Source organism: Mugil cephalus, chromosome 15 (assembly GCF_022458985.1).
Source record: "Mugil cephalus isolate CIBA_MC_2020 chromosome 15, CIBA_Mcephalus_1.1, whole genome shotgun sequence".
NCBI classification, from domain to species: Eukaryota; Metazoa; Chordata; class Actinopteri; order Mugiliformes; family Mugilidae; genus Mugil; species Mugil cephalus.
In genome coordinates, this window is record NC_061784.1 from 24499475 (window position 1) to 24637906 (window position 138432).

Genomic DNA, 138432 nt, shown 5'->3' on the forward strand with positions numbered 1-138432 from the left:
CATTTATGGAGATTTTATTGATCTGGGGAGGGATCATGTGACGTAGCATCAGGCTGGAGACCTCCAGCTGCAGAATGTCAACAGAGATGGTGTAAAATATGAACACTACCTATGATTCTGCTAATAATCTGATAATAAATATGTTTAATCTGATGGATGATCATAAGCTATAGAGAAAACCCTTGATGTTGTTGACTTGGTAAGAGTTTGAGTTTCTTCCTCAGTTCCTACCCTACCTGACCAACTGGGTCAACATTGCCAGCGATATTGTTGTTGAGTCACAAAAGGTCAGTGACGTGACCAGCACATGGGTTTGGAAGGAGCATAAACTGCAGATATAAGACGGGAACGGGTGAAGCGAGTACGACTGGTTGACATTTTGCCATGTAAGAGGAGTGACAAATAAAGTTGAAGTCAGTTCAACTTTCATGTTGCTTGTCTCACCCGGTAAGTGTAGTGTTAACCAGAAGTCCAGAAAATGATGACTCGTCCTTGTGTTGTTTAAAATGTGTGGTTAGGGAACTATCCATCTGGATTAGTGTTGTCAAAGGGCATAGCAACTTTTTTGTGAAAATTTAAAAAAAAAATAATAATAATTTTCATGGAGAAAATCCAGATGAATCTATAGCACTTATGACAGAATATAATAATATAGTGAACAATAGATGATATTAGGCCTAATATGTTAGGCTACTATCAATATTCGGATAATGCGGGTTAGAGCTACTGTAAGGTTTGACTCGTGGAGCTGTGTGAGGATTGATGAATCACAGGACGCAGAATAGATGTTACCAGCCTTATATTGAATATACAACAAAAAATACTTGACATGCTTCAAGAAAAATGATGAACAAAATACTGAAGCAAAACAGTAACACAAAATGCTACTAATAGTAGTTTTATTCAGTTCATGTCAGTGCGCGTTTAAAATCAAAGTTTCAGGTTAACTCAGTAAATCCTACCACGCCATTGGGAAAAGGGCATTAATCTGCCAAGGACGGGGGTGGGTGAAGGGTCTTCTTGGTTCTTTTAAAGTGGTCTGGTGTGATTATGGTGGTAGGCCATCATGTGGCTGCTGTGTCTAAGTGAAGCTAGATTCACTTCAGACTAAAGAACAGGGGTGGATAACTGGGGGGGAGGTTGCAGGTGATTGACTCTAGTGTTGTTAGTGACAGAGAGGAGGTCCAATGCTATGCAGGCGACTGGCTGGCTGTTTCATGCGTTTCCTGCTGGATTTCCTGTTGTGAATCGTGTTGGGCAACAATGAACCATAGTAGAGTGATTACTTTACCAGTGTTACAAAAGATCCGGTCTCATATCTGGTCCCTGGTCTCATATCTGGTTCCTGGTCCTTAAACTAATGTAAACATGTATTTGTCACATAAGAACATCATCAGCATTATCACATTAGAAACATTAGGACACTTGTTCTTCATGGTTCCTAATAAACCAGATCAGAGGGGGGACCTTGTAGACCACATTAGACCCTGATTAGACCTGACAATGCTTCCTTAATCTTCTCTGATTGGCTCAATGAAAACCACATGACAATAAACCTCACTGAGAGGAACCAGGAACCACGTTACCACATATGGTTCCTGGTTCCTAGAGGGTAAAACAGGCTAATATCAGCCATTTCCTTGCCATGAGAAAACAAACAATGCGATTAGTTATGTCAGTGCATCAAACTAGCATTAGCCTGAGTAAGACAACAATAAGCAACTATGTTGGCCAAAATATAATAAGGCTACATAAGGCTAGGCAAGCTACTGTTAGCAATTTAATTAACCCAAACAAGCTAATGTTAGCCAATTAATTAACCTAAACAAGCTAACGTTAGCCTCTTAACTAGCAAACAGATTCCAGAACAACTTCACTCCACAAGAATTTGTGGTCAGGTTCAATGATTTCTGCCTTTTTTTGGTAATTTCTCCTGAAACTTGACTAAACTTTGCGCTATATTTGGATGTAGCATCTCTGTTTGCAAACAGAAACAGTCATGTGGGTGTTAATTATTGGGCTTTTTTTTTTCTTTTATCCGATAATTCTGTATTTTTTTTTCTTTTCCTTTTTAGCTTGTATTATTTTTATTTTTGTTCTTGAAGAGGATGCACCTCCCCAGTGCTTTGTGTTGTGGTGCGGAACCAAAATCATCAGTATCAATTCATGTCCATGTCCATTCGTAGGGAAGTAGCGCACAATAAAATAATAAATTGCTGAAGTTGAGACTGGTGTGTGCTACTATTTTATTTTACTAGATTTTACTTACTTTATTATGTGCATGAAGCAACTGTGACCAAGCAGTTTCCTTTGCAGATCATTGAAGTCTGTATGTCTGAATTGAACCTCAACAAATAGTTTACTTTGTTGTTTGTGTGTTTTAATATTAGTGAGTTCTTTGCATATTCATTGTTATGCTGAACTGTTTTTACCAACCAACACTAAATGTTACTGAACCACTTCCATTGACACTGAATGTGTGGATATTTCAATGTCTCAGTTGATCATTCCTAGATTAAAAATATTTATTTTCTCATAGTAAACCATTCAAGTTCTGTACATCTGTCAGTGGTTTGTGGTTCATTGCTAATTGTGTTGTTGAAGTTGAGACTGGGAGGTAAAGAGTCTTCCCTCAAAGCTGGAAAACAAAATAATTAGTCTAAACCGTTGGTTAAGATTTGAAAATGACAGTTTCGTGTTCATAAGACGTCCTACTGAGTGGAAACTGAAACACATCTCACTGCTTCTCCCCTGGTTGTTGTTGGTTGTTACAACAGAGAAACAAAACAGTTTGTTAATTAGTACCAGGAGGGAACAGGAACTCTGCAGGGACGTCTCTGCAACCATGACCTCCCCGCACCAGCAGAAGGTTTCTTTGTTCAAACTTTAACATGAAGTCACAGTTTTTAATCATTCAAACAACTTTCACATTGTTCCTACAGATTAGTTTGTGCAATTCATTTGGATTGATGTTCTGATGTTTTCTGTATTTGTTCATTTCATGTCTCTTTGTCATCACTTTGACTCTTTGAGCAGTGGTTTCAGTGGTTTAGTTACCAAGTCAACAACATCAAGGGTTTTCTCTCTGCTTTTCGTTTTTTCATGTCTATGAATTCATGATTGTTTCTTGCTGTTAGTTCTCTGTCTAGCTGTGTTGAGTCTCTGAGCTCACGTTGTGCCTCTGCTTTTGGTTCACCTCTTTCTGGTCATGTTCAGTCTTTGTTTGAGTCATTTTTCTCTTCTTGGTTGTTTGATGTAAAGTCAGCGTCAAACAGAAGCTCTGGACCAGGAAGAGACGGTCAGTGTTGACCAGAGACCATGAATGAAACAGATGAACTGATCTGGACCAATGGAAGCAGCTGAGCAGGTTGATTGACATGTGACTCAAACACAGAGTTCCCCAAACGTTTCCCTGAAGGAAACACCGCCCACCACTTTGGTTCCTACCACCAGATCCACCATGATGATGGCGGTTTGGAACGGTGACGGTATTTTCTTTTCAAATAGAAGAAGCTCCGTCCATAAACTAGATGACAGCATGAACTATCTTTGCTTCTGGGCCTCCTACAGATCGACCATTCCTCCAGGTAAGCTACACTCGGTGGACCAGATCTGGGGAGAAAGAGGACCCTCCAAACACAACGCAAATTCAATGTAAACCTGTTTGAGGCTCTAGTAAAACAAAATCCCAGACAAACTTGAAATTGCTCCAAAGTTTGAGTGTGACACATTTGTGGATCTCAAAAAGAGAACATCGGGTCACCCTAAGCTAGACCATGAGCAATGAGAAAAGAACCTCCTGTTACAGTTACCAGAGCAGCTTTTTGTTTCAGAGATTATGACAAAGAAAACATTTTATTGTTACGCACACACCTAAAGATTATCAGGATCACTCATGCTGTAGCCTGACTCAGGGAATGACACAGCAACCAACAGTTTCTGTTTCATGACCTATTTTAGTGTTTACTTACATCATAGTTTACTCACACTATGAATTAGAACAAGATTTCACTTTCAACTCGATCTGGGTCAAAAAATCAGAGCCAGTTGTATTGTTGGTTTAATAGGGTCTCTTCTAGTTGCTGAACCAGGGGAGTGTTGATAATGAATTTTCAAACTGTTGTGCTGTGGTTTTGCACATATGCTGGACTGAAATTAATGTCCTGAAGGCGTCTTTGCTCCCAGGAGTCTCAGTGACCAGCGGAGTTAATTGAATTAAAGGCTGAAGTGATGAGTTCAGGGACCGACAGACAGGGAGGGTGTCTTTGGAGAGTTTGAGGTTTCTTCATTTTCTGCTTTCCTCAGACCTCTTTAGTGGTTTTGTATTTTGAGGTTCCACATGGATTGATTTTGGGGCCTTTACATTTCACTCTGTGGGTTAAAGTTTTTTTCTCCAGAGCTTTTTGTGGATGGGAAGTCTTCACGCTGGCTTCATGGTACGGTTTGTGTTGATTTCTTTTACAGAAAATGTTTCCAGACTATTAACAAAGAAGTTTTGAATTCAAAGTTCAAGAGGAAAACTGGTCTGATGTGTTTAGTTGTTTAGCCTAGCTTAGCACAAAAGCTGACATCAGGGGAAAACTGCTGTCATTGGATTAAAATTATTTTTGCCTTCATGTCTCTGGTGGTGTCTAGTTTGCAGGGAGGTCAGTTCCTCCTGTGACAGTAACGTCCCTGTAGATCCTCTGATAAACACCTCTGACTGATCTCAGTCTGTCTCTGAGGACTAATTACCATCAGAAACTGTTGATAAGTGTTTAGACACAGTGGACCTCATTAATGATTATTTCAGAAACACTGGAACAAACAGTGATGAAACTGGAGGACCATCAGGGGGCAGTGTAGTCCCTGGAGCTCCCAGCACACAACAGCTGAAACAAAGTTTGACTTTCAAACTGCACACAAACACAATGAGCTCCCTCCGGTCTCATGGATCGACACAGTCAGACACCAGAGAATCAGAGAAGAAGAAAGTAAAATAAAAACTAAGAACCTACAGTGAAGTCATGTGGAGAGTTTAAGGCCTCGTTCAGACCTCAAATCCACATCTAATCTCACCTGTCCATCTCTAAGGTCGAGTGCTGACACCTTAAAATGTGTCTACATTAATTCGTCCGCAGCGCCAACATGTGGTCAGTAGAATATTGTATCAGCTGCTGTCTCTGATGGATCTCTACCTACCACTGGACCAGAACCAGGAACACATGGTCGGAGACATGATCCAGATTTAGGAACATGAGGGAAAGGAAGTGGCTTGAACTGAGTGACACATTACAGAACTAAAGATCAAGCATATTTTAAACAGGCAGAAGGAAACGAGCAGCAGTTTGTGATGTTTCTATTCTCAGACGTTCAGATGTTTTCTGTCTTCTGGGTTTTTCTTTACTTTTAGTGGATCGAAACAATAGAGATTCACCAATAGAAAACCCAACAGTGATCTTCATCTGACTTTAATCCACTAATAAATCCACCTGCAGACATCAGGTGAGGAGTTTACAGAAAAACAAAGATGAACCAAAGCTGGATTCTGCATGGAGGAGGACATACTTCTCCTTCTATCTGTTATTCCTCTTCCTACTCCCTCTCCCCCCGTTATTCCCCTTCTTCATCCCCTTCCTCCCCTCTTCTTCTTTCTTTGTTTCTTCCTCCATCTAATCCTCACGTTGTCTTCTTCTTCTTCTTCTTCTCCATCTCATCCTGTTTTCCTCCTCCTCCTCACATGTAGCACATGTATCTGATCACATCAGTAGATTTAGTTGCCATGGAAACAGTTGATCTCTGACCCGATGCTGTAGTGATGTAAAGGCCCTGGAAATATTTTTTTTTGCTTTACTCTAACATTAACTTCCTGCTTCTTCTTGATATGTTTTTATTTTTATTTATTTTTATTTTATTCTGCAAACATGGACATTTCACCGACTCCAAGAATCTTTAGAAACAGTTTAAAGGGAATCTGTCTTCTTCTTCTTCTTCTGGTCGTCTGCAGCGTTTACAGTCACATGTGTCCATTTGACAAAGAAAATAAGTGTATAAATAGAAATTTAAAACAGTGAATGATAAATACAATGTTGTGATTTTCTGATTCACTGGATTTTCTGGAGAGGTTCATGCAGTGCAAAACACAACCAGTGACAAACAAACTGAGTTTCATCTTTAACGTGTCGTATTTCATAAGATTATCTAATTAATTATAAATTATCTAAATCTGCCAAGTCATTTCTTCAATACTCTACCTTCATGCTATTTTTATGTGAAATTCATGTGAAAAGATGTGCAGCTTTTGTGACATGTTCAGTAATTGCGCAGCAGCGATGTACAGGCCTCAACATACCATACATAATATATAACATATAAAACAAAAATCTATATTTACAAGAATAATAAAATAATTGAATATTAAACAATTAAATTGCAATGAAATTAAATGAATTTACAACCAAACAACCTTGTGCAAAATATGTAAAAACTGTGTGTGCACAAATATGTGCCGCAAATTAGGACCGATTGGACTTTGTCTCCACCTGCTGGAGACATGCTACAAAATGATCAGAACCAGTTTGACACATAAAAAGTTGCTCCTGAAAAATAACTTCTTCGGCTCAGTTTGTCTCTTCTGTCTGCAGCTTTGTGTTTTATTGAACATGTGTTTCTTTACAGATTTGTACTTTTAAGACCAATCTTTTCTGGACTGGATCTTTAATCATCTGCAGAAGGAGCAGAAATAAAAATAGTTATTATTGCAGTTTTTCTGCAGAAGCCATGACCTCTGAGAGAAACCAAAGACTCCCAAGTTAAAAATAAATGAAAGTTAAATGACAGGCTGAGTAACCGTCCTGAAACAGATTTGTCATGAGTTTTTCTGTGTTTGTAAGGAGATACAGCTCTTTCTCTTCCTCTTCCTTCATTCTTACACTCCCTACTTTACACCCATGTGTCAGATTCCAGCGTCCTCCCTACCTCCCTCCGCGACTCCCTCCCTCTTTTTTTTCTTTTACTTTTTATTTTACCAGAGGCTTTCTTGCTCTGAGAGTTGCGTGTTGTAAGTTGGAACGAGGAAGCAGAGAAAGAAAGCCGAGCTGCTGCTGCTGCTGCTGCCACAGTGAGTCTGAATAGCTTCTGTCTTATTTTTCTCTGGGTAATTTTTTTCTGGAGCTTCTTGGTTATAGCTGCTCTCTGAAAACACTTCTTGTATAATCAGGAGGAAAAGCTTCTTTAGTCTGCCTGGTAGACGTGGAGGTTACTGTCCTACATGTTACTTTATAATTTGTATTCTGCTCCACTGTGGTTTAAGAACTGAATGTAGACAAAAGTAAAACTCACTATGTGAGCGTGAGTGGCTCTGGTCTGCTGAGCTCTAAACACTGAGGTGGTTGAAAAGGAAAGTGCAGAAGGTTGCAGTCACTTTATGCTCTGCTGACCTGGTTGAAGCTGTTGTTGGTGATTTTTTGTAATTGACAACATTTGAAATGTGCTCGAACTCAAGAGCACTTTAAAGGACCAGTGTGTCGGATACACTGACATCTAGTGGTGAGGTTGCGGGTTGCAGTCATACTCAAGGATAGTACATGAGAGGTTACAAGAACTTTTCTGGGATATCTGGCTGTGTAGACTGAGGAGGAGGAGGAGATTGTAAAGTGCTGTAATTAGATGTGGCAGCAAAGGTAATGTTGGGTGGAACCATAGGCAGCTAAATGGCATGGCTTAAAACAAATATCACTGTGTAAATGCAGTGAAGCTAATTTAAATTAATCAAGCTCTGGTTTGATGAACAAGCTGAGACATAACTGGATGTTGTAGAACAGGTTCCTCCGGGTCCAGGTGAGCATTAGGTTATTAGAACTCTAGTCATGTGACCTTCAGGCGATAAAACCTTAAACTCTTCTAGAAAAACAACAAGTCCGTTTTTTCTTTAATTTATACCATGACCTGAACCACTGAGAACCTTCACATTCAAACCCTGAACTTGTTCGTTTTCATTTGCCAAGCATGCAGGAGAAAATACAGTGTCCTCTAGAGCAGGGGAGTCGAACTCATTTCACACATTCAGTCCAGTTTGACCTGAAGGGACCAGACCAGTAACACAACAGCATATTAATCTATAAATAACAACGTTTCCTTTTGTTTTAGTGCAAAGAAGAACGTGTACATTTAATGAACGGCACTCTTACAGAACAAAACTTACAAAACTCTGCATTATATGCTTTAAATGTGTACAGATGTGTGTGTCTTTTTTATAGAATCATTTCTTTCCTTTTTTATCTTATTCTCTGAACGACCACACAACAGCTCCTCTCTTTAGGTCTCAGTCTTGCGTTATGTCCACAACTCTCACTAAAAGGAGGAATATTAGACTTTTATTGGAAAAATTGCAGCTAATGTCTCCGATGTAATTTTTGCATTTTGCAAAGTGACTGACTGCTACATGCTGTCTGGGACGTTTCCAAACTCAAAACAACCGTTGAAACAGTTAAACTGTCGGTCAGCTTTCAGAAGCCTGTTTCCATTCCCCACTCTGATTTCTGCAATGGTGTTCAACACAAATTATAACCTGCTGTAACTTCTGGTGCGCTCATGTCTTGTGGCGGTGGAGGAAACCACAGCGCACTTAACAGCAAGACTTACAAACAACTATCTTACAAACTGTCAGGCTGCATCTGAATTATGTCTGTTTCATAATGAAATGCAGATGGAGAATTCAGGAAATGACAGGCTAAGCTAGGCTAAACCTGCTAGCCAGTAGCTCAGGAGGTAGAGTGGTCGTCCAATAAACCAAAAGGTGATTGGACCGATGGTCTGTCTCTACTGAGGTAGTTTACTAAAATGGAAAAGGCGCTATTTAATACATTATCAAAACCGAAGCTACGTCAACATAAACAGGAAGTGCAGCCATTTGATTGAAACTTCCTCCCATCAAAGATACAACATCTGGCGCCATGAAAACACCGTGACCACTAGGTGGCAGCGTAAACAGGGTGTAGTTACTCTTATAATGTTTATTATCTCAGTGTGGTGATGATATTTGTTTGTGACCACACACGATAGTACACAAAGAGCGTCTGAGGTTTTAAGCATCAGAGACGCCGGTTCTTTTATTTTCTTAAAGATTAAACCAAGAAGCCGCTGCCATTTTTTCTGTTGACATTCCTCTGATGAGCTGCTTCCTCCTTTTTCCTCTAAGGATCTGTGCCTGATGTTATCTCTGTTAACAGAAAGTTTTAGTCCATCACAGAAAAAAACTGTCAGATAAAAATAGATGAGACTCAGGTTTGAGTGATCGATTATTTGGGTTTTGATTTTTTTATTTTTTCGGTTCAACAACATGATGCCCAGAGGAAGAACCTTTTCAGTCTACTGAGACCTCTGCGTCTACTTTTACTCAGTCACACTACTACTGTTTCTCTCCTGTCCTGTCCCCACCCCACCCTCCACCGCCACCACCACCGCCACCACCACCACCCCAGGAGAACTTCACTGAGGCAGAATAGATTTCCAACAGAGAGACTTTTCTGGGAAGTTGGTCCGCTGGTTTCCTGTATTTACTTTTACAATTCATCATGAAACTAGGTTGAGCTACATTTGGATGCAGCATCTATATTAGGACAGAGAAGTTCTCATGTGGGTGTTTACACTGAATCCAAAATGATTAGCTGTAGTTGTGTTTTAATGACACTGAGACTTATATTGATCCTAAACATTGCTTTTCTGTCTGGCTTCCATCCAGACCTCAGCAAGCTCAGCTTTATCTCACTGCCTTTGTCCAAACACACACTACCTCTATGTTGCTGTTCTAGAAAACTACAGCAGTGTTTTCACTGAATGACTGTTCATGTAAATAAAGTGTTGCTTAAGCTGGAGCTGCTCGTGGGGGAGTCTGGATGTTGAAATGTTTTTTTTTTTCATCTGGACAGGAGTGACAGATTCTCTCTCTCTCTCTCTCTCTCTCTCTCTCTCTCTCTCTGTGTGTGTGTTTTTGTTCCAGCTTTTATTCTTCTCCTCAGTCTGCGGGTGCTGAAAATTAAATCATGGTGGCTGACAACCTCAAAGTGAACTGTGACCCTTCGGGGCCAATTATGCCTGTCCGGCCCCGGGGCCTCTTCCACAGCATCAAGGTTCGTCATCAAACAGCTGCATATAAATGTGATTTAGTCAGGAACTGTTATCCTAAAGATTCTTAGAGCAAAGAGCGGCTCAGGATAGAAAGAGATTAGTAAGTAGTTAACCCTTTAATTAAGAGCTTATTCAGGTGCTTTCTGTCTCCTAGTTAAGCTAACACATTAGTTGGAAGAGCTAGACACACTGATATGCCAGCTAAGTTAGCTAATGCTAACATCAAAAGAAAGAAAGGTGTAAGTTATTTTATTCAAATGTCTTTCCGCCACAGTTAAGGCTGCATTCCACATTACTGCTGCTGTAGATTAAAGTTTGTTGTTAGCTACTAGTCTTGAATTGTCTTAAATTGAAGCCAAATAAAGTTTTCTGAATCTGAATCCTTAACGGAATCTAGTCTTGGCCCCCAGCAGCAGCAGATTCTCTCCTGGGAGGAAACCCAGAGAAATGTTGGACTCTGTGGAGAAAGTTCACTTCCTAAAGTTCATCCAGGAATTGTTCTGAAGTCACGTATTTTCCTGACCCCTGTCCATCCAGTCTCTTGCTAACGTTCCTTTGCCTCCCTCTCTTCTCAGTTCTTCGTGTTTTGCCACAGTTTGCTGCAGTTGGCCCAGCTGTTGGTGTCAGGCTACATGAAGAGCTCCATCTCCACCATCGAGCGGCGCTACGGCCTCTCCAGCCAGAAGTCTGGGATCCTGGCTGCCTTCAACGAGGTCAGTTTAGCTCATCCGTGAGGTGAATGACTTCCAGTCAGCTGCTGCTTGTATGGACGGTGTCCAGAACTCATTTCAAAGGAAAACACCAAACAAACAAAAGTTGTCAAGGAAACACAACGTTGTCAGATCCATTGTTCTGACCAGAGTCTGATAATAAAAACCTCAAACCTTGTTTCTCAACCTGTCAGTGAAGAGCGCACAAAAAGAAACTCAAGAAAACTTTCAGATTTACTAATAAACATGTTTGCAGAAAGGAATTATTTTTAAACATTTGAAACCGACCGTTAAACTAACTCAACCGAACACAGATCTTAGAAAAGTCCTCCAACCATGACATTACAGTGACGACTGTCCATCATCACATTAGGCCCCGCCCACATGATCTGATTGGTCCAGCACATGAGAGACACCAGATCTACTTTACTACACTACATCTGAGCATTCATAAGCAGCTACTGATGCTAAACTGTGCCAAAAAAAATAAAAATTATTAAAATAACAAGATGATGCAAGTAGTTATGTTAGCACAAACAATCAACATTAGCCTAAACAACAAACCTTGAGCAGCTTGACTAATGTTAGCAATTTAATTAGCCTGCACATGATAGTGTTAGCTGCTGTGTTAGCCTAAACAAGCTAATGTTAGCAATTTAATCAGCCTGCACATGATTTTTTTATTTATTAATATATTGAATTAGGACAATGCACATTAATCAACATTGGTGCATCAGTGTAAATGTGCCAGACTGCTACGTTAGCCTACAACAAAACAGCACGATGACTCTAGACCAACTTTTGTCACAAAAAAAATTGGATTTGTCCAAACTGGACTGAAGTGGCTTCATCATGGCCCAGACGTCTGTTGTTTCTATTCATGTTACTGATCCAATGATCAACCAGAGGCTAATAAAGGTTTCTGAGTGTGGTTCTTTTCGTTCTCCTGTCAGAATGAGTTCGTCTAAATGAGTGGATGTGTGTGTTTGTGTGTCCAGGTGGGGAACACCATCCTCATCGTCTTTGTGAGTTTCTTTGGCAGTCGAGTTCACCGGCCACGCTACATCGGAGGCGGAGCTCTGCTGGCGTGCCTGGCCTCGCTGCTGATGGCGATGCCACACTTCCTGAGTGGAAAGTACGACTACACGGACCGCATCAGCTGTGAGAACTAAAACACACACACACACACACACACACACAAAAGCTTTGATACGATGCACTCCCTAACCTCCTGGTTCTCTGATGACCCACTCTACTGACACCACTCAGGGCTTTTTGTTCTTCGTCCGATTCAGATTCAGAGAACTTTAACCACATAAACAAACAAGCTAAGGAAACAATAAGTGAATGGGCACATAATAACCGATCACAAAGTCAGTCCTCAATAAGATCAATAAAATCTGTAGCAAAAACTCAATAAATACATAAATAAAACATTAAAAAGTTCATCTAAAATGAGTGGGGTCTGTGTTTAAAAACTTAATCGCAGAAGGAATAAAAGACTTTACGTAACGATTTGTCCTACTGATGCTCATTATATGGCAGCTATAAAACCTCGGTCAGTGAAATGTTATCTGGTTGGTAACTGATTTGCTCTGTGAGCAACTCGTTCCTCCCACATCGTTCCCAAAGTCTTCTGCTTAGTGCCAGTCATTGTTAAACATTTTTTTCTCAAAATTGCCCAGAAAGATGGCGATAGTCCCCGATTCCAAAACTCAGGATTAGATATTGATTTCCTTTGTGCAAATACGTACAAGAGTTTATTGGTGAATAGGTGAAGAAGCTGAATTTTGGGATCCATCATCTGTGCATACCTTCTGGTCTGCTACTTGGGGGCCCCATGTCATAGCCCTCAGCTACAAAACCTTCACAAAAAAAAGTTATTTGCCAGAGTCTCGTAACTTGACCCCTTACCCTAAAACTCCCAATAGGTTGTGGGTTGCAGAGGAAAATGGCCACACGAGAACAAACATGGCCTCTACCGTTAACCAAGCAGCATCAAAACTCCAGTGTTTCCTGTCTTTTAACAGCTTCTAGTGACAACAGCTTCGGTCTCTGCGGCGTCTCCACTATCTCCTCGTCCTCCAATCAGACCTGCAAGGGGCAGGACACCCCCGCCCAGCAGGTGGTGTATCCTCTGCTGCTTCTAGGTCAGCTCCTGCTGGGCATTGGTGCCGTCCCCATCCAGCCCTTCGGCATCTCCTACATCGATGACTACGCCAGCAAGAAGAACTCTCCACTTTACCTGGGTAGGAGACAGGAGCCATGTTTTATCCATTCGGCCGTTTAGTTAGTCAGTTTATTGGTTTAGCACAAATGATGTTGCAAATCTGTGCAAGGACGTGTCCCCACAGGTTGTTAGCTTCAGTGCAAATGTAGCATGACCTAGAGAAACCTTAACCCTCTATAGGACACTTATTGAAATACTTGGGAATTCTAAGTTTCAGCCCTGGAGTCTTATTGTAGGACATAACACATTTTGTGAATTCTTTCAAATTTTTAAATTTTCTTGTAGTAAATCCAGATGTATGAATTTTACATACATACCTATATGTGGGTATGTCCTTCAGTGGTAAACACATGTAAACATGTATTTAGAGCATTAGAACATCAGAGCTAATTGATGTGTTTCTTGGGTATCACCTCAGAGGAACATGGATGGCAATCCTGTCTTTTCATCACTGCAACATCTTTATTTTTCTAATATTTTGTTCCATGATCAGCCTCATAGTGCTAATGGATAAATGTTGGCATGCCAACACAGGGAGCTAATGCTACCATCAGATGGAACTAATTAGCATAAAGTGATGCTTGGCCCATTCATAGTCTTGAGAACACCACTGCTACAGAAGCCAGCGATGCTAACAGCTTGCAAGCTAACAAGCAGCTAACGTCAGACATATTATGAAATGAAGTATCGCGCGTTTATGATGAAATTAGCATCTATCTTTACCATCTCTGAACACTTTAGCTAACACAACTTAACTCATAAAATCATACAAATCTCTCGAATTATTAACAGAAAATAAAGCTGAAATTAAGCGGGTCAGTCAGTTTATGTTTGATCCAAGACAGTAATAAGCTATTGCTAATGCTAACTGCCTTTCACGGAGCTTTGAAACAGAATGAACTCGTACTTCTTGTTCCTCATAACTGTCAGCTCGATAGCATGGCTGGTTTAGTATGATGGATTACCTGGAACGTGGAAAACATTCCTTACTGTTGATATTGAATGCATCTCGTGTTTTTATATACCTGATCCAATAATTAACTTCCTGGAACCATTCTGAACTTGATCCCGTGAGATAAAGAAATGCCACCCACTCACGTCCATTAAACTAAAGTATGAATTAAACTGTGTTTACGTCACACTAGAAAAGAACTCAAAGCAACCAGGAAATGTTTAAACAGTCTCTTATATTTTACATATCTCACATTTCCATGCAGACAGTTATGGAGATTTAACATGTATGTAAAGGTTCCAATAAATGGACCAGGCGTCGTGTTCTGACGTTTTTCCTTGGTCGTGTCTTCCAGGCATCCTCCTCGCCGTGACCTCCATCGGCCCGGCCTTCGGCTTCATCACTGGCTCCTTCATGCTGCGCTACTACGTTGACTTCGATAAACTGTCAAAGGGTGAGGAGACGTCGTGGCGCACTGAGAATTTACAGACAAATTAGGAAAATATAAGGAAAAGGGAGAACTTCCTGCGTCCTGGAGCAAAACCAGTGAGACTCTAAATAATGTGGGGTCGTTTCCTGCAGAAAATGGACCCACATGGGTTCAAGCTGGTGCTAAGCTGTTAGATGAAGGATATAAAACCAGAACAATGCAATTTAGAGGTAAAATGTTCCTGTCACCAAACACCAGAGAATAGTGAGCAGCAGAATGCTGACTTTATTTCCTTCATCTGAATAAAGATCTAACTTTCAGTTCAGAGCCCCATTCTGTGGCTCTTCTGGAGATTTTGATTGCAGAGTTTAATTCTACTGACAATGAAACCAATCAGGGTGGATCCTCTCTGTGGAGTTCATTCTGAAGTTGTGTTAGACATCTTGGATGATTTATTGGTTGTGGGGATGGCAGATGATCCAAACTTTATCTTTATCCTTTCTATGGTCATATAGATGGAGGCAGGGTAGATGTTTAGAGGTCACATTAAAAAAACAAAAAAAAAAAGGAGCGATGTGTCTGGGAAAATGACAAAATACTAGAGACCAAAGCCAAGAAGGATGTTAGAGTGAAACCATCCGAGTTATTTTAAAAGGGCTTCAGAAAGGGAGGGAAGCCACTCTGCTCAAAAGTCCCGCTGAAACGTTTATGCACCCTACATACGGACTTTTCTACATTTCTTCATTTGACACATAAATGTTATGTTGACTGAGTTTATTGAGGAAAATGAGCCACTATGACATATCTGTGAGGGTTCTGGTAACCCCTCTACTTGAAGGAATTTCAGCCCATTCCTCAGAACAGAACCACTTCACTTCTGAGGTTATTGTCACTTCCAGCTAATTCAACCATGAACAAAACGGCGGAGATTAACGTTTCAACATAGAAGATTATGTGGATCTCCAGTAGCTTTTAGGATAGCATCTATAATAAAGTGAAACTGATCTGAGACAGTGACGGTGGGAGGGTGTTGAGTAGGTGTTTTGTTTTGTCACAGTGCCATGTCGTTATTGCGCTGCAGATAATCCAGTCATAATTATTCCATCGCATGTCAAGTTCTCACAGGCATTTGGGTCTGCCACACTGTGACCACGTCAGAGCCTCCATAACCGCCAGGTGGATGGGAGAAAGTCATTCTGACGTACAACAGTAATCAACAGATGTGCACAAACTTGTCTTATTGTCGCAATATTAGCCTCCAGATAACCCTTCCAACAGCCAACATAAAGTATGTATTAGATCCTGGTTCAGATACTCTGGAGTAATGGGTGGACTGTGTTTGCTGCTTATGACGCTGTAGACTGAGGTCATGATATTTATATTTTTATAGAAAAATACTCTTGGTTGTATTATGGATTGTGTTCTCTGCTCAACGTACCTTTAGCTTTAGACTAGTTGCACATAGATAGACTTGTATAACAATGACACAACTAATTGTATAACCTGTGCATAATCCTTTAACATCTTTATGAGTCTTTATTTAGCTTCTTTATGGATTTATTTTCAGTGTTTTCTCACCTGTTCATTGCCCCCACAAGGTCATTGCATCAGTCTCCAAACAACAAAGACATGGACTTAGGTTTCTTTAAGAACTTTCATGAAAGTAACGTCTTAAATAACTCGGGTCTGTAACCGGTTTGTCTTGGGATCTATTACCAGTGGCTTTTGTGACAGGGGATTTGTAGCGTAGTACAGAGTCTTAGTGAAAGCAAATAAACCCAAAAATGTGAAGCAACTAGAGTCTGGATCTGAAGATTTGAATGAAAATGTCTTCAAGAAACACAAGAACTACAGCTCCCTGTGTTTTACCTTCACCTGGAGAACTGAGAACCTTCACAGACATTCAGGTTTATTTGTCTCAGTTCTATCAGATTCTTCAAGAGATGGAGGCTTCTAGATGCTGAAATACCTGCCTGCCACATATCTTACTGTATCTTTAGGAGGCAGAATTTTATCTCATAAGTTCCATTTGTTTGTTGCCGGTTGTCACGTTGGATCAAGAAAATAACAATCTGCAGCCTTTCTTTAAAACTATGAAGCACATGATGTTGTAATGTCCCCATAAAGAGTCAGGATTCAAGGTCACTTGCTTTAATCATGACGTGGTGTTATGGAAATCTGACTCACTTATCAGTCACTTTGTTTTTTAGATGTGAGATTAGGCTGAAAATACAGGACAGAGATCCTGGGTTCATTTCATTTTTAGCCTCTTAGTCTGTGGTGTCTGTGTGTTTTCATGTATTCCAACAAACTGGGATAATATTCCACCAACTGATTGAACTGGTTGTTAAAATAGAGAAATAGAGAAGATATATATATATATATATTGCGTGCAGTGTGATGTTCTTCACGTCTTGTTCTGCCTTCGGTTTCCAGATGAGATCAAGTTGGAATCCACAGACCTGCGGTGGGTGGGCGCCTGGTGGCTCGGCTTCCTGGTGGCCTCCTGCCTCCTCTTCCTCACGGCGCTGCCTTATCTCTTCTTTCCCAGAAATATGCCCAAAGAGGTGAGTCCCGCATGGAAGCAGAGTCTCTCATATGAAGCTTGCTGGGAGGTTTCTGTAAGTATTAACTTACATTAAAGTCATAAGACACAAGCTATCCTGCGTTCTTCTGTCCAGACTTGTCAGGCTCAGTCAGCGAGTCCTTAATATCTCAATAAATGCACTTTACTCATCCTAAATTATTAAATCAGGAAGTCGTCTTATCCCAGCTTGTCGTGTTTCAGGTCTCACTGCAGATAATTAGTTCAGATGCTGTATTGTGGTGACTGACGTCTTGATTCAGAGTGACACTGAGTCTTTCTGTCCTGTTCCTTTACTCACGATTTAAATTAAGAAGTCATGGATAGAAAGGTCACTCTGATGAACAGAAAAGGCTTTCTATGGCTCATTTATAAGCAGCCTAATTCAGCCATGCATGCTCACACATGAGGAATGTGTTTCTCTCCGTGTCTGTAAATACTGGTGTGAGCGCTGGGGTCTGGTGGATGTTCTAAAACCACAGCTTAGTCAAATCAGCTGCAGAGTCACTATGACTCTGTTTAGTCCTGTTTTAAATTAAATTGTGTCCTGAGTGATGTGGTCTCTAGAGTCCAGGTTTGAGTCCAGGTTCGACTAATCTGGTCTCAGTCCACATGTGGAGCTGATCTGGGAACCATGTCCCAGATCAGCTGAGGACGTATGTGGAGAGAAGTTCTCCAAGGTGGACAGATAAAGATGTACAGCTACTTATTTCCCTTCAGAGCACAGATAAATACAGCTGGATATCTCATAACAAAACACAATAAAAGATTAGAACCATTTCCAGGGTCAAGCAGTGCCTGAAGATTTAGCATCTGGGATGGATTAGTTGAGGGAAATGGCATGTATCTGAAGCATGTTGCGAAAGTTTTGCATTTTTTTCTAATGACCTGACCTGAGGTTTTTGCAACCTTGGCAGACTCTGTGGTGCTGCTCTATGGCTTAATGTCAGCTCTTGTCTTTATTATAACCACTGAGCACATAACAACCAGTTTAAGCAACAGGCTACAGTCACATGACTTTATGGTCTTCAGAGAACTCGGGGGGAGCAGACAAGAGAAGAACTTCAGAAACAAGCCGAGAGGTTTAGCTCAAATTATCTTTAATTACAACACAGGACAAACAGCTGGTTAAAGAAAAGAGCAACCACACTCCTGTTTGTCCTGTCTTTTATGACAATATCAAATATACAGTGTGATAACTTACAACTTCAGTTTAACTGATATAGTCTCTTCACCTCAACAGTTTTGGCAACAATCGTTTTTGGCTCAGTTCCCAAAAGCAAAGTTCTGTACATGTTTCACTGAGATAAATGAGGCAAATAATTCAACAATTGCTCAACAGAGTTTCTTCTGACATGTCCCAGAGAGTCAGAAAACATTTAACTCAAAGCTTTCCCCTCTCACGAAGGACGGTGAAGTCTAGTTTGCCTTTTTATTATTAATTCAGTGTTAGAGTCGGAGAGCTGCTGCACTTTGATAAAAATCAGCTCAGACTCTTTTTTAGTTTGGCAGTTGTGTTACATACCAGAGGGACTCCTTCCAGGGTATATAAAATAGGAATTGCAGTACGTTACACAAACATATTATGAAATCAAGGCTTAACTTATTGTTTTAATGCCAGGAGTATATTCATTCAAATATAGGAGAAGATCTGGATTTCAGTCAAAATGTGTAAGACAATCTGAAAGTCTCCAATTGAAAGTAGAGAATCTCGAGTATTAACAAGCTAACATGCTAACAGGCTAACAAGCTACCGAAATTAACACATCCAGAAAGTCAAGGAGAATCACAAAATCACACGAGACGTTGTCATTTCAATTCAGTTTCAAGTTTCTCTCCCTCTCAAGAGTTTGTGGATGAAACTTCATTCACAATGTTTTTGGTAAAAGAGTTCCACATTTTCGAATAATTTATTTGATAAGATTTTTCATAGTGTAAACTGTGTTGTTACAAGAACCGTAAATATTACAAGCAGCTTTCCAGAAGTGAAGCAAAATGATCACAGAGAAGGAGCTGCAGTCTTGTTTTCCAGTGTGTCGCCTGCTGCTAGCCTTCCTGGACGACATGTTGCTAGCCACACAGGCAGCTGCTAATTGTTGTTGTCAGGAAAATGATTAACATGCAGCGAGTGTCCATTAAAGTCTAAGACAAACAGGTGGTTTAGTGGACTGCAGTTTCTCCAAAGTCCACTAGAGGTTCCACGTTAAACCTTGATAGCAAAGCAACATGCTTCCAGCCTGGTGTGTAGAACTCACCTGCCTGCAGAATTAAGGGGTGTGGTCTCTTTGATTGACAGATGGGTGTCCTCACAGGTTGCTAACTGTCTCTAGCCTTTAATCAACTGGGAGTTATGAAGTTATATTAACAGAACTTGATGCATTTAATCTTCTTTACCAAAATGTGATGATCACGATTTAAATGTGTGACTGTGTCTTTAATGAAACGGAGCCGTTGCGCCTGTTTGTCGGTTGAGTAAAGATTAACTGACGTGTAATTGGAGGAAAAGTTTCTTATCTTTAAAAGTGAAAGTTGAACTGAGGTTTGGCTTTGCTCAACAAATCTGTGGACTTTGACTGAACAAGCGTTGAGCAACATTCTGGCACTGATAACGTTTTTCCTTTTATACTTGGGGGGGAAAAAAACATGTTGAGCTTCAGTAACTAAGTCAACAGATTTCTGTGCTGAGTCAACCGGAACCAGCAGATGTCTTTAATATCTTTAGCACTTCAAAAGAAAAAAGAAAAAGTCCAAGGCTTGAGGAGTATTTTTCCACCACGACATTTCCCAGATATTTTGATTTGACCTCTGATCAGGACTGTGAGAAATTACAGGAATCTGATCATAAGACATTTTAAAGCACCTATAATCTATTTTTTATTATTATGCATGAAATTACAGCATGACGAATGGGAAATATGTCATAAACTCCTTCCTATCTTTGTGTCTTTGTTGAGCAACAAAGAAGGTGGATACTGACACTAATGACCCGTCATTAACATGTGAACCTAAGAACTGAATGTGTCAATATTTTCTGTATCCTGTTGCAGGACCTGTTACAGTATTCCTAAAGATTGTGAGAATCCTATCAGAGAGCTCCTCCTCCTTTAAGAGCTAAGAGCTCCTTTTATCTTTACCAACATCTACTGAACTTTATAAACTCTTAGAAAACATCAGGATTGTAAGAATTTTCTTTGAGCTAAGAATCTTTAGGAACATTGGTCCCTGACCTTGGATTGACTGATAAACTTCACCTCAAATCTGAGGATAAAATCTCCAATAAACAAAATATATTCCTGGTTATCCATACCAACAAACTAGTCTTTGGTCTGTTGCATATAAATAAATCCATGCTCCATGCTTTCAGGCTTGTTTATCTAAGGTCTATTTTAGAGCTATGAATGTAAACCTTGGTGGCATGCAGGGCCCTTACAGATGCCCTAAAAACTGCAGTGACTCCAGGCTGAGTGGTTTCAGTGCAACATGTGATTTTTTTCGTTTTCCGCATTCACGCAGGATGGCGCAGATGACGTAGAGTCTAGACCGGACGTTAATAAGCAGCAGACAAACCCGCTCCAGGAACTCACCCTTCTTCAGTTCCTCAAAAGTAAGAGTCTTCTTTCTCCAGTTATATTTTCTGTCTGCGGTCGAGTTAACATCAGGGTATTGACCAGAGATTTTAGAACCAAGATGGCCGCCATGTCTCCTCCTCCTCCTCTTCCCATCGGTCAAACTGGGGCCAGAACTGGATCCAGGTTCTGGATGATCCATACGTCCTTCCTCTAGAAAGTTAACTCTGCTCTCTGCTCTGTACTCTATATGAACTCCACACAGAGCTAACGTAGCTAGCTAGCTAAAGACATTCATTCACTGACAATGTCCCACATCTAAAGTTTAACTTCTTGAAAGATCCTCTTTATAATTATCTCACATCCTGTTTTTCAAATAATGACCAATAACAACAGCATAATATTAGCTACCTGAAATCTATGTGTACATGTACTTGGCCAAAATCCCACCCACTAATATGGAAGGGGTGGAGCTTATGAGCTATGCTGCAGCCAATCGCCGGGGGATTCACATTAGAGGAGCTGTCATGGCGTCCATCTTTGTTTACAGACTGGTTGGCACTGACTCAGCTAGTTTAGGATTTTATTCACTATTAGAAAAGATAAATCTGAAGTGTTAAAGCTTTTAACTTTGGGTGAACTGTGTCTTCAGGTTTTCCTCGTATCGCTCTGCGGACCCTGCGAAGTCCCATCTACCTGCTGGTGGTCCTGGCGCAGGTGAACCTGGCGGCGCTGCTGTCCGGCCTCGCCACTTTCATGGCCAAGTTCATCGAGAAACAGTTTAGCCAGACAGTCTCATTCTCCACAATGATGATAGGTGAGACTCCCCCCTCCCCCCTGATTAAATTAAAACAGACTCAGATGCGACTGAAGACGTCCTCTTTCTTCCAGGTGGAGTTGGGATCCCGCTGGCAGTGCTGGGGACCGTCCTGGGTGGAGTCTTGATGCGAAGGTTTAACCTTTCAGTCAGAGGTGCCAGTAAGTTGTGCACCGTCGCCATCTTCCTCTGCATGCTGTCCGCCCTGCCGATGCTGCTCATTGGCTGCCCCACCCAGACGGTCTCCGGAGTCTTTCCTCACAGGTATCATCAGCATACATGCACCAGCTGCACAGACTCTAATTCTTGCACCACTGCTGAGTTAGTTTTACCTGAAAGCGTTAACATAGTCAGAAATGTCAGGTTCTGTCTTTGCCTACATCAAAGGATTCACTGCATCTGACCCACAGCCTCATGCAGGTGGGACATCCTCACCTCCTTTTTGGTCGATTCATTCATGAAGGTCTATAAACATCTCTTAGTCCTTACACTTTGGACCAGTCGGTCTTGGGACACCCTACCAGGGACGTTTGTACCCAGTAACAGAGCAAGAAAATCACAACATTTGTATTTTTATTTCCATAAAAACCAAGCTGAGAGAAAGACATCTGGACTTGTGTTCTCAGGTCTAAATGACCCGTGGGGAGTTTAGGTTTTTATCAGGAATGTTGGGGATAATGTTGAGATCAGATGTTCAGACTATCTGCTGGTCAGATGTCCTACTGCAGAGTAAAGTTTGGCCAATCGAACATGAATGTTTTTCTGAGGCTGAGAAGAATCTGGTGAACCTAAAATATACAAATAAAGCTAAAATATCTATAAATGTCCACCTGATAAAAACCTGAACTCTTCACCAGTCATTTAGAGCTGAACCGTCTTCTAGAAAGAACAACAGACGCAGGTGACTTTGTTTCAGCTTGTTCCTTTATTTATACCATGACCTGAAGTACTGAGAAACTCCACATGCATTTAGAGATATGGAGATTTATTTGGTAAACATTGTAGGTTCTTCAGATTCAGAGCCCTAACATCCACTTACATCCAGTCAGCAGATGGTGCTAACACCTGATCTCAACACTGTGGGCTCAGTCCGGATTATTTTTATTACTTTTTTCAGAGGAAAGTCAGAGTAAGAACTGGTTCTCTTTCATGTTGGAAGACTCAAGTTGAGGTGGAGGGGTCATCTGCTGAGGTTAAAGATACCCCACCCCGTCTAATGTGGTCTACAAGGTCCCCCTCTGCATGAACTCTGAGCACAACTGGTTTATTAGGAACCATGAAGAAGAACAAGTGTCCTATTGTTTCTAATGTGATGATGTTGACAAGTGTCTGAATCAGCTCTGATGTTCTAATGTGACAAATACATGTTTACATTAGTTTAAGTACCAGGAACCAGATATGAGACCAGAACCAGATATGAGACCAGGAACCAGATATGAGACCAGGAACCAGACATGAGACCAGAACCAGATATGAGACCAGGAACCAGATATGAGACATTCATTCATCTGGATTTAACTCAGGAACAATAAAACATTTAATGTAGGGTTGAAGTTTCAGTTAGTTCGCTCCACTAAGGATCTAAACTCTATAATGTGTCTGTTTTCAGCAGCCAAGAGCCTTCGTGCAATTCTGGCTGTCGATGTCCTCAGGAGGCTTTTAACCCGGTCTGTGGTTCAGATGGCGTCGAGTTCAAGTCTCCGTGTCACGCTGGATGTTCCTCGGTGGAGAATGACACCAGCGGCAAAGTCACAGTGAGACACGTTTCATTTTTTCACTAAACACTGTTTAATAATAAAACTCCTGTTGAGTTAGGAATTTAAGCCCATGTGGCGTTCAGGGTCTCTGTGTGTTTCTGTGCTCTCATGTCCTCTGTAAATGCTCTGGGCTCTCGGGTGAGGGCGGTGACTTCACATCTCGTGTTGTTGTGGTGAAAGCGTCTTTGTGTCCAGCTTCAACTCCCCCACAAACGCTCCCTGTTCACGAATGAATGACGTTTATTTAGACCCGAGACATCATGAGGTCTTTATCTGCAGCCTTGAGCTCTGATATCAGCGTCGGCCCTCGTAAACCAGGACCTCACCTCAGTTCAGGTGTGTCAGGACTTTGTAATGCAGAGGTTTTAAAGCCAGTGAGGTCAGAACAAGCTATGAATACATTCAACTTTTCAACTCTTTGAGCCTGATTGTTTGAGGCTCAGTTCATCACATCCATCCAAACACAGATACCGTCTGACTGTGAGCAGAGGCTCGTGTCAGTCACTGTAGAAGATTATGGATGAAGAAGAAATACACTCTGATAATTTGCATGGATATTTTTGAAGTTAAGACTTTTCTAGTTGGGCCAACTCAGTTACTTAAGTACCAGGAGCATGGTTGGCCTTGTCCTCTACAAGCTTATTTCAGTCAGACAAACTTAATTTAACTTAAGTGTGTTAAAATAATAATAATGTATCGGTTTATATAGCACTTCATCACAGACACGCTGAGCTACGGTCTCGTTTCATATTTCATCCTGCAGAGGGTGCCAGCGATTGTCCAACATTAAACAGATTTTGTCGTTCACCCTCCTCTCAGCCACTGTTTCTAACCAGTCCAAGTTCTTCCCACCACCCGGCAGCTTTCCTCACCACTTTATTGAGTCTGATGACCTCACCAGTCTCGTAGAGGAGTAATCATGATCACTGAAGATTAAGGTTTCAGCAACACAAAGATGAAAGTGAAAGTGAATTAGTTTTGTATCCAGAAAGTCATCATCTGTTCTCTAGAACTGAGACGAGTTTCCAGGAAACAATCATCATGAAGTAATTAAAGAGGAATGTATGAAACCATCTGCTCAGCTATTTCAGAGCTGAGAGGAAAGTTGGGAGGTTTAGACTCCACATTCTTTCACTCTCAGTTTGTCACAGTTATTCTGAAACCCATTTGGCCCATCTGTTATTTAGTTTGGAAACCAACTGTTTCATTCACATCTGTGGGTTGGAAAACTGAGGGAACCTTCGTTTTCAGTGTGACAACAATAAGAACAACTAAACATTAACTGCTGATCTGTTTATGTTTAAGGAGCTCCAAATAGAGATTTATTTAACTTGCTCAAACTCCAACTTTTATTTATGTATTTATTTATTTTTATGAGGTTGAGTTTTTTGAGATTGTTTTTTTAATGTTGAATTTTATGAGGTTGAACTTTTTGTGATGTTGAATTTTTTTATGTAAACTACATTTATTTAGCAATTCATATTCAAACTCTGATGGCACAGAAAAACTTCCATAACCAACAGATAAATTTGTTAATCGTTTAATTTCTAGCTGCTGACAAATGAACTGAATATGTTTGATTGACATTTAAGATGAATAAACACGAAACATGATCTTGATGCACTGAAGCTGTTCCTTTATTTATGACGTTAATGTGTCTCCGTAGAACTACACCAACTGTCGATGTGTCGGCAACGCCAGCTTCGCTCGTCCTGGGACCTGTGGAAGTGGCTGTTCCCACCTCCTGCTGCCCTTCATGGTTCTACTGGGTCTCACCAGCTTCATCGCTGCCTTCTCCCAAACCCCGTCATACATGATGATTCTCAGGTACGAACACACAAAGAATACACACAGCTTTATTAATCCTCAAAGGACAATTCAGACTGACAACAGCGCGGAAAAAGAAAGAACACAGTGTCTGAGTCGTGGTGGTTCCAAACTATGTACAGTTAACGGGCATTTTACATTTTTCTCCTCCTACCAATTTAAATTCAAAACCAGGACATTGAACAAATAGGCCAGATTATAATACACTCATTCCACAGGATTTACATTATAAAACCCAAATATGTGTGAAAAGTTCCATGTGTAAATCTCCATCTTCTTCTGGATTGTAAAATGAGCTCAATGGTAGAATGTGATGATGTCCAGGAGAAATAAAATGTGGTATTTCTATAAAAACCTCATTGCAGCTCACGCAGTAACCCTCAGGGAGTGCTTTCTACATTTTATTAATCACAGATTAATCAGACGTCCACGTCAGATTTACAGATTTATAAAGAAATTCATTCATTCATCTCAGCAGGGTTTTTTTTTGTTTTGTCACTGGTGGTCTCACAGAGATTTCCCCATGACATTTCACCACAACAACCTGTTATCAGCCATCATCAGGGTTCCTGCTGTTCACATCAACAAATATGGAAAATATGGACGGGTGAGATTCACCAACTGATTGATTAACTGATTGATAAGGACGTCTATCTAAAGACACGCACGGTGGCCGTCAATGAACTGACGCCAATGAGATGATTTCCTGTGCCTGGAAAAAATATTATTCATGTAGTCACTGGTATTGAGAAATATCGAAGCACCCAAAACAAATACCAAACAATAAAGACCAGAACGATTACAGCCATCGAGCAGCTGGTACTTCAGGCTCTGCATCTGAGAGGAAATAAGTCTTCCTCCCAGCAGGTGGCAGCAGTCTGTACTGTAGGATACAGGAAGAGCTACTATTAGCTGGATGGCTAGGAAGCTAGGAGGAGCTACAGAGCGTCATACATAGCTGTCCTCTCACGGATCGTTCTGATTGGTTGGTCCACTATTTATCCATTCTAGATGATCATTTGTCAGTTGTGGAAATAATCTTTTTTTTTTTTTTTGTCTGAGGAAGCTTTTATACGAACGTCAAACATTTCCTCGGTCCAGCTTCTAAAACTAGATTTTTTCTTAATTCTGAATCTGAAATCATTCCCTCGAGAATAAAGGCTAAAGGCAGATTAAGATCTAATGAATGTGACATTTGTGTCTCTTCTGTAGGACGGTGCCCACTGAGGACAAGTCTTTTGCGGTGGGAGTCCAGTACATGCTGTTCAGAGTCCTCGGTAAGTCAGATGATCACCTCTGGGGCCCAGCAGCGCCCCCTGCTGCATGGAGGTCTACAGATTCATTTACGTGTTCGAGACATTTGCTGATGTTTGTGTCTTTGGGTGTTTGCAGCGTTCATGCCCGGCCCGGTGCTCTACGGCAGCGTCATCGACACAACCTGCCTCCTCTGGGGCAAGAAGTGCGGTAAAGCAACTTCTTGTCACTACTACAACTTGAACGGCTTCAGACAGAGGTAACATCACAACCCGACACCTACTACTCCCCAACACAATCACACAACTTCCATCAAGACACATTCAACATTAAAACATTAAAAGTCCTATACACATGGTATTAGTTTAATCTGGGACGTCCTGGTTCAGATCTTGCCCCCTATGTCTGAGTTTCATGTGGCACATTCACACTGGATAAACAAACTCTGTGTTTTACTCAAATTTACGTTCCGCTGTTGTGGCTCTGCTACTTTCCAATTCACTCCACTCTGTGTAAGAGGCAGCTTAATTTGCAAATAATAATGTATAATATAAATATATTTATGAGTCTATTTATCCTGGGGCAGAAATGACCAAGGACCTGTCAAGATTTAAACCAGATGAACACATTAATGGTGGAGTTAATGGTTTCGTCCCTGGTCTAAATGGGTGAATGGGTTAAACATCCTTCAGGATTCTCAACAGACAAGAGGTTAAAAAAAAAAAAAAAAAAGACATTAAAAGTCAAATCTACCCCCTACTTTACATGACAGGATTAGTTTTAGTTTACGAATCACACACATGAACGATTCGCACAGGACTAAAATCACAATTAACATTATTCCAGATTAACAGGGGCCCGGATTACACTAGTCCCATGCTTGTCCCATCAGGCTAAATTTATCTGAAATTTAAAGTGCAGTATCTATTTCAGGGTCTTCAGGAAGCTTATTAGAGATGGAGTGTAGAATGTTTTGTAGATGTTTTTCCAATGAGATGATGCTGATCAGCTTCAGATTCAGACAACTTTATTAATCCCACCAGGGGCAATTGGTTTGGGCATCTTTCATACTGTTATACAATGTACATAGAATAGCAACAGATCAAAGTAGATGAAGGGGGCCTTCCTGGTTTATAATGCTGCCCTGGTTGGTTTGTGAGAGTCTGTTCTTGTGTTTGGTGGTGAGAGAGATCATTCAAGGTTGGAATGTTAAATGAAATGTGAGAATGGATTCAATGAGTTGTGGTAAACCACAACATTTTAACCCAGTAAACCAAAGTCCTTAGATTCCTCAGCAGGTGGAGGCATTATGGTGGTTTCTTATTGATGGCGTCAGTGTGCTGCATGAAGGATAAACCCAGATATTTAAAAGTCCGGATCTTCTCTACCAGCGGCTCGTTTGTTTCTGCCTCCACGGCACAACTCTTTGGTTTTTGTGATGTTCAGTCCTGTCGGACACTAGAAAATTGTTTCCTTCACCTGCTGTGTGCTTGTGTTTGCAGGTTTCTGGGCCTACAGGTGGTCTTTGTGTGCGGAGGGCTGCTCTGCTTCCTGCTGACCATGGTCGTCCTGCGGCGGAGGGCCGGACGTGAGGAACCGGAAAACAGAGGCGGGTACGAGCTGGTGGACGGAGAGAAGACGGCGGAGAGCAGCAAAGAAAAAGAAGCTCAGGGCATCAAGACCTGAGGAGACAAGGCCAGAGGGCGAAAGCGAAAGATGGAATCGAGAGGCAGAACCAGGGGGAGGAAGGTCAGAAGCTTCTTAACGATATAAGGAAGCAATGAGAGCTTCTCCTGGCTGTCATGTAAAGGACCAGTCTGCCTGTATAATGAGGCAACAACACGTTTTCATATTGTTTTGTTTGCTACTCTTTATGCTTAGCTCACATTTCCAGTGCGATCAACCACATTTTGTCTGTAGATGGATTGGTTCCAAACTGATCCTCGAACTTTTAAACAGTAAGTTCCTCTGAGTTTTAAAGCTTTGTTGAACAAGGCAACAAAGACGAGATGAGCTCAGAGAAGAGAATAAATCCGTCCAACCTCGTCCTACATGTAAATACAGGCATTACTGATTTCACGTCTCTCCACCTCCTTCAGTGCAGCTGATTCAAAGCTGGTAATGTACTATAATGCATCCGAGGCTGAAAGGAGGACCTTCCATTCTGACAAGTTAGCAGTGTTAGCTAACATTTATAATATGTGCTACCAACTAAGGAGCTGGAATGTGGATGACGGCTTTTAAAACCCTTTCAGTGACTGAAGCTTCTGCACAGTTCACTGTTTCCAAACACAAATCCTCAATTTGCTCAAATCTGGTGCTAACGTTCAATAAGCTGCAGTTCCTCCAAACTCCACTAGATGATGCTCAAAAGAACAACGTTAAAGTGAAGTGTCCTCTGCAAATACATGTATGTCAGTTCTCTTTGACCAGGGCTGTGGGTAGATTAGTAATCAGTCCTCAAGGTAACTACAAATAGAGAAGATCATCTAGAAGAATGATTATAATGGGTTGAAGACTCAAACAGCTACAAACAGACACAGAATTACCACAAAGACACTTTGTAGCTTCTTCCAAAATATGTATAGTCTTCATCACGCCCACATAGAGACACCAAATGATATGGACACAGCTGACAACAAAGAGACAAAAACACCAGATTACTTCAGATAAGTGCAGAAACACAAATAAAAATAAGACAAAGACACATAATCTACCGACAGTATGTTTTGACTCTTTCATTTGAGGGGTCTCCTCCCTGTGTAGGTGGGGACTTTTATAGGGACCCGGGGATATAAAGGATTATATTAAACATTTACTAGTTTGACCACTGTGTTTTCCCGTCATATGCTGCATGTATTCACCTGAAAGCAATATTATTTTTATACAGAAAGTGTATCTAGGTGTATTTTAATAGATCTGAATTCATTTATGGGGTTAATCGATTTCTGGGCAGTTTCAGTGCTGCATAGATAAAGTCTTTAACATGTGTGATTTATTTTTGTCTTGTGAAGATTCAAAGAAAACACTTTCTAAGTTTTTTACAGTTAATTTTTACATATTTTTATTTTTTGTGATTTCTGGTTTCTAATTAAGTGAAAGGGGAGGAATGTGAAGTGCTATTTGAGCTGAGTAAGCTAACGGGCTAACAAGCGTTGTTTATTCACTGGGCTGTGGTTTTTTGTTTTCTCCACCTCTTACAAACTGTGAGTGTCAAACTCTGAGCCGGTCTGTGAAGCTGAATAAACCTGAACAAAGAAGATCCCTCTGATGTTAGGATGTGAAAACTGTTTCTTTTTTGTCCTGTGAATCTTCATTTCATTCTGTAAAATATCATGTGAAACATTTTCTGTCACGTCAGCAGCAGAGACTCCGTTCAGACCTGGAATTAACATCCATTCTGATGAAGTCCACGTGTGAACACTGATCTGGTCTCAGTCCACATGTGGAGGCGGTCTGGGACCCATGTGACTTTGGTTAGTGAAATAAACAGAAATAAAGAACTTAACGTGTGACATAGGATCACTCAGGGCAGGTTTTATTACCAGGTCTGAGGGTCAGGATCAGATCTAGGACGCTTTCAGAGACACATTTTACTACCAGGTGTGAACTCAGGTGTTTAAAGCTGCGATCAGATTGATGTTAATGTGAGGTCTAAACGTGGTTTATTTGTGTGTGTTTGCTTCCTGTGGTTTTTCATGGTGTTTATTTTTTACTCCTCATTAAAGTTAATCCCACAGACTGAGGTCTCACGGAGGCTCTGTTCTATCAAACTATCAAATCATGTTGCACATTTGTAGACACGGATCCTGAAACTGGAACAGTGTAACTTCTCACCGACTCTTAATCTCAGTGTTTAGATAAACATTCCTGTCCTGTTATGATGTGCATCAACAGACAAGTTCAGGCAGCAGGTTTTAGTTGTTGTTGGCAGGACTTCATGCCAACCCTGCAACAGTTGGAGGTTCTACCTGCTCAAACATGTCATTGCTTCTCCTCTCAAGTGTCAGTAAACATTCAGAGGTTCAAACTTGTGCTGTCATTCAGCTGATCACAAACACATGTGGCGTGTTCCAGAGAGTGGACGTCCATCTGCGTCATCCTGTGAGGGTGAAGCAATGTTTCATTATGAAGGCATGAGGCAGATGCAGCAATGGAAACACAAGAAGAGGAAGTGAGTTTGACTCCTGCAGACGTCAAGTCTGTATCAGCTGAGCACAAATCCCCCCCCCCGCGCACACACACACGCACACACACACACACAGACACACACACACACACACACACACACACAGGGCCCCTCCTCTCCCATGCTGCACATTCCTTGGGGCCCAGTAGGATATATTGACCCTTGCGGGTTCATCCAGCTTTGAGTTATTGTACTGTTTGACACATACATCTGTCATTGAAAGACAGGAATGCAGAGATGCTAACAGCTAGCACTGCTCTGAGCTAAATGCTAATGATATCATCAGCTTTATCAGGAAACAGACAAAAACAGCTGATAATCACTGACGTTTCAGATGCTGGTGAAGGTATTTTTGGGTTGTTTGGGAACATGTTTCCATGCTATGCTAAGCTAGTCATGTTCAGACTCCAGCAGCCCTGTATCTGCGCTCTATATAGCCTTTTGGTTTTCGCTTGTTTTATTTTCTTATTTATATTTTCTTACTTGCAATCTTAGCAGCATCCAGTTGTATGTACAAATATTCTCAACAATCAAGTATTTCCTGATTCTTATCTGACAAATGATGTCCATAGATCAATTATGTGTTTACACTAATCGCCAGCTTCATTATTTCCACCGTCAATGAGAGAAGCAGCACATTTATTAATCAGAGCTGAAGGTCAGAGGTGGTCAGGGTGGATGGAGGGCGCACAGAACCACCTTGAATCACCTCTTTATTCACAAGTGAAGAAGTGTTTGACGTCTGAGCGTTGAAGTATTCTGGAGCAAATCGACCTCTGACCCACAGGCTGCAGCCAGTTTCCTGTCAGATGTTGTTGTTTGAAGTTGTTTCCTCTTGAACCTCTTTGTGTTGAACAACGCTGGTCACGGGCTCAAATTGCTCAACTCACAGATGGCGACAGAGGAGGCAGTAGGATAGAAACATTCCTGAAGGCCAGAAATAAAAAGATCAAAAAGGTGTCCTCATATTTTTAGGTTTTAGGTTTGACAGCTTATTCAGCTTCATTTAGACCTGTTGTCCTCAGAAGTAGACACTTTATTTGCGTATCTAATCTATCCTAACATGATAGTGGGCATTTCATCTGATTCATTTTACAGCTGGTGGTCAAGGTTCAGAACCTCATCAAGTTTATGGATGGAACTTGTTTATTTACCCTTATTAACCTTTCTAGTTTGATATGACTTGCAAATGTAATAAGTTCTGTCAATAGTAATGAGCTACTATGTCGCTAATTAGCAAGTACTCATTTGATTTAATTTCAGGCATGAGAAAATGAACAGTTTTATATTTTGTTACACATTATTGACTTTACCATAATACACAGTGACACAGTCCTCCTCACAATAACTACCTTCTGTTCACACATGATGCTTAGTTTTTATACTTCTTAGGAAATTAAAAACACACAGCAAACAAAAGCTCCCGTCTCAGGTGGTTAAAGTCTGAAGTTGCTGCTTCGTCTTTCTGACTTCTGGAGTTTCACACTAGCAGTGACCCACTTCCTCCGTTCCATCTGCTCCTCATCATCTAATCAGGGCTCAGTTTTCACACCTGCTCATGTCTTCACCTGCTGCCTCTGCTCCAGCTCTTCCAGGTGTGTTCCCTCTCCTCTGTTTCCACACGATTCAGTTAAGAGGTTTTTATTTATTTATTTATGTCCCACAGCCATGGAGACATTAAACAGAAAGAAAGTCTGTCAGGCTTGTGAAAGTGTTTGTCGCCCCCTGGTGCAAAAAAAAAACAACAAAACAAACTAATCTTAAAGCTATGATGGTGAGAGAGGATTTCAGAATCTCTGTTCCGGGCCACATTCAGACCTGGAATTAACATCTGTCTTGGTTGATCTGGTCTCTTTCCAGGTCAGAGTCCAGGTGTGAACATTGATCTGGTCTCAGTCCACATGTGGAGGTGGTCTGGACGCATGTGACCTCATTCCTTAGTTTAATGTGAACACACAGTGAGTCCTTGGTCCCATTAAAGAACCACCTACTGACCAGAAGAGAAGTTAAACTCACTCATTCAGCCACTAGTAGAAAAGATGACCTGTCTATAAATGAGCAGCTGCGCCACCGTGTGGTCACTAGAATATTGTAGCAGCTGCTGTCTCTGATGGATCTCTACCTACCGCCCATTGAAGTATCAGCAGGAGATCAGTTTGGTTTCATTGTCTCATTTATTTCTTTTTAACGCACATGACAACATTTCTTAGGAAACATTAGTAGAGTGTCGTCAGCGTGTTTGAGTATCTGGTCAGATTAACGTGTTTCAACATGAAAAGTAAAAATCAAATCAAATATTCTTGCAAACACCTGAAATCCCTCCTAGGACCTGCTAAGAGTATGTGTGTGTGTTCTTGCACAGCTAACTTTCTGGGGAACTGGTTTGAGTCCTAGATAATCAGATTGATGACATTTTGGGAAAGTGAGGACCTTTTGAACAGCCCTCACTTCCTCATTGGCCTGGTTCAGGGTTAAGACTTGGGACTAGTGATACATTACATCATTGAAAGGTCCTCACAAGGATAGAAATACGTATATTGAATTATATTGTCAGGGCTTTGGGGTTGACCACCCGGCCGATGAAGAGCAACGCCCCCGAAGCTTCGTCCCTGATCAGGTAGAGGAAGGGCCGGTCCACTCGGTACGTCAGGTGGCTGGAAGTCGAGGTGGCGCTCGGGTACTGGTTCCCCTCAGGGGCCGTCTCCATCACAACCTTGTGCATGAGGCTGCCGAGCTTGCCAGGCTGAGCCACAACCTTCTCCAGCTCCGGGTTAGCCAGCCAATCAGAGAGGCCTGCAGGGAAGAAGGCTTGGTCAAAGATGTAGTGATGATGACCTGAACCTGAAAGAAACACGTTCCACCAGTTTTGTTCATACGACAAGATTTAACCATGTTTAGGAAAATTCTAGATCAGGTATCAGATGCGTACTGATACTCACAACACAGATCTGGGTGCTTCATTTGGTGCCAGTGAGTTTTTAATTAGCTTAGCCTCCTTAGCTCTATTGCTGCATGGATGGAAGTGAAGCTTCAACATGTCTGAGACCAAACGTTTGTCTAAAGTTTGTCTGGACTTCACCTCTAAAGATGCAACAAGGAGGAAACACCTGGAATTAGATTCAACATCTGACCACACATAGCATTAGCATAGCATTTTATTAAAAGACCAGAGATGTAGCGTCTCTGATGTCTGACAGACCCCACACCACGGGTTTTATTAAGAGAATTATGAAAGTTTATTTTATATTGATTCATTTATATTATTAAATTAATATTCTCTTCAACTTGCACGTCACAAAATGCCTTAAAAATAAAATTTTGTATGTTTTCATTCTTTAAGCATTGGCACCGTTTCAAAAGCACCAGTTTGACTCAAGTATCAGGTAAAACCTGAACCATACCCATTCCTATCAGTGACAATGGGCTCGAGCCATAGGGCAGATCTATTCACTCTAATTCTATGCTGTTCATGTTTTCAAAATGGAGTGATTGCAAGGATCAGCCATCTGGAACCGTTTGATGCTACCTCAACCAATGCATTTGACGGCTACGTGGTAAAACTTGAGGCTATAACACAACAAACTTAATGAAGCATCTGAAGAGCACCATGCTGAGTCCACTGAACCGAATAAACAAAAAGGGAGGCGGTATGAAGCAGGCAACTCTGAAGGAGACGAAGGAAAGAGGTGAGAAGTTTCCACCTAGTAGCGTGCAGGTTTAGTTATATTTCTTTACATGTTTTACCAATTGGTTTATTTAATATTTGTTTAAATAAACCAATATTTTTCACTCAATGAGACACAGTTCACTGCTAATTCAGTGCTGTGTTTTGGTAACAATTTGGTATTGTCCAATACTAGACCTGAGATGTCAGAAACCTCGCATGGACATAGTTTTTCTAACCAAGCAACTGCAAAACAGGTAGTGGGAGAAGTAAGGGTTAGTGCCCAACGAGGTGTCCATTATCTGAAACTAATGGACGACGCGGAGGCGTGAACCGTCCGACGTGAAGTGAAGTCCATTAATTTAAGATAATGGACACCTCGAAGGACATTAACCCGCTTATACCATGGTCACTTACAAAATAAATAAATATTAGGTCAATTATTAATACGTTAATGGTTTTTTTTACCGTTTAAATCATACATTTTTCACGCGGCTGAGCGACTATTTAACATTACATTAAGCGATACCAAGTATAATTTCAGAGGCCAGTGAACTTATTACTGCGTGTGTCCAGAGGATCATGCGAAATTTCCACAGAGTGAACTGATAGTTTCCTAAATCGTTTTTATTGCAAGAAAGATGAACTTCTGATTTCTTTAAGGTCTGACTTAGGGATATGAGGACAGTGGAAGCTGGTGTCTTTCCCTCTCTTCCTGTAGCGCTTGAAAACAGCATCACTTGTCTTGAACACCTTGTCGCTAATGATGTTTACGTCTCTTAAGTGGCAATTAATGGCATCTGTCAGACTCCTAACACTGTCAACACTGTATATTCTCCTCCTTCCTTGGTCGACTGGACAGAGTCTGTGTCTGTGTCCCTGTTGCCACGGTTACCAAAGCGTTTGAGCCAGCGCAGTGATTTACAACTGTCATCAGGTCATTTGACTGGAATGTCTTTATGGGTGTCCATCATCCCCTTTTAATGTTCACCCCGCAGCCAATCAGAGTGGAGGATTCACCCAGACCATGGTATCACAAAGGGTAGAAGCTTTCTTTAAAAGACGCCTGGTGCTCTAGTGATCTGGATCAACTTAGATTCAAGTGAGATCAGGAAGTGATTGTTGGTTTCTAGCAAAGCCCTCAAATATTTTCCATTTCTTTTAAAGGCTGATTACTGCAGCTTTGATCAAACAGGAGTGGAATGATTTTCTGCAGCAGATGAGTCTAGATTTGATTCTGTGGAGAGTTGTGGAGTTGCTCAGACTGACCCAGGTTGCCCAGCAGAGGCAGGAGGTCTTTGGAGGAGCTGAGCCTCAGGACGGGAAGAGTCAGCAACACCTGTGCAGGAAGCAGTGTCATAGACAGATCCTGAACGAACTCGGCCGTCAGACTCTCCTCCACTAGGGTCAAGTTGGACGTCACTTCGTCCGGGAGGAAGATGAACATGCTGACGTCGTTCTGCATCTGGATCTGAGCGATCTGGAGGAAAGAACACGGCGGCATCCACAGAACCATGAAGACACCTGCTCTGGTTTACCTGAAAACTATGACGCTGACCGCGACTCACTGTGCAGCTCAGGTCTGAGTCCACTCCCATCTTCACGGGGTAGTTATCCTGCTGCATCATTGGAACACGAACAGGTGCACTCCCGTCCACCTGGAAGTCCTCCAGCTGTCCACTCTGACCGAAGCGAGTCGCCCACTTCCCTGAAGACAGAAAACTGAGCCGTCATGTGGCTGTAAGATGAAACAGCAGAGCAGCAGCTCATTCTGGACGGATGTCACCTGTATATGATATATGGGTCATACATTATCCCAAGCTGTGGATCACAGTGTTATAGCCTCCACATCTATATGTCTGCTAGGAGCCCCACATCAGTGTCAATCTGTTTTATTTATTTATTTTCTTTCTTTCAACAATTTGGAAGTTATTGTTTTATTTTATTTTTTATGGGTTTACTGAATTACACCTTTGTAAATTTTTTATTTTTTTTTAAACAAATTTTAAAATGATGACTTTTATTTTATTCATTTATTTTCACTTTATTTGTCATTTTATGTTTTTTGTAGTGTAAGTGTAAAATATAAAGGTCATTTCACACATTCTGGTTCAACAAACTTCACACTGACCGACAGCAAAACAAAATGGCCTCCACACAGCAGGGGGCGCTGCAGGACGGTTAACGTTTACCATTAAGGTAACGTTATAAGTAAAGATGTAGCTCCCGCTCTGAGGACGTACCTTTAAAGTAGGCGGCGCTCACGGGACTCACACCGGTGGGTCGGGGGAGGGCCTTGGACAGGAAGCGCTGCACCTTCCCGCCGGTCTGCTGAGACACCCAGTCATTGATCTCTTTCACGTCTTTGGTTACTCCCAGTAGCACCTTGGGACTAACGCCGTACTGCTGCTGCACAAGCGCTGTGAAGTCCGGCTTCAGACGAAGTCCTGAGAGAGGAAGGTCAGACCCAAAAGAAGGTCACAGGTTCGAAACTGCTACAAAAACAAGACGCTAAAAGGCAAGAATTTTAACTCGCCAGTCACTGAAGCATCTGATGTCCTGAAAATATCTCAGAGGTTAGAGGTTAAAGCTCAGATACACTCCCTGACCAAAATAAATACATAAAAGCTCCTCCCCTCTAGTCTGTGAAGCTCCTCCCCTCTAGTCTGTGGGCGGAGCTCCTCCCCTCTAGTCTGTGGGTGGTGCGCCACCAGCTTTGACTCCATTGATTCAATAAGAAGCTTCTCCAATGTCTCCAGGTTTCTTCCATCAGTGTTTTTAGTTCAGATCTTGTATTGATGATGTCAGAGTCTGAGTCTCCAGCTCATCCCAAACATTCTCTCTGGGTTCAGGTCTGGACTCTGGTCTGGTCTCATGCTCCCTGAACCTCTTTCACTATCTGAGCCCCGTGAATCCTGGTGTTATCATCTTGGAATATGGAAGAAAAACTCCATGGATGGAAGAACCTGCTCATTCAGTGTATTCAGGGATTCAGCTGACCTCATTCTCTGGGACCAGTAACTGCAGCGACCCCAGTTTGTCTTGTCTTTTGCGCGTTAGCCCAAGTGCTAGCAGAATCCCTGACTAACGTATGCTTGGCTTGGTTAATGTGCTATTTGAAGCTGGAAAGAAAACTCCTTCCTGCAGAGTGTGATAATACTTTATGTGTCTCCAGCTGGTGCTAACGCTAACGCTACTTGGACAAACTGAGACATGTTCACAGTCGTTCTGCTGCAGATGCTTCATTAATCACATTAACCAGGATTAATCTGCATTCATTTTAACAGCCTTATTAAAAATAATAGCTATCAGCGCTCATGATGTGAAGCCAGATTGAAAAATGAACTCACGTCTTGACACGTAGATGCGAGCGGCCGCGCTCAGGCCTTTCCCCGGTGTCTGGACTGAGGCCAGCAGGTCCTTCAGGGTCCCGTGGAGCTGAGGGTCCTGCAGGGTGTGGTACCTCAGGGCCCGGTGCAGCTGCCTCTGAGCGTGCTCAGATCCTCCTGGGACAGAGGTCGGGGAGGAGGATCAGTGCCCTGACATGGTGTCACAGATATCCACTCCAGCTAAAAGTTATTCTTTCCATGATAATTCTGTCCCACCTCCATCTTTTTCTGCCTCAAGCACGTGTGTTCACTGCTTTAGAAAACAGATCAAACCTGTGAACATGTTTGAAGTCTGATCAGCACTGGTATCCTCTAAGGCCACTTTTAGTCCTTTATTTATTCTACTGAGATCTTAGTAGTTGTATCTGCTGCTGTGTCTCTTTGCGTCTGATGGAAATTAGCTTGTAGCTAAATCCAGCAAACAAATCAAAATGAAGACAGAGACAGAGAGAGAGAAGAGAACAGAGGAAACTTCTGATTTCTGGGAAGAAGCAGATGAAAACAGATTTTCAGCCGTTGTGGCCGATGAAGCCCGTACACACCATGACGGTCATAGATTTAGTTTGTGGTGTGTTTGTGTCTTCACCCATGGACAGCTGAGTCAGCACCGCCGACACACTGATGGGGGCCAAGAAGACGTTGCTCGCTGCCTCGCTGCTCGCCAACGCTCGGAACAGGTTGTAGCCGAAGTCTGAGGTGGCGGCGGCCATCTTTGCCGCCGGAGTTGTGAAGAGCTCCACGTGTTCCTCCTCCCCGGTCTCATCGCCTCCCGTCTCCGACTGAAACACAGTTTATTTGTCTTTATTTGAGGAGCAGAGGGAACAATGGGAGAGGTGAATGTTGGACTTATTAACCCTTTATACTGCACTCATTGAAATACGTGGAAATTATCAATTTTGTTTGTTTTGCTATTGTGAAATATGAAAAGGCTTTTTTGTGAATTTCTTCAAATTTTCTAATTCCCTTGTGTTAAATCCAGATGAATGAATGTCTCATATCTGGTTCCTGGTCTCATATCTGGTTCTGGTCCCATATCTGGTTCTGGTCTCATATCTGGTTCCTGGTCCTTAAACTAATGTAAACATGTATTTGTCACATTAGAACATCAGAGCTGATTCAGACACTTCTCAACATCATCACATTAGAAACATCAGGACACTTGTTCTTCATCATGGTTCCTAATAAACCAGTTCAGAGGGGGGACCTTGTAGACCACATTAGACCCTGATTAGACCTGACAATGTTTCCTTGATCTTCTCTGATTGGCTCAATGAAAACCACATGACACTAAACCTCACTGAGAGGAACCAGGAACCACATTACCACAGATGGTTCCTGATTCCTGGAATAAAATCAAATCGAATAAAACTGAATAAGCTGGTGACTGTGGGACAGTGTGAAATATGAAAGCGTGCGATAACGTTTTATTCTGTTCTTTTTATTCCATTGTTTAAATTATCCATGTATGTATGCTGTTACACCACTGTGACGAAATGAAATCACATTTCATTGTATTATTCTTATTCTCATTCTTAACGTAAATTAAAAAAAAAGGGTTAACCGATGTGTGGCATCTTCTTTCAGACACTTTAACTTCAGTGAGGAACGTTTTTTATGAAGTCACCAACTGAGAAAGGTTTCCCTGTCGGACAATGGGTTGAAGGATATTTTCTTGTGTGTGTTAGCATGGATAAAAGCAGCTGCTATTAGCTGAACTTTCTGCTGTCGTTGGGCTCCAGTGTCGCTCTGATGTCTGGTTTCATGGTGTTGTTGAATATTCTACTCTTTCATCACAGCAACAGTTTCATTTTATCTCAACCAGACACTCTCCCCCTTGTTTTCTGTCAAGAAACATTACATGACTGAAATATTCTGCACTCTCTTGCTCTCTTGTGGAATAAGTTTTTTTTTGAATAATCTTGTCTTAAGGAGCTAAACTAAATAAAAAAGCTCAAATTAGTTGTGTGTGTTGGGACTGGTTCTGTTATATGTTCTAATTTCACTGCAGGACAATTAAAAACGGAGAACAGGCCATAGTTTGGGTTAAACTGCAGAGTTCCTGACATGAGACGTTTAACATGCGTTCAGTCTGGAGACCGGAAGCTGTACGAGATCATGACATGAGGACGGGTGAATACCTGAGCCCGGCAGAAGCTCAAGATGACTCCAAACACCAGAAGGACGCTTGTTCGCCTCATCCTGGAACACAAACACAAAGGTCCAGTAGTGAACAAAAGGGCATTTTGATTAAGTCTAAACTTTTTCAGTCTTAACAAAAAGGTTTGTGAGATGAACGGGTTCAGGGTCCTGTGATGTTCCAGCAGCGCCACCATGTGGTCAGTAGAATATCGTATCAGCTGCTGTCTCTGATGGATCTCTACCTACCACTGGACCAGAACCAGGAACACATGGATGGAGACTTGGAGACATGATCCAGATCCAGTACCAGATGGAAAGACTCTCACAGGTTAAGATCTAATGTTCTGTTGATGTGACTTCTATTCGAGGTCAAAGACAATAACAAGCGATTATTCTTGACCTGCTCTGAGCAACATTTTGGGGTTTTTTTCTGACCATCTTCTAATCTCCAAAGATCTTGACCACACTAGTCTATGGAGGTCACATTCAGCCTCACGATTACACCAAAGTTTTAGAAGTATATTTTTTAAAACAGCAATGCCTGTGTAGATTATTTCAGAGCTGTATTCTCTGCTGCATGGAGGTCCTCTGCATCTAAATGAGAGCTCCTAACTTCTCTTCAGTGAATACTAAAGCAAATCTGAAGAGAATCTGAAGAGTCTGAGAAGCTTCTCAGTCTTCCAGCTCATGGTATATCTAAATAAAGAGTTTAAAAAGGCAACTGGACTTACAGAGTAACTCTACCTTTTTAAACGCTTTTTGGACAAATCTCAAGAGGAAATTATCCAAAAGAATTCAGACAGAAACGTTTATCGCTGTGAGACGACGCTTCATAATTATAGCACCAGACTTTAACCAGCGTCCTGACCTTCACAGTGAGTTATGGCCCTAAAGGTTTTGGCTTCAGTACTGACAGTCTTACAATGACTCTTTTGTTCTGCTCACATCTGGACCTGGTTCTAGTGGTTTCACAAAAAAAGCGGAAAAAAGCAAACCTCAGACCACACACACACTAACTCCTGTTTCTATGTCTCTGAGGACGGGATACCTAACCCTGACCTTTACCCTAAAACCAGCTCTGAACAGGTTTAACCCTCAGTAGGTCACAGGTTGAATAAACAAGGACTGTCTACTGAAGCTGGGCTGATAGGAAACCCAGACACTTTCTTTCATCCTTTCTCCCCTTAAAGCTAAACTCATCTTGTTTCTTCATGTTTCTTCCAGTCAGAGTTAATGTGGAGGGATGAGCTCATACCTTGTGTTCTCTGCTCCAAAAATGTTCTGGTCCTCCAACGCTGTCATAAACTCCCTAACCCTCTCTGGAAGATTAGTCTCCAGGAAACTCTTCTCTTCTTTTAACCGTTGCAGAGTTCAGTGTTTGTTGTTGTTGTTGTTGTTGTTGTTGTTTGTCTGCAGCCTTTGGCCTGAGTGACTCCATGGATTCTGTCCAGATCATCTCCTACCACCACCTCACCACACATCCACATCACACTAGATACTGTCTAACACCTCCATCACTGCATGGCTACAAACAGGGCTCTGGTTTTTCTTGTGCTCCTTCTCAATGTCATTTTTCATTTTAAAACCATTCTATTTAAATCATTGTGAGTCAAAATGTTCAGATTCTTAAGTTTTGATGCTGATAAACAAGAAAACCCCATACTATTATTTCCCGCCTTTCTTTAATGTCGTCTCCTGTGCTTAAATGATTCTGCAGCTGTGGTGGTTCGTCTCTAGAGACCTGCAGGGTTCCTGTAGATGAACAGCTGACTCAGCAGAAGCTGCGTCCTGCACAAACTTGTCACTGGAAAGTTTTTGCTCTTTAACTCTCTGATATCTCATCGGGGACTTTTAAAATTTGAGGTCAGTCACCCTTATATTATCCCAGATGTTGCGTTTGGCTCAAAGGTCTATACAGCTCCAAACAACCAGAGTTCATAATGGTTTAAAAAATCTTCACCACACCTTTAAATATGATACAAACGCCACTTTAAACAAAGCTAGTTTAAGGAGAAGACTGGCTCTGCTCCACTCACGGCTATTATATAACCTGTTGAGGGGAAAAGCTGGGGTGGGGGTTTTGGCAGAGCACAGAAGGAAAAGCTGGAGCAAGAAGAAGTCTGGAGACGACATACAATCCTCTTGATGTCATCCTGGACGGAGGCTGTGAGGAGTTTTTTCCAATCGCTAAAAGATTAAAAGTCTTTAAAGTCTTTGACATCAGACTTTAAGTCGAGGCTCATGATTGACTTTTTTGATCAAAGCTGCAAATTTTTTCCGCTTTTAATCTGTTTCCTCATGATCAAACGCATCGAATACCAAAGTTAAAAGTCGTGCGTAAAGGCGCAAAATGAGCCAAAGCGCGTAAATGCCACTCACCTCTCCGCTCCCGGGTGGTTCACGTCTCTCAGTGTCTCTGTGGCCGCTGATGAGGACAGTATCGTGTCTCTGAATCTCTGTAGCTGCTGATGAGGACAACCTCTGTCCCGACGACGCCTCCCGGCTCCGCGCCCGCGGCTGCGCGCATCCAACTGCTGCCAACAGAGCGCCGGGGACGCGCAAGATCAACAGAATCTGCTGGATCCGAATCAACAGAGCAACCTCTGCTGGCTCCAAGAAGCTCCAGCAATCACAGGGGTTAGGTAGACAGGAATGAGTTAAGACTACAAGATCACAGCATCAGATCTGCCTTGAGACGGACAGAGGAACTCGTTTTTTATAAGAACTGTGCAGTGGTTCATTCACATGTGTGAGTGTAAAACACAAATAGATAAAACCTCTGCAAAATAATAAAAAAAAAAAATTTCTTTGTTTTTTCAGGAAAAGTAATTCGGCATCACTGAACATTTTGTTTAATCTCATCAGAAAATGTGACTCTACGCACAATGAGTCTGTATTTATGTTTTATTATTATCATGTCTGAATTTCCTTGAAAGGAGACGTTTGGGAAATATTCGGTGTAGAAAAGACAAACAGACGAGGAGCAAAGTGTTTATTGGTGAATGGTAGAGGTGCTTCTTGAGGGTTATGTATTCCAGTCTTTATGCTAAGCTAACACTGTATTCATCTGACAGATATGAAAGGGGCGTTCTTATCTAACTCGCCGATCAGATTTCCAACTCAGATAGGAACCCAGTCTTGTGGTTTGGAGCAGGTTTCGCTGCCATCTGTCTGGTCCTGTTTCTTCTCAGTGGTGGAGGCGCTGCATGGAGGCCCAGTGCTGCCCTCTGCTGGCTTGGCCTCGCGTAACCTGTTGTTATCCAAATCACTTAAGGTGCCATTGCGTTGGGGCTCATCATTAAGCATGGGCTCATTGTTGGGGGCGGGGTTTGTGACCACGCCCATGAAGAGCGGAGTCAGGGACACGTCGTCAATGAGGGCAAAGAGGAACGGTGAGCTGACGGAAAAGATGGAGATGGACCGTGTGGTCGTCACAACGGTGGTGGCGGAGGACTCGACGCCTTCCTCACTGAGCTCCACAGTGGTGGCATGGCGCACCGCCGCCACCCGGAGGGGCTGGTCCGAAATCCCCGTGAGGTTAGGAGCAGAGAAGAGAGAACCGAGACCTGACAGAGACAAGAACATCACATCGTTGGTTGATCGCCTTCACGTCTCCACTTGCTCGGTCGAAACTGGGCCTGATCATTTGGAAAACTTACAAATCCTGCCCCAACTACAATACACTGCTGGACATTCAGCAAAACAACTTCAACCAAACTTAGCCTAGAGGTTTAAAGCATGTCCTGTGGTATCCAAAGCATGTGGAACAACTCCCCCACCATATTAGTGGATGGGACAGATAAAAACTCTTAAACAACACTGTGACGTTAGCTCTTTGCAGAGTTAGCATTCACAAAGTCTGAACCCACGATGGAGCTGAATTTAATTATTGTTAGTAATTGGAGGTAGGAGGTGGAGGTAGAACAGAATTAACTTCTAGAGGAAGAAGGACGGATCATCCAGAACTTGGATCCAAACTGAAACAAGCCTCTAGCCACAGTTTGACCAGTGGGTCTCCTGCTGACCAGAACTACCCTAGCTACAAATCCTTGTAAATTTTTGTGTATGAGGAGTTTTATGAATGCACAATGCCAAAACACTGACACAAGAACTCACTGTCAGTCAAAAAGAACACATTTAGACCTCTTTTCCCAGAAAATTATTCCTGTCTTGTCTGAGTATTCATGCAATTTTGCCTCATGTTTGCACATGTGCAGCTGTTATATGTTAGATTTTAAAAACGTGGTTGAATATGTGGGTAAGATCAAATAAACTCTCACCCATGCTGGTCAGCGCCTCCTGAAGCTCCTGGCGGTACTGCAGCTTCACCTTGGGTAGGTTGACCTGCATTGTTTTCTCCTGAGGTAGTCGTCTGTAGAGGTCAGAGATGTTCAGTCTGGGGAGCACTAGCGACACATTTCCTCTGGGTAGGACGATCAAGAAGCTGGTGTTCCCCTTAAAAGGAAAACTGGCAACCTGGAGAACATGTGTAACGCATGCATTGGTACGGTGCTCAAGACATTCATGGCTCTGACCATCAATAATGGATCAGTGGATGTCGGGGTTACCTGTGCTTCCAGTTCTACGTCGTCCAGTAGGCGTAGAGGGTACTGAGCAGACTTCATCATGTCCACTGAGACCGAGTTCTCATCATCTATGTAGAAAACTCCCTTGGACGTCGCTTGGGGGTCAAACTGGGTCCGCCATTCACCTAACAAACAGAACAAGTAAAGTAAGTGGGAGTCAATCCTAATCTGTGCCATTAAAGTGGCACTTGACACTGTATCACTTCTCTTGTTTAAGAGGCCTCAGATGTCCAGTTACATTAGGGTGATGCTGTTACTGTGAGACTTTGGTTCCTCCCTTTAGTCTTGGTAGATTGTTCAGTATCAGTGTTGGACAAACTGTAGCAGCCTTAGAGTCTCATTCGTGACTCAGTGAAAAGAGTCGTATGACTTGTTATGCTCATAGTGTGTGTAGGGTATGTAAAGGTTCCTAGTCATGGTATATTCAAAAGCGTCTACTGTTTCTAGAAGACATTTCCTAAATGGTACATCTATTTGGGTGAATGTGTGGTTGGTGTCCATCTGAAGGTCACATGACCAGAGTCTGGAGGAATCAGTTTACTTTCCTAATCAGTGGTTTTCCTAACAACCAATGAATTGGGAACATCAACGATCAACAGCCTGAGGTTTGACATAGATGTTTCTCTTCACTCAGTTTTCAAACCATTTGTCTTCTCTAGATAAAATATGGACATCCTCTAAAGAGTGTCCTCTGTCAACAGCTGAATCCTGACCTGAGGGGATGGATCTCTCGTGTTGAGTCATGCATTTTGTGAATGGGTTGTTTTGTTTCCCCAATGTACAAGTTTGCCAAGTTCAGGTGTTCCTTGTTTCCACTTGTGGTTTGGATCTGTTACAGTGGAGGTATTCTATTTCCAAGCTTCGGTAATGGTCATGGTTGGTCATCATCACAGTCACCACACGATTCCATTTTCAATGTCTAGTCTGGTCAGATCTGAACCTCATAGACAAAACTGCTCTTTTTGGACAATTGCCACTGGGTTTTAGGACTATTGAGTCCAAATATTTAAAAGAAGATAAATGGAATCAATGAACTTGATGAAACTCTGCAGAAATACTGGCTTTGATATTGAGACACTAAGTAGGACAGTGATTCATTAAGGGCTCATCGTCGTGGTGGGGGAAGCAGTGGCCTTTTGGACCATGAGGTTTGGTCCTCTTTATGTTCATGGCTGAGTAGGTGCCCTGAACAAGCACCCAAACTCCCAAAACAGCTTGCATTACTACCCACTGCTCCAAGAACAAAACTATAAGGGGCAGAAAGAGTTAGCGTAGCAGCTTTTGAGTTGTAAGGTCTTGGGTTGGCATCGCAAGCAAGCTGCTAACCTCCAAACTCCTCTTTAGGTGAACCGATGGGTTAAATACATCAATATGGGAAAATTATTTTACGTATCAAGCCACCAGTCACAGAATCAAACAGTTTTATGTGTAACAACCACAGACAGCCTCATTGTTCCTGCAATGCCCCATTTGTGAACTTTGTAAACCATCACACTCGTGGGTTTTTGGTGGGACTGTTTACCTTTGAAGTAAACGGCGTTCATGAGCATTAGCACCACATCATGTGGAATGCTTTCCAGAAAGTTTGGAATGTGACCATTGGTGGCATTCTCCACCCACTGGTTGACCTCCTCCACAGAGACCAGAGGAACAGGCCGTGATTGGTACCTGAAAAATCAACATGGCGCATATCAGCCAATAAACAGAGGAACAGAGAGAATGTATCACTTGGTGTAGTTTCTGTTTACCTGGCCAGAGACTCTTCAGCAAAGGACAACTTCACTTTAAATCCTGAGATGAAGAAAGAAAATAGAAAATGTGAGTCCAGATTTAAACCAATCTTCTGCAGTTCAGTTCAACACGCCAGCTCACACCTTTCTTCAGGTACATCCGTGTTGCCAACTCAAGTGATGTGTGGCTGAAATGAGGTATGAGGCTTCCCAGTACATGATGGTAACAGGGAAGACTGTGGGCATGGAGGCTCTGAAGCAGCAGCTTTTCTGTTTCGTTGCGAGCACCTGAGAGAAAAATCAGATATAGGAAAGGTTTAACCTCCTAAACAAAACTTCTCAGAATCTGCATGTCAGGTTCAGAACTACACTCAGGCCGTCACCAGTAGGGATGGGTACTGATACTAGTAACCAGACTGAAAAACAACGCAGATCTGGGTGCTTCATTTGGTGCCAGTGAGTTTTTAATTAGCTTAGCCCCCTTAGCTCTATTGCTGTGTTGACGCTACACATGCAGCATGTCAGACTGGTCAACCTGCAACAAGAGAGGCAACACCTGGAATTAGATTAAACATCTGACTTTAAACACCAGCACCGTTTCAAAAGTTATCAGATAAAACCTGAACCAGACCCATCCCTATTCATTAATTGGTTGTCTATTGTATGAAAGGCTGTGTTAGCATGATAGTGGAGCACTAATAAATGCTATTGATGGTGCAGAGGTGCAGCCTGTTTTTGTACAAACCACTGTTGTGTAGACGACTGGCTCATCGGGTAGAAAGTTTCCTGACTAACCTAATGTGAGGTGAGCGAGGGCAAAGGCCAGGCTGAGAGGTGAGATGATGACGTTTGGCTGCTGTGGCCCAATGGGAAGATTCTCCAAGAGCTTTAATCCCAGTCGCTCAATGGCGCCTCCTATCGCTCGGTGCTCCTCGGGGCTGATCGCTCCTCCACAGATGTGAACCTTTGTCTCCTCCTTTTCATCTACAATGTCGGAAACATCAGAAGGCGCTGGAGTGGGCTCCTTTAGAGTTACATAAAGACGTACATTAAAGACATTCCTGTTAGCACTTGAAATATTCGCTACTCTGTCGAGTTGGTTCTTACAGTCAGTCCCAGGCGGCAGAGACAAAGCAAGAGAAGAAGAAGACACAGCTTCATTTCCAAACAGCCAACCTGGAAAACAAACACACGACTGGCAATGATAGGATGTGGATAAGCAGTGGTTGAACATAGCTAACATTTCATTCTAGCATCATCTCGAAGTAGAGCAGAAGTTGACAGAAACATCAAAACCCAAAGCAGAATTATATCTGCTTGTCATCAACAGAAGAAATAGTCAAAATAATGGATGTTCAGTGGGTATTTATACTGATTTACAGAAGACTTTTGATTCTATAGATCACAGTCGATTATTGAAAAAAAAAAGAGAAATATGGGATAAGAGGCCCTACAAATTCTTAGTTGGAAAGTTACTAGAGGGCAGACGTCAATGTGTCAGGATTTAGAAAGATCCCCTGTGTGGTACCCAAGGGATCAGAGACTGGTCCAAAATAGTTTATACTCTACACTGATGATGTTTGTAATGTAACTGATTGGTTTAAATGTGATACAAATTTATTTAATTAAAGGAGCTTTTGAATAATGCTGAAAGGGAGTTGAAAATCCTTTTCACTTCCATTTGAGTTATTCACATCAATTTATTGATGTGAATATAACGAAAAAGAAATTACTGGGAATATTGAATTAAAAAATATAAATAATCATAGATTATCGTGGAAACAACATATTGATTACAATAAATCTTACGTGTCATATTACATATAACTGTAGGGACCAACCTATAGAACAAGAATAAGTCCTACAGCAGAAGATTTGTATTTGTGAAGATATTTTAGTGTGGACCAACAGACTAACATCCACCACAGTGTCTGTGGAGCAGATTTAGATTCAGCCCAGGTTTCAGAGAGGTTTCCTGTGTTTACCAGCAGACTAAAGGTTACTGTTTCAGAGCCTTTTTTGGCTGAACTGCAATACTCTGAATACACAGAACACAGAATACACTGAACTACATGAACTACGTATGTGAATCCACCAAAGTTGCTCACCATACACATCCTCATAAACATAAACGGCATCTATCTGAAATTAAAAGCTACATGGCTTCTTAAATAAATTATTTTAGTTGTATTTGCAAATGATCAGCTTCAAATTTCTCTCCAGGCACCAACTAAATGAACCGAATGGTCCGAACTCACCCGTTCTGTGTGGAGACAGACGCTGTGGGACTAAAGGGATTAAAAGATGAGATGATTAAAATGAGAGTAAAGACAGATATGGTTGAACCTCTCCAGGCTGGAGCGTAGTGCCTGGACCCGACCACCGCCACCCCCCTGTTGGTCAGTTAATGATCAACCTGGTGCCTCTGAACACAACACAATGTTAAAATAAAGAAACAGACAGAGGTAAAACTGCAGCTTAGTTGTTTACATTACTGACTTGTTTCTTTTAGCTAAACTTTATTGTGAAACTTGCTTTAGTTCAGTGTTGTTGGTAAGTTTGCTTTTGCTAAGCTTTGTTCTTTAGTTCAGCTTTCTAGTCGGCATTAGTTTAGTTATATTTCAGCCTGGCTCCTCTGTTTTCAGTAGGTTCTTGATTAGCTTCTATGTGACTTTAGCTTTATATTTTAATACACTTTAACTGTGTTGACACCAAGTCTGAACTTCACAGTGAAGCTAAACTTAAGTGAATGTGGCAACAAACTGCAAGGTTTAACTAAACAACCAAGCTAACAAAGCTAAAGAAAAGCTAAGCTAAAGTGCTCAGGTAATAATGAGTGTTTTTAAGAGACAGAATCTGTGTTGTGAACTGAATCTTCTGAACATTCAGCAGAAAGAGTGGGCGACTGTTTGTCCAGTTCTTCTCCAGTTGAACGCCCCCGCAGAGCAAGTCCCACTCACTCAAAACATTTCTAAAGTCTGGAAAAAGCAGATGTTTTCATTTTAGAACAGGAGGTAACTGTCAGCCATGCTACCATTTATTTATCAAGGTTTACATCCTCCACATAAAGACAGGCTCACTTATTTGTTGGTGCTGGTTATCTGGCGTCACGTTTGCTAACTGACTTTTTGCCAGATTGTTCACTTACTCACTGATTCACTTGACTCAGTCTACATGTAGTTTTAGTTTGTTCCCTAGAAAGATAATTCCTGTTTTTAATTCACTTGCTGCTAACTTTGCCCTTTCTGTTTATCGGAGCAAAAAGCTCAAGCTCCATGTACAAAATAATATAATTTATCATTTAAAACATTTTGTTTTTTCATAATGTGACTGGAAGCAGACCCAGAAATAATCCAACTAGAATAGAACACTTCTGTATTGTAATCCTAAAACAAGAAAAGACAAAGCCTGGAGTTGGAAAATATTTACAGATACCTGGAGGTCAGATATTGATCCTTGTGGGTCAGTTATCAACCATTCGATCCATTTTATTGTCTATAAGCTGTCAGAGCACCATCGATCAGCAGGTTACCAGACCTTTGAACATTGGACACCATTGTCAACAAATAAAAAAATAGATTTTTAATAAGTCGTGAGTGTATATGTATTAATCCGATAGAACCAAACTGCCTCTTCAGTCGTGTTTTTATAATCCTTTCACAGGAGTGAACCAGGATCTGGACCAGGAGTCGTTCTCAGCTCTTTAAAGTCACACACTGATTTATAATTTCATATTATAAATCATAATATACATATTATTTTTAATAATACTTCCTCAGCTGTCATCAGTCCGATTCATTCTGTGAAACTCTCTGTTGTTCTAAAGTGTCCACCAGGTGGCAGCAGAAGACAAACTGAAAAAATCAATCTGACTTTATTTCTGTAACACTTTTAACGCAAAATGACCAGTAATTCCACCTACACCCCTCACCCCACACAGACAGACACACAATTTAATAATCTGTGAATAAGAGCAGCATTCATTAAAACACCAGAGGCTGGAGAAAACCAACAACAGCGAGGAAATAAAATAAAATAAGACCTTAGTCTTAGACTAAAAATAATAAAAGGCAAAGAGACAGAGAGAAAAAGTGATACAATTACATTAATAACAGAATAAAAAAAAGCCGCTACGAGATCAAAATAAATAAACAGATTCAAAGAAACTGCCTTAAATTGAAGTGCTGATAAAAAAAAGTATCATATTAAATATTTTATTTATTTATTGAAGTTTATTTTTATTTTAGAATGAATAAATACACTTAATTGCATCTGAAACATGTTTGTTGATTTGTCTGGATCTGTGGAAAAAGCAGTTTCTGTGCCTAAAGTCTGAGTCTAAATCTGTAAATATATATTCTATAGGTTGTTAAATTTAATTGTGTTGTGACAAAACTGAATAATTACCATGAATATCTTCTAATTCCACTAATAATGAATAAATTTGTGTAGATTTTAGGATGACATTCTGAATTTTTTAAATAATCTGAGGTAACATATGGAGCCGTATTGTATCTGATTTTACTATAATATAATGTATAAAGCTTAGGTCTTCAACAGGAGGTCCGTGACCCTTAGGGGGTCAGCGCAGGCACTCCACAAACTAGCCAAGACCTGTCAATCAATGCCTCCTGGACACAGTAGGCCCTGCCCCTATCTCCCACCAGCCAACTACTGAGGCCAAATAGCTTTGACACTTGAGCAAAAAATAGAAATAAAATAAAGAAATATTTGAACCTGTGTGTTATTTGACTAGCTTCATTCTGAATGTGGAATGATAATAATAATGTTTATTTATAAATAGCACTAGACTGAATTTAATGTAGAACCCATATAGTAGGTAGGGGGTCCATGGGTCCATAGCCTGAAACATAATGAAGACCTCTGATATAAAGTACGTACGTTGCTTCATCCAAGAAGACTGAGGTGAGTGGTTTCCATTCTGATGCAACATTTAAATATATGTGAAATCTAAGCTGTGTTTATAAAGTCTTTGGCAGACTCAACTGGTTGACTCAGAACTCAGCAGGACGACAGGACAAACATTCAGAGAGAGGACAGAGGGGGAGGGAAGAAAGAGGAACTACAAATACTAGTGTTCATTTCTTTTTGTCAACGTGTGCAGCTTTACACACCCACTCACATCCACTCGTAGTTTAAATGATAATAGAATCAGGTTTCAGGTTTTCTCTCAAGTTTCTGAAAAGAAACAAAAAATGAGTAAAATAATGTTTTACTTTAAATGTCTAAGCAGGTGAAGCCACAACCTGCAGTTCCTCAAATGTCCACTAAAGGCTCCCTATAGACCTCCATGTTAAGTCAAAGTTTATTCCTAAATTTAAAAACAACCTCAGTTGAACCACAAAGCTGTGCAAACGGATTTAAAACGCTCTGATATAAAAGGGTCGGCTGGTCCCGGCCTTTCAGACTCCTAAAAACTAGTAGTAAAAGTTTAAAATGAATCCTTAAATGGACTGGTCTAATGTGGTCTAAATAAGAGGTAATAAATACATGAATATTCTTATCAAAATCATGCGGGGGGAAGTAAGACTTCACTTTACTCAGAAGTCTCAGTTTAAAAAATCATGTCTTGAAAACTGAACTCATCTGCTTTATCAGATTTAAAGGTCAACAAATACACTGAGGTTTCTTCCTCTAAAGTGATAGTAGGAGGCTGGAGGCCTGAAGGAACTGTCAGAACCATCTAAGAGAACTGGGAGTCCAAATAACACGGTTTTTTAGTTTAGTTATTTAGATTAAGGAAGTTTGCCTCATGCATGATTGTACGTCCTTCAGACAATTCAACAAAGCCTGTGTAGAGACGTAGGTTACATCATGTTTCACACACCTGCTTAAAATTATTCATTAGTAATTCTTATTATTATTTGGTAAAACACTAAATATCTCCTCGTTGAACCAGTTTGAGCGCCCTAATGACCCCAGGGTCTATGCAGTCCGGGGCCTTTTGCCCCTGCTGGGGTCTCTCAAGGCAGATTCATCCTCTGCAAAGGGTTGGAGAAAGAACAGTTCAGAAGACCCTGAATGAAGAAGAAGAAGAAGAAGAAGAAGAAGAAGAAGAAGAAGAAGAAGACTACGTGGACCCGGCCCGGAACTGTTTGGACTCCGGCAGGTCGGCCCTTTCTCACCAGGTTTGTTCATAACTTTTATGCAGAGACTTTCTAGATGCAGCCGTGTGGTGGAGGGGGTCGAAGAAGACGAGGTCATCTCTGCTTCTCACAGATGACGTGGTCCTCTTAGCTTCATCGAACTACGACTGGGGCAGTTTGCAGCTGAGTGCGAAGCGTCTGAGATGAAGATCAGTAAGTCTGAGGCCATGGTCCTCAGCTGGAGGGTGGATGACCCACTCCAGGACGGGGAGGAGGTCCTGCCTCAGGAGGAGATCGCCCACATCAAGTATCCCAGGATCCTGTTCAGGAGTGGGGGTTAGGGATCTGAGCGGCGTCTGCAGTGATGGGGGGCTTTAACCGGTCTGTCGGGGAGAAGAGAGAGCGAAGCACTTTACTGGTCGATGCACGTTCCAACCCTCACCTACGGTCAAGAGCTTCAGGTCAGGACCAATGGGACAAGATCAGAGATGCAAGCGGCTGAAATGAGTTTCCTCGGCAGCGAGGTCGGGCTCAGCCTTAGAGACACGTCCCGTTAGAGGTGTTCCAGGCATGTCCCACCAGAAAGACGCCTCGCCCCAGGACACCATGGAGGGATTATATGTCCCGTCTGGCCTGGGAGCGTCTGGGGCTCCTCCAGGGGAGGTGGTGGAAGTGTCCAGGGAGAGGACGTCTAGACCTCCCTGCTGAGGCTGCTGTCCCCACGACCCGGACCTGGACCCGGACCCAGACCTGGACCCGGACCTGGACCCAGACCTGGACCCGGATGAGTGGAACCAAATAATATGACCACTTCACCACTTCACCACTTTGCTACTTCACTATTTCACCACTTCACCACTTGGTTTATTTCAGTTTAAAGCTGTGACCTCCCAGATAAAGTCAGTGAGATGAGCTGATGTGTTGAACTCATGCAGGAAGATTAAAGTTGAACTCAATCTGACGCAAACAGGTCTGATTTCCTCTGGTGTGTTTGCTCTGCGGAGAGTTGAGATAAAGTCTGCAGGGACACGCTGTGAGCCGGGGTTAATATTTAGTGTCGAACGTGAGACGCATCACAAACGTGTTGGACAGACAGAGAGAGACAGAGACAGAGACAGAGACAGAGGAGATCGTTGTTGAAGCCGCTCTTTTCCTTCGGATTCATTTATCTTCGTAATCTTCGTCTTCATCATCGTCCCCCATGTCGGTTCTTCCTCTGCGGGTTAAAATCCTGCGACGGGTCTGGAGGTTAAAAGACGTCTTCATCCTCGTCTGCAGCCCCTTCATCCTGCTGCCGCTGGCGCTGAGCACCACGGTGAGAACGCTTCACCACTTCACCACTTCATTACTTCATTACTTCATCTCTTCACCACTTCACCATTTCACCATTTTATCACTTCATTACTTCACCACTTCACCACTTCACTGCTTCACCACTTCACCACTTCACTACTTCATTACTTCATCTCTTCACCACTTCACCACTTCCTTACTGCAACGCTTCACCACTTCATGACTTCATTACTTCACCACTTCATTATTTCACCACATCACTACTTCACTACTTCACCACTTCACCACTTCATCTCTTCACCACTTCACCACTTCACTACTTCATCTCTTCACCACTTCACTACTTCATCACTTCACCACTTCACCACTTCACCATTTCATCACTTCACTACTTCATTTCTTCACCACTTCACCATTTCACCACTTCACTACTTCATCTCTTCACGATTTCACCCCTTCACTACTTCACCACTTCACTACTTCATCTCTTCACCACTTCACCATTTCACCACTTCACCATTTCACCATTTCACCACTTCAATACTTCACCACATCACTACTTCACTACTTCACCACTTCACCATTTCACCACTTCACTACTTCATCTCTTCACGATTTCACCCCTTCACTACTTCATCTCTTCACCACTTCACCATTTCACCATTTCACCACTTCAATACTTCACCACATCACTACTTCACTACTTCACCACTTCACCATTTCACCACTTCACTACTTCATCTCTTCACCACTTCACTACTTCACTATATCACTGACCAGTTCACCACTTCATCACTTCTTCGCTGAGCAGTTCACTTATTTACAAGTTCATTACATCACCACATCACCACTTCACCACTTCACTTCACCGACCACTCCTCTGTAAAGTACTAAAATACGATAATGACCTAATTTCTCACCAGCCCGTCATTGGTCTTGGACCCTCTGGGCCTCCATAGAAACAGTCGTAGTGATGTTTGTCTTCGTTCATTCACAGTTTCCTGTCACTGATTCACCAACAAACTGTACGAAAGGTCACAGACACGTTATTTATTAGTTCGTCCAAACAACCAATCCGTAAACTGTCGTATCGTTCATCTCCACTTTCTAGATTTTGACATAAATGATAAAACATTGTCAGGAAACAAGTTTCAGCTTTTCCTCCTAAAACCAACTTTCCCAGAAATCCACTCTTCCTGGACTCGTCTCCACAGCAGGTTTGTTTTTAACTGGCGAACTCCCAGCATCCTCTGGGGCGTCATGGCCCATTTCCCCTCATTGTCATTCAGTCTCCTGCTTTCTCACGGCCGCATGTTTCCACCTGCAGCGTTTTCTGTTTGCAGAACGGAAAAATAACCAAAGTAATACTGCAAAATAATAATAATAATAATAATAATAATAATAATAATAATAATAATACTCATCATTTATCAGGACAAAATGCAGAAGACAGAAGAAAATGTTTAGTTTCTATCAAATCAAAAATTTTGTTTGGATAAAACGTGAGCAACTAGAGTCAATAATAATTCTAAAAGAGACTGAATATTAGACGCCTCCTCCTCCTCCTTTTCCTCCTCCTCTTCCTGCTCCTCCTCTTCCTCCTCCTCCTCCTCCATGAGGCCTTCAGTGCTCACAGCACCAGTCTGGATCAACACGTCTTCAGTTTTCTACAAAAACAGCTTTTTGTTTTGATGGACATGATGTAACGACAGTCAATACTAAGTTTGAGGTAGTTTTACACGAGTACACTTTATACTTTTGTTTTACCACTGATAAATATAAACATAAATTTAAGTTATGAAACTTAATATTTTTTTCATCTTGTGACTATTTTCACTGATACTTTAAAAAGAATAATTTGTCACGACCCCTTTAATTCCTCCGGAGACGCTTCACTGGACTGAACATACAACTGTGTTCTTCAGCTACGTCTTTTATCCTGTTCATCCGCTGAGTGAATCAGAGTGAATGTGAAAAAAGCCAAAGTACAGAGGATTTTAATGGGAGTTGTTTTAAAAAAAATAAATAAATAAAAAATCTGACACTACAAAAAAGAAAGAAAAAAATAAATAAAATCCCTAAAAATGAATGTTGCTACACAGATTATTGAAAATATTTCAAGTTTTGTGTTTTGTTTTATTTTTAATCAAACTTTTGGTATTTATGATTAGGACTGAAGTGGATGAAAAGATTTATGGGACGAAAGTAGAAAAGAATATTAACACGTGCTATTTTTAGGGTGATTTTCAGGTTGGTAAGAACAATTTTAAAATCAGGTAAGAAGAGCTAAAGTTATTATTACGAGTTAAATTTGGGACTTTGTCATTTGAAGCGTTGTGGCTAAAACAGACGACATGAAGTCCAATGTTTTGTTGAACCATCCATCCACCCTGAGCTGCAGCCACCAGCGGGAACTGTGTCTCAAATATGATCAGGTGACATGGTTTTAACAACAAAACAAAACAGAAATGTGCGTAACTTTGTCCCCCCCCCCTGTGTTTTCTGGAAATTTGGTCAGATGTTGTTTTTTAAGGTACAAACCAGAGCTTTCACAATGAAGGCGATTAATCATCATCATGATTCATGTGATCAGTGAATCATCTGCAGCAGAACGACTGTGAACGTGTCTCAGTTTGTCCAAGTAGCGTTAGCGTTAGCACCAGCTGATCCGGTAGTGACAGGCAGCAGAACCAACCCATAAAGATGGAAGACGCTAAACAGCTAGTTGTTCCTCTCTTTGACAGCTCCCGTTTTACCCTGTTGTGTTTGTGTGTAGGAGGCGGCCTGTGCTTATGTCATAGCCCTCATGGCGGTTTACTGGTGCACTGAGGTGCTGCCGCTGGCGGTGACGGCGCTGCTGCCGACCATCCTGTTCCCCGTCCTCGGCATCATGGAGTCCAAAGATGTAAGAACCGACACACACTGACTCTACTACAGCTGGTACTACAACACTACAACTACTGCAGTAACACATCAGAGTCAGGACTTGTTGTAACTGCACAGCAACACAATGAAAAACTTAACCATTAAGTTCAGATCACGGAACAAAACAAGACATGAAACAAGAAACAGTTGTTGTATCATTCAGCATTCGCTTCATGAACCTGGGATGTGTTCAGAATATATAAAGTAAAGGTGCATAGTAAGTAGATAATTAGCTTTACATAACTACTCTATCTACTGGCAGTTAGTGCATGTTTCCGTTCAGCTCTGGCTCCAACACAACGTCCATGTTCTACTACATGAGGTGAACAGTTCATTGTTCAGCTGAACCGGTGGAGACCAAACATGAAGCTGAGAGAGAGTAAACATTTGACTTTTCACCGTGTGGACTTCAGATTAATGACAGCACTTCTGTCAGGTCAGGTGGATCTCAGTGAGGACGATATTCAGTCCAGTTCTGTTATACACCCAGAGCTGTTTCTGTTCTGCGGCCAAATTCAAACTGTTCCTGATTAACAGATGAGTTTTATAAATTACAGGAGGTTGGATTTCACTTTAAACCTCTGGGTCTGGGTTTGGTTAAAGTAAAGACTTCTTCATGGTTCCTAATAAACCAGTTCAGAGGGGGAACTTGTAGACCACATTAGACCCTGATTAGACCTGACAATGTTTCCTGGATCTTCTCTGATTGGCCCAATGAAAACCACATGACAATAAACCTCACTGAGAGGAACCAGGAACCACGTTACCACAGATGGTTCCTGGTTCCTGGAGGGAGCCTCAGAAGTAAAGAGTTTTTATTTTATTTTATTGTTCTGTGTGTCCAGGTGTGTATGCAGTACCTGAAGGACACCAACATGCTGTTTGTGGGGGGGCTGATGGTGGCCGTGGCCGTGGAGCACTGGAACCTCCACAAACGAATCGCTCTCCGAGTCCTGCTGCTGGTCGGAGTCCGACCCGCGCTGTGAGTCACCGGGTCTACACTCGCCCTGCTAATAAAAGCTAATAAAAGCTAATCAAAGCTAATCAAAGCTAATAAAAGCAAATCAAAGCTAATAAAAGCTAATCAAAGCTAATAAAAGCTAATAAAAGATGCTCCTGCAGAGCCTCTGTAGCTGCTGTCTGAGCCTGAAGGAGCGATTCCAGGACGTTCTCACTGTAACTCTGATCACGGGAAGGACAGAAAATGAAAATAAAAATCATGAACATGAAGTTAAATATTAATATTTCCATCATCTCCTGTGTCCAGCCTGATGCTTGGGTTCATGGGAGTGACGGCCTTCCTTTCCATGTGGATCAGCAACACCGCCACCACCGCCATGATGGTCCCCATCGTCCAGGCCGTCCTGGACCAGCTCCACGGCAACGTAGACCCCGAAACCCCCCCAAAGACCCAGAGCGCTGCTGATAAGCAACAACATGAGGAGAAAACCACCGGCGTCCTGCAAACCACCGCCGCAACCGTCCTGAAGAAAGGTGAGGCCTGCTGGGCTGCATGTCTCCTGCATACCTCCTTCACAGGGAACGCAGATGTTATATTTGTTGGGTTATGGGTCATTTATGTGATATTTAGGGGTAGATTTACTTTTACTAAAAAATGCAAAATCCACAAGAAAAAACTATGGTTTTCTGTAAATAGTACACTTCAAACTTCTAATTCTTTTACTTTTAGGAAATATTTTATAAAACAACGTGTATTTTTATGAATTCGTCGTAATTCAAAGTATGTTTAAAGATGCAGGACCAAATTAAATGACATTAATTCTATTACAGACTCACACCACAGTCTGTCTTTCTTCCCTTTAACACTGTTTGTGTTAATGCTGCATGAAACTTTCCAGGTGTGAAGGAGGAAACGGAGACGCAGGATGATTCAGAAGAAACTAAAAACCTTCCAGACGATGCGCTGCCCGAGAGAGAAGCTGATTCAGAAAATCAAATGGACAAAGAGGAGATGATCAAACCAACACCGTCTGACGGCAGCAGTCCAGGTGAGTCATCATGTTTGATTTAGACAAAATAAAATAAAATCTGGTGGAAAACTCAGAATATTAAATCATGTTTCATGTTTGGTTTTGTCTTTTATTTATCCTTTTCTGGTTTTGTCCTGGTATTTAATTTATTCCTTCATATTTTTAACAAACAAACCTTGAAACAATGAAACAATAAAGTAGATTTAAAAATAAGTAAAAAATAGAAGCATAAAGAAGAAAACAGAACGACTCCGGTCACTGTTGCTCTCTTGTACAAAAACACAAATAACGGTGTAAAACATTAATCCTGTTCCATCTGAACAACATAAATAAGACTTTAAGAAAAATAAATGTGTAGAGTAGAGAATAAACTGTGATGGTTTGACCTCTCGTCCAGTCGTGCTCAGTGTCATTGGTCACATGGACCTGGAGGAGCTGAGCGACGATGAGGACGAGAGGAGGAAGATGAGTAAAGGCCTCCTGCTGTGTGTCTGCTACGCCGCTAGCATCGGAGGCATCGCCACTCTGACCGGGACCGGACCCAACCTGGTCCTGGTCGGACAAATGAGCCAGTAAGAGTCAATATATATATAAATATATAAAACTACCAATGAGCTGTTAGCATCGTAATTAATAATAATAATAATAATAATAATAATAATGTTGAACTTTCAGACTCTTCCCTCGGAACGGAGACGTGGTGAACTTTGCGTCCTGGTTCGCCTTCGCCTTTCCCACCATGGTGCTGATGCTGACGCTGGCCTGGTTCTGGCTGCAGTTCCTCTACATCGGCTGCAAGTGAGTCAGAGATGATGTGATGGTGTTTCTAAAGATCCTCAAAGCAAAGAGATGATCCTAGTGGACCAATTCTAAGAACATTAAACTAGAACCCTGGTGTTTTCTCCTCACTGACACCTCCTCACTGACACCACAGTTTATTTTTAGGCTGTTAGGAGCTAAATGAGAGGGTTCTTTAGGATCTGTAGGATTCGGGTCCAGGTCCATGAGTGTGTTCGTGTCTCTCAGTCTGAGGAGGACGTGGGGATGTGGAGCGGTCCAGTCTCAGAAGGAGAGAGCGGCGTACGAGCTGATCAGGGCCGAGCATGGACGCCTGGGGTCCATGAGCTACGGGGAGTTCAGCGTCCTGGCGCTCTTCATGCTCATGGTGGCGCTGTGGTTCACCAGAGACCCACGCTTCATGGATGGCTGGGCCACCCACGCCTTCAACAGCAGGGCCGAGTGAGTTCTTCATTTAACATACCAGCTCGTAGCATCTAGCATTAATGCTAGGAGTAGCATTAGCATTAGCATAGCTGCTGCTTCTGTTCATTTGAACATTAAAAACCTCCTCCTGATGGATCAGGGCTACGTCAGGTTGAGGAGTGTCCAGGAGGGACAGAAACATGGAGGTAAAAATACAAAGATGACCCAAAGCTGGAGGAGGAAGAGGAGGAGGAAGAGGAGAAGGACATATTACTTCTTTTCCTCGTCCTCCTTTTTTTTATTGCCCTCATTTCTCTATAAATCCATGGGTTTGTTCCCGTTTCCATGGCGCCCCCTCACCTGACCTCGTCCTGGCTCCGCCCCCTCACCTCTCACCTGCTTCCTTCTCTTTTCATTCATAAACTGGCATCGATCTGTTTGTCCGGTCGGACGTTTGTTTTCTCATCATGTCCTTCGTCAAACAAAGAGACATTTGTGATAAGAAAACACTCTGAAAACACTCTTATCAAACTAAAAACTAAAAAGAAAACAACAGTAGAAGTTATGAGTAGTTCAGTTCTGACGTTTATATCTTAACAGAATAAATTTATTTAAGAGGTATTAAAATAAAATAAAATAAAATATCTGCTCTTCACTTTCAATTTGGAAAGCTAAAAAAAAAAAATTATCAGCAAAAACTCATTAAAATCTTTATTTAGTGGTTTTAATTTGCAGTTTAAAATGATTTCACTAAAAGATTATTTTCTGTTCAATCAAATTTGTCTAAAACATGAAGTTTCCCAAAGATCAGATGTTTATTTTGAACTTTCTGTTTGTAAAGACGTTTCTCTTCCCGACCCGACTAAACGTGGCGTCCATCTTCTTCTGCAGGTTTGTTACTGATGCGACCGTCTCTCTGTTTGTTGCCGTGCTGCTGTTCGTTCTTCCCTCCGAGCCTCCGAGGTTCCTCTGCTTCTGGAGGAGCTGTGACACAGGTAACGCTCACACAAACACAAACACCTGGTAGCCTGTTCCTAGTTTGGGTCAAACAACTCTTTCTTTTGATGCAATCAGAGTCCCAGGTCTCCAGAGGCCCCGCCCCTTCACTGCTCACCTGGCAGGTGACGCAAAAGAAGATGCCTTGGAACATCGTGCTGCTACTGGGAGGAGGCTTCGCTCTGGCTAAAGGCAGCGAGGTGACAAACGCTTCATTTAATCAGATTAATCTCAGCGTTGCTAAGGATTAATTCTGATTAATTACAATTAAATGTCATTCATTTTTACCCTGTTAAGCTCTTTCATTGTTCATGTGCAAACAGACTCCAGAGAGTGACAAAGACAAACTAACTTGTTGACATTGTCAAGGACCCTAAGTGTTGGGGTAAAGGTCAGAGGTCATGGTCCTCATGTTTGTTTGTTTCCAGGAGTCCGGTTTGTCCCGATGGCTCGGTGCCCAGATGACGCCGCTCCACTCCATCCCTCCGTGGGCCATCGCCGCCATCCTCTGCCTCCTCATCGCCACCTTCACGGAGTGCGCTAGCAACGTTGCCACGGCAACGCTCTTCCTGCCCATTCTGGCCTCCATGGTAACAAAACCCCCCATCCACCATTACCTGCCACAGCAGTCCAGGTTTCAGTCCAAGTGTTTGGTTGTGTCTGATAAAAGTTCTGCTCTTCATTCTCTGAAGTCTCAGTCGATCAGCCTGAACCCGCTCTACGTCATGATCCCCTGCACCCTCAGCGCCTCCTTCGCCTTCATGTTGCCGGTGGCAACACCTCCCAACGCCATCGTCTTCTCTTACGGCTTACTCAAAGTCTCCGACATGGTGAGTGAGTCCTCCTCCTCTTCCTGGGGATCGTGGCTGTCTGGTTTAAGTGAACAGCTGATGATGTGGTGGTTAAATTGTGACATGTTTGAACAGAGTCTGGTGCCACATCTGACCCTTAGACCCTTATAACCTGACTGTGTTAGAAAAGATTTAGATGATGAATAGAAGTCCATGATGAAGAGGTCTCTTTGTCCTCGTCCTCCTCCTCTTCCTGTAGGCGAGGACCGGCGTGGTGATGAACATCATTGGAATCGGCTGCATCAGTCTGGCCATCAACAGCTGGGGTCGCGTCATATTTTCTCTGGACTCCTTCCCCTCGTGGGCCAACGCCACCGCTCCTGTGTAGAGTTATTCACTCAACATGAACGTTTAACACTCAACTCTGGGCATTCGAGGGAAGTACCCCTGCAGGGAATTTGCTCTTTTATGGCAGCGTAGACACAATTCAACCTTTGGACATTTTATTTCTCTCCGTTGGGCTCATTATACGATCCAGAAGAAGATGGAGATTTACACATGGAACTCCCCAGGACCCCAGCCACCAAGGCTACATGCTACATAGCAATGCTAAGCTAGCTTTTACTGCAAGATGGCTGTGTTGTGTTTATTATCTGTAGTACCGCCAATGGACCACTATATGGAGGCAAAATACTTATGACAATCAGACACAAGGATCTGATCCTTTCAGGTAAGTCACCATGTGGTGCATACTACCGGGTTCGTGGAGTGTTAGTAAATAATGCTTTCCACTATTCCAGTTTGTTTATTAATTAATTATTACATAATAACAAAGATGTGCAGGACTAACTGAGTATTATTTATGATAGTAGCAATGACCTCATGATCAGATTCTGTCAGGAAAGTCATCATGTGGTGCATAGTACTGGGCTCATCAGGTAAAAATCCAATTACTTATAAAAAATAAAATAAAAAATGAGAGTAGAGAGTTGATTGGAATAAAATACTTGTTTAAGCTTTTAATTTGATATATTTGATAGATAGATATGTTTGAAAAAGTAGCTGAACACTCATAAAATAAAATAGTTTGAGTTGGTGTATTTCTCCTCTGGGTTTAAACATGAATACGTCTTTACACTGATGACACCGTTTTATATTTGTGTTACTGATTCTCTTTAATTTGTCATCTAGCATTATTTCCTCCATGATGATTTCCTTATTGTTGATGTTTTTTATTTGGAAAACTGTGAATGTCTGTAATTAGTAAAGAGTCTGTTTGTTTTCTATTGTTTTCTATTTAAACTAAAATAACACAGTTTTTATGTTTTCTATACATTTGTAACTTTCAGACTTTTGTACCGTGTGGTTGCTACAGTTTTATCAGTTATTAATAAAGATTCATATTTGAACTGTGTCATTTATTTTCACATATTTTAAATTATATTAAAAAACACATTCTGATCTTAAACTTTTTGCATGTTTTATCTCCATCACAGTATCATCATGCAGTAGTTCCTCATCTCGTAATTATGCTTCGTATAAAATACATATTTTAAAATGTGCTGTTTGGAACTGAAACTGTATTGCAATTAAAAGGGAAATATGAAAAGAAACTTGAAAAGAAAATAAGTGAAAATAAGTAATATTTCCTTTGTGCTCATCTATAAGATCAAGGTTGAATTTTCCATCAGTGTCCACGTGACTCACACAGAATTATAAAAGAGTAAGAATAAAGTTAATCATCTGAATGTATCATCTGATTAACTCTTGGGAAAGTAGGAAGTGTGGGTAAGTTGATATTTATTTCAAAATAGAACAATTGTACATCTTCTCTAGATGAGTATTTCCCAAAAACAAAAAAAAATACATACATTATTATTATTATTATTATTATTATTATTATTCATGCATCAGGAGTTTTAGTTCTGGTTCTGTAGATGTTTCTGTTCTGTTTTTATTCTTTATATTATCGATTTTGATACTTGTTAAACAAAAGAAACCAATAACTTATAATAATGCTATTAACATTAATAAAGAACAGAATGACTCGTGTTCTTGATTATTTGGCAAAATTGTTTGTAAGAGCCAATACGACAAAGAAATGAAGGCAAAAATATAAATTACAATAACATAACAATAAAAAAAACAATAACCAGCTATATACATTTAAAATATATTTAACTAATGTATTAACTTCCGCCTCCTCTTTTCTTCCCTCTGCTTTTCCTCCTGTTCCTCCTTCTCCTCTTCCTCTCGTCCTCCTGTTATTGTCCAACGTCTCCCTCTAGCGTTACCATTACCACCAGCAGGTGCCGTAAGCGTGCCGTAAATGTCGCAAACACAGTCAGGAGTTCCGTCAGTTCTATCTACACACGTTTAATGGCGGCTGATAAATAGCAACAAAGACTCGATATAGAGTTTGGTTCTTGTTTTGGTTTTTAATTGTAGTTTCGGGACAGTTTGACGTCAGTTTACTCCTCAGAGTGACAGTCCGCTGACTTCGGGAAGATTCTGTCCTCACCCGCTGCCATGGAAACAGGTCTGTAACCGATGCTGTGGCTAATGTTAGCCTGCTAGCGTCCGTCTTATTTGAGGAGATATTTGAATGGAGTCTGGTTCAGACTGGTATAGGTTTAAAGGGATTTGTTTCTTACTTAAACGTGTCTGATCATTTATTTAATCGATACTAGATGTTGTTGAAAACAGTGATATTTAGTTAATAATCTTATGGAGTGGACGCTCCGAACTATGATCATCACCTGCGATGTTTTATGAATAACAGGTAAATGAGCCTCACTGCTTTAATCCGGGCACTTGACCAACATATTTAACTTATTAAATTGGTTGATTGTAGACTGTCTGGTTTAAGTGTACATGCTGATGATGCGGCGGTTAAATTGTGACATTTTTGAACTGAGTCTGGTGCTGAGTCTGACCCTTTGTCAGGGCTGAGTTAGAAAAGCTTCAGATGATGAATAGAAGTTCATGATGAAGACGTTTATTTGTCCTCCTCCTCCTCCTCCGGTCCAGAGGAGCAGGCCAGGAACCGTTTCCAGTCTGAGCTGGAGTTCGTCCAGTGTCTGGCCAACCCCAACTACCTGAACTGTGAGTGACAGACAGACGTGTCCAGGTGAGTCCAGGTGAGTCCAGGTGAGGTGTTGGACTTCATGTCTTTGTCTCTGTTTTGTCTCCGTGTCCAGTCCTGGCCCAGAGAGGCTTCCTGAGGGAGAGACCGTTCATCAACTACCTCAAATACCTGCTGTACTGGAAGGAGCCCGACTACGCCAAGTTCCTCAAGTAAGACAAGAACCAGAGGAACCAGAACCCGAACCACTCACATTATTATTATTTACGAGATTAGATTTATTTATGAACCATGAAACGGCTCCTGAGAGGTTAATGAAATGACACAACATCTCCTGCTCCTTTCCTATCTTCCTCCTCCTCCTCCTCCTCTTCTAACCTTGTCTTCGTCTTCCCCGTCCTCCTCCTCCTCCTCCTCCTCCTCCTCGTCCTCCTCGTCCTCCTCGTCCTCCTCCTCCTCCTCCTCCTCGTCCTCCTCCTCGTCCTCCTCCTCCTCCTCCTCCTCGTCCTCGTCCTCCTCCTCCTCCTCGTCCTCCTCCTCCTCCTCGTCCTCTTCCTCGTCCTCGTCCTCGTCCTCGTCCTCCTCCTCCTCCTCCTCAGGTACCCTCACTGCCTCCACATGCTGGAGCTCCTCCAGTACGAACACTTCAGGAAGGAGCTGGTCAACGCTCAGTGCTCCAAGTTCATAGATGAGCAGCAGCTCCTTCACTGGCAGCATTACTCCAGGAAGAGGACGAGGCTCCAACAGGCCCTGGCCGAGCAGCAGCAGCCTCATCAGCCGCCGCCACAACCCCACGGCAACGCCGCCGCCAAGTCGTGACATCACAGGAAGTGGGAGGAGCTCGGACTTTAAAGCTTTTCGCTTTCACTCCAGCAGAAACGGATGCGGCCACTTCCTGGACTGTTCAACTCTGTATGAATCCGTGATGAATCTGAGGATGACGGTCGCTCATTGGTTGATAATAAAGCTCTAAAAAAAATAAAAAAAAAACACACACACACCATGAATCCTTTTAACAAGATAACGTTTTTTCTTTCTTTTTAATAAAATATATCGAAATGTCAAAGTTTCCTGTTGATATTATTATTATTATTATTATTATTATTATTATTATTATTATGATGTGACCAGGGTGGACCCGCCTCTCACCAAACACAGCTGGGATAGACTCCAGCCCCCCCCATCATCCTAGGGAGGATAAGCTTTAGTAGAAGATGAGATGATTATTATTATCGACTAGACCAGACTATAACATTATTACTATTGTTATTATTAGAATTATTATTATCATCATTATTATTGGTATTATTATGTTATTTTGCATTTCTTAGGACTGAAACGACTGTTTTCTTTGTACATGTAAGTTGACATTTAATTTAATTTATTTTATCATTTCCACACGTACCTGTTTAATTATTGTATAATGTGTTAAATGAATTATTTTAAAAATTATATATATTATTATCAATACGTGTTAATTCAAAAATGTTCCAACACAGTTTTTTTTAATTTGTAATAAAATTAATCAAAGGTTAAATATTAAATAATGGAACAAATATTTATTTTTATTTCAAGTTTCTTTTACTGTTTTCGGTTGCTTTTATTCTGTGATAGGCCGGAGACCTGTCCAGGATGGACCCCGCCTCTCGCCCGGTGCCGCCCGGGAAAGGCTCCAGCAAACCCCGCCACCCTAGTGAGGACGAAGCGGTACGGAAGATGAGATGAGATTGCTTTTATTCTGAAAGGCTGTGATAAGAAAGCTGATTTCTCGCGATATTTCAGGAGAATCCCGCCGGGTGACGTTTCGACGCAGGTTCCGTGAGTTTAGCGACTCCGCCGCGACAAACTAACAACTGACGGTAACTGGTGATGATTAAATGTTGATCACTGATGATTTATTATTGGTTCCTGATCGTCTCCGGTCACAGTCTGTGTCTGAATGTAGCTCCGTAGCGAGTTAGCGGGAAGAAAGTTAATGATAAAATACTAGTTAAAGAAGAAGTAGTCAGTCTGTGTGAGCATGCGCAGTGTGTGACGGACAGTGGGGGCGGATCGATCCATATATCGACCAATATCGATTTTAATTTTCAATAAAAAATAGCTGCTACTGTAATTTTTAATCTACTGTTTTACTCTAAACTCATCACAGTGAAGCATCAAACAAAGTCAAAGTCTCTCTGCTTATTAAACCATCCAGAACAAAACAGTGACATCTTTTAAAGGACATTTTATTAAATGTGAACATTCTCCTCATTTACTTCTTCTTCTTCTTTGCACTAAAACTAATGAAAAAAATCTGGAGTTGTTTTTACTTATAGGTTTTTATTCTCTTATGATGTTTGAGGGAAAGTCCTTGGTCACATTAAAGTAACATACTTAAAAACCACAAATTAAAATAAAATAAGATTTGATTAAAATAAAATATATTAAAAGTATTTTCCAGTAAAATAAAATAGAGATGCTGCTGCTGTCACAGAGCTCACTTTGCCTTCATTGCACTTTAAAAGAAGTGCACAAATAATTTTGTGTTGTTTTAGAACAAAAACTTGTGATAATAACTTATTTACTTATAAACTTTGCCCAAATTCTAATTTTAAGTGATTAATGATGAAAAAGTTAAATCACACAAACACTTGCAGGTCATGAACATTCATTCATTCAGATTCAGATTCAGATTGATGACGCATTCACTTTAATTATTAAAAGGTATCGATATCAGTGCTGTTTCTGTTTGTCCATAACTCCACTACTAATACTTTTATTGGAAGAATTGCAGTTTAAGCCTTAAATATGCGATGTCATCCCACCATGGACCCGATTAGACCCTCTGACCTCATGTTTGTGCCCCTGGTACATTAGTGCAGTCATGATCCCAAGTCCTAATAAGTGACTGGCTGCATGGTGCACCCATCCTGCCAGGTCCACCCCCACCCACGAAACATTTCATGATAATATCATCCTCTTACTTCATTGGCACCAGTTCATTTACAGCCTCCATTCCCTGTTTAAACTCCATAACACTCAACTTAATCATCCTCAGAGCTGCAACTTTCTCATTTCAGCTTCTGATGATTGAAATAATTCACAACTGGAGCTAAAACTCCACCTTCTCTCCTCATTCACAAATCTGCTGCATCCAACCATGACCACTCTCCCTGTTCCTAATCAGAGGTTTGATGTTTCTTATCTTGTGATGAATTGTGTATCTTCTGATGTGTACATGTATTCTCCTGTGTTTGTTGCATCTGGACCAGATCTTCCCTTCAAATGAGAACTTGTTCTGAATCGACTCACCTGGATTTAATAAAGGTGAAATAAACATAATAGGAGGAAGATGCTGCAGCAGGTGGCGGTAGTCGGAGCCGGAGCCGCCGGACTCTGTGCAGCCCGACACATCCTGTCCCGTCCGACCCGCTTCGCCCCCCCGGTGGTGTACGAGCTCAGCGACGAGGTCGGAGGAACCTGGCGCTACGAAGAACGGGTCGGAGCCTCCGACACCGGGCGGCCGGTCCACAGCAGCATGTACCGGGACCTCAGGTCAGTTCACCTGTCTGCACTACAGACTCTTACTACCTCACTGAGTTTAGTTTAGTTTAAAGGGAGAGGATGATGGGGAAAGGAGGGGAGGATGGTGGAGCTTGGAAGACGGAGGTTGGGTGGTGGAAGCGTAAGGATGATGAGGTATAGAAATAAACGGGGGAGGATGTTGGTGTCTCTTTGTGAAACCTTCTCAGTCAAAGACTCTGATTCCACCGACAGGACCAACCTGCCCAAGGAGGTGATGATGTTCCCTGATTTCCCGTTCGACCCCCATCTGAGCAGCTTCCTGCCCCATCAGGAGGTCCAGAGGTACCTGGAGAGATACTGCCAGAGCCACCACATCCGGCCTCACATCCGGGTGGGTCCTCCACAAAAGCCTCAGATCCACGTCCCGGGGGAACGTAGGATCCACGGACTCACTGTGTCTCTGCTCTGGTTCAAAGTTCAACACCGTGGTGGAAACCGTGAAGCCTGTCGTCATGACGACGGAGGGCGGCGAGGAGAAGACGACCTGGGAGGTGACGTCGTCTGATTGGTCCGGCCGTCAGAAAACAGAGACCTTTGACTCGGTGTTGGTCTGCTCCGGGTAACGTTTAACTTTAACACGTTTGACTCCATGTGTCAAGTTCTTCACGTTTGTTTGTTGACACCTTAAATAGTTCTTTAAATAAAACAAACCCACATGAACATCCAGTACATACCTGTTAGCAACTATGAGGAAATATGCAGATAAATCTCACTGACTGACCTTAAATTGCTCGTTCTTTTCTAAGATAGCTGGTGAGTTAGCTACATGTCGCTCTAAAACCTGAAGACTGCGATACACCAAGCTAACAGTTAGCCATTTACCAGCTAACAGTAGCTCCTCCTAACTTCAATGGGGTCAAATTGACTCCAGGGATAAATATTATGAGGGTTAAATCATGTCTGTCTCCATCACATTTAGTCACTGAAAGTTTAAATCAACATAATGTTTCATTTGTTTTAATCATGTTTAATTTTTTAAGTTCACCTGATATTTGTCCTGAAGGCACTACTCTGACCCGCACATCCCCGACATACCAGGAATAGACAACTTTAAAGGTACAGTCAGCGTCTATGTTTCTGTCAATGTTTGCTAAAGCTAAAGCTAAAGACACACCTAGCCAACAGTCAGCTAACCAATGTTGGGTGCTCAGTTTTAGATTCCTTGCCTCCCAGCTCACAGTAGCTCCTCCTAGCTTCTTAGCCTCAAGCTAACAGTAGCTCCTCCTAGCTTCCCTCTCAGCTGACAGCTAGCATGGAAACATCTTCAGGTTCTATGAAACTACAAAGCTAGCCGTCTTTCAACCTCCACATCCATCAGGCTTTCAGCTCTCTGAAGTTTGTTCCCTGTTAGAAAACTTGAACTCTGTAAATGTAGTTCTTAACTTTATCCTCTTCAGTTCTTTCACGGCCATCTTTCTTCGTTTGACATGTTCACATTAGCCAGATTAGCTGTCCTTCTTTTTCGCCTGAACTAAAATATCTTTAAATGTGAACAAGTCACTGTCTTTAACAGCTCTAGGCTAACAGTTCCCATGTCATTATGCTAAGCTAGGCTAACTGCACAGTTGTGTGTGTGCTGACCTACATGAGGTGACTCTGAATGTTGTCTCTGTTGAAGGAAACGTGCTCCACAGTCATTCATACAAGTATCCAGAGCCCTTCTCAGGTCAGTCGGTGGTCGTTCTGGGAGCTAAAGCTTCAGGACTGGACATCTCCATGGAACTGGCTAAAGTTGGAGCTCAGGTAATAAACTGCAGCACATGTAACATCAGAGTCACACATCTCGCTCGGGTTCAACATAACGGATGTTTCCAGTTAGCCTCCTACATAACACATAACAGTAACTCCTCCTAGCCTCTTAGCTAACGGTACGCTTCCTAACCTGGCAGCTAACAGTAGCTCCTCCTAGCTTCCTGGCCTGTGAGCTAACAGTAGCTCCTCCTAGCTTCCCAGCTTAAAGGGCACTCATATAATAAACACACCAACATTTAAATAAAACACTTGAGAAGTATGAAGACCCTTAGGAAAAAGTATGTGCTGAGAAATGTAAATAATGTAAAATAATGTACATAAAGTACAGTGTTGGGATGATGGTCTGTTTGATGTTCCATGTTTCTCTTTCCAGGTGACTCTGAGTCATCATCATCCTCGTTTCACGTTTCCTCTTCCTCCAGAGATCCAGCAGTCCAGTCCAGTGGTGGCGGTGGAGGACGACGGCCGCCTTCGTCTCCAGGTGACTTTGAGTCATTTATCAGCACGTGTCCTTTGGGACGTTACCAGCACCTTTTGAATGAAGTGTAAGACCTTGTTTAAATGGGTCCCAGGACGGCTCGGTGGTCCAGGCCGACGTCCTGATGTTCTGCACCGGGTACAACTTCAAGTTTCCATTCCTGGACGGAGCTCAGCTGTCTCTGGAGGTCCAGGACCAGACGGTGTCTCCTCTGTACCGCTTCATGCTGCCTCCGGCCTTCCCCTCGCTCGTCTTCATCGGCATCTGCACCCTCATCTGTCCCTTCCCCAACTTCAACTGCCAGGTGAGACACGAGAGTCCGAGACGTCCCCACAGGTCGACCGGTCCGACCGACCTTCACCCATCTTAAATCTGATTCCTGCAGGTCCAGTTCGCTCTGGCCGTGTTGGACGGTTCTGTCACTTTACCGTCTCGGGCTCAGATGGAGGACGAGGTCCGATGGCAGCTCCAGGAGAAACTGGAGAAGGGGGTGAAACAGCGCCACCTGCTGAGGTTGGATCAGGACCAGTGGGAGTACTGCGACGCGCTAGCTCGCTCCGCTGGTTTCCCCCCGCTGCCTCCAGTCGTTCGCAGTCTGTATGAGGAGGTGTGGCGACAACGACGAATTCACCCCAGAAACTACCGGAGGCTCAACTACAGACTGATCAGTGACACCGAGTGGGAGCTGCTTAGTTAAAACACCAGATGAGCTTAAATCCACACAAACTAACTCTTTTATAGTCATTCATAAATTCATGTCAACTTAACATTTTATTGAAAATCTTATTTAACCTGAGAAAACAATCTGAGAGCAAATATCAAGTGTTCAGCGCCTCCACCGAACAAAAGATCAGACTTCAAAACTACAAAAAAAAACGACAACTGTCCATTTGTACAAGAGAAGCTGCTGTTTCCACTGATACCCAGCATCATGTCGCTGGAGCTAACCAGCTAGCCTCAGCTAACCAGCTAGCCTCAGCTAACTAGCTAGCCTCAGCTAACAGAGAAAACACACAGACAAACTTTGAATTTCTTAGTCATCATGTCAGAATTTCCTCTTCTGTTTCAATATTTCATCAAAACCAAAAACTACTGACAACTAATGTCAGTGATCTAGTTTTTATTATCTTCTGGGTCCTTTAGAGTTTATCATGATTCTACATCAACTATGAACCACATGGAGACTGGACTCATAGAATCTGAACCCTGTGCCTCAGCATTTCATATATTTTCTTTGCCTCCATCTAGTGGTCGAATTGTGTTACGACAGATAATAAACACATTGCAGCCATCTTGTAGTGAAAGTTAGCTTAGCATTGCTATGTAGCATGTAGCCTTGGTGGCTGTTAGCTTAGCATTGCTATGTAGCATGTAGCCTTGGTGGCTGTTAGCTTAGCATTGCTACGTAGCAGGTAGTCTTGGTGGCTGTTAGCTTAGCATTGCTATGTAGCATGTAGCCTTGGTGGCTGGTAGCTTAGCATTGCTATGTAGCATGTAGCCTTGGTGGCTGGTAGCTTAGCATTGCTATGTAGCATGTAGCCTTGGTGGCTGGGGTCCTGGGGAGTTCCATGTGTAAATCTTCATCTTCTTCTGGATCGTATAATGAGCTCAATGGTAGAATGTGATGATGTCATTTCCTCTTTTTTTTTTTTTTTTAGTAGTGACTCATCTCTTTACTTAATTTTTTTAGATCTAAGTTAATTAATTCTATTGAATTCTTCATGTTCTCAACCCGCGTTTGCCTTTTGATTAAAATAAATACATGTTCAAAGAAACAAAGAAGCTTAATACTGATCAACAAACAGTTATTTAGAGGAAAATGTGAATTCTGTGACAGAAAATAAAATGTGTCATAAAATACAATAATGCAAATGCAGATGACACTTGTTTATATTTGTGTTCCTGATTCTCTTCCATTTGACTAAAGATGTTTAGTTTAGTATTTCCTGTGTAATTCATAATAATTCCTGTATTTTTTTTATTGTTAATGTTTTTATTTGTGGAACTTTGACTTGATCTTCAATGTCCGACAAGAATTGTTTGTGTTGTTAAAGTGAGAACAGTGATTGTATTTTCATTTAGTTTTATATGTTTTATTAGAAAATCTAACATCTGAATTGTATTTTTTTTAAATGTCTCAGTCTTTATCAAAGTGTCAGGATTGTTTCTTCTTTTTCTTATATTAAATCTTCACGTTAAAGGCGTGTAAATCTGTAATTGTAAACCAAATAAAAGTGCAATATTTTCTATTAATTCTTTGTAATAAAATAAGTGAAATATAAAGATATGATGTTGAGTCTGATTTATGTTGATGTGTTGACAAGTGTAAAGGTTAAACAGTAGCATCTGAGGAAAATACGAACAACGCCCTTCACATTATTCATATACGAGAAATGAATCTTTGATAAGTTCTTCTTTGTTTCACACCTTATCACCACATGTTTAGATTATTATCAGGAACATGTGTGGGTGGTGTCTGACTGAAAATCTCATGACTTCCCTCTAATAATGAGTTAATGCTGCAAATGTGGGAAGTTCATTTGTTTCTAGTTTATTTTTTATTCAGTGAGTGGAGGAACTTCGTGGCCTGGAAACTCCAGACAGACACCACCCAACGCGTTGTTTGTTTGTTGTTTGTGATAAAAACTTGAACCAGTCATTTAGACATGAAGGAAAAAACAAAAGTCCATTCTTCTCAGTTTCAGCTGATTTCTTAATTAACACCACGACATGAACGACTGAGAACCTTCTCAGAGACACTTCAGGATCTTTTTTTTAATTTTATTATTATTTTAACATTTTGACTTTTTTTGTTGGGTGTATTTTATTTTAGTTCACAGTTTATTTTATTTTATTTTTTTTATTTTCGATGGTTTTATTCTGGAGGGCTCTAACAGGAAACTGTCGTTTTGCTTTACGGTGTCGTGACTTGAATCTTGTCACTGAAAGAAAACAGTCCCGGCGGCTCCACAGCGGAAACTAACGACTGACGGTAACTGGTGGTGATTAAATGTTGATTACTGATGATTTATTATTGGATCCTGATCGTGTCTGAATGTAGCTCCATAATGAGCTAGCTGGAAGAAAGTTAATAATAAAATACTAGTTAAATAAGAAGTAGTTGGTGGATGTGAGCATGCGCGGCGTGTGACCAGTCCTGTGACTGGTGGGATGTTCGGTTCTTTTCTGAGAGTCTGATATTTTAGCCCAACTCAGTAAATACACCTGGTTTTGAGCTGATGAGCCTCTTTGCATTCAGCGTTTTTATGAGAAGCCTAAAAAACTTTTAAAAGTGCAGCTGGACTTGTTGAGTTTAGAAAAGACGGGCGGTTTGTCCTCTGTCCCTGTGAATGGTCGAGACCCATCATCAGTCATATGTGTCAATGGGGTCGAAGCTTATTGGGAACAGAAGGTAAGATTTTAAATCGATGGCACATTATATCTCAGGTCTCAGAAGGTTTTTCCAATCTGACATAAGATGCGTTTCTATTCCCCTGGAAAGGAGCAAAATCTAAATCTCTCAAGAATGAACTGGGAATGGAAACATCTATGTCTCTAAAACATTTTTACGCTCTCATGAGGAGGTTTTTCAGACGTATCGATATAAAGGTTAATATGAAAGTGCAATGGACACGCTTATTTGGCATTTCACCGGAGATGATGCAGGAGGTCACACAACCACTTCATTTTAAGTCCCTCAAAGAGACAAGAGTTTAAGAGAATTATGGGACATCACCACTAAACCTCTTTAAATGGAAACACGTACAAATTACAAAAGATCTGGACGTTGTTGTCTTCAGGGGAAGACGTCCTCTGTCCTCCAGGTGGAGGTGGACGTCTGAGTCGTGTGTCTCTTGTGTTGGTCCATGAGTTTGTGGATGGTTGTTTGGTTTCAGTTCGTTCCTCTCTGGGGGTTTTGTCTTTGGGAAACTCGTCCATCCCAAACACAAAGTACCCCCTGTTTCCTGGTCCTCAGGCCTCAGCGGCTTCCTCTGTCCCCGTGAGGATGAGGAGGATGCTGCAGCAGGTGGCGGTAGTCGGAGCCGGAGCCGCCGGACTCTGTGCAGCCCGACACATCCTGTCCCGTCCGACCCGCTTCGCCCCCCCCGTGGTTTACGAGCTCAGCGACGAGGTCGGAGGAACCTGGCGCTACGAAGAACGGGTCGGAGCCTCCGACACCGGGCGGCCGGTCCACAGCAGCATGTACCGGGACCTCAGGTCAGTTCACCTGTCTGCACTACAGACTCTTACTACCTCACTGAGTTTAGTTCAGTTTAAAGGGAGAGGATGATGGGGAAAGGAGGGGAGGATGGTGGAGCTTGGAAGACGGAGGTTGGGTGGTGGAAGCGTAAGGATGATGAGGTATAGAAATGAACGGGGGAGGATGTTGGTGTCTCTTTGTGAAACCTTCTCAGTCAAAGACTCTGATTCCACCGACAGGACCAACCTGCCCAAGGAGGTGATGATGTTCCCTGATTTCCCGTTCGACCCCCATCTGAGCAGCTTCCTGCCCCATCAGGAGGTCCAGAGGTACCTGGAGAGATACTGCCAGAGCCACCACATCCGGCCTCACATCCGGGTGGGTCTTCCACAAAGGCCTCAGATCCACGTCCCGGGGGAACGTAGGATCCACGGACTCACTGTGTCTCTGCTCTGGTTCAAAGTTCAACACCGTGGTGGAAACCGTGAAGCCTGTCGTCATGACGACGGAGGGCGGCGAGGAGAAGACGACTTGGGAGGTGACGTCGTCTGATTGGTCCGGCCGTCAGAAAACAGAGACCTTTGACTCGGTGTTGGTCTGCTCTGGGTAACGTTTAACTTTAACACGTTTGACTCCATGTGTCAAGTTCTTTACGTTTGTTTGTTGACCACTTAAATAGTTCTTTAAATAAAACAAACCCACATGAACATCCAGCACATACCTGTTAGCAACTATGGAGAAATATGCAGATAAATCTCACTGACTGACCTTAAATTGCTCGTTCTTTTCTAAGCTAGCTGGTGAGTTAGCTACATGTCACTCTAAAACCTGAAGACTGCGATACACCAAGCTAACAGTTAGCCATTTACCAGCTAACAGGAGCTCCTCCTATCTTAAATGGGGTCAAATTGACTCCAGGGATAAATATTATGAGGGTTAAATCATGTCTGTCTCCATCACATTTAGTCACTGAAAGTTTAAATCAACATAATGTTTCATTTGTTTTAATCGTGTTTAATTTTTTAAGTTCACCTGATATTTGTCCTGAAGGCACTACTCTGACCCTCACATCCCCGACATACCAGGAATAGACAACTTTAAAGGTACAGTCAGCGTCTATGTTTCTGTCAATGTTTGCTAAAGCTAAAGCCAAAGACACACCTAGCCAACAGTCAGCTAACCAATGTTGGGTGCTCAGTTTTAGATTCCTTGCCTCCCAGCTAACAGTAGCTCCTCCTAGCGTCTTAGCCTCAAGCTAACAGTAGCTCCTCCTAGCTTCCCTCTCAGCTAACAGCTAGCATTGAAACATCTTCAGGTTCTATGAAACTACAAAGCTAGCCGTCTTTCAGCGTCTATGCCGTCTTTCCTTCCTGGACTTTACCATGTTAGCATCAGTCAGATTTTCTGTCATTGTTCTTCTTCTGAATTGAAATGGTTTTGATGAGAATGACTCCATTTCTTTTTAACAGTTCCCATGTCATTATGCTAAGCTAGGCTAACTGCACAGTTGTGTGTGTGCTGACCACCATGAGGTGACTCTGAATGTTGTCTGTGTTGAAGGAAACGTGCTCCACAGTCATTCATACCGGTATCCAGAGCCGTTCTCAGGTCAGTCGGTGGTCGTTCTGGGAGCTAATGCTTCAGGACTGGACATCTCCATGGAACTGGCTAAAGTTGGAGCTCAGGTAATAAACAAACATCGCAGTGTTTAAAAAACGTATCGTCACGTATCCATAGACGTATCTCCAAGAGATTGAAGTTAAAAAATGTGGTGTTTACCTTAGTACCTCCTGCCAACATTAGAGCAGAGGGTTAAGTTGTTGTTGATCGACTGTCAGATTGGAGTTGTGTTGTATTTCAATCAGTGATCAACATATTCTGGAAGAAGAAGTTGAACACCAACCACTTTTCAAATAAACTCAAAGAAATGACTTAGAGAAGGACACAAGGACACCCAGACTACTCGATGGAGACAAGTGATGAAAGAACCTAGGACTACTGGTCAAAGAGATATCTATCTGGACTAGAGTTCGTCCAAAGACATAGAAAAGTATGTCCAAGTCTGCAACTGGAATAAGGTTCTTTGGTCTGAGAAGACCAAAGTTGAGCTTTTGGTTGATGAGAGTAGACGTGCTGAGGAAAGGACACCAGACACTAAACACAGCGTCTCCACGTGAAGCTTGATGGAAGCTGCCTCATGTTGATGGCTGGGACATCTGGACCCTGGAGGACAGTCTGATTCAGTCTGCAAGACAACCACAACTGTGGACAATGTCTATTTTTAACAGCAAATGACCGGAAGGAAACAATGGAAGCTAGAGAGTGTTTATTAGCCAGGACCATTGTCCTTGCCTTCAAAATAAACCACTGCAGTCTGTGAAGGAATGAAAAGGTTATTTTCATGTTTCTGATGTTCCATGTTTCTCTTTCCAGGTGACTCTGAGTCATCATCATCCTCGTTTCACGTTTCCTCTTCCTCCAGAGATCCAGCAGTCCAGTCCAGTGGTGGCGGTGGAGGACGACGGCCGCCTTCGTCTCCAGGTGACTTTGAGTCATTTATCAGCACGTGTCCTTTAGGACGTTACCAGCACCTTTTGAATGAAGTGTAAGACCTTGTTTAAATGGGTCCCAGGACGGCTCGGTGGTCCAGGCCGACGTCCTGATGTTCTGCACCGGGTACAACTTCAAGTTTCCATTCCTGGACGGAGCTCAGCTGTCTCTGGAGGTCCAGGACCAGACGGTGTCTCCTCTGTACCGCTTCATGCTGCCTCCGGCCTTCCCCTCGCTCGTCTTCATCGGCATCTGCACCCTCATCTGTCCCTTCCCCAACTTCAACTGCCAGGTGAGACACGAGAGTCCGAGACGTCCCCACAGGTCGACCGGTCCGACCGACCTTCACCCATCTTAAATCTGATCCCTGCAGGTCCAGTTCGCTCTGGCCGTGTTGGACGGTTCTGTCACTTTACCGCCTCGGGCTCAGATGGAGGACGAGGTCCGATGGCAGCTCCAGGAGAAACTGGAGAAGGGGGTGAAACAGCGCCACCTGCTGAAGTTGGATCAGGACCAGTGGGAGTACTGCGACGCGCTAGCTCGCTCCGCTGGTTTCCCCCCGCTGCCTCCGGCCATGCGCAGTCTGTATGACGAGGTGTGGCGACAGCACGACATTCACCCCGAAAACTACCGGAGGCTCAACTACAGACTGATCAGTGACACCGAGTGGGAGCTGCTCAGTTAAAACACCAGATGAACAAACAAGTCCTCGAAAGCGTCCGTTGTCGCAACAGACCATGTTCGGTTTGGAGGTTTGATTTAACTTCATTAAATCAGTTGCACATGTGTTTAAATTCACTCTAATTGTTTTACTAATGTTGATGAAGCACTTTTATGTATCTAGATCAGATGACGTTTCAGCCATCGGTCTTCATGTGATTATCAGAAACAACACTAACCTACCTCGATCAGTTCAGTCCTCAGTTTTTATACATTTTCTGATGAAACACTTAATCAGTGAAGGTTTATGTTTTTTAGAACGAATCCTTTACATAATTTTCCTAAAATAAATAAATCTACTGAGATCAAATGTTGTCGGTTTTGGTCCATTTTCTACAGAACGGATATTTTGTCCACTGGTACAAACCTCCATGTTCTCCTGAGGATGAATCCTTGTGACGCTGGTTATTTACGTTTCCTCCATGAGCTCGATACTCGTTTAATCATCTCGACAATCGGACGTGATTCTAGAGTCAGAGTTTTAATATCAAACCACTGTCACAAAGCTGTCATTGGCTTTAATAAAGAAAGAAAACTGATCGTCTCCGATTCCAACAGACCCTGAAGACTCTGTCTGCCCTCCTAAAAATATTAACTTTAAACCACATTCTTTCTACTGTTGTGCTCATTTAAAAAAACAGAAAACTGAAATTAACTCTTGTTTTTTGAGTGTGCTGTGACAGTTTAACAGGAGAATTTATTCCCCTCCAGATGAACCAACATGAAGTTTATTCCTCAGCTCAACAGTTGTTTCTGATGAAAACTTTTCCCTTTAGCTGCAAATGGATTTTTTTGTTCAGGGCCTATTAGCAAGAGTTAGCATCCCAGAAGACGAATCCTTCAGACTTTGGTCATTCGCTGACGAGTTTTAAATGGATCGATTAAAACTTTCAATCATTTGTGTTTCCCTCAGGATGAACTTTAACCATCAGGTCGACAACTGTGTCTAATGGTTTTTTGTTTAGGTTCAAACGACATCAAAAAATAATTTTCCCATGAGTCTGGCCTGGATGTGCAGCAGCACTTAGCATGCTAACGGATCACCTCAAATGATGAACATTGTACCTGCGGGACGAGTTACACTAATACATGACAGTGATGACACAACATCTTGTAGGTGGGAGGATGAATCCATGAGTCAGAGTCCTGGCGGATGTGATCCAGATCCGGTCCACACTAATGAATTATTTCCGCTCGTTAACCATGAACGAGACCAGGGCAGCAGACATCTGAAGACACTGACCCACAGAAACAGAAACACACACTCGGATTCACATTCACACAACCACAACAGGACATGAAGCAGGAGGATCCATTGTTGTTGCCTTGTTTTTAAAGAATCACCGTTTATTAATTACAGCTACAGGACGATTCAGCTTCACCAACAAAAACACGTCACAGGTTCACGAACATCGACTGAAACAAGTCTTTAATGGGTTTAATCCTCCTATAGGTTTCTCACGAGACAATAATTATATTAAGACACGAGAGGATTCTCTCTGAATAATCATTAGTGCTCTCCTTGGGTCTAGTAAAGGAGAAATTTAAAGGGATATTTATTCATTTATCTATAACTGGCTCAGACCGACCTGACGCCAATTTAAAATCATTTTATAGAAAAATGGTTCAATAACATTCATAATTAATTGTTTCCATTGGTGCGGAAATGTTTGTTGTAGATGGAATAAAACGGAAACAACAGTAAAGAGGAAACATTGTTACATGAATCAAACCCAGAAGGATGTGTTTAGGGCCACCAGACCTGATCCCCTCACAAAGAGCAGGAGCTTAAAGCGTCTGCTTCATGTTCGGATTAACACACGTCGGTTTGTTTGTCGATCATCTTGACGTCATTTTGCACACAGAGGTTTAATCTTCTTGTCTGCCTCAAGTAAATAAACCAAAACAACTCCAAGGGTTTTAGCTTCGTTCACCTGACACTCAAACAACAGGTCCAACACCTTTGTCAGCCTCTTCTTGTAGTTTGGACATTTATTGACAATAGAAATTCCTCTGGGTGGTTTGTGGGACAGTTGTGTTTGATGCATTATGTCATTTTCTTCTGGTTTCATTGATAAAAGTCATTCTAGGATTCAACCAACACATTTTTTCAGGTGAAACTTCTTGTTATTTTTTAACTGTTTTCCAACTTTGATTCCTCCAGAACTAAACCACTTAGAGAGATTCTGACTTTTGTCTTTCAAAAGATGTTCATGAACAGCTTTCAGTTTTCTTTGGTTTGGTTATGTCCTGTTAAATGGATGATAAGATGTTAAATGGTTTTTAATGATACCGTGTCTGTGTGGAGGCATGAAGCCGACAGTTTCCACCCATGCCTCTAGCAGCTGTTTGTCTCAGTGCACTCTCTTGACTTTTGCTGATTGTTTAGAAATAAACTGAAAAAAACTTCCGGTCCCTGCTGCGTCCTAGAAGATGACCCTGGAAGACTTGGACTCGTTTTCCATGTGCACCTCCCTTTCTACCCTCTCGGCCGCCTCCTGATCATCCTCGCCCACGCCCTCTTTTCTCAGGATCTTCAGCGGCCACCAGAGGGAGCCGCTGCGTCGCTCACGCCGGACGCTGCGTCCTACCGTCCAGCAGCAGGGGGCGCCTTTGTCCCCCGTCAGGAAGTAGAGGAGGGCGTTGAGCCAGGCGTTGCAGGAGGCCAGCGGCCTGGTGACCTTGTAGCAGATGGAGACGGCCTTCATGGCGTTGCAGCCGCCCATTTGCCCCCGTCGCAGGAGCAGGAACAGCGTCCGTGTCACGTGGAAGGGCAGGAAGCAGAGCGCGAACAGCAGCGTGATGGTAACGATGGTTTTGATGGATTTCCGCCGCCGCCTGATGTAGTGCGAGTACTGCGAGCCGGAGATAGACACCGAGTTCCTCTCCCGCTCTCGGACTCCGTCCATCGGCCCGTCCCCCACCGGGCCGTCCTCCCCGCCCTCTACTGAGCTAGGCGGCGAGCGCAGGGTCTGAAATATGGTCCTCACCACATGGGAGTAACACCAGGCGATGATGACGAAGGGCACGAAGAAGCCCAGCAGGTGGAGGACGATGCCGTACGGGACGTAGTCGGCGAACTCCTTATCGATGGCGTCGTCCCAGCAGTTCATGTACCCCTCCCCATCCTCTTCCCCCGTCCTGTTCCCGTCATCCCTCGCCCCTCCTCCAGGCCCGATGGCCCCGCCCCCTCGCCTGACGAATCCAGTCTGGGCAAACCTGAAGATGGGGCAGGTGAGGATGAAGACCACCACCCAGACCAGGGCACAGGTGCCCTTCACCACCCGCTTGCTCTCCAGAGTGATGGTCCTCATGGGATGGCAGATCCCCAGGTACCTGTGGACAACACAAGACACTTCACATCTGACTCCTCTTTCACAAATGATTTTTCTTTTACAGGTTTTTGAGCCTCCTGAAGGTTTTCCCTGTCTTCAGGAGATTTTTCTAATACGAACTTTAACTTGAATTTTGGACAATTCGTAGTTTTTATAAGCTGGAACCAGACTGACTAACTCTGCCTACTATTTATCAGTTTATCAACTAAAACCAGGTCCTCAAACAGCTCCTAGAACAACTTTAAGAACCAGGAGATGTTCCTCTTTGGTCATGGGAACTAAGGAAGTCCTGATCCAGTTTTCTGATGGTAAATGTCCTAGAGTTGGTCCCTGTAGCTTCTTAGAGTCTGTTCTTGTCTTTTCTAGAGTCGACTGGATTCAGTCCAGTGAATGTTTCTTCCAGTCAGAGTTAATGTGGAGAGATGAGCTCGTACCTCGTGTTCTCTGCTCCACAAATGTTCTGGTCATAAACTCTCTAACCCTCTAGAAGATCAGTCTCCAGGAAACTCTGCTCTTCTTCTAAACGTAGTTGTTGTTGTTTGTCTGCAGCCTTTGGCCTGAGTGACTCCACGGATTCTGTTTAGATCATCTCCTACATCCACATCACACTAGATACTGACATCTCCACCACTGCACGACTACAAACAGGGCTCGGGTTCTTCTTCTGGTTTTTGCTTTGATGCAAGCAAACCACAATTAAAACAGAAGAAGAAGATGTTTCAAAGATAGAGGGACGTGATTTTGTTTCATGTCAGACCTTAAATAAAGACCAGGCTCAGCTGGTTTGGTAACGATACTGATCAGGCCATGGAGGCTTTTAAAATGTGTTCAGTCGTCAGTAAAAAACTACAAAACGAAAAAAAACAGACCAACAAAGGTGAGCTACCTTCAGGACCCTGTTCTTTGGGTCTAAGGTGAACGAAGGCCAGTTTTCCTGAAGCTGTTCAATTTATTTACTCTGTGCAGATGAAAAACTAAACCTCCAACTGCAACAAGACACAAAGATGATCATCTGCAGAGAGTAAACAGGTTTGTTGGTTGTCAGCACTTTGTGGTCTTTAAGAATGATCTCTGAGGTCAAACCCAACAACTCTCCGTCTCCTACACATTCACCAGCTGCTGCACAATCAGGAGGCTTTCTACATGGCGCTGCGACTTTTCCACGAGCGAGTCAAAGTTCAGAGAGCAAAGGTAGAGGAAGCCGTCAAAAATTAACGTTGCCAGGAAAATACTCAAGCAGAACTGTTCTGTTTGGGAGATGACGCCGGAAATGTGCCTGGAACACGACTGGTGACCCAGTGTTCAGCGAATTTAACTGTTTCACTGTTTGTGCACACGAGGCAAAGTCTTAGAAAACTGATGAACTGGAAACTGGAAAAAAAAGTTTAAATATGGCAGAATTTAAGTTTATGTTGACTTTAGTTTATCAATGGAAAAAACTTCTATTCCTGATTTATCCACTGGTTTATTCAGTGAAGTGGACAGAACACAACACTGAGACCAGGACCAGACAGACCCGGATTAGACAGACCCAGACCAGACAGACCCAGGACTAAATAGACCAGGACCAGACAGACCCAGGACTAGACAGACCCGGATTAGACAGACCAGGACCAGACAGACCCAGGACTAGACAGACCCGGATTAGACAGACCAGGACCAGACAGACCAGGACCAGACAGACCCAGGACTAGACAGACCCGGATTAGACAGACCAGGACCAGACAGACCAGGACCAGACAGACCCAGGACTAGACAGACCCAGGACCAGACTGACACAGGACTACACAGACCAGGACCAGACAGACCCAGGACTAGACAGACCCAGGACCAGACAGACCAGGACCAGACAGACCAGGACCAGACAGACTCATTTGAGATCAAATTGGTCGTAGCCACTGATAGTGATTAGATCAGACTCTTTGAAATACACTAGAATGTTATTGTATGACATAAAAAGACTGTTTACTCAAATGTTCCTGAGTTAAATCCAGATGAATGAATGTCTCATATCTGGTTCCTGGTCTCATATCTGGTTCCTGGTCTCATATCTGGTTCTGGTCTCATATCTGGTTCCTGGTCTCATGTCTGATTCTGGTCTCATATCTGGTTCCTGGTCTCATATCTGGTTCTGGTTCTGGTATCATATCTAATGTAAACATGTATTTGTCACATTAGAACATCATCAACATCATCACATTAGAAACATTAGGACACTTGTTCTTCTTCATGGTTCCTCATAAACCAGGTCAGAGGGGGACCTTGTAGACCACATTAGACCCTGATTAGACCTGAGGATGTTTCCTAGATCTTCTCTGATTGGACCAATGAAAACCACATGACAATAAACCTCACTGAGAGGAACCAGGAACCACGTTACCACATGTGGTTCCTTGTTCATATAGATGGTTTAACTTTGCAGAGCGTCCTACCTGTGCACAGAGATGCAGGTGAGGAAGAAGATGGAGCAGTAGAGGTTGAAGTAGAAGAGGAAGCGAACGAGGCGACACATGAAGTCTCCGAACACCCAATGGTCCCTCTGCACATAGCTCGCCACCAGGAAGGGCAGCGACAGGCCGTACATCAGGTCTGTGGTGGCCAGGTTCACCATGTAGATCAGGGAGGTGTTCCAGCGCCGGCCCCCGACGCCATGATGGCGGCAGGAGCGAAGCAGCACCACCGAGTTGAGGCTGAGGCTGAAGAGGAAGGTCAGCGAGTAGCAGACGGGCAGGAAGACGTACTTGTAGGATTCGTCGATGCTGCAGGACGACGACGATGGACGAGACGAGGAGGAGGAGGAGGAGGTGTTGGGGTGGTCGCTCACCAACGCTGCCACCACCAGGCCGACGTCTGGGGTGACCCTGGAGGCTCGGCTCAGGCCCATGATCAACCTCCGGAGGCTATTTGTGGCAGACGTGGATTGATTCAGGGTCCTCTTGCGTCATGTTGTCAATAGGTTTCTATCTATCTATCTATCTATCTATCTATCTATCTATCTATCTATCTATCTATCTATCTATCTATCTATCTATCTATCTATCTATCTATCTATCTATCTATCTATTCTCTGCCTCCGTCTCGTCGTCCGGCCCATATCTCTGTAGGAAATGAAACACACCGTCATTAGTTTGGAAAAGCTCGTTCAGAACGTACCTCCTTCGTTGTGCTGATGAAGACCATGTCTCGCTCAATTAGTTCCTCAATCATTAACAAAGCTTTCCGGAAACCTCTCTCCAGTCATTGGGCCGTCCTGAGCAGCTGGTCGGGGGTCTGTTCCAGCTGTTGAAGCGTTGGGGTCAGGGTTTAAGATTCAACCTAAGTGTTTTGGAACAACGGGTCCCAGTTTGAGTCAACGTTCAGGGAAACACAAAAGGCTGTAGAGGCCAGAAATAGACAGACCTCGTGTCTCTACTTCTATGATTTAATACAAAATAAACACAAACTTATGGATTTTATTAACAGTGACTCTAGTTTTTTTTAAAGTAAACAGAAATATCTTTAATGGGTCCCTGTAAACGTTTAAACATTCAGATGAAGCCGCCTGTAGAATCACCATCAGGCTGATGTTTCTGTCTTTTATTTCTCACATGCTACATTTTAAAGTGTAGAAAGAAGAAATAAAACTACAAAGCAACAACATGATGAGTTTTCAGGCCTTCACATTAACACGTCTCTGTGGCAGGGATGGATATGGCTCAGGTTTTATCTGATAAGACATTCTGTGACATGGAAGTGGAAGAGAATATCAAGTTAAATAATATAAATACAACTGAGAAATAAATTAACCAATATAATATAATTCTGTAAATAACATCTATATAGTATGTTGTGTTTTTCCTGTTTTTCCAGGCGATCAGAGACGCTACATTTCTGGTCTTTTATAAAATGCTAATGCTAATGCTATGTGTGGTCAGATGTTGAGTCTAATTCCAGGTGTTTCCTCCTTGTTGCGTCTTTAGAGGTGAAGTCCAGACAAACTTTAGACAAACGTTTGGTCTCAGACATGTTGAAGCTTCACTTCCATCCATGCAGCTATAGAGCTAAGGAGGCTAAGCTAATTAAACACTCACTGGAACCAGATCAGTCTGGTTACTGCCGTTAGCATCAGCACCGTTAGCATCATGGTAGCCAGTATCAGCAGCCATCCCTAGTCCAGAGTCCAGGTGTGAACCCACAGTGAGTCTTGGTCCCATTGAAGAACCAGCTTCTGACCAGAAGAGGAGCTGAACTCTGTTCTGAACCAGAATCAATGAGTGTTTTTGTTTTCCACATTCCAGGAAGGTACTTTGAGTCCAGAACTATTTTCCTTTTAGACCAAAAAATAAAAGAAAGGTTTATTTTATTTTTGTTTTTTTTGGATTTGAAAAGAATCAGACATCAGAATCAGACGAACAGACGGGGACGATGTGAAGCACGTCATTGTTTTCTGTAAATCTAGAGCTCAGAGAGAGAAAACTTCTTCTTCTCACGTCACTAAACGGATTTAAAATGTGACGTGTGACTGTTTTCCTGAAGAATCTGCTGCACTCGCTTCTGTCTTCACATGTTGATTCTCTACGTTTGACGCCTAGAACTGGTTTTATTTTATTTTATCAAACCTGCAGCTTATTCCTCCCGGAGTTTAGACACGAGTACAGTTTATTATCAGATATCTGGTCAAACCAAAGATATGGACTTTACGATCAGAGAAGATGGAGAATGGAGATGGAGATCGTCACCAGAGAATCACTGGAACTATTCCTCCATTATATAAACAGACCTAGAAAATACATCTGATGAGATCTGAAAGCAGAACGAAGCCAGAGACCATGACCCGGATCAGAGGTCCTACCTTCAGACGTCCTCCTCTTCTTCTTCTTCTTCTTCTTCTTCTTCTTCTCGTCGTGGTTTATTAGTTCTAGTTTTTTATCCGTTGTGGTCCAGAAGAGTCGGTTTCAGGGCTGAAGGGTCTCTCAGGGCTTCTCCCCCGACCTTCAGCTTCTCTCTGAATAATTGATGAGTTCATTCAGACCCAACTGCAGGAATGAAACTCAATCCAGGGACTGCAGAGGAAAACAGAGCCGTGGACGTGAGAGACGCTTCGATTCTTCGTATGAGCTGAGCTTTAAAATCTCCAGAGATAACAATTACACACAATTACATTTCTACTAACATTTGATATTTGGTTTATTTTTATTAGTCCTGAAAATGTTTCTCTGTTCTATTTAATGAAAATAATAATAATATTTACATTTTTTAGATATTAAAATATTTTAAGACAAAAACTGATGTTCCTGAGCTCTAAATATTACAAAGACAGAAAAAGATCAAATTTGCTTCATTTACATTTTTAAACACTAAAATTATTATTATTACTCCTCCTCTTCCTCCTCCTCCTGCTGAAACTTTAAATCTGGGTTTTTCTGCTGGTCGTCTATGTCTGGTTTCTGAAACTTTAATTAGAAAAAACATCGACTCCTCCTCCTCTTCCTCCTTCTTCTTCTTTCTCATAATTTTTAGTTATCATAGTGAAGGTTAGTGTGTCAAGCCCCACGACACCTGCTGCAAAATAATAATAATAATAATAATAATAATCCTTCTTCAAGCTGAATGAGAAAACGTTTTACTAAATTAGCTTGGGCGGTGAAACCCATAGCTTCGCTAGCTAGCTAACACGTGGGGTAAATTCTGCTTCTCTGGCAACTAAGAAGGTAGCATTAGCATTAGCATTAGCATTAGCTCAGTGACCACTAGATAATGTTTTATTTCATTCAGAGGATTTTTGTAAATAATTAACTTTTAATTAGAGTAGAATGAGTAATATTGTGCTACATCATAAGAATTTAAAGGGGTTTCTGGTCCTAGATGCTAAACACTGATTTACTTCAACAAGGTCTGAAAATAAAACTACAGCACACAATCAGCTTTTATGCCTCTCAAAATATATTTCAGAATTAATGTTTGCATTTACAAATACATTTGTAATTAATTTTATTTACATTTTAAAAAACTCTTAAAGTCACAGTGACACGTAGAAGTGTTTGTTTCATCCCGTCTCGTTGCTTCCACTCGATCCCGTCTCAGTGTGACTTCACATAATAAAATGTGGATAAAAATAAAGTAACAGACACATATTTTCCCTTTTACAGTAAACTGTCCTCAACGTAAATAACATTCAGCTCCTTCTAAACATCACTGATATCTGCCGCCTGGTGTTAACGTTCAAACAGCGTTAGATAAGAAGTGGATTAATCCCTTTAACTTAAAGTAAACAATGAAAACATAATGAGTGTACCTGAAGAGTTTAGCAAGATTAAGAAAGAGGGATGGCACCAAACGGAAAACTAGGAATCACTAGACTCTGGGGAATACGAATAAATATACGTAAATGTCTTCATGGAATAAGTTTTCGGATTAAAGAACAAGTGTCTGGGATAAATCTTGTTTTGGTGACATTCCTCTTTCCTTCCTTCTTTCTTTGTTTTTGTTAAGACAAACAACAGAATATAACATAAAGATATGAGGATATGTGGTCAGGACATGCTGTAGGACGATACTGTTCCCGTGTTATAATATCAGGCAGAAGTAATAAAGTAATAAACACAATGAAACTTAAATAGGATAAGTTAGAGCCTCCCACTTTTCATTTTGATTGTATTGAGTCTGGTTCTGTTCACGTTAACCCTTTACAAGGCACTCATTGAATTTTATCGCTGTAGGACGTCACAAAACTGATTGTTTTTGTTTTTTAATATAACTTTTCCTCTGTTAAATCCAGATGAATGAATCTCCCATATCTGGTTCCTGGTCCCATATCTGGTTCCTGGTCTCATATCTGGTCCTGGTCTCATATCTGGTTCTGGTCTCATATCTGGTTCTGGTCTCATATCTGGTTCCTGGTCTCATATCTGGTCCTGGTCTCATATCTGGTTCTGGTCTCATATCTGGTTCCTGGTCTCATATCTGGTTCCTGGTCCTTAAACTAATGTAAACATGTATTTGTCACATTAGAACATCATCAACATCATCACATTAGAAACATTAGGACACTTGTTCTTCTTCATGGTTCCTGATAAACCAGGTCAGAGGGGGGACCTTGTAGACCACATTAGACCCTGATTAGACCTGAGGATGTTTCCTGGATCTTCTCTGATTGGCTCAATGAAAACCACATGACGATAAACCTCACTGAGACGAACCAGGAACCACGTTACCTCATATGGTTCCTGGTCCATGAAGTTAAACCAGAGACGATTAGAAACCAACTCTTCATCCATTCATCTTAACGCTAATTATTTATCCTCATCATGTTTCTCCCTTTTCGCCCTCGACCTTTGTGATTTGTGAGTTTCCCCCGTTACGTCTTCAGGTCAGGTCCTGGACGTCCAGCAGCATGGCGTCCTGCTTCGTCCTCAGCTGGTCTCGGACCAGCAGCTGAGAAACCAACTCAGAACTCAGAGCTGAAGAAAGAGACGACAAAACAAGACCAGACTTTACCCAGAGGGATTCTAGCATCAGGGCTAAAGATACACAAGGTGCTATGGATAGCTGGGAGGCTAGGGATAGCTACTGTTAGCTTTAGACTAGGGAGAGCTACTGTTAGCTTTAGACTAGGGAGAGCTACTGTTAGCTGGGAGGCTAGGGAGAGCTACTGTTAGCTTTAGGCTAGGGAGAGCTACTGTTAGCTGGGAGGCTAGGGAGAGCTACTGTTAGCTGGTAGGCTAGGGAGAGCTACTGTTAGCTGGGAGGCTAGGGAGAGCTACTGTTAGCTGAGAGGCTAGGGAGAGCTACTGTTAGCTGGGAGGCTAGGGAGAGCTACTGTTAGCTGGGAGGCTAGGGAGAGCTACTGTTAGCTGGGAGGCTAGGGAGAGCTACTGTTAGCTGAGAGAGCTAAGATTCTTTAGGAATAGATTTTATTTTTTACTTTACTCTAAACTTCTTAGAAAACATCATGATTCTAAGAATTTTATTAGAATTTGGCCTCAAGGAGCAACTGTTTGCTCTGAGAATCTTAAGGAACACCAGATGTTGGGCGACACATCCTCCTCCTCCCTCAGTGGATCATTAAACCGATCACATGTATAGAGAAATATTCATGTTCTTTTTTCCATATTTGTACATTTCATGTTTCAGTTGATTCTTCTTCTTCTTGAACTTGCACTTTATCGCAGTGAGTCATTTAGTTTCCTCCATTACACAGTTCTGTAAATATTGTTTGTTTTGCGCTTGTTTGAGACAAAACAGATTAAACCTGTGAACATGTGTGAATCCTGCTCAACTCCACTTTTTAGCCGTGGTTCATCTATTCTACTGAAACGCTGGATCTCATTCCTTTAAAGAGTAAGAATGAAGAGAGGAAGCAGTTTGTCTTCTACCGTGAACGTCTTCTTCCAGTGACGCTCTCAAGCTGCTGAGCTGCTGAACCGAACACTCCAGCAGCTGCCAACGCTCCAGATGTTTCCTCCTGGCGACGCTGCTGCTGTCGGACGAACGCTGCAACACAAACACAGAGGCTCATTCACTAAACTCTCTCTTCATTTAGTTCTTCTTTCTTTTACCTCCTCCTCCTTTTGTTCAGCCAACAGTTTGTCTCTCAGCGTCCTCAGGGCCATGGCCACTTCCTGTTTCAGCCCGGCGGCATGGCAACTGTTGCGCCCCGTTTCCTTGGAAACCTGGTGGGATGTAAGGTCAAAGGTCAGGTCACTGGAAACACTGTTTATTCTTCTTCTCTCCTCTTTCATTTAATGCATCAGCAACAGATGGAAGAGCTGCTACAAGCTAACTGTTCCCTCCATAGACCGTATATAAATATGGACTAAACACGTCTCCACCTTAGACTGTATATAAATGTATATAAATTACTGCTCTACCTCCACCAGCTACAAGGAAATGTTGGATGATACACTGAACTTATTTTTAAAAACAGTTTATACAACTCTCACGATCCCATAGGACCTCTTTACTGAGAGGTTGGCATGGCAACTGGTGGTCATCATGATGTCACATCCTGTTTCTATGGCCTCAAATAACAAACTAAAATGAAACTTATCCAAACAAATTGACACATTAACATTTATCAACATTACATTAACTACCTAAAATGACTGAAACCATCTTTTTTAAAAAAAAAAAATTTATACAGACAAAAAAAATAACTTATTTGATGTGTATTGTAGAGTTTTAGTTTGGCTCAAGTCCAAACTAAGAGGGGGTGGAGCTTATGACCCATACTGCAGCCTCCAGCCACCAGGGGGAGCTCTACTAGATTTAGCTTCACTTTAAAGTTGTATAACACCCGTAACCAAGGTAACCGTCACAAAGCTGTTCTTCTGTCTGAACCAGTAAAAACCTTTCTCTTGGTTCCCTCCTCGTCTTCCTCGCTGTCACTGGCGTTGATGAAGCAGAGCTGCAGATTTCTGTGGTTGTGAAGTCTGTGAGCAAACAAACAAACACATGAACAAATAATCATGGCGTCGTTTCTGTTTCCGTTCAGAAACACGTTGAGGCGTGAACTCGGTCGAACGCTGCGTTACCGTGATGCGACGACGGCGACTCGACACCTACTGAAGTCTTCCTCCTCATCCTCCTCTTCCTCCCTGACGTCACTCCACGCTCCCCCCCGACTCTCCTCTGCCCTAAGCCCCGCCCCCCTCTGGAGGACGACAGTAAGACACAGATCACCTGACGACAGGTGAACTTAGAAACAAAGACTGATCAGATGTGAGTTCATCAAACAGGAGGTAGATGCTTCAGAGGACCAACACATAATTCATGTTAGCTAGCTCCCGCCCCTGAGCAACAAACACGTCCTCATCCTGTCAGAAACCAGAACAACACAGAACAGTAAGTTTACCGGATCCTACATTTCCCATAATGCCACTGCACAGCATCAGAAGTCCCTTGTTAGCTCCATGTTTGGTCTCCACCAGTGATGGTAGCTTAGCGTTAGCTTTACTGGGTCAAACTGATCTAAACAAACATCCTCTGCTGGACACCGAGCCCCATGGGAAATGTAGTCTTTGACCTGGCTGACCTTTGACCTTTCCATCCTCTCCTGCTCCTGTTTCTCCAGCTCGGCGATCCGCTGGCTCAGGTCCTCCCAGTGCATGATGGGAAGGTCCTGGCAGTCGACGGAGGACGCCGCTGCCGCCATGCGATGGTGAAGCTCTTTTTCCTCCTCTTCCTCCTCCTCCTCCTTCTCCTCGGCCGTCTCTTTCTCTCCCTCCATCCTCCTCTCCGGACACAAACAATGAGAACGACAATAACACAGTAAACTACTAAACATGGAAACTATTATATATGTAAAGAAGAATGGCTTTAAAACCATATTGTATGAAACAGCAACACAGCAAACAATCATTTATAAAATGTTTTACAGGATTATTAGGGATGTAAGGAAACATCATGACACAAAACGATGGAAAACTAATGGCGATGCCTTTTTTAAACAGCAGAGGGCGAAATCTAGTTCACTGGATGACTTCATGCTACATAAAAAAGAGACCTCTTTAATTTGTTAAAGAGAAAATATAATGTGTAGTTTTTACATATCTAAATATATGTTTTTTATATGCATCAATTGCATAGTTTGTGTTTTGAAGTTACATCCTGTCTCAAAAATGTGTTTTTTGATTCTGTAATTAAATGGACCTTTTTCAGTCATAATTTATCTACAAGCTCACGCTGATAAAAATAATTATAATAAAAAAAAAAACTGTATCGTTAAATCAGCATCAGAAATCGAATCTTGAGTTACATCAATAACGATTTCATGTAAAGAATGTAAACTATTTAAACAACAAACAACAATTTATGTAAGAACGACACAAAAATGGAAATGAGACGTTTACGTCCGTCTGTCCATCTGAGTTTCTGAACTTTAACTATCTCGTGTGTGTCCGTATTAACTGAATCCTAGCGCCCGTGGATTCCTCTGAGCTGTGGCCGTGTAACCTCGTCCCTCTCCGGCTTGTGGAGCTCGGGTCTCCCCGCATGTTGTTTACCAGCAGCGGGGAGACCTCGGGAGTTTCCCCCGCCTACCAGTCACATCCGGGCGGCTCCGCGTCTCTGCTACATGTCGCCCTCCCTCCGGACTCACCGCGGCGGACGAGAAGCGTCGAACGACGAAAGAAAAGCGATGAAAAAGTGTATTAAAAAGAAGTTTAAGTGCGTCTGGAGGAAGGCAGGACGTCCCTCTTCCTTCCCCTCCCCTTCCTCCCCCTCCTCCCCTCCAGCTCTTCCCACTTTAACCTCTTCAGGAGTTTAGCAGCTCAATTTATTCATGCGACCATTTAGACAATAAGAGAATATTAAACATGCTCAGGTCACAGTGGGTTTCACAAGGTTTATATATACATACAGGCCAGGGAATATGTGGATTATCAGATCAGCAATGATCCACACGAACTAGTGTGGATTGAAAACTGGTTTATCCTCAGTTTCAGTTAGTTTTAGTTCAGAATCAGATTCAGAATCAGAATCAGAATCACTTTATTGATCCCAGGGGGAAATTACTTTCCGTTACACCAGCTCCAACCCAAAGTACCAGTGTTGAGAACAAAGAGCAATCAGAATAAGGAAGAGAATGTAAAAAAAATATAAGAAATATATATATGCACAGCAGGGAAAATGATTGAATAGAATATAAAATGAAATATATACAAGTATATGAAAAATAATAAAGTGAAGCATGTGTTATTGCACAAACTCAGGATCGATAGAGTTATAAACACAGGTTATTGCACATAGTAAAGACCAGAGTCCAGTAATATACATTATGAGATGAAGTGAACATGAGTTATTGCACATTATCAGTGTAAATATGTGTATAAATAATATGGTTTCTACTCCGTCAGAGTGAAGAGTTACAGGTTAACGGCCACAGGCAGGAATGATTTCCTGTGTCTCTGTGATGTAGTTTATTTCAGTCCTGATAAATGAAGCTAAATAAAAGATGCTAACGCTAAGAGCTTCACTGAGAAGTAACGTTAGCTGTAGCGTTAAAAGGACGAGGAGTGATCACAAATATTCACTTTATTGTTTTATTGTTATTTATTGTTGCAACTGAAATAGTTACTGTCGACTTCATCAAAAAATAAAAATAAAAATACAGCATAAATTAATATTATCTGACACTAAATGAACCTCAACAGCAGGTTCCTGTGTCTGGATTCCACCTGTTTCTTCTAATGCAGTGAATCATTTACTGCTCTGTTCTTTGGCAGATATCTGTAAAAATATAAAATATATCTCTGACTGCTTTTCAAATGGTTCAGTCAATCACACAACAGCTCTTCCCCAATTCTTAAAGAAATTTTACAATTTAGACGCCATTAAAGCCTGTTTTTCAAGCTAACACTGCTAATCTCCATGATCAGCTGTCAGTGGCCGTAACCATGGAGACGTCTGGTCTGTACTGTCTCTACCACCGAGTTAATGCAATAAAAACTAATCAGAAGTTGCTAATAAACAGAATATTACAGGAGCTTCTAGTTGCTGTTTACACAGGGCGGCCATCTTGGTAACTCAGTTTGGGGGAAGTGAGGATTCTACGACTTTCTGAGTGTCAGAAAGTTTCAGGTGAAAATTCCAACTCCCAACTCAGAAATTCTGACTTCTCAGTATAAATGCAACTCACCACAAACCCACTTCCTGAGTCACCTCGTCCTGTACCTTTGGACGGCCATCTTGGATTTCAGAAAGTAGACACATTAATACAGTAAGTGTTAAGATTTAATAGATTTGAATCCAGATGAATAAATAAAAAAAAAATAAAAAAATCAGGTACTCTGGAAAAAAACTAGCAGAAACTTTATGTCAGTGGGCTACAGCTGTTGCTGCCTTCATGTGATATTGTGAAGTGGAAATTTTCTTTAATAGTCATGACGCATTTGCTGTTTTGCTTCTCATTTCTTTAACCGCCATGTGGAAAGACACATCCCATGGAAAAGATGTTAGATGTCTCTGCTTTATGCATGTCAGTGATTTAACCCTTCTCAAACAGACTAAATTCAACCAGAAACTACTAAAACTACGCTAAAGTTAAAAACTGGAAGGACAGTGGAGAACCATGTTCGACCAGGAAGAAATAAATCCTGACTGATGGAGAAACGTTTGGAAGAAAAGCAGCAGTAGAACTCAGGGCTGTGTTTAATAGTGGAAGGAAGAACATTTCACACCATGGACAATGTGAAGGGAACTCAAGGGACTGAACAGAAAACCACTGATCAGGGAGGACAACCGGGAAAAAAGGCTCCAGTCTGATGGGGAGCAGAATCAATACAAGATCTGCGTGGATAATTCATTAAAAACACTGGATTTAAATAAATCTGGTGACATTGTAGAAGCTTCTTATTGAATCAGTTTCACAGAGAATGAAGCTGGGATCAAAGCTGAAGGAGCTCCAGTGATGTATATATTAAAAATCATTTCAGTAGCAGATTTGAAACACAAAGGTCTGTGGGTACTGAGTGATGGAGCCTATAATATACAACAAATATTTTCCCCACAGTGGATTATTTTCCAATACAACTATTACAGCATTTTATTTAATCTGTTATTAATGCTTGATTCCACCATTATGTTGGACACAAGTTTAAAATCTTGTGCTACTTATTTATTTGACATAATTTCGACCTAAAATCTAAAACCAAATTAAAGATAAAATATAGATTAATTATTTATTAATAAATGTTTTTATTTTATTTTTACTCTAGATTTCACAGTGAGGTGACCTCCTAGTTGTTGCAGTTCCTCCAATGACCAGGCGGCGTCGCTATTTCTACAGTTGGTGAACTACCTCTATTAGAAGACGGACTATGTTGTAAAAATCTTCCAAACTCTTTATTTTCCGCAGATTATTGCTTTTTTCCCTCGGTTCTGCTCGGACCTCCGGGGCACCGTATGACCGGCTCTCCCTGGGGACCGGTGCTCGGGGACTAATTTGATCGCGTCGGTCGGCTGCTTAGCGGTTTTCTGGTCTCTGGCTGGAGGTTTACTAGCAGCCAAGTTAGCTCCGAGGCTAATCCTAAAAGTCACGTCACCTGTGCGGACTCGAATTAAAAGTTTCTCTGCTGAGACGGGACGACCGGCTCCCGGTTGACTTTATGCGGTTGCTACTAAACTTTATCTCTGTGTTTTTTGCGCGTTGTTCTGTGTTTTCTCTCTGTTTAACGGAGTCGTAAAATTAGCGCTAGCAGCAAGTGAAGCGTAGCTGCGGGTAATAAATGTCGCTCTGGTCCACGGTCCTACTCGGATACGGTGTTTTTAGGAGAGAAATGCGGTAGAAAGAGAAGCCAGCCTCGGTGTTCAGCCCGCTGACTCGGCGGCTCGGGGTTTGCTGCTAGTGAGGCCTGCGGGTCGGGCTTCCACCGGGCTTGAGTAGAACCCGACGCCGCCGCAGAGAGGTCGGGGGCCGGCAGTTGGCACCGCCACCGCCGGGCCCGCGACCCTCGCTATGGAGCGGATGGAAGTGGACCAGTGCGCAGGCGCAGCTGGAGGAGGCGGGGCACTCCGTAGGTCGAACAGCGCCCCGATGATCACCAGTGTCAGGTCAGTGATATTACACCCACACGACACCAGACTTGATTCAAAAATCATTAAATTTTATAATTATATTGTTTATGAGTAACACACATATCTGATTAAATGTATTGAAGGGTGTTTCTAAATGAAACAGACCTGGTCTTTAATTCTGGTTCACACAACTTAGTTTGTTTGTTTAAATCCACTGTCTGTCTGTGAATGTTCTCAGTCATGCAGGTCATGGTTTATATCCAACCGATCAGAAACTGCAATAAATACAGTTAACGGAAATGAATTGCACCAGTTTCTGGTCAGGAAAGATTCTGATGGTTTTACCCACAGAGTTTCTGTTTAAACCTCAAACTTCCCTCTAGTATCTTAGAAGTGAAGAATCTGCTCAGATCAAGGTCTTTTCTAAAGTCAACAAATTGGAAAAATAAAGAGTAAGAGCAAATAATGGTGTGAAACAATGTTGGCTTCCTTTCTGATTTCTTATTTTTCATTCCTTGTCAAACTAATTTAAGTATTAGACAAGGAAAACACAAGGAAATAGAAAATGCATTTTTTAAACGAAGGTTTTTATTATTAAAGAAAAGTAAATGTAAACCTATATTTTCCCACTTGTCTGTGCACATGTCGTGTGTATTATCCGGTTAAATAAACTCCAGACTGTGTGTTTGTGTCTCAGTGACGGGATGACGGTGTTCGGTCCTGTGTCTTCAGCCCGGTACAGACGCAGCAGCGTGTCCATCAATCCCAGCTGTCCCTCACAGGTAGAGACGTGCTCATCAGCCACAACATTAAAACCACCACCAGTGTGGATGTTACCTTCAACGATGTTCCCAGAGACCACACTCACCTGGACAGCTGTCGCCGTGGAAACAAACCATTGATCCACATCATGGCTGATGGCTGCTGCTAGTGTTGAGTGGTCATAATGTTGTGGCTGCTTATATGACCCGTCCTCTGGTTGGTCTCTTTCAGCTCGTCCCCCTCTCTCCGTTCTGTCTGAGTGGAGACAGACTGGACCAGAAGAGACCGGTGAGGACGCCGCCATCTTTAAACCCTCCTCCTCCTCCTCCTCCTCCTCCTCCTCAGGTGTGTTTCTGTCTGAGGCTGATCAGCTGTTTCTTTGTGTTTCCTCCAGGAGGAGAACATGGAGATGCCGCTGAGGGGAAACCTTCACAGACTCAGGTAGAGAAACATCCTCGTCTCCTCCAGATGTTTTTAATCTATAATCCAGATGTTTCTGACTCCTCCCCCCTCTCAGTCCTTCCAGTCTGATCCCGGTTCCTCCCGTCAGCCAATGGAACGACCACACCTCAGCGGTGAGATCATGTTTACACTGTCAGCGGCCAGGCTCATGTTGCTCATGCAAACACATGTTGACATTAGTTTAAGGACCAGGAACCAGATATGAGACCAGGAACCTGGTATGAGACCAGGAACCAGATATGAGACCAGAACCAGATATGAGACCAGGACCCAGACATGAGACCAAGAACCAGATATGAGACCAGATATGAGACCAGAACCAGACATGAGACCAGAACCAGATATGAGACCAGGAACCAGACATGAGACCAGAACCAGACATGAGACCAGAACCAGACATGAGACCAGAACCAGATATGAGACCAGGACCCAGATATGAGACCAGAACCAGACATGAGACCAGAACCAGACATGAGACCAGGAACCAGACATGAGACCAGAACCAGATATGAGACCAGAACCTGGTATGAGACCAGAACCAGATATGAGACCGGGAACCAGATATGAGACCAGAACCAGATATGAGACCAGGAACCAGATATGAGACCAGAACCAGACATGAGACCAGAACCAGATATGAGACCAGGAACCAGATATGAGACCGGGAACCAGATATGAGACCAGGAACCAGATATGAGACCAGAACCAGATATGAGACCAGAACCAGATATGAGACCAGGAACCAGATATGAGACCAGAACCAGATATGAGACCAGAACCAGACATGAGTTTAACATCGTCGTATCGTCCACCTCTATCTGGATTTAATACATTTTGAAAATCTGAAAAAATTCACTGAAGTTAAACAGTTTTTGTTCTGTCCTGCTATAAAAATATTCATATTTCAACCTTTTCCCCTATAAAGTGTTGAGAAATGTCCATTAAATGTTTTTAATAGTAAACTTTTTCATCATGTTCGTCTCTGAACTAAAACAAAGAGACGTTTATGTGTAGATCCTGAACTCGTGTGAGTTCAGACTGAATCCAGATTAAAGTGTCTCCCTGTGTGTTGTGCAGTGGTGTCCGTCGGGGGACAGCGGCGTCACCCCTAACTCCTCCCCCAGCCCCACCAGGAGGTTCAGGTTCATGACCCAAACACAAACAAACACTCACTTTTCTCTGGAAGCTTCTGTGTGACTCGGTTCCACTGACCAATGTGTTGATTGTCCTGCAGACCTGCCGCCGTCAGATGGCCGCCATTAACGCCGCTCAAGAGGAAAGGTGAGCTTCATCATCATCATCATCATCATCATCATCATCACGTTTGGTTCTTTAATCGTCTAGAGCCCTTTAGAACTTAGAATATGAATCTAAACCGGACATTAGATCATTGTTGTGTCGGGTTAAATCTGACCTGTGAACACAGACGACCTGAGCACCGGGTTAAACCTGAACATGTTGTCGTTTCTCAGGGGGGGCGGAGTCTGACGGACCTCCTAAGAAGCTCTTTGTTGCCGGGGTAACAGACCCCACCCATCGCAGCGGCTACAAACTCAGGTGAGATTCAGGTGAGACACAACTCTGATAAAAGATGAGATCGGGAAGGAGAAGAAAGTAATCCTCCCCCATCCTCCCCCGTCCTCACAGCGTCTCCCCGGCGACGGCCGACTCTCCTCCTCCGGCGGGAGGAGTCAGCCCCCCCCCCTCCTTCACCCCCTTCACCTCCCACCAGCACCCTGGACACTAAAGCCCTCCCCACCCTCCTCACCCTCCTCACCCGGAGTCAGGACCACCCACCACTGTGGAAGCCGGCTGACCGTCGTCCAATCATCCGCCAGCTTCAATGTAAGCCCCGCCCCTCGCTGTGACGGGAACTCGCATTGGATGACGGCCCCGTCACTGGTCGTTGTGGTCCCACCCCCTTGTGTAGGCCACACCCACCCACAGAGATTAATAAAGATGGAGGACACGCTGGCCGTGTCTTCAGGAAGAGGGCGTCCACAGGAGGGGGTTATGGGTAATGTAGGCAGCACAGATGAATCCATTAAATCAGGACTTTGGACTCTAACCCGATCAGAGAATCATTCCCTCCACAAGGTTCAAAGCAAACTTCTGATCCTATGAAGGAAAAGCTGTTTCTTTTCAGTTTTAAGGCAGAAACAGGAAGTGACGTGTATCTATATGTGAATATATTCCGCATGCAGGCTTCCACTGTACATAGAGTCTGAAGAAGTCGCTGCGCTCGGCTTTAACAAGCTTTTCTACTCCTCTTCGTTTCACACCGAGGCTGCGTTTCATCCGCTCAGAGCTCAGAGGTCAGAGGATGACCTCAGGGCTCAGCGTTCCAAGATGGCCGCCGCAAAGTGAATGAATAACATAATAATATTATTACTGTCATATTAAACTCAAATCAGGCTATTTAACTTCCACAGATTGTAAATGAACAGATAACTTGAACCAACTAGAATTATTTCCAGTGATGAATCTAAAGATCCAAACATTCAAAAGGTTTAATTGTAGAAAAAAATCCACTCTTATTGTTTTGGTCTCACCAGGCTGTTTTTTATTACACTTCTTATTTTACTTTAATCTCATTTTATTCTTTGCTGCGTTTACTTTTATTTGCAATGAAGCTGCAGTGACAAAGTCATTTCCCTGGTGGATCATTAAAGTCTGAGTCTCAGTGTGAAAAACTTAAATTACACCATAAGAGCGTTTCAGCGTATGTTTGTGTTTAAATCATGTCTGTACAACACAGAAGAGGGCGGCCATCTTGGAAAGTACTCGGGGTTAGTCAGGATTTTACGACTTTCTCCGTAGGAAACCTGATGGAACGCAGCAGCAGTGTTCTGGTCCTCATCAGATCCTCTGAAACGCCTGAAGGTTCTCAGTCCTCCAGGGTTTAGATCCGAAGCAAGTTTAAAAAAGCAACTGGACGTACAGAGTTCAGGTCTGAGGATCTCGTTCGGTCCTGAGACGCTGGACCAGGTTTAAATAGAAACTCTGACGTGTTTCTGGAAAAGACCAGAAACAACTCGTTAATGACCAGTTGTCTTTTTAAAGTCTTCGGATCCTCCTCAGATAGAAGCCTGTGAACCGGGGGCTGGACCCAGAGTCCCGGTCTGGGACCGGGGGCTGGACCCAGAGTCCCGGTCTGGGACCGGGGGCTGGACCCAGAGTCCTGGTCTGGGACCCGGGGTCCGAACACCAAACCCAACCGTTCTGGATTTACTGAAGCAGTGGTTCTCAGCATGTCTGGGTTCAGGACCCACCGCCCCCTTAATCACAGAAACCCAATCAAAGAAAATGTCCAGCTTTGTGTTTTTGGCCCGGTCTCTGGCCCCGCCCCCCAGGGCGCCGGGCGGCCATGTTGTCCAGCCCCACGTTTCATCACAGTGACGAGCACAAAGCCGACTTCAGGCTGTTTCTACTTCCTACTTTTGCACTTTCCCTCCTCATCGTGCCTGAAGCGTCGTCGTAGCCGTGGGACTCGTCCGTACGTTCGAACCTGTGACCAGCTGGTTCCATCCAAGTGTCTTTGCTCCCGAAAGGAACAGGGAGGACGTGGATCCGTGTTGCTGCTCCGACACAGGTCTTCACTCACGTCTTTGAGTTTGCACATGATGACTTTAACCTGAGTGACTTCATGAAAGAGATGCTGTTCACTTTTTACTTTTCTTGCTTTATTTCTTGTTTCCATCTGAAAGTCTGTCCTGGTCCCTGGTCCCTGGTCCTGGTCCCTGGACCTGGTCCCAGATAAACCTGGTCCCAGATAAACCTGAATATCAGCGACCTGTGGCGAATAAAACCTGGGAGGAGTTAGATCGTTTCCCCATCGTGCACTTTGAGAAGAAAGTCTGAGACGATAACAGCCAACGTTATTCTGTTTGTTCCTCCTCGTTTTATTTGGGCTTTTTTCCCAGAAGTCCACGATGAAATAAATTCTACCTCCTCCCACGTGTTTCAGTCCTAAATCTCCTCCGTGCTGAACTGATTTAGTAGAACATTAACTCTACCTCTGGTTATCAGAGGAATAATCTCAGAAACTGACTCAACGAACATCTGAAACCAGACGTTTGATTTACATCGATTCTTCGTTAAATTCAGGCCCCGACGTAAATGAAGAAACGAGCTTTTGTTTCATGCTTCGAGGACCAGGACAGATTTTCCTCAGTGGAAACACGGAGCTGCCAAATCCCCACGGCTGTACAGACTGTAGCTTTAAACGCGTCAGTGTTTTCATGTCGAATCTTTGCACATTCGCCGTCTCATACTGTCGGTCACTGTGAAGAGAACCTGCAAGTGTTCAGAGTTTCCTCCTCGCTCCTCTTCACATCTTTGACTAAATGAACGTTTCTGGGCTGGTTGGAGCTTCACGCTGATGTGATGAAGCTGGAAAGTTTCCAGTTGGATGTTTGAAACATTCAGGCTCCATCACGTCAACTTTCTAGGATCCAATCGACCTCGTGTTGCTTCAGACTCGAGGCTCTTTGATCGTTGGGCCGAGATGTCGTGGTCTCCACAGTTTCTGTTTCCACTTCCTGCTTCTCTTTCAACAACGGACTGAAACTTTGCTGAACGTGAGTCTGAACCTTCTCAGTGAACCTCACCCTTAAATGATTAGAAAACACTGCTACTGAGAGGACCAATCACAGCTCCAGCTCTCTGAGCTGGGTTCATGGGAAGATGAACATGAGCTACGATGCTAGCTGCTAGCTGGTTCAGACTAGTCCACCCAGGTTCGGGCTGTGGGGGATTCTGTATCAGTTCCTCCTGGGAGTGTTTGGTTTAGGAAAAGTAGACGGTTATAGACGGTTTCAGTCTCTCCGCCATCGCGTCGTCTTTGTCGTCACGTGACGTGAATGACGTGCTTGGACGTAAAGATTCGGGGCGATGAGATTGGACGAAGCCTGGAGGCCGATGGCGTCTGACCTGAACCACGTCCACCTCCAGCCCCAAAACTTTCAGTAAAAGTGAAGCAGGAAGTAGAAACAAAACTGAACCTGACTGGTAAAGACAGCGCCGCCTAGTGTTTGGGTGGAGCTGTTACAGAGGGAACCAGCCTGAGGAGGCTCCAGTAGAGACGAGCCCCAAACGTCTCGTCGTTCGATTTATTTCATGTTCTTGGTTTGATGTGGAGCTTCGTTATCGTCCTGTTCTCTCACTCTGGCAGAACGCTGCAAACACAAACCACTTCCAAACCAAACACAACTGAAACCAGAGGCTTCAGGTCACAAACCTTAATGAATCTCCAGGTTGGTCCGGTCTGGACCTGAGGAGGTTCTACTGGTTCTTACGGAGGGTTTAGGTCCATCAGCTGGGTCAGATAGATGAGGAGGAACCAGGTGGAACTGGTCTGGACCAAACACAGGGTTCCCTGACTTTGGATCCTACCACCATGATGTCACCATGGGGGGGTCGGGGTGGGGGGGTGGAGCCTGTCCCATATCAGAGGGAAGCAGCTGCTCCATCTGGATGAAGACACCAGGTCCAGGTCCAAAGAACCAGGCAGAACCTGTGACTGGTTTCAGTGACAGAACCCAGAGGAAAGATGAATGAAACACGTAGCATTTCAATTTAAACCCAAAGAGAATTTCACGCCGGGTTTGGATCCAGAACGGCGCCGATCTACCAGAGTGAGACTTTAAAATCTTGAGTTTTACTGGAGACGACAAAGGGAACTAAAAGCACATGTGTCTCTAAAGTGTTTCTGTAAATATGTTTTTCTTTCGGACAAATTCTTTATTTTTCTGCAACTGAGGAATCAGAGTTTTATTTTCATTCCCGCCGTCGACCGTTCAGCTGTAAACACGACGCAGAACGACTCTTTAGTTTCTAGTGTACACACTATAAATACATATATATTATATTGTTTATGAAAACTTCTCAATAAAAGAGAATCTGTACCTGGAAACCAGTGACTCGTTCGTTTGGTCTGAAGCTCATGAATCAACAGGAAACAGTTCAGTTTGTTTTTTAGTTCTTTTTTACTCAACATAATTAAAACAGTTTCTCCATCAGCTGCTGATCGATCGATAATCAGTCGATAAATCTCACGTTGTTTCCTCAGGACGTCCAGAGACGTGAGACGTGTCGACCGACGCTTTGAGGTCTTCTGATAAAACGTGTTCTAGTTTATTGACTCTTTGTTCTTCGTGATCGTCACAGACGTGTTTGTCTGGACCCTACAACTAAAACATGATTCTGACCTGAGGCTCCTCGGAGGCTGGACACGACACAGGAGACGTCTAGAAAAATAAAATAACCAGAATAATAAAAATAAAAGTGTGCGGTCAGCGGGAGAGGAGGGGGAGGTCGCTGGAGTTCATGATGAGGCTGGAGTCCAGGTTGAGACTTTCTGAGGAAACAACAAACAACCAGAGTCTGATTTCTATTCACTCTCACGTCACAGAGGCTCCTCCTCCAGTTTAGTTCCTCTAATAACTTAGTCGTGTTTTTTACTTTATATTTGGCAAAGCTGTTTATTTATTTTTTTAAGCAGATTTCAAACTCACATCCCATAAAACTCACCTTTATACGTTTTAACCTTAATAATTAACATTAAGAAAACCCCTAAAAATAACACGATAATATTTACTTTAACTCTTTTTTCACAAACTTTAAATCCACTTCAGTCCTGATCATGAAAACCAAACGTTTGATTCATTTCTGACTCTTTATACCAGCGGCGGTGATGACATCAAAGAACAGAAACACATAGAAATTAAAATATTTTCAATAATCTAAATGAAGTAAGGAAGGAAGGAGAGAGGAAAGATGGAAGGGAGGGAGGAAAGAAAGGGAGGGAGGGAGGAGGCATCTTAAATGAAACCAACTGGTTATTAAACTTATTAAATCTGAGACACTGACCTTGGTCAAAGTTGAGCTTCTTGTTGGACGAGCCGTCCCCGAGTCCCTCGATGTCCACCAGGTCACTGTTGACGTCGGAGTCGTTCAGAGCGCTGAGCGTCACGTCTGTGGACAAAGGTTCGGATTAAACGTGTCGGATCAACGTAAACCTGAGTCAGAAAAACCGACGCCTGAGCCGAGGCCTCACCTGCCGCCTTCTGTTTCTTGATGGGCGGGGCCAGAGAGGGGCTGTTCTGCATGCCCGTCGCCACGACAACCTGGGAGGACGGCACGGCGATCATGGCGGGGGCCGGGGCGGCGGTGGGGGGCGGGGCCGGGGCCTGCGTCATGGCGACGGCAGCAGCTTTCTTGACCGTCTTCTTCGGCGACTCGGACGAAATCGGGACTCGACTGTCTTCATACAACTTCCTCTTCACGGTGGTTTTTATCTGAGCACTGAGGAGGGACAGGAGGACAGGAGGAGGACAGGAGGAGGAGGAGGAAGGACAGGAGGAAGGACAGGAGGAGGAGGAGGAGGAGGACAGGAGGAAGGACAGGAGGAGGACAGGAGGAGGACAGGAGGAGGACAGGAGGAGGACAGGAGGGAGGACAGGGGGAGGACAGGAGGAGGACAGGAGGAGGAGGAGGACGAGGAAGGACAGGAGGAAGGACGAGGAAGGACAGGAGGAAGGACAGGAGGAAGGACAGGAGGAGGACAGGAGGAAGGACAGGAGGAGGACAGGAGGGAGGACAGGAGGAGGAGGAGGACGAGGAAGGACAGGAGGAGGACAGGAGGAAGGACGAGGAAGGACAGGAGGAAGGACAGGAGGAAGGACGAGGAAGGACAGGAGGAAGGACAGGAGGAAGGACAGGAGGAGGACAGGGGGAGGACAGGAGGAGGACAGGAGGAAGGACGAGGAAGGACAGGAGGAAGGACAGGAGGAAGGACAGGAGGAGGACAGGAGGAAGGACAGGAGGAGGACAGGAGGAAGGACAGGAGGAGGACAGGAGGAGGACATTTGTTTAACCAACTCCTCAGAATTTCTATTTAAACCTCTTTAAACCTCCAGTCTCTTAGAATTGAAGACGCTCCTCAGATGAGACGTCTCCTCTAAACTGTACCAGTCCACTTGTCTTTTAAACTCTTGTTGGACATCATGCTATCATGCTATCATGCTATCAGGCTAACGGCGTTCAGGCTAGCGGCCTCGCCTGGACTTACACGGTGCGATCTTTGATGACGCTGCTGATGTTGTTCAGGTCGTCTCCAAAGCGACGCACGGCCAATCGAAGCATCTCGATCTCCGTCTCCGTCCATTTGGCTCTGAGGACGAACACAGCGTCAGTCCAAACAAACCAGAGACATTGATTGGAAGATCGGTCCATTTATTTCAGGTGTGTTCAGAGTTCCTCCTCAGACCCAAATGGACCTCATCAACGGTTCTGCTTCTGGTTCTCGGCACCAGAACAAGACGATGACGAAAAAAATCACAAAACGAACTGAATATAAACGAATCTAGAAATAAATATAATGATATTAAATTATATCCAAACATATTATTAGATTATTGTGATCGTAGATGTTCAGTGAACGTCTTCCGTCAATAAAAATGTTGTCGCTTCATTTGATCCTTGTTTGAAAGTAAGAGTTTGATTATCGAGCCGCTCGCGAGGCGAACAAATACGTAAAGAAAACCCGACGGTAGCTTAATAAATAACGAATCTGTCCATGTGTCCTGACTCACCCTGCAGGACTGGAGTCCGACACCGGGTGGAGCTGCATCGTCAACTCGCCCAGTTTGGTGAAAGCGGCTCCGGCTGCAGAGAAAATCTCCCCCACCTGCAGAGAACAGGGGTCAGAGGTCAGAGGTCAGGGGTCAGAGGTCAGAGAACAGGGGTCAGAGGTCAGAGGTCAGGGGTCAGAGGTCAGGGGTCAGAGGTCAGAGAACAGGGGTCAGAGGTCAGAGGTCAGAGGTCAGTTGAGTCAAGTTCGACAACAGGGTTCTGAGGTCATGAGTCAAGTATTACAGGGGTCAGAGGTCAGAGAACAGGGGTCAGAGGTCAGAGGTCAGAGAAGATGTTGACGAAATAACTTCTGCAACAACCGTTTGTTCTGGGAAATCAAATGAGTCTCATCCAAGTACTTTACTAGTTGTGTGAAGTTATTGACCTCTGACCTTTCACTGACATATTTAAACAGTGATGATGGATTAGCATTTAGCTAAAACTGTCCATAGCATAGCCTGTATATAAACATGGACGCCATGTCTCCAATTCCTGCTTTATTTCAGCCCAAGTAGCTCAAAGACAATAAGATGGACCACAGAACTTCTCCTCTAAAGCCAAAGCTAGTAGAGCTCCCCCTGGTGACTGGAGGCTGCAGTACAGGTCATAAGCTCCACCCCCTCCATGTTAGTGGGCGGGACTTGGGCCAAACTAAAACACTAGTCAAAGAAAGGACAGTTTCAGTCACTTTAGGTGAGTCAATGGATAAGTTTTGTTTTGGTTCGTTATTTGACACTATAGAAATAAGATGTGACATAATGGCGACCACCAGTTGAGACGAGTTGTAAAATCATATTTTTAAAAAAAGTTGTGTCATAATCATAGACACTTAGAGAGATTGTATTATCTATTATACACACACACATATAACATATAACCCCTATTAAAAATGACCTCTCAAGCTGCTAGTTAAGACAATTTAGTTGTAACTTGTGTGCAATTACAAAAAAAAAAGTTCTTAAGGAAACAGCTAACAGATGTATTAATAATAAGCAAAATGACGGCAGCAATACACACTATAATCTTAAACCATGAGCCGAATCTCTCTTTATCTCTTCCATATTCTAATATTTAATGAACCAAACCTTTAAAGCACCTTATTTTAAGTTGTTCCCTGTAGACTCTTTAAATTAGTAGATTTTTGAATGGAGTTCTGCGTGCGGTTGCACTCACAAAGTTAGCTTTGACGCAGCGTGTAGTTGTGAGAGAGAGGACGTGGAGCTCACCTTAGCAGAGGCAGAAGTCATTCTGGAGGAGTTCTGTTTCACTTTAAACTCGTTTTTCCTTTGTTTTTATCACAACGGGACAACAACACACGGCTAGCTGCTAAAGTTAGCCCCTGTAACGTTAGCGAGCTCGCGGCGGCTAGCGGTTAGCTTCCATAGAGAGCTGGAGGTTTCTCTAAAGAACCGAGAAGCTTCGGAGGAAACGTATCCGAGTAAAAGTTTGAATTTGAATCATTTATGAATCGTAAAGAATAAAAAAATATATGAATACCGATCAACAAAGGTGGACAGAATAAAGAGAACGTTGCGCGACTTTACAGGTCGAACGCCATTGGTCAGTTTGGGAGGAAGAGGCGGGGCTTTGGGCAGCGAACGTTTTCATTGGTCGCTGCTCCCGACGCTGAGCGAAGTTGACCGAGTGGAGCCGAGCGGAGAGGGTCAGCTGACAGCGTCGCTCCGTCCTTCGATGGATCAGTTTTAAAGGAATTTGAAAGAATCACGAATAAAATTCAGCCGCTGATCGATCGACTGATCCGGTGACCGTGGACATGCCGTCGCTTCTGTTCTGCGGGCCGAAGATGGCCGCATGTGGGATAGTCATCAGCATCTGGGGGGTGATCATGCTGGTAAGATCCACGGAGCGGGGCCGACTAATTCCTGGAGACGATCTGTTCTCAGGATTATTGACATTTACCGAAAAAATACGAGGAATCTTCTCACTGATGGTTTTTGTCTTGACTCGATCAACATGTCAAATTGGCCAAACGCTGTCCGTGTCCCTGACTAATATCAGAGTAGAATATCGTCTCCTCCAGCACATAGACAGAGCCCGCTAAGGCCAGGATACATGTACTTTAGACATTTACTTCCGTTAAATCCGCTCCAATAATCATGTATCTGTGTTAAGGTTGGTTCATTAACGCCTGTGGCTGTTTAAGCTACGGCAGGGAGGTGTCTAAAGCCTGGGTTTCTGTTAAATGATTAGTTTATGATTATTTGTTGATAAAAACGTTTATTCGTGTATTTTTTAATGTGTTGATTTATTTTAAACATGTTTTCTCCCCTACGCGTTAATAAGATATATTTGATCAAAGCTTTTTAAATGGAAGTTAATTCCTCTTTTATTTCAGTCATGTGACTCTTTATTTTGGCCTCATGTGACACCTCAGAGCAGGAAGTCAGATTTTCCACTTTACTGACAGACGGTGAACTCACCACGGTCACACTTATTATTATTATTATTATTATTATTATTATTATTATTAAACTCAAAGTCTTAAACTCAGATATTTTCAGTTTACTTGTGCAGTCTTTTTTTTTTTTTTTTTTTAGTTATTCAGACTTAAGTTTGAACTAAGCAGACTTTTAAAGGCATCACATGACCCTGCTGTGTCCCCGTTGTGTCCCCGTTGTGTCCCCGCTGTGTCCTCGGGCCTCATGTTGAGCCACCTGTTGTCTTGCAGGCCATGTTGGGAATCTTCTTCAGTGCCAAGTCGGCTGTGCTGATCGAAGACGTGCCGTTCACCGAGGAGGACATCCGTGACGAGTGAGTATTTTTAATATATGATGTACTTTTACACCATTTTAAAGTTTTTAACCCATAAATGAATAAGTCACATTTTACATTGTCTGATAAACTCGATACCGGACGTAGGTTTTAAATTCTCCTCTTTTTTTTTTATTCTTGGAGACGTTTGTCCTTCAGTCACTTAAACGAATCCATTTGTTTTATTTATCAGAGACCAAACACTGATTTCTTATTTCTGTTGGTCTGTGCTAAAACATCAGGGAACATGTCTGGCTGTGAAACTTGAAAACCAGACAAATGCAGATATTTTGAGGGAGAAAGTTACAGGAATCTACAGGTGTTGTTTCTGACTCCTGCTTTTCTTTTCTATTTCCTGTTAAAAACTGTTTCACCGTGGTCCTTGTTTGGTTTCGTTCTTTGCATGTCAACCTCTCGTGTGAGACTTTACACTTAGAACCATCAGATCCAGGAGGAACCAGTTAGAAAACCACAAATATGTTGAACCAACCATTTCTAGAACTTAGAATGTAAATCTAACCTGGACATTTCTAAAGCTGATCAACACATTTAGTTATTTACAACTATTTCCATTAAAAGTCATATTTAGGACCATGTCCACAACTATCAGGTGTCCAACCAGTGATAATGTCTGAATGTCTCTAAAGTGTCTCCTGTCTGTCCGGCTGCAGTCACTCCTCAGTCAGAAGCATCTTGAAGCTACGTTGTCGTGTGATTTTGACTCCAGAAGGTTAAAAATGTAAAGTTTCATGCTAACGTTCCTCTTGTTTTATGATTCCCGCAGTAAGAACCCTCCTCAGAACATCTACAGTCTCTACAACCAGGTCGGCATCAACTGCTTCATTGCGGCTGGTATCTACGTGGTGGTCGGTGCCGTGTCGCTCTGCCAGGTCCGGCTCAACAAACGCCAGGAGTACATGGTCACATAGTCGTCCCGCCACAAACTCTCCCCTGCTGTTTGAGTCTCAGTCCTAGTGCGATCTGATTGGTTAGGATCAATGAGAGGGGGCGGAGTCAGACGTCACCTTGTTTATTTATTTTGTGTGTTGTTGTTGTTGTTGATGAGACGTCATTCCTCTGAACGGACCACGCTTCAGCTTCACAAACTTCAGATTCACGTCATCGTCGGGAAGCGTCGCCTTGACGACGAGGAGAAACCGTCACCGAGGCGACGCCCAGACTTTCATTTTAATTCTAGCTTGGTGTGAGTGAAGAAGCTAAATTCCGGTCCGTGCCGTTTGTTTATTCATGTGAATCAATGTTAAAGATGTTTATGTGATCGAGATGTTCTGGTGGAAGATTCCCGGCAATAAAGAGAGTGTTAAATTAAAAAATAAAAGACGTGTCATGGTGGACGTTCTTCGGGGGGATGGGTCTGGTGGTAACCGTGGTAACCTCTACTAATCATCTCCTAGTAAATAAACTGATAAATAAATCAGGTTGAGGAGTTTTTCAGAAACATGGAGGAAGAAAAACAAAGATGAACCAAAGCTGGAATCCATGAGGACAGAGACGTGGAGACATTCGTCTTCTGAGACTGGACATTCATGACTGGAGGAGGGCATACTACTACTACTACTACCACTACTACTACTACTACTACTACTACTACTACTACCACTACTACTATTACTACTACTACTACTACTACTACTACTACTACTACTACTACTACTACTACTATTACTATTACTACTACTACTATTACTACTACTACTACTACTACTACTACTACTATTACTACTACTACTACTACTACTACTATTACTACTACTATTACTACTACCACTACTATTACTACTACTACCACTACTATTACTACTACTACTACTACTACTACTACTACTACTACTACTACTACTACTACTATTACTACCATTACTATTACTATTACTACTACTACTACTACTACTTCTGCTACTAATACTACTACTACTACTACTACCACTACTACTACTACTACTACTACCACTACTATTACTACCACTACTATTACTACTACTACTACTACTACTACCACTACTATTACTACTACTACTACTACTACTACCACTACTATTACTACTACTACTACTACTACTACCACTACTATTACTACTACTACTACTACTACTACTACTACCACTACTATTACTACTACTATTACTACTACTACTACTACTACTACTATTACTACTACTACTACTACTACTACTATTACTACCATTACTATTACTATTACTACTACTACTACTACTACTGCTGCTACTACTACTACTACTACTACTACTACCACTACTACTACTACTACTACTACCACTACTATTACTACCACTACTATTACTACTACTACTACTACTACTACTACTACTACCACTACTATTACTATTACTACTACTACTACTACCACTACTATTACTATTACTACTACTACTACTACTACTACTATTACTATTATTACTATTACTACTACTACTACTACTACTACTACTACTACCACTACTATTACTATTACTACTACTACTACTACTACTATTACTACTACTACAACTATTACTATTACTGCTACTACTATTACAACTAGTACAACTATTACTATTACTACTTTCTTCTCCTACAAAATGCTTCTGTCCTCCTCCCCTTTTTAATTTTATTATTCTTTTTTGTCACATATCTAATCCCTTCATTTGATTTGGTTTCCATGAAAACAGTTAAATCACAGTCGGTACTGTGTTTTTTGTTAGTTATTGCGAACATTTGAGTTGTAAAATTGTAATATTTATTCACAGTATTAGTGTTGTAGTGTATTAATGAGGTAGCTGCTGTTTGAATATGTTAAAAACATAAATGAATACACCTGTAACAGACTGGAGTCTATTACAGGTGTATTCCTCCTCACCTCTCACCCAGTGACAGCTGGGATATGCTCCAGTGAGGATCAGAGGTAGCAGAAGATGAGGATGGATGAGATTGAAAAATAAAAAACACGTTGAAATGGCCGCCTTCCAGAGAGGACGCTCCGTGTGGGCGCGAACATGTTGGGCTGAACCATTGTCCTCAGGAGGAGGGGGGTGGTGGGTAAAGGAGTTCAGCTCAGAGACGGGACAGAACGAGGATCAGCAGTCTGATCTACAAACTAAATAAATCTAAATCTAAATAAAGCGGAAAACTGAGAGTAGTTTAGTAACTAATTTGGATCAAAGGAAGGTTTATAACGGTTTCATTTATCTGTATAACAGTTGGTTTTTACCAGGTTCTCCCAACGGTGCAAGAAACGTTTCCTCTTCCCGCCACTTTCAGCAAATTATTTCAGCTTGAAAACAAGCGACACGAGGAGAAAGTGAGTATTAGTTTTCATGCATTTATCAAATGTTAAAAATGACTTAGGAACAAACAATCAGTCAATTACAGCCAGTAAAACTCGCCAAAAATAAAAGTATAGTGAGGTAGACTGTATGAAAAGTACATATAATAATCAACCCTGATTAACCAAATGGTTGCAGTAGTTAATGACCATTAACATTTACTTAATATTTAATTTAATAATTTGCTTCTTTATGTAAATGTAGATTATTATATGATTATCATTGTTATTATTATTGTTGTTGTTGTTGTTGTTATTAGTATTATTTTTCTTATCTTGTATCATTTTAGGTAGTTAATATAAGGTTGATGAATGGTCTTATGTCAAAGTTTCGTTTTAGTTTTTAATTTGATGCTATTGAAACAGGATGTGACATAATAGTGAGCACTAGTGTGGTTTAGCATATTGTTTCCCTCTAACTTTCATACAATCAGAGTATTTCCTGATGAATGTTTCGTAGACCAGTGAGTCTGTGGTCTCTCTTCAGGTGAGACATGTCCAGGATCTCAGAGAGGGAGTGGAGGGACACTCTGGTGTCCATCCTGGAGGAGCTGGACGAGACACAGTACGAGAAGACACTGTCACATCTCAAAAAGATAAAACAAAGCGTGAAGAATGGAAAGTCCAGATTTAAGATGGTGGATGTGATCGTACAGCACTACGGATTAGAGGGATCCATCAATACCATCAGTGGGATCATGAAGAAACTTCCCAGGAATGATGAAGACATCCAGAGTCTGTTGAGACCTTTCATGGACAAACTGAAGAAGACAAAGAAAATGAGTGAGTCATCAACACAAACTGAGAATCAAGATTTTTTTTTTTTTAAAAAAGTTGATTCATACTTCCTGTTGGGTATTTGTTAACTTCTCCTCCTTCTCCTCCTTCTTCGTCTTACTTTTCTCCTTTGTACCTAAATATAAAGCTTCTGTGTTTTAATTCTTGAACTCAGATAAACACTTTTAACTCTGTGTTGAAGCTTCATCTTCAGGATTTAAGAAGAAACGTGTTGTGAGTAATTCAGGTTCTTCAGCTTACGAAGACGAAGCTGAAGCTGGTGAGTTAACACCATGAAAGACGTGTCTTTACTGTTTGAAATGTTTCATCACATTAAAATGAAACTGAACACCATAAAAAAAAAACACTAACGTTTCCTGTTTTAAAGACGAACCAACGAGTCAACAGCCTGTGCAGGTAACAGCTCTGATCACACTCATTTACACAACATGGTCTTAGATACTGACTTTAGTTAAAGTTCAAACTTTTTCTTTTCCAGGAGAAAAAACTTCCGTTGTGGGTGAGTGGATTCATTTAGGTCATTAAAGAACATTCAAATGACTTTGAGTTTTGAGTCATATTTATGCAGAAATGTAAAACATTCTGGAAAACATAACATTTTTAAACTATATGTTGATTTCTTCCCAGAGAAAATCCATCCGTGATCTGAAGATCGACCGTGACCTCGGCCAAAAAGCCATAGCTGGGAAGGTGGTTCAGAAATCAGGTCTGATAACATATCAGACAAAAACCAAGGAGCAGAAGTTTTTCTTTTATTTGGGAGTGGCTGACGACACAGGCAGCATTAAAGTGATGGTTTATGGGAAAGAGTTCTTCCAGGAATTCCAGGAGAAAACCTGCTACATGTTCAGAAACATAATCATGGATGGGGATCTCATGAAAGTCACCAAACAAAGCCTTTATTCAGTGACGAGCGCCATAAACATCCCCGAGGATCTGGAGCTGGAAGCTCGGATGCTGATTTCTCAGAAGCCAGTTTCCTTCATTGCAAAGGCCAAAAGTTATGACGACAAGACGATCGTGAGCGTTGAAGGAACTGTGGAAGAGGTAAGTTCCCATCAGACATTCAGCAGCACAAACAGAACGGTTGAATTCCCTTAAAGACAAATCATTCAAGGGTTAATTGATGTGTGATACTGGCTAATTTTATTGTATTGACAAATACACAAGTATTGTACAATACCAGGCCAAGTAAAAGTTTCCACCTGGATCTAACTAAGCTCATAGTCCAGTGCCTCCTGGTGGATCATTAGTTCATGGTGATTATCTTCAAGTTATTAAAGACCAACTGATGCAATGAGGAGCTTCTCATTTCCTCCACATCCCATGGTGGTGGAGAATATGTTAATCTTGTGGAGGAGATGTTAGTCTGGTGGTGGAGGAGATGATGTTAGTCTGGAGGAGAAGAAGATGTTAGTCTGGTGGAGAAGATGTTAGTCTGGTGGAGAAGGGTCAAATCATTGGCTGCATCAAGCAGAGGAAACATCTAGAAACTACTAAAACTGGCTTAAGACCTGTCCAAGCACGAGGGAGCATGAGACCAGACCAGAGTCCAGACCTGAACCCAGAGAGAATGTTTGGGATGAGCTGGAGACTCAGACTCTGACATCATCAACACAAGATCTGAACTAAAAACACTGGATGGAAGAAACCTGGAGACACTGGAGAAGCTTCTTATTGAACCACTGGAGTCAAAGATAAAGGAGTGGAAGACATTGTATTTTGACCAGTGTATTTGTGCTCCATGTGTCTGATCGCTGATTGGTTTCTCTTTGTCTACTTCCAGGAGTTGAGTAACGGTGACTTTGATCAAGTCTAGATATCTGGTTTCAGTTGTTTAACGTGAAGGTGTTTAAAAGTTGGTTGAATCTTCTGTTCTTTTTTCTCAGATTGGTTCCATCGAACACGTCTCAATAAAAAATAAACAGAGAAAGACAGAGAGGCTGGAATTCACAATTCATGACGAATCAGATTCCATCACAGTCAAACTTTGGGGCAAAGAGACCAGTGAGCTGAGAGGGAAAACAGTTGGAGACTACGTCAGAGTGATCAACGTTAAGACCAATCGCTACAACGACACAGTCTCCCTGAACTCAACGGACTACACCAAGATTTTAAAGGTAAATGTTTAACCTTCAACCTTTGAAATAAACTTACATTTCATCTCCCAAGTCAAACTCTGGTCTCATCTGTCCACTAAACATTGTCCCACATGTTCTTTGTGGACAGAGAGCAGTGTCTTTGGTTGTTGAGTGGATTCATCAACATGAACATCAGCCAATGTGAGAGAGGCCTTTAGCTGCTTAGAAGTTCCCCTGGGTTCCTCTGGTTCCTCTCCCACTATGATGGAGTGATGTTTGTTGGTGGACCACTCCTGTGGAGGGGAACAGTCGTCTTCAATCTGTCTGACTCTCTGTGGATTATTTGTGGCTTCCAGACTCTTTACAGATGGTTGTGGAACCTTTTCCAGCCTGATGAGCAACAACAACTCTTTTTCTGAGCTCCTCACAAAGCTCCTTTCATCTGTTGTCATCACACACTTCAACACAAACATGAGACAAATCCCTGATTCATAGAAACTGAACCAGGACCTGAGTCTCACTGATGGAAACTCTTCTGAACTCATGATCCTGGTTTGACCCTAGAGGAGCTCCTCTCTGATCTGAACACTGACTCGTTTTAGTCTCATATTTCTGTTTCATGTGTCTCATTGGCTTCTCTTCGTCTTAATCTGTTCTTTGGTGCAGATGCAGAGCGCTGCCGTCCAGGATGTCGACATTCAGATCATTGGGATCGTGAATGCCAGCAGGGTTGAGACGGAGCTGGATGCAGAGATCAGCGGTCAGATAGTTGGTCTTGTCGTGGAGTCTTCACTTCTGGCGAAAGCGTTTGGCCTCAGACTGAGTGGCAACTTTAGAGAAAGGCTTCTGGAAATAATGCCTCTGTCAGCAAAAGCAGAAATAAATGGAAGTAAGATCATCAGAATAGTAGCTGATACAGAGATGTAAAGGTTCTGATACAGATTCATGAAATGAGTTGAAGTAACGAACATTAATCTGCTTCGTGTCTGATATTTTCTTTAAGTTTGTTTTCATGTGAATCTTGGTGAAGGGAGTCCACAATGAACCAAGTTAAAACTAAAGAAAGAAAATGGTAAATGGGTAAATTTAATCAATGAAACAAAGAACCAGAAAGAGAAGTGAAGGACAAACGTGTCAGTAATTTCAAATAAATAAAAAGCTTTTTCTTGTTTTTTGACTGAATCATGTTAGTAGAAAGGAAATTAAAAGTGTAAATACTACAGAATGAATGGTTTGTTGTTTTTGTTTGTTTTATTTCTTTGTGAATTTTAAAGGCATTTCTTTTAAAAGTCAACTTGAAAAAAAAATACCAAAAAAAGGAAAATGTGTCACAATATTTCAATGCATTCTGAGCTGTTCCTGTTTTTAGTTTAGTTGAATGTGTCTCATCTCATCACTGCTCATTTCTCAATAAAATGAATGAATTCAGTCGTTTGTCTTCATTCTTTGTCTCTGAGTCTGAGGAGCTGAATAAAAAATGAAAAACGTTTCCGAGATGTTGAGAGTTTGCAGACGGCTGCAGGAAACATGAAACATTATTTACAGAGACTCTTCCTCTTCCTGGATCCAGGATTTGATTCCTCATGGTAACTAGGAGAAATCAGAAGGATCCACGTGAGCTGTGATAGATTCATGTCTTTATAAATCATCTCCATCTGCAAACAACATCTATTAAAAACTAAAACTAGAAAAGTCTGTCAGGGTTCTCAGTCCAACAGCTCAGCCTTTAACACAACAAACAAGAAAACTGAAGACACAAATTTTCAGAGGATCATCCCAGTCTTCAGTTCTAAAGAACGAATGTATTTACTCCAATCAAAGTCTTCAACTGCATCCAGTTCGTGGAGGTTCTTCTTTTTGTTTGCTGGAAATCTCTCCATAATGTATTGTCCTATAAAGCCATAAACATTGATTTCTGGTCATTTTAAAATATTCAAGTTTATGTGTTGCAATGATTCAATTCTTGATTAATAATTTGATTAGAATAATAAAATATTATAAACACATGCAGGTTTGTTGGAGAGAGATTGGTGGTGTGTTTGGGTTCATAACATTAGTGTAGTTATATATATTAATGAAGTAGTTGTTGTTTGTATAAATGATGTTTTGACGAATAAAAAAAACAAATACACGTTCAAAATGGCCGCCATGCAGAGAAGAAGCTTCGTGTGGGCGGGAAGATGTTGGACTGAACCATTATCCTCAGAAGAGGGGTGGTGGTGAAGGGAGTTTAATTTATCAGTCTAACTTGTTGGTCTCTACCAGGTTCGTCTAAACGGTGCATGAGACGTTTCCTGTTCCTGCCACTTTCAGCAAAATATTTTCACTTTGAAAACAAGCGACGATAAAAAGGAGAAGTGAGTGTAGTTTTTTATTTATTAAAACGTGGATGTTTCTGATTTAGAAGATGTACCTATCTGGTTAAAGAGTTAAATAACTATTACATTTTAAAAACAGATTTAGTGAATTACAGTGAGTAAAAGGAGTCAAAAATAAAAGCATAATAAGGCAGACTGTATGAAAAATATATAAAACATAAAAAGACATATGAATATACATAAATAAAAATCTTAAGTTAACACCGTCCGTATCAGACCAGGACATCAGTAAATAACAGAATAAGATCCATCACATGGTTCCAGTAGTTAACGAGCATTTAACATTTACTTTCTAATATGATGAATGAATGCTGTTTTATGTAAGTGGTTATTATTACTATTTAACACCAATACATAGACATATACAGTCCAGAATATTCACCAGAAAAACCTGCATCAGCTGGGACAGAGCTTCAACCAATCAGAGCAAAGAACCATTGACGGCTGCTTCTTAAAAAATGTCTTTCCTGTATATTTCCTAATATCTCTGATTCTAAACAGTTCTCTTCTCCGACTCAGACATTTAGTTGTAAATTGATCAGATGACGTGTATGACGACAGTTACAGGCGGTTTATACTACTGAGTTCAGATGATGCAGATCCTGATGTTGTAGCTGAAAAAAGAACAGGAGCTGAATTGGTCCTTTTTTAGTATTTAAATGTAAGTAGAGCTGTGATTGGTAGGAAGGTAGGTGACTGGCTGCAGTATAGGCTACATAAGCTCCACCTCCTGCATATTAGTGGGCGGGGTCAAACTAAAACACTAAGGCCGTGTCCGAAATCGCCACCTTACGCCATTTTGTTGTGGTGTCCGAAACCTTAGTGATCAAATTCTGTGTCCTATATAGGGCCCTCAAACCAGTGATCCAGTGTCACTAGTGTCCATGTGTGGAGCAGAGCGTAGGATTAATTAAACCCAAACACCAGTGAGTCTGGAGGACGTATTTTATATGTAACTTTCTTAATATTCTCATAAAATCAGAGTATTTCCTGATGAATGTTTCGTAGACCAGTGAGTCCGTGGTCTCTCTTCAGGTCAGACATGTCCAGGATCTCAGAGACAAAGTGGAAGGAAACTCTGGTGTCCATCTTGGAGGAGCTGGACGAGACACAGTACGAGAAGACACTGTCATTTCTCAGAAAGATACCTCGAAGTAAGAAGGATGGAAAGTCCAGAGTTAAGATGGTGGATGTGATCGTACAGCACTACAGATTAGAGAAATCCATCTCTACCATCAGTGAGATCATGAAGAAACTTCCCAGGAATGATGAAGACATCCAGAGTCTGTTGAGACCTTTCATGGACAAACTGAAGAAGACAAAGAAAATGAGTGAGTCATCAACACAAACTGAGAATCAAGATTTTATGAAAAGTTGATTCATTTTAAGTCGTCCGAGATGGTCATACTTCCTGTTGGATATTAATTAACTTCTCTTACTCCTCTCATTCCTCTTCTTCTTCCTCCTTCAGGAGTTAAGACGACGAACAGTGTTGTGAGTGATTCACATTCTACACACAACAAATACGAAGCTGAAGCTGGTGAGTTAACAGTCCAAATAAACCAGACATTTACAATGCTGCTACTATTCCTCCTCAGACCCAAAGGGACCTCCTGAACAGAGAAGAGGAGAAGGAAGAAGAATATGAGGAAGAGGAGGGAGAAGAATATGAGGAAGATGGGGAGGAAGAAGAAGGGGAAGAAGAATATGAGGAAGACGGGGAGGAGGGAGAAGAATATGAGGAAGACGGGGAGGAAGAAGAAGGGGAATATGAAGAAGAGGAAGAAGAATATGAAGAATAAGAAGAAGAGGAGAAAGAGGGGCAAGGGGAGGAGGAAAAAATACGAAGAGGAAAAGGAGGAACAAGTATATAAGAGGGGAAGAAGAAAAGGGAGAAGAAGAAGAGGTGGACAACCAGCAGGACTTGAGGGACAACAGTGATGCTGTGGACTAGAAGGACCTGGCTAGACTCTAATTTCTCAGGAAGCTCAGGTCTTTCAATGTGTGCACTGAGTTATTAGAGTCTTTCTACCAGTCTGTTCTTCGCTGTGGTTTGTTGGATGACGTGTATGACGACAGTTACAGGCTGTTTATACTACTGAGTTAAGATGACACAGTACTATGACAAGAGCTGTGATTGGTCCTCTTGGCAGCATTGTGTTCCGTCTCATTAAGTTTTTAGAAGATTATCTGAGTCTTCACTTCTAAAGAACTACAGTCAGTGCGTTTACATGCACGTGAAAAAATTGTCTTAATTGGACTATAACAGGAGAACTTAAGTGCATGTAAACAAGTTACTCCAATTAAAATCAGAGTTCTCATTATCCGATTGAGACACACAGATAATGACATTGGAATTCTTTTTTCTTCGTCATGTATATGCTTAATGCGTGTGCGCATGCTCCACAACCGCTGCGCTGGCGTGTGACCCCGGAACAAAAACATCCAAGAAGATAAACACGACTAGAAGAACCGTCTGAGGGACAGCGCGGATCTTACCTGCACCAGAAGTAGCGCAAACATTACGTAAGAGATTTAAAAATGTTCTATTATCCGTCTGGTTGTTGTTTAAATGTCTGACACATGAACGACTCTAGTTTATTATATCACGTAATAGGTCAACCAGAAATCGGGCCGTATTAACGTGGTATTATCCCGCTGAAAAGACACGTATCGCCCCCTAGTGTGGAGGAGGAGAACAGTTATTAGATTTTCTTGCGCTGCATGTAAACGTGGACAAGGACTGTAGTCAGAAAGTAGAACTTAGAGCATAGCTCCATTAAACTCTGCATGTTAATGCAACTAGTGGTGTTAAAGTGTTCCTCCTTCTTGATTTCTTTCTTTTTCTTTTCGTATGTTTGTCACATTTAAATGTTTCTGATCATCAAACAAATCAAAGTTAAAATACGTAAACACAACATGCAGTTTTTAAATGAAGGTTTTTATCATTAAGGAGAAAGAAATCCAGACCTCTATGGTCTTTTATGGTGGTGAACTGTTTGCTCCTCTCTTCTGTTGAAACATAACTTAACTGTGGTTCATCACCTGAGTTCAGTTCTTGGTCCGGAAAAGGTTCTAAAGCCATTTCTAAAGCTTTGGGACTCCAGAGAACCACAGTGAGAACCATTATCTACAAATGGAGGAAACATGGACCAGTGGAGAACTTTCCCAGGAGAGGCCGGCCCAATTAAGGTCAGAGTTCACATGAGAGACCAAGTAAGTTGGCAAAGAGGACAAGAGTAACTTCAAACAAAGGGGCTTTTATTTACCCAAAGTATAGAATATCAAAAAGTTCTGAAAATGAAAATAAGGACTGGGCCCATAAAAGAGGTCAAATTAACAGAACTGCACAAAAAGTCAACTAACAGAAGACACAACAGACTTAGAGGGGTTAACTCAAACACTGGACAAAAAAGACAAAAGCTAACTTACGAACAAAGCAGATCAGAAAAATGAACTCATTTGAACAAACAATCTATATCCAACCAAACCAAATACAATTACTAACTGTCTAAAGCAAACAATAAACACAACTAAAGCACTAAATCTCCCCCCCATGGTGCACCGGCCCTTGGGTTGGCCCAATCAGGGATGCTATAAATTGGCCGAGCTTGTGGGGGCGGACCCTTTTAACTGGAGGATCCACGCATTAGCACCAGCAGCACCAGCAGCACCGGTAACTCAAAAAAGGATTAGAAAACAATACTGAAACAAAGAGTACAAAAGCTAACTAAATCTGCATGCTCAAATAGAAAATTAATGTACTGTCAAATAATAAAGTGTGTTGTATGAAACCAAAAACCTGTGTGATTTATTTCAATACTTAATCTTAAACTAATAAACCAACTTAATTGAACGTATAATGTGCATAAACAAAATATGGCTAACTCAAATATAGAAACCAATGTGATAGTGTGGGTGCCGAGGGTCACGGCTGTAGTTATCACAGTTCATAACTCCACCATCACAAAGAGACTGGCCTAACATGGCCTCATATCAGAGTTCAAGACCAGAACCACTACTGAGCTAAAAGAACATAAAGGCCAGAAAACATCTGGAGGACCCCAAGACTTTTGAGAAAATACTCTGTGAACCGATGAGACAAACGTTTTGGAAGGTGTTTGTCCCACTCCATCTGGAGTCAGTGACAGCAGCAGTAAAACCTGGTCCTGGTAGAGTGCTGGTCTTCAGGACCCGGAAGACTTGCTGTGATTAATGGAACCATGAGTTCTGGTTCTACCTGAAGGAGAACGTCCGTCTGTCTTAAGAGAACTTGGACAATGATCCAGAACACAGCAGCAAGTCAACCTCTGAATGGATGGAGACAAACTACATGAAGACTGTGGAGGAGCCCAGTCAGAGTCCAGACCTGGATCCAGACCTGGATCCTACTGAGATGCTGTGGCCTGACCTTAGAAAGGAGGCTGATGCTGGAGAACCCTCCAATGAGGCTGAACTACAACAACTCTATAAAGACGAGTGAAACAAACTGGGTAAAATAAATCAAAAAGAGACGTTGGGAGTTTCCAGACGGCTGCAGATGTGAAAGCTTTGTTTGAGGGTTTGTTGAGCTGTGGCTCTTTAATTTATCTGCATGTCAGAGCCCGAGGGTTCAAACGTGTCTGTACTACATCCCTTTATTAGTTTTACTCAGGTGAAAGTGAAAGCTGAGCATTAGGCGGGAACAGGAAGGACTCAGCCATTGTTCAGAGGATTTCTGTGGATTAACGACTGAATTTGGACAAAGTAAAATATATGAGAATTTAAAGTGTTTGTATAGAGGTGTATATTTCTATATAGTATTTGTACTTTGACCATTCCTCTTCCTGGATCCAGGATTTGATTCCTCATCATAGCTCGGAGAGATCAGAGGGAACAACGTGAGTAACAATAAAAAACTGATGTAAAATCAAACATTTGTTTCTGTAACATTAGAAAATCTGATGAAACAGACAAGTACGACTACCAGCTCCTCTGGGAAATATGGATCCACGTGAGCTGTGATAGATTCGTGTCTATAAATGATCTCCATCTGTAAACAACACGTAAGAAACATCTGTTAAAAACTAGAAAAGTCTGTCAGGGTTCTCAGTCCATCAGCTCAGACTTTAACACAACAAACAAGAAACTGAAGACTTAAGTCTTTAGAAGATTATCCAAGTCTTCAGTTCTAAAGAACGACTGTATTTATATTTAATGAAAGTCTTCAACTGGATTCAGTTCGTGCCGGTTCTGTTCTGTTTCACATATTCTAAATACACTTTCAACTGGAAATCTCTCCGGGATCTATTGTCTCCTAAAGCCACAAACATTGATATGTTTAAGAAAAAAAAGACTCAATTCTTGATTAATATTAATAAAATATTATATACACAAATGCAGATTTGTTGTAGAGAGATTGGTGGTGTGTTTGTGTTCATAGTATTAGTTTCATAGTAGTGTAGTTATATATTAATAAGGAAGTTGTTTGTATAATGTTTGTCGACAAAAAAAAAAAAAAAAAACACGTTCAAAATGACCGCCTTCCAGAGAAGAAGCTAGAGTTGTGACGTTCATGAACGAACCGAATCTTTTGACCGGCTCAGTAACATGAATGATGGGAACCAAATCGCGTTTGTTTGGGAGCCGTTCTTTTTTTTTCTTTCATATACATTAGCTCTATTTTAATTTGAATTTTTTACAAAGTTACTATATGCACCTCAGGACAGTTCACTAGTCCATTGTAGAGTACACATTTCATTTAATTTATATAATTTTAAAATATTGTTTTGAGATTCTGTGTTGTTAAAATGTTCTTTTTTGAGTTGCAAATTATTCTGATCCAAATCTCAGTCCATCATTCCTCCCTGTGATTATTTACAGGATAAAATTAATTAACCTCAGGCTGGTTTCTTAAAAGTGAATAAAAATGAAAATGAGCTAAATGAGCCAGTGTTGTGAATGGCTCTTTGAAATGAACGGATCCTAAAGATCCGGCTCCCTCCAAAGACTCGTAAATTCTATCTCTAGAAGAAGCTCGGATGGATGGGAATATGTTGAACCTTTGTCCTCAGGAGGAGAGGAGTGGTGGTGAACAGAACGAGGATCAACAGTCTGATCTACAAACTACAAATTAAATCAACCTGGGCAGAAAACAGAGAGTAGTTTAGGAACTAATTTAGATTTAGAACAGGAAAGTTTATAACAATTTCATTTATCAGTCTGACTTGTTGGTCTCTACCAGGTTCGTCTAAACGGTGCATGAGACGTTTCCTGTTCCTGACACTTTCAGCAAAACATTTTCACTTTGAAAACAAGCGACGATAAAAAGGAGAAGTGAGTGTTGTTTTTTATTTATTAAAACGTGGATGTTTCTGATTTAGAAGATGTACCTATCTGGTTAAAGAGTTAAATAACTATTACATTTTAAAAACAGATTTAGTGAATTACAGTGAGTAAAAGGAGTCAAAAATAAAAGCATAATAAGGCAGACTGTATGAAAAATATATAAAACATAAAAAGAAATATGAATATACATAAATAAAAATCTTAAGCTAACACCGTCTGTATCAGACCAGGACATCAGTGAATAACAGAATAAGATCCATCACATGGTTCCAGTAGTTAACGAGCATTTAACATTTACTTTCTAAATACGTAATGAATGAATGTGCTGTTTTATGTAAGTGGTTATTATTACTATTTAACAGACCAATACATAGACATATACAGTCCAGAATATTCACCAGAAAAACCTGCATCAGCTGGGACAGAGCTTCAACCAATCAGAGCAAAGAACCATTGACGGCTGCTTCTTAAAAAATGTCTTTCCTGTTAATATCTCTGATTCTAAACAGTTCTCTTCTCCGACTCAGACATTTAGTTGTAAATTGATCAGATGACGTGTATGACGACAGTTACAGGCGGTTTATACTACTGAGTTCAGATGATGCAGATCCTGATGTTGTAGCTGAAACAAGAACAGGAGCTGAATTGGTCCCTTTTTAGTATTTAAATGTAAGTAGAGCTGTGATTGGTAGGAAGGTAGGTGACTGGCTGCAGTATAGGTTACATAAGCTCCACCTCCTGCATATTAGTGGGCGGGGTCAAACTAAAACACTAAGGCCGTGTCCGAAATCGCCACCTTACGCCATTTTGTTGTGGTGTCCGAAACCTTAGTGATCAAATTCTGTGTCCTATATAGGGCCCTCAAACCAGTGATCCAGTGTCACTAGTGTCCATGAGTGAGACACATTTAGAATTTTCAGCATGAAAATTTGAAACTTTTTTTTCGTGAACATCACATACTTGTCACGTTTTAGTCATGTGTAAATGATAAGGTAATAACCAGGGGAGCGGCGGCAGTCTGAAGCTGTTGGGATTGAGCTCACTATACAGTGCAACTCAACACGGGGAGCAGGGATTACAGACAGGGAAAATACACACAATTTTAATTTGTTAGTTTTTTTCAAGGATTCTGTCATTTTAGGTAGTTAATATAACGTTGATGAATGTTCAGCTGTCAATGATCCAACGTTTCCTTGTAGCTGGTGGAGGTGGAGCAGAGCGTAGGATTAATTAAACCCAAACACCAGTGAGTCTGGAGGACGTATTTTATATGTAACTTTCTTAATATTCTCATAATAGTTAATATAAGGTTGATAAATGGTCTCATGTCAAAGTTTTGTTTTAGTTTTTAATTTGATGCTATTGAAACAGGATGTGACATAATAGTGAGAATAGTGTGGTTTAGCATATTGTTTCCCTCTAACTTTCATACAATCAGAGTATTTCCTGATGAATGTTTCGTAGACCAGTGAGTCCGTGGTCTCTCTTCAGGTCAGACATGTCCAGGATCTCAGAGACAAAGTGGAAGGAAACTCTGGTGTCCATCTTGGAGGAGCTGGACGAGACACAGTATGAGAAGACACTGTCATTTCTCAGAAAGATACCTCGAAGTAAGAAGGATGGAAAGTCCAGAGTTAAGATGGTGGATGTGATCGTACAGCACTACAGATTAGAGAAATCCATCTCTACCATCAGTGGGATCATGAAGAAACTTCCCAGGAATGATGAAGACATCCAGAGTCTGTTGAGACCTTTCATGGACAAACTGAAGAAGACAAAGAAAATGAGTGAGTCATCAACACAAACTGAGAATCAAGATTTTATGAAAAGTTGATTCATTTCATTTCAAGTCGTCCGAGATGGTCATACTTCCTGTTGGATATTAATTAACTTCTCTTACTCCTCTCATTCCTCTTCTTCTTCCTCCTTCAGGATTTAAGACGACGAACAGTGTTGTGAGTGATTCACATTCTACACACAACAAATACGAAGCTGAAGCTGGTGAGTTAACAGTCCAAATAAACCAGACATTTACCAAGCTGCTACTATTCCTCCTCAGACCCAAAGGGACCTCCTGAACAGAGAAGAGGAGGAGGAAGAAGAATATGAGGAAGAGGAGGGAGAAGAATATGAGGAAGATGAGGGAGAAGAATATGAGGAAGATGAGGGAGAAGAATATGAGGAAGATGAGGAGGGAGACGATGAGGAGGAGGATGATGGAGAAGATGAGGAGGAGGAGGAAGAAGAAGAGTGGCAATAAGATTAAGAGGAGAGAGGGGTGAGAAGAGGAGGACTCATCTTTCTGTAACAATTAAGACACTGTGACCATTAATTTTCCTTCTAGATCATTTAACTGTTTAACTCTAGTCCATCCTGATTCACGCCGTTATTATTTCAGTGTGTTCAGAGTTCCTCCTCAGACCCAAATGGACCTCCTCAACAGTTCTGGTTCTGGTTCTCGGCACCAGAACAAGGCAACGAGGAAAAATCACAAAACGAACTGAATATAAATAAATATATACCCACACATCTTATTATATTATTGGTACAGTAGCTGTTTAGTAGACGTCATCATTCAGAAACAGAATTCATTTTTGTTTTTCTTCGTATTCGTATTGTTAACAGTTTGATTTATTGCGCCACCTCCTGAGACGGACGGATATTTATAGAAAACTGTGACAAACCCGATGGTCGCCCAGAGCGGACGCTGGATAGATTATCTACTTACTGACCTCGGTTGACGCGTACGAAAACACTATGGTTTTCCTTGACTGTGTCGACTATTTCACAGTAAATACTGATCCGTTACAAAACCGCATTTAGTTGTAGGAAGTTTGTCGTACATACCTGGATTGAAAAGGGTGCGGTTCCAGTTCGTGGAGGTTCTGCTCGGTTTGTTCTGTCTAACTGGAAATCCCCCCACGACATAGTTGTGATACAGTTGATATATTTCCTAAGAATAAAAAGATTGACTTCTTCATGAATAACTTGATTCTAATAATTATATACACAAATGCAGATTTAAGTGAAAAGATTGTCTATTGATTGTTGTACTACACGTATTAAAACCTGTGTCTCTTCTCATCACTGCTCATTTCTCAATAAAACGAATGAATTCAGTCGTTTGTCTTCATTCTTTGTTTGTTTCTGAGGAGCTTAATAAAAGAAATGACGTTTGTGCGACGTTGGGAGTTTCCAGACGGCTGCAGGTTTGAGGGTTTGTTGAGGCATCTCTTTAATTTATCTGGATGTCAGAGCCCGAGGGTTTAAACATGTACTCTATTACTCTATTATTTTACTCAGGTGAAAGAGAAAGCTGAGCATTAGGCGGGAACAGGAACGATTAAACATTACTTACGGAGACTCTTCCTCCAACCTGGATCCAGGATTTGATTCCTCATCATAGCTCGGAGAGATCATTTGGGTTTTAAGGGGTTAAGAAGGCCTTCAGCCTGTGTATGACACTGGGAAAAATCAGGAAGTGTGTTACTTCTGTTATCTCGGGCTCTGTGCAGGACACAGTGATTTATTCTAATATCAGCAGCCTTTAGAAAGATCGGGGGTTTAACTCTTCCATTGTTCAGGTCATCAACAAACGGCAACTTTATCTGCAATGTAGCGATGAGGGAGGAACAAACAGGCAGCAGCTCTCACAGCGAGAAGTCTGACCGGGACTTTTACCGATCTGAAAGCACCAAAGGCGAGTCGAGCCGGGTCGGGATTTTCGATGTGAAAGGGACCAGAGTGACGGATAAGACAGCTCCTGATAATGAATCCGACTGAAATTGTGAGGAAACAGCCGTGGCGAAAAAAGGCAGGAAATTCTTTTTTTGTGAGGAGTGGCTGCGTGAGTTCACCTGTCTGGGTAACGTTAGTCTATTTCAGAGAGACAAATTCAATGAACTGCAAATTCTGCTGTTGATACCCACAACATGCAGGGAACACAAAATCTGCTAACACCAACACTACACAATCAAAACACGACACACTGGTCAAACACAATGCCAGTCTGATACATAACATGTTTCAGGACCTGTGTAATGAACGTGCAACTTCACTTCCAGTTGCATTTAGAAGACAAGAGGCTGCTTTTATTAGGAAGTTTCGTTTCAAGATGCCGCCTCAACTTTGACAACTTCAGGACTTCAGGACATTCGATAGTGTTAGCTCACACTCAACGCACTGGGCTCTCGGCTCCCCCCTTCGCCATCTCCATTAAAAAAAAAGAACTTAATAAGGGGTTGTACTTGCGTGTAAATTTGGGGGGAATTGGCATCAATCTCATTTTCATGTTTTCATTTTAAAAACTTCTCCATTACTGAACTTTGGCAACAGTCCAATCATACACAGAGGACCACAAAAGCCCCATCACCCTTAGTTACTGTTGCTAGCCTGTCAGCTTTGTATGAAGGAGTTCACATCATCATCAAGGACAAGTCACACCCGGTTCTCAGCTGTATTAGCTGTTACCCTCCAGGAGGCGCTACAGATGTATGACTGACACCCTTTTCAGTGGCAGCCGTCACCACCCTGAACTCTCACATGCAACAATCCACGTAAAACACAATGTGCTATACAAGACTTGACTACATTGACTCTTTAGCTGCAATTATGTCTTTTCTGTATATTATAAAAACCTTCTACGTTTACACCATTGCTGCTACACTTTTTGCACTGCTGCAACAAAAACAATAGTTTAGTTTATGATTTTGTATATTTTCAATATTTACTTTTGTATTAGTATTCTAACTTTAGCTGTATATTTTGTAAATAGTACGTTCTCTGTACTATTTTGTACATACTTGTGTTTTTTGCACTGAAAAGGAGAAGCTCTCCAATCTCGTTGTACTGTGGAGATGTAAATAATTATGACCAGAGGCTGAGGTGAGTTGAGTCCCTTTATTCTCCACACAATTAATGCACTGAAAACGTAAGGTTGTTAGGAGACCAATAAACTCTCTAGAACCAGGAAGCGGCATAAACTCTCTGGTTACTAAGTAACCGTATAAACTCTAATTCTTAAAGGTACAGGCCCTCTGTTACCTGGGTGAATGTCTTTACTACGCTAACTATTGTGGGTCACCACAGTACGCTGTATAATGACAATAAAGGACATTGCGTCACAACATTTCAACAGATTTTGAGTTGTTGCTGTTTTTAGTTTAGTTTTATTTATGTGTATAAAAAGCCGTGTGTTTCCTCTCATCACTGCTCATTTCTCAATAAAATGAATGAATTCAGTCGTTTGTCTTCATTCTTTGTTTCTGAGTCTGAGGAGCTGAATAAAAAATTAAAAACGTTTCCAAGACGTTGGGAGTTTCCAGACGGCTGCAGATGTGAAAGCTTTGTTTGAGGGTTTGTTGAGCTGTGGCTCTTTAATTTATCTGGATGTCAGAGCCCGAGGGTTCAAACGTGTCTGTACTCTATTATTTTACTCAGGTGAAAGAGAAAGCTGAGCATTAGGCGGGAACAGGAACGATTAAACATTACTTACGGAGACTCTTCCTCATCATAGCTCGGAGAGATCAGAAGGAAACACGTGAGTAACAATAAAAAAACTGATGTAAAATCAAACATTTGCTTCTGTAACATTAGAAAATCTGAACCAATCTTTCTGAACCAGACAAGTACGACTACCAGATCCTGTGTTCAGTTCTAAAGGGCTAACTAGCTTCTTCAGTTCTAAAGGGCTAACTAGCTTCTTCAGTGCTAAGGGGCTAACTAGCTTCTTTGAGGCTAACTAGCCTCAAAGAAGACTACTCTGAAAAGAAGGGAGCTACTGCCTAATCTGAGGGACGCTTGGGACAGAGGGGACATTGCATATCTGAAATACGATCGCTCGGTTGTCCACCCACCAAGGGAAAGGGGGGGTGGTAGCAACTGCAGCACCAGAGCTGAGCCCTCCCATGCGACCTCTACTCCAAAATGAAGGTACTGATATGGACTAAGTGATACAAGAAATGTTTGTTTAAATTTTACTTTACGTACTTTTATTTTTTGATTGTTTTGTTTGACATATGTCTATTAAATTACCCAAAAAAGGTTTAAAGTTTGCTCACTTAAACATCTGCAGTTTAAAAAATAAGACTAATGAGTTAAGCTCAGTATTAAAGCACAATGATATCCACATAATGGCTATTTCTGAAACACATTTGGATAATACAATAGAGGATTCAGTAGTTTCTACACATGGGTACAACTTATTTAGACTGGATAGGGATAGATTTGGAGGTGGCACAGCTTTTTTTCTGAAGGACCACATTCCAGCTAAAACCAGAAATGATTTGAGTAGGAATGGTGTGGAGGCCTTTTGGCTGCAAATTCATATTCCCTATTGCAAACCAATACTAATATGTTGTTGTTATAGGCCACCAAGTTCAAATGCTGGATATTTGGATAATATATGTAATATGTTGCAGAATGCAACTGATAAGAACTTTGAAGTATTTTTTGTGGGCGATATGAATATCAACTGGTTGGCTAGTAATTGTACATTGAGAAAAAAGCTGAGTGATGCAGCTGTTGTATGTAATCTGTCACAGATCATTGATATTCCAACAAGAATTAATATTAACAGGCAGGGTTCACTCGTGTCAACTTGTATAGACCATTGTTTTACAAATGCCCTGGAGAAATGTTCAAAAGCAGTGTCCATACCTGTAGGTTTTAGTGATCACAACATAATTGCACTAACTATAAAGACAAAGGTACCAAAAGCTGGACCGAAAGTAACACTTAGAAGAACATATAGAACATTTTCTGAAAAAACGTTTTTAGACGACCTAACAAATGTGAACTGGCAAACTGTTCTGGATTGCTTGCATCCGGATGCTGCGTTTTTTAATAACTTTTATGAAATTATTCTCAGCTGTTTGTGATAAACATGCACCAGTTAAGAAAGTATCAGTTAGATCAGCTAAAGCTCACTGGATTGACAATGAATTGAAAAGCCATATTAAAGAAAGAAACTTACTAAAAAAAGTCTGCCATTGAAAATGGTAACGCTGCGGAACGGCAAGCTTATCGATCACTGAGGATGAACAAGATTCGGTAGATCGGTGTGATCAATGAGGTGGAGCTTGAGAAACTTCTTTTATGGATTAAATGTGATAATCCCTGTGGCATTGATAATTTAGATGCCAGACTATTGCAGTTAGGAGCAAGAATATTTTCATATTTTCAATTTGTGTTTTGATTTAGGTGTGTTTCCTCAGCTGTGGAAGTTTGTAAAGGCAACGCCACTGCCCAAAAACAATAGAGTGACTCTCTCAGGACCAAATAGCCGACCGATTTGTATCTTACCTGTCTTAAGTAAACTTATGGAGAAAATCCTTTTTAACCAAATTCAGAAATATTTTGAAGAAAATGGCATTAATTCTGAGCACCAGCAGCCTATAAAACGGGCTAATCGACCTGCTCAGCCTTAACATCTCTTACAGATGACTGGTTAAAAAGGACTGATTGATGAAATTAACTGTAGGTGTGGTAAAGTTAGACTTTAGCACAGCTTCGACATCATAGATCATGAGTTATTACTCAGAAAGCTGTTAGCGTATACTTTCAATGATTCAGCAATTAAACTATTGAAAAGTTACCTGGCTAACAAACAGCAATGTGTAATATTTAACGCACCCTCTCAAGCAACGCTGAGTAGTGGTGTTCCACAAGGCAGCAGCCCGGGGCCGCTCCTATATTCTGTCTTTGTTAATGACATGTGATATGCATTAAAACTTGCAGGTATAGGGATTTATGCTGGTGACACAACATTGTATGTCTCTGCAGAAAACATTGCATCAGTTAATAAGTTACTTCAACAGGAATTGAGGCTAGATTGGATATTGGAGAGTAAATTAAAACTGAACGTCTTGAAAACTAAATGTATTGTTATTGGCTCTAAGCATACGCTGAGGTCTGAACCCAAACTGTGTCTTTCTATGCAAGGCACTGCTATTGAACAGGTTAGAGAAACTAAACTATTGGGAGTAACAGTGGATGAAACTTTATCTTGGTCAAGTCATATTAATAATATAGTGTCTAAAATGAGTAGGAACATCTCTAACATTAGAAGAAGCACTTATCTGCTTAATAAATCCACTGTTAAACTATTAATTAACTCTTTAGTTCTGTCTCATCTGAACTACTGCCCAATGGTCTGGTCCAGTGCTTCAAAGAAAGATCTTTCTAATCTTCAGCTCATTTAAAATAGAGCAGCACGTCTTGCTCTGAGATGCTCTATCACAGACAGTGTCATGGGTATGAACACCAGACTCTCATGGATGCTGGTAGAGGAGAGACTGGCCTATAGCCTCATCATGTACTTGAGAAAGACTTATGTTTCACAAAAACCTGCTTTTTTGTTTTTGCAACTTCAACCAGCAAATGTTAGACATAGTTATAGCACTAGACAGGCCTCTGGTAACAACTTCACGCTGCCTTTACCTCCAACAAATGCTCTCAAGAAGGCGGTTATATAGAGCTGTAGCACACTGGAATAGTCTCCACACACACTTTACCACAACTGTTGGAATATCAAGTTTTAAAATGAAACTGAAGGCTGTGATTCGTCATGAAATTATGGTGAACAGCATGAGATTATGAGTTGAACGGTGCAATGGAACAGAGTATTATGTTAAAACATTTACTTTAAATGTGTGAATGTAATTTTGTCTCAATTGTGTTAATATATTTATGTTGAAAGACTTCATGATGTAAATTTTACTATAATTCTTCAATAATTATGTTAATACACTCACGTTTAATGACTTCATGTAATTCTTCAGAGAATTTTCTATAATCATGTTAAGGTATTTATGTGGTATAATTTCATGTATTATTTATTTTTTTAATTACTATTAGCAGCAGTAATAGTAGGATTATTACTTTTGTGTGTGTGAAAATGCTGTAATGTTGTAATTGTCGGTGCTTGACCTGATGTGGACCCCAGGAAGAATAGTCTTCATTTCTATGAAGACTAATGGGCCAAAAGACACAATAAACAATAAACAATAGCTTCTTCGGATCAAAAGGGCTAACTAGCTTATTTGGGCTAATAAGGGCTAACTAGCTTATTCAGTTCTAAAAAGCTAACTAGTTTCATTTGGGTTAACTAGCTTCTTCAGTTGTCTGTGAAGGTTTTCAGTCATCCAGGTCATGGTAACCAAAAAAAAAAAAAACCAGCGTTGAGTAAGATCAGCTGGACTTGTAAAATTTCTTGAAGCCGTTTCATCCGAGCAGTTTCTTCAGTTCTGATAAACTAGTGGGAAATTGAGGTTTAAATAGGAAAAACTCTGTGGGTAACACCCACCAGAAACTAGGGTGTGAATGTTGTTGAAACTTCTTGGGGACAGAAGTCAAAACTGAATTATAAATAGATGGTAAATTAGCTTCTTCAGTTCTAAATGGCTAACTAGTATCTTCAGGTCTGAAAGACTAAATAGCGTCTTCAGTTTTAAAGGGCTAATAAGCCTCTTCAAGGCTAACTAGCACCTTCAGTTCTAAATGGCTAACTAGTATCTTCAATTGTAAAGGGCTAACTGGCTACTTCAGTTCTAAAGAGCTAACTAGCCTCTTCAGTTCTAAAGGGCTAACTAGCTTCTTCCGGGCTAACTAGCTTCTTCTGGGCTAACTAGCTTCTTTGGTTCTAAAGGTACGAGTTGGTGCATCTTCAAGAAACTCTACAAATCCAGCTGTTTTATTTCAGCTAATGCTAACTCTTCGTCCTCTTTGTGCTGTTAATGTTAAGATGTCTCAGAAGAACTTTGAGACCGAGTGGAAGACAGCCCTGTCCGATATCCTGGAGGAACTGGACGGGCCTCAGTTCAAGAAGCTGCTGATGCTCCTGGATTTACCTGAAGGGGTAACAACGGACAAGGACAGAGAGGAGATGCCTCGAATCCTCATCCAGCACCACGGACTTCAAGACTCCATCACCAGCATCCAAGAAGCCATGGATAAGATCCCCAGGAAGGACGCGGCCGTCCAGGATCGGCTGCGTCCCTTTGTGGACAAAGTGAAGAGCGGTGAACTGAACGGTCAGAAAAAGAGTGAGTTCACAGAAACACAGCGTCCCAACAGAGACGGTTCAGAAAAATGTAACGCAAAGGAACAGGTCTGTAAAATTAAACTCATGTCCTTGTGTCTGGTTGAATGTGTGATAAGCTAACATCCACCAAGGCTACATGCTACATAGCAATATTTAGGCTCTTATATTTTAACTAATTTAATCAACTTGGACACAAATTGACACCAAATAAAATAAAATACAGTTGGAGGTTGTTTTACAGGTTTACATCAACCTGTAGTTGTAGCTTCACAACATCTGGAAGAACTGGCAGAGGATGTTAGATCAGGTTTGATGAATCAGATCTGAGTCATTTTCACTTTGTTATGAACTATTTCCTTATGAACTCATGGATGAATGAATCTCCAACAGAGTTAACCGTTTCTTTCTTTCTTTCTTTCTTTCTTTCTTTCTTTCTTTCTTTCTTTCTCTGAAGTTCAACAGAAGAGTGAACCAATGAAGGTCAGAGAGAGAGACAGAAAAACCAATTTCCATCCATTCATATGTTTGACTGATTTCACCGACATTAATCTGCTTTTGTTAGAAGAAGAAAATCCAGACGAAGACTCCAGCTAAGCGGATTGTGAGCGCCACCCAGAAGAAGAAGAAGGTTTGTTTTTTCTTAGGATGTCATCTAAACAAATAGTTGATGTTAATCTGTAGAGAAGAAATGAAAACACTGATGTGGTGATGTTTGTTCAGACCGACGCCGTTGGACCAACGAAGGCCAAAAAGAAGATGACGGTAGATTCTTCTTTCAGTCAATCAGACAATCTGATCTCTTCAATGTTAAATGAATAAATATCTGTTCATGTGTCTTTCTGCAGGTTCCAGAGCAGCCGGCAGAAAGACAACTAAATAAAATATGAATCAGTTCATCGTCACCACTCAGAAGAAGGAGGAGGCTGTTCATTCACAAAATGCTTCATGAAAGGAGGAAATAAATTCAGTTTAAATTACCTGCTGGGACGTTTTGTTCTAACTGACCAAACATACCGGTAACGTTAGAGAGAGCTCATAGCAATGAGACACAGCAACAGCTAAAGCTAGCTAGCTAACGTGAACTCGCTAGCTAGCTAGCTAACATTAAGTACCTAGTAAGTATTAACTAACCAAGGTTAGTTAGGTTCTAATATTGCTCATTTGATGCTTTGATATACAGTGTTGTATATATGAGCTCGGCGTTAGCTAGCTAGCTGTAGCTTTAGCCCCTTCTAGTCTTACCTTGGAGAAGATACTTACACTTAAAGCTCCGCTCCTGCTGGGAAGAAAACTCTAGTGACACCTAGTGTCCGACTCACATATGTCATAGACACAGACACACTTCGCCTGCTCGTCGGAGTCGGAGCGGGGTTTTGTGACGATGACCGTTAGAGGCGGGGTTTTGTGACGATGACCGTTAGAGGCGGGGTTTTGTGACAATGACCGTTGGAGGCGGGGTTTTATGACAATGACCGTTGGAGGCGGGGTTTTATGACAATGACCGTTAGAGGCGGGGTTTTATGACAATGACCGTTGGAGGTTTTGGGGTCAGTTCGGTCCCGAGTCACAGGTAAATAATAAATGAGGCCTTCAAGTGCAGACTGAATCCAGACTCTGGTCTAAACCGGAGGGACGGTGCAGGAAAGCATGTCCAGTCATCACTAATGTTTATTTTTAATAATTTATCCAGAATTGTGTCCAGAGACCGTGTCTTTTATTCATCTTCCTTCATGTCTGAATCTGTAAACACTTACTCCATCCCAGACTCCAGAGCAGATCAGTCATTTAATTAACACTAAGGACTCTAATTAATAACAGAATAAAGGAAACAACAGTTTTCCTGATTCCTCCGAATAAATCTGAACTTCAGATTAATAGTAACATTTGGTAAAAGTCTGAATTTTCACTTAGACTTAGAGACTTTAATGATCCATGAGAAAAATTACCACCATAGACCGTATATAAATATTGACGCCACGTCTCCACACGTCCTCTACCAGTTATATGTTGGATTACACAAATAGTTCTCACAACTCTCAGTCCCATGGACCTGTTTCCGGAGTGGTTGGCATGGCAACCGGTGGTTTTAGTGTTTGGTGGAGGGGGTGGAGCTTATGACCTATACTGCAGCCTCCTGCCACCAGGGGGAGCTCTACTAGCTTTAGCTTCACTTCACCGTTTCCAAACAGAAGTAAGAAGAAACTCTTTATTTCTATTCAACTTTATTAAAAAAATGTTATCAACAAAATCACCAGGAAAACATGCGCACACACAAACACATACACACAGCAGCAGACCTCCATGAATCCACAAACACTGAGCCGTCCCCACAAAGAAAAAAAAAATCCAACCTGTAAATATTTAATGGTAGAAGATAAAATGACCTGATGTTCGATCCTGAAAAATATACAATTATATTTCTATAGTTATGTTCAGTGAAGCTGGAAGGAAACTAACAAAAGAAAAAAAAAAAACCTAGTTTGTTTATGTCTGGTGCAAACACACTTCATTTACATTCAGACAAACGAAACACAAGAGCGCTACAAAAATAGACCAGCAGACGTCTGACACGCTGCTCTTCGTCTCCTTTAAACGTTACAGATCGTCGTTATTCACATATCGACACATGAACAGACGCCGTTTTACTTTTACTGGTCAATCATTGAACCCAAACTGGGAAACAAATAATCAATGAAGCGTCGTTTTCTTTGGGGTCAAATGAGAAATTAATTTTTCCAGAGTTCACACAGAAGAAAAAAAAACAAAACAAAACGTGTTTCTCGCCCTAAATGAATAAACATCAGATTTATTGTTAATAAAAATAATCTCTGTCCTGTCACTGCTCCTCTTCAAGATGAATCTTCGTCATCTTTTAAAACGTCATCCTGAGGAAGTGACGGTCGGAGGTCGGAGTCCGGAGGTGTTTTCTTGGATCTCATTGGCTGACGATGAGCTGGCGCAGGTACGACTGCGTGAGGCCTCTCAGCTCCTCCAGGGTGTAGTCCTCCGGCATCGGGAGGCGGCTGATGTGCGGCGCCAGCCGAGCGAGAGGAACGGCGGCGGAGTCGGACGCTGCGTCGCCCTGTTGCAGCCTCAGCACCACCCGCAGGATGTTAGCGACACGCTTCGCCATTTCTGCAGGAGGGAGGCGGGTTATTCAACCAGTTATTATTTTAATCGTCATCAAACAAACAGAAAGAACCGGACACATACGGTGTTTTTTTTTTAATTTTAACTAGGAGAGTTAAGTGGGACCGTGAGTCTCCAGTGAGCGGGTCCGGTCTCGGTCAGTGTTCTGGTCCTACCTGACTGGGCCAGCCGGTCTCTGGCGGTGCTGCAGGGCAGGAGCTCGATCCGGCTGCACAGAGACGTGACGTCGGTGTAGAGACGCTCCAGCTGGTAGCCGGCGTTCTCCGCCTGAGGACGAGGTTCATGGTTTAAACACAGAGTTCGCTAACGTTTGCAGAAGTCACTAATATCACCTGCACATCTCAAGAACAGACACTAATCCTCCTCATGTTGGAGCAACATTACAGTTATTTAAAAATAATGGTTGTGAACTAGTTTAGTCTCTAGTTTTACTGCTATAGAATCTAAACACACATACAGAAAATCCTCTTTTAATTATAAACATCACATCTAATCAACTCCTTAAATGAACAGTTGCACCAAGTTCATCATAAATAACACGTTCATTCAGTTTGTTTCCTTCATGTTTGAGACGAATTTTAACAATAAACATGTTTAGAGAATAAATGTCAGAGCGTGAAAGAGTTTTTAATCAGCTCTGATGAATAAAGTTTTATTCCTGTGGTTCAGATTTTACCAGACGACATTAGATTAATTAAACTGGTCCCTGAACAGGATGTAGGACGGTTAATGTCCAGAACAGGACGTAGGACGGTTATGTCCAGAACAGGACGTAGGACGGTTAATGTCCAGAACAGGACGTAGGACGGTTAATGTCCAGAACCCGGCCTCGTTTACGTTCATTTAAATATTCATCAGCGTTCGTTAAATTAAACCACAACTCTTCCTGAAGGACTCGTGTGTTTTCTGGTCGTCTCCTTGTCACCTGCTGGATGTCCTGCAGAGACTTGAGGACCCGGATGTAGTCCAGGTAGACCCGCCCCGCCGTGTCCCAGTCCTGGATGGTGGCGCTGTGTTCAGGGACCGCCAGCCCCTCCAGGAACTCCAGCAGGTAGTCGTGGTTGTCGTTGATGATGCAGTCTGCAGGAGGAGACACACTCACGTCAAAGATAAAAAAGAGGAGGCTTAAATAGAATGACCACAAGGAAAGCAGGACTCGGCAGCTACCTGAGGCCAGGTGCTGGATCAGGAGCCGGTGGCACTGGTTCCAGTACCCGGCCCGGTACAGGTGCAGGGCCTGCTGGGGTCTGTCGGCGTGGCGCAGGGCCCGGGTGGCTTTGGCCTCGTGGATCCACTGCTCCGGGATCAGGAGCCGCTCGGTCAGGAAGCGCTGCCTCCGGACCGACTCCTCCGTCTCCTGCAGGGGGCAGTGCAGCGCCAGCATCTCCCTCACGGCTCGTTCCCGCAGACTGGAAAACCACAACACTGGCCTCAGAAACACCTCTACATTAAAGGGGGGGGGGGGCATGTATGACAACGAGACACAGGGACCAGGACTAATCATAAAAACTAGAACTGGATCAAATACAGAGACAGGAGAAGAACTGGACATGGGAAATTCAAAGTTCATCTCTGTGTTTTCTGTTTTCTGAGGCTAGTTGATATAGCTGAGGCTAGCTGGTAAAGCTGAGGCTAGCTGGTAAAGCTGAGGCTAGTTGGTATAGCTGAGGCTAGCTCGTTAGCTGAGGCTAGCTGGTATAGCTGATATAGCTGAGGTTAGCTGGTTAGCTGAGGCTACCTGGTATAGCTGAGGTTAGCTGGTATAGCTGAGGCTAGCTGAGGCTAGCTAATATAGCTGAGGTTAGCTGGTATAGCTGAGGTTAGCTGAGGCTAGCTGGTATAGCTGAGGCTAGCTCGTTAGCTGAGGCTAGCTCGTTAGCTGAGGCTAGCTGGTATAGCTGATATAGCAGAGGCTAGCTGGTTAGCTGAGGCTACCTGGTATAGCTGAGGTTAGCTGGTATAGCTGAGGTTAGCTGAGGCTAGCTGGTATAGCTGAGGCTAGCTCGTTAGCTGAGGCTAGCTGGTATAGCTGATATAGCTGAGGCCAGCTGGTTAGCTGAGGCTACCTGGTATAGCTGAGGTTAGCTGGTATAGCTGAGGCTAGCTGAGGCTAGCTAATATAGCTGAGGTTAGCTGGTATAGCTGAGGTTAGCTGGTTAGCTGAGGTTAGCTGGTATAGCTGAGGCTAGCTGGTATAGCTGAGGTTAGCTGGTATAGCTGGTTAGCTCCTGCTATGTGATGCTTGGTACCAATGGACAGAGGCAG

At 42.1% G+C, this 138432-nt stretch overlaps 14 protein-coding genes and 1 long non-coding RNA gene across 22 annotated transcripts in view; 9 read left to right on the top strand and 6 right to left on the bottom strand.

The window, feature by feature from the left end:
* Positions 1-6951: 6951 nt before the first annotated feature.
* Positions 6952-29975, top strand: slco2b1 (solute carrier organic anion transporter family, member 2B1). 2 transcript variants are annotated; one of them, XM_047607569.1, is made up of 15 exons: positions 6952-7099; positions 9980-10109; positions 10683-10820; positions 11816-11978; positions 12848-13066; positions 14355-14453; positions 16866-16996; positions 20527-20617; positions 21232-21396; positions 21471-21660; positions 23006-23150; positions 24820-24980; positions 26193-26257; positions 26373-26493; positions 27737-29975. In XM_047607569.1, the coding sequence occupies exons 2-15, from the start codon at positions 10023-10025 to the stop codon at positions 27918-27920; spliced, it is 1959 nt and encodes a 652-aa protein (XP_047463525.1). In that variant the 5' UTR covers positions 6952-7099; positions 9980-10022; the 3' UTR covers positions 27921-29975. The 2 variants fall into 2 exon arrangements, with proteins under 2 accessions (XP_047463525.1, XP_047463526.1); XM_047607570.1 differs by having other exon boundaries at positions 23009-23150.
* A 2603-nt stretch (positions 29976-32578) lies between these two features.
* Positions 32579-42149, bottom strand: serpinf1 (serpin peptidase inhibitor, clade F (alpha-2 antiplasmin, pigment epithelium derived factor), member 1). Its single transcript, XM_047607606.1, has 8 exons — positions 41995-42149; positions 39615-39675; positions 38063-38255; positions 37438-37593; positions 36331-36534; positions 35656-35795; positions 35357-35567; positions 32579-33216 (listed from the first exon to the last, which is right to left on the bottom strand). Exons 2-8 carry the CDS (start codon positions 39672-39674, stop codon positions 32966-32968), a joined length of 1215 nt encoding a protein of 404 aa, XP_047463562.1. The 5' UTR covers position 39675; positions 41995-42149; the 3' UTR covers positions 32579-32965.
* Positions 42150-42505: 356 nt separating this feature from the next.
* Positions 42506-48332, bottom strand: serpinf2a (serpin peptidase inhibitor, clade F (alpha-2 antiplasmin, pigment epithelium derived factor), member 2a). The gene is made up of 9 exons (XM_047607584.1): positions 48190-48332; positions 47039-47107; positions 46727-46955; positions 46076-46219; positions 45950-45992; positions 45724-45869; positions 44184-44326; positions 43896-44091; positions 42506-43181 (listed from the first exon to the last, which is right to left on the bottom strand). Exons 2-9 carry the CDS (start codon positions 47090-47092, stop codon positions 42736-42738), a joined length of 1401 nt encoding a protein of 466 aa, XP_047463540.1. The 5' UTR covers positions 47093-47107; positions 48190-48332; the 3' UTR covers positions 42506-42735.
* Positions 48333-53066: 4734 nt separating this feature from the next.
* Positions 53067-62646, top strand: LOC125021480 (solute carrier family 13 member 5-like). Its single transcript, XM_047607572.1, has 13 exons — positions 53067-53353; positions 56108-56236; positions 57102-57238; positions 57524-57750; positions 58116-58265; positions 58645-58819; positions 58923-59045; positions 59274-59486; positions 60342-60445; positions 60525-60646; positions 60875-61036; positions 61139-61276; positions 61497-62646. The coding sequence occupies exons 1-13, from the start codon at positions 53240-53242 to the stop codon at positions 61623-61625; spliced, it is 1923 nt and encodes a 640-aa protein (XP_047463528.1). The 5' UTR covers positions 53067-53239; the 3' UTR covers positions 61626-62646.
* A 922-nt stretch (positions 62647-63568) lies between these two features.
* med31 (mediator complex subunit 31) lies at positions 63569-65388 on the top strand. The gene is made up of 4 exons (XM_047607669.1): positions 63569-63776; positions 64268-64342; positions 64438-64534; positions 64922-65388. The coding sequence occupies exons 1-4, from the start codon at positions 63767-63769 to the stop codon at positions 65139-65141; spliced, it is 402 nt and encodes a 133-aa protein (XP_047463625.1). The 5' UTR covers positions 63569-63766; the 3' UTR covers positions 65142-65388.
* A 657-nt stretch (positions 65389-66045) lies between these two features.
* LOC125021498 (flavin-containing monooxygenase FMO GS-OX4-like) lies at positions 66046-71408 on the top strand. Its single transcript, XM_047607603.1, has 9 exons — positions 66046-66181; positions 67577-67859; positions 68082-68220; positions 68306-68448; positions 68893-68945; positions 69508-69632; positions 70015-70122; positions 70214-70423; positions 70505-71408. The coding sequence occupies exons 2-9, from the start codon at positions 67657-67659 to the stop codon at positions 70814-70816; spliced, it is 1293 nt and encodes a 430-aa protein (XP_047463559.1). The 5' UTR covers positions 66046-66181; positions 67577-67656; the 3' UTR covers positions 70817-71408.
* A 1565-nt stretch (positions 71409-72973) lies between these two features.
* Positions 72974-77900, top strand: LOC125021497 (flavin-containing monooxygenase FMO GS-OX4-like). 2 transcript variants are annotated; one of them, XM_047607601.1, is made up of 9 exons: positions 72974-73111; positions 74096-74337; positions 74560-74698; positions 74784-74926; positions 75371-75423; positions 75881-76005; positions 76754-76861; positions 76953-77162; positions 77244-77900. In XM_047607601.1, exons 2-9 carry the CDS (start codon positions 74126-74128, stop codon positions 77553-77555), a joined length of 1302 nt encoding a protein of 433 aa, XP_047463557.1. In that variant the 5' UTR covers positions 72974-73111; positions 74096-74125; the 3' UTR covers positions 77556-77900. The 2 variants fall into 2 exon arrangements, with proteins under 2 accessions (XP_047463557.1, XP_047463558.1); XM_047607602.1 differs by lacking the exon at positions 72974-73111 and adding an exon at positions 73121-73531.
* Positions 77901-78953: 1053 nt separating this feature from the next.
* On the bottom strand, positions 78954-84068 carry LOC125021490 (P2Y purinoceptor 3). Its single transcript, XM_047607585.1, has 2 exons — positions 83358-84068; positions 78954-80926 (listed from the first exon to the last, which is right to left on the bottom strand). Exons 1-2 carry the CDS (start codon positions 83807-83809, stop codon positions 80017-80019), a joined length of 1362 nt encoding a protein of 453 aa, XP_047463541.1. The 5' UTR covers positions 83810-84068; the 3' UTR covers positions 78954-80016.
* A 3932-nt stretch (positions 84069-88000) lies between these two features.
* LOC125021526 (schwannomin-interacting protein 1-like) lies at positions 88001-92118 on the bottom strand. Of its 2 annotated transcripts, XM_047607638.1 has the most exons (7): positions 91945-92118; positions 90938-91136; positions 90438-90556; positions 90254-90335; positions 89463-89576; positions 89280-89397; positions 88001-88364 (listed from the first exon to the last, which is right to left on the bottom strand). In XM_047607638.1, exons 2-7 carry the CDS (start codon positions 91130-91132, stop codon positions 88270-88272), a joined length of 723 nt encoding a protein of 240 aa, XP_047463594.1. In that variant the 5' UTR covers positions 91133-91136; positions 91945-92118; the 3' UTR covers positions 88001-88269. The 2 variants fall into 2 exon arrangements, with proteins under 2 accessions (XP_047463594.1, XP_047463592.1); XM_047607636.1 differs by having other exon boundaries at positions 90938-92118.
* Positions 92119-94656: 2538 nt separating this feature from the next.
* Positions 94657-105470, top strand: LOC125021536 (P2R1A-PPP2R2A-interacting phosphatase regulator 1). 2 transcript variants are annotated; one of them, XR_007114352.1, is made up of 10 exons: positions 94657-95454; positions 96116-96200; positions 96412-96468; positions 96575-96621; positions 96698-96755; positions 97720-97784; positions 97877-97923; positions 98115-98199; positions 98290-98957; positions 105452-105470. XR_007114352.1 is itself a non-coding variant. In XM_047607648.1 (9 exons), the coding sequence occupies exons 1-9, from the start codon at positions 95360-95362 to the stop codon at positions 98387-98389; spliced, it is 639 nt and encodes a 212-aa protein (XP_047463604.1). In that variant the 5' UTR covers positions 94657-95359; the 3' UTR covers positions 98390-102556. The 2 variants fall into 2 exon arrangements, 1 of the variants encoding a protein (XP_047463604.1); XM_047607648.1 differs by lacking the exon at positions 105452-105470 and having other exon boundaries at positions 98290-102556.
* c15h17orf49 (chromosome 15 C17orf49 homolog) lies at positions 102611-106827 on the bottom strand. 2 transcript variants are annotated; one of them, XM_047607652.1, is made up of 6 exons: positions 106503-106825; positions 105237-105331; positions 104714-104815; positions 103700-103947; positions 103513-103617; positions 102611-103000 (listed from the first exon to the last, which is right to left on the bottom strand). In XM_047607652.1, exons 1-6 carry the CDS (start codon positions 106521-106523, stop codon positions 102936-102938), a joined length of 636 nt encoding a protein of 211 aa, XP_047463608.1. In that variant the 5' UTR covers positions 106524-106825; the 3' UTR covers positions 102611-102935. The 2 variants fall into 2 exon arrangements, with proteins under 2 accessions (XP_047463608.1, XP_047463609.1); XM_047607653.1 differs by lacking the exon at positions 104714-104815 and having other exon boundaries at positions 106503-106827.
* Positions 106828-106895: 68 nt separating this feature from the next.
* rnasekb (ribonuclease, RNase K b) lies at positions 106896-109387 on the top strand. Its single transcript, XM_047607689.1, has 3 exons — positions 106896-107128; positions 107966-108048; positions 108833-109387. The coding sequence occupies exons 1-3, from the start codon at positions 107051-107053 to the stop codon at positions 108975-108977; spliced, it is 306 nt and encodes a 101-aa protein (XP_047463645.1). The 5' UTR covers positions 106896-107050; the 3' UTR covers positions 108978-109387.
* Positions 109388-111089: 1702 nt separating this feature from the next.
* Positions 111090-115698, top strand: LOC125021491. 2 transcript variants are annotated; one of them, XM_047607588.1, is made up of 8 exons: positions 111090-111367; positions 111852-112174; positions 112371-112448; positions 112557-112585; positions 112668-112688; positions 112817-113236; positions 114079-114309; positions 114937-115698. In XM_047607588.1, the coding sequence occupies exons 2-8, from the start codon at positions 111886-111888 to the stop codon at positions 115195-115197; spliced, it is 1329 nt and encodes a 442-aa protein (XP_047463544.1). In that variant the 5' UTR covers positions 111090-111367; positions 111852-111885; the 3' UTR covers positions 115198-115698. The 2 variants fall into 2 exon arrangements, with proteins under 2 accessions (XP_047463544.1, XP_047463542.1); XM_047607586.1 differs by having other exon boundaries at positions 111879-112174.
* A 17698-nt stretch (positions 115699-133396) lies between these two features.
* On the top strand, positions 133397-134258 carry LOC125021581. The gene is made up of 3 exons (XR_007114353.1): positions 133397-133645; positions 133738-133779; positions 133863-134258. It is a non-coding gene; the product is annotated as an uncharacterized LOC125021581 (long non-coding RNA).
* Positions 134259-135222: 964 nt separating this feature from the next.
* nup98 (nucleoporin 98 and 96 precursor) overlaps positions 135223-138432 on the bottom strand; it is a 24106-nt gene continuing 20896 nt past the window's right edge. For both annotated transcript variants that reach the window (XM_047607561.1, XM_047607559.1), the window contains exons 32-35: positions 137335-137576; positions 137093-137247; positions 136323-136434; positions 135223-136152 (exon numbers count right to left, since the gene is read on the bottom strand). In XM_047607561.1, the coding sequence (XP_047463517.1) occupies positions 135953-136152; positions 136323-136434; positions 137093-137247; positions 137335-137576 (709 nt within the window). In that variant the 3' untranslated portion in view covers positions 135223-135952. The remainder of the gene's footprint in view (positions 136153-136322; positions 136435-137092; positions 137248-137334; positions 137577-138432) is intronic.

Coding starts and splice junctions, on each gene's coding strand:
- slco2b1 (XM_047607569.1), top strand. CDS start 10,023: ATGGTGGCTGACAACCTCAAAGTGAACTGTGACCCTTCGGGGCCAATT. Junction 14,454..16,865: donor CTTCGATAAACTGTCAAAGG/GTGAGGAGACGT, acceptor TTCGGTTTCCAG/ATGAGATCAAGTTGGAATCC. Junction 20,618..21,231: donor CCTTCTTCAGTTCCTCAAAA/GTAAGAGTCTTC, acceptor CTGTGTCTTCAG/GTTTTCCTCGTATCGCTCTG.
- serpinf1 (XM_047607606.1), bottom strand. CDS start 39,674: ATGAGGCGAACAAGCGTCCTTCTGGTGTTTGGAGTCATCTTGAGCTTC. Junction 37,594..38,062: donor GCTGACTCAGCTGTCCATGG/GTGAAGACACAA, acceptor CCTCTGTCCCAG/GAGGATCTGAGCACGCTCAG. Junction 35,796..36,330: donor GAGCGCCGCCTACTTTAAAG/GTACGTCCTCAG, acceptor TTCTGTCTTCAG/GGAAGTGGGCGACTCGCTTC.
- serpinf2a (XM_047607584.1), bottom strand. CDS start 47,092: ATGAAGCTGTGTCTTCTTCTTCTCTTGCTTTGTCTCTGCCGCCTGGGA. Junction 46,220..46,726: donor CCTCGCTCACCTCACATTAG/GTTAGTCAGGAA, acceptor TTTTTCTCTCAG/GTGCTCGCAACGAAACAGAA. Junction 44,092..44,183: donor ACGTAGAACTGGAAGCACAG/GTAACCCCGACA, acceptor CATGTTCTCCAG/GTTGCCAGTTTTCCTTTTAA.
- LOC125021480 (XM_047607572.1), top strand. CDS start 53,240: ATGTCGGTTCTTCCTCTGCGGGTTAAAATCCTGCGACGGGTCTGGAGG. Junction 57,239..57,523: donor GTCGGAGTCCGACCCGCGCT/GTGAGTCACCGG, acceptor TCCTGTGTCCAG/CCTGATGCTTGGGTTCATGG. Junction 61,037..61,138: donor TGCCCATTCTGGCCTCCATG/GTAACAAAACCC, acceptor CATTCTCTGAAG/TCTCAGTCGATCAGCCTGAA.
- med31 (XM_047607669.1), top strand. Junction 64,343..64,437: donor CAACCCCAACTACCTGAACT/GTGAGTGACAGA, acceptor CTCCGTGTCCAG/TCCTGGCCCAGAGAGGCTTC. Junction 64,535..64,921: donor GACTACGCCAAGTTCCTCAA/GTAAGACAAGAA, acceptor CCTCCTCCTCAG/GTACCCTCACTGCCTCCACA.
- LOC125021498 (XM_047607603.1), top strand. CDS start 67,657: ATGCTGCAGCAGGTGGCGGTAGTCGGAGCCGGAGCCGCCGGACTCTGT. Junction 69,633..70,014: donor TGGCTAAAGTTGGAGCTCAG/GTAATAAACTGC, acceptor TTCTCTTTCCAG/GTGACTCTGAGTCATCATCA. Junction 70,424..70,504: donor TCCCCAACTTCAACTGCCAG/GTGAGACACGAG, acceptor TGATTCCTGCAG/GTCCAGTTCGCTCTGGCCGT.
- LOC125021497 (XM_047607601.1), top strand. CDS start 74,126: ATGAGGAGGATGCTGCAGCAGGTGGCGGTAGTCGGAGCCGGAGCCGCC. Junction 74,927..75,370: donor TCGGTGTTGGTCTGCTCTGG/GTAACGTTTAAC, acceptor TTTGTCCTGAAG/GCACTACTCTGACCCTCACA. Junction 75,424..75,880: donor AGGAATAGACAACTTTAAAG/GTACAGTCAGCG, acceptor TCTGTGTTGAAG/GAAACGTGCTCCACAGTCAT.
- LOC125021490 (XM_047607585.1), bottom strand. CDS start 83,809: ATGGGCCTGAGCCGAGCCTCCAGGGTCACCCCAGACGTCGGCCTGGTG. Junction 80,927..83,357: donor ACCTGCATCTCTGTGCACAG/GTAGGACGCTCT, acceptor TGTTGTCCACAG/GTACCTGGGGATCTGCCATC.
- LOC125021526 (XM_047607636.1), bottom strand. CDS start 91,264: ATGATTGTTTGCTGTGTTGCTGTTTCATACAATATGGTTTTAAAGCCA. Junction 89,577..90,253: donor AGGAGGGAACCAAGAGAAAG/GTTTTTACTGGT, acceptor ACATCCCACCAG/GTTTCCAAGGAAACGGGGCG. Junction 89,398..89,462: donor CTGAACAAAAGGAGGAGGAG/GTAAAAGAAAGA, acceptor TTTGTGTTGCAG/CGTTCGTCCGACAGCAGCAG.
- LOC125021536 (XM_047607648.1), top strand. CDS start 95,360: ATGGAGCGGATGGAAGTGGACCAGTGCGCAGGCGCAGCTGGAGGAGGC. Junction 96,201..96,411: donor ATCCCAGCTGTCCCTCACAG/GTAGAGACGTGC, acceptor GGTCTCTTTCAG/CTCGTCCCCCTCTCTCCGTT. Junction 97,785..97,876: donor AGCCCCACCAGGAGGTTCAG/GTTCATGACCCA, acceptor ATTGTCCTGCAG/ACCTGCCGCCGTCAGATGGC.
- c15h17orf49 (XM_047607652.1), bottom strand. CDS start 106,523: ATGACTTCTGCCTCTGCTAAG. Junction 104,816..105,236: donor TCGGACTCCAGTCCTGCAGG/GTGAGTCAGGAC, acceptor GTTCGTCCTCAG/AGCCAAATGGACGGAGACGG. Junction 103,948..104,713: donor GTCATCAAAGATCGCACCGT/GTAAGTCCAGGC, acceptor GTCCCTCCTCAG/TGCTCAGATAAAAACCACCG.
- rnasekb (XM_047607689.1), top strand. CDS start 107,051: ATGCCGTCGCTTCTGTTCTGCGGGCCGAAGATGGCCGCATGTGGGATA. Junction 107,129..107,965: donor TCTGGGGGGTGATCATGCTG/GTAAGATCCACG, acceptor GTTGTCTTGCAG/GCCATGTTGGGAATCTTCTT. Junction 108,049..108,832: donor GAGGAGGACATCCGTGACGA/GTGAGTATTTTT, acceptor TGATTCCCGCAG/TAAGAACCCTCCTCAGAACA.
- LOC125021491 (XM_047607588.1), top strand. CDS start 111,886: ATGTCCAGGATCTCAGAGAGGGAGTGGAGGGACACTCTGGTGTCCATC. Junction 112,586..112,667: donor CGAGTCAACAGCCTGTGCAG/GTAACAGCTCTG, acceptor TTTCTTTTCCAG/GAGAAAAAACTTCCGTTGTG. Junction 113,237..114,078: donor TTGAAGGAACTGTGGAAGAG/GTAAGTTCCCAT, acceptor CTTTTTTCTCAG/ATTGGTTCCATCGAACACGT.